Source organism: Parus major, chromosome Z (genome assembly GCF_001522545.3).
Source record: "Parus major isolate Abel chromosome Z, Parus_major1.1, whole genome shotgun sequence".
Lineage (NCBI taxonomy): Eukaryota > Metazoa > Chordata > Aves > Passeriformes > Paridae > Parus > Parus major.
In genome coordinates this window covers 51,880,428-51,984,586 of record NC_031799.1, presented here as the reverse complement: position 1 = coordinate 51,984,586, position 104,159 = coordinate 51,880,428, and the positions used below count along the sequence as shown (strand labels likewise).

Genomic DNA, 104,159 nt, shown 5'->3' with positions numbered 1-104,159 from the left:
GGCGGAAATAGGCAGGCATGCCTCACAGATTCCCCAGTTCCATAAAGGCAGGGAAAGAAACTGTAGGGTTTGGATAGGCAGTGGAGCCACACATTCAGGCATACACAGACTGCAAGGGCCTGCTAAGGAAAGCATTCCAACTGCAACTTCAAGAAAGGGAAAGAAAGCCCCAGTCCAAGAGGACTTCTTATTTCTTTCAGGACACCATTACTTTCCCACGTGACAAGCAGATGAACATAAATCAAGCCCGTTACAGTATATCAACTCTTCAGATATATTTACACTTGTAATTACTTTGGAGTCCAAGAGATCCATTGTACAGTCTACAGTGTATTTGTAGATTTGTGTGCTGAGAAATTAATTGAAAAATACAGCCCTTAGCATTTTTCAGACAGTTTCAGACATGTAAAATAGAAATTTGCCTCAGCTTTTAAAACCCCTCACAAGCTATCCATCATTCTACTCCTAGGGAATTTTTACTGCATTAGCTGGCTGTTCGGATGCTTTAAAAATTTAGGAATATTAGAGATCATGAGAAAAATTTCTTGCTATAGGTAAAAGCACTCAGTTTTAGTTCCGATTTACTTAAATGAGCATGATATAGGATAAAAAAAATCTGTTATCCTATAACGGGATAGTATAAATCAATGGCTATGCTTGTAGAATGAATCAGCATTAGTTAAGAGAACATAATTACATATATCACCCTGTCAGTTATCTTGTTTTCTTCATAATTTTTGCTCCAGTAAAAAAGTCCATAGCAGTATGACAATATTAGATCCTAAGAGAAAAGAAATATCTTGTATGACCTCTAGTGAAGCATCTTCTTTGGTAAGCTATTTATTGAGGTAAGTGGTAAAAACAGAATAATGAACATCTAAGGCTGTAGAACTTTGTATACTATGTAGTTCAGCCCGAGAAGATTCTGCCTCTGCTTAGATCTGGCCACAGTTCAGCCAGAACGAAACAAAGCCTCTGTCCAGGGGTGTTGTTATGGCATATTCAAAGGGAATTTTACCTTTGAATGCTCAAAAAATATCCTGACATGATGGAACTTACCTTCTCCTGCAGATTATTTTCCTAATTCTCGCCCCGGTGAGGTCCCCTTGTTATAGATACATTTTATGTTATTGGCTTTTCGCAAATATTAAGATGAATGTTATGTGTATAAGAATGAGAAATTTTATTGTATTAATATAGTTTTCTTTATTTCTGTTATTGATGAAATTTAGAAATAGTAGTATAATACATATATGTTAGGTTATGGCATAGTATTAAAATAAAAACTGTCTTTGTTTGTATAACCCAAAGACTGAGGAAAAAAAAAAAACCGAAAAACTCCTGCATTTGTAAACTATCTTATCCAGATGAAGACAGCAGTGACCAGAGCTCTGGGGGGGGAGGAATTTATTGCGTTCCTGGTATCAGGGAATGTAAATCTCAATGGCGCCAAGAAGATTGATCTATTGGGAAGGGGGCAAGAGAAAACTAAACAGAAGAACACTAAAGATCCTAAGAAGAATGTATGAATATGTATGAGAATTTATGGATATGTAGTAGAGTTCTGTTTTTAAGAGACAATCCTTTGTTAGTAAGGTGTGCTCTCTTAGCTGAATGCAGAGACACCCGGCCGTATCTGTATACTTTACTTTATTTTTCTCTCCTAATTGTTTTTTTATTAAACTTTTAAATTCTATAAAAATTATGTGAACCTCGTTTTTCACACCCTGTTTTATCCCGGTACTTTGCCACCCACCCTGTCCCTACGCTGCCACCTCCTCTGTCCCACCGATGTCCCCTGCTCTGTTCCCGACAGTGCACCGGTGTTGCCATTTGCCCTATCCGGCCGTGTCCCCTGCCTGCGACAGAGGTCTTCCCGTCCGATCTCTGAGGTGTCCCTGCACTATCCCCTTTCTTGTCCCAGCCGTGCTACCGACCTATCCCGGCGGGGCCCTCTCTCCTCTCCCGGCGGTGTTCCCCATCCTGTCCCGGGCTGTTTCGTTTCCTCTCCTGGCGCTGTTCCCTGCCTGTCCCGGCAATGCCCTGTAGCGGCCTTTCGCACCCGCTCCTCGCAGGGGCACAGCTCACTCTGCCGGCGCCCTCGGCCCTTTCTGACGCTGCGGCGGCGCCGCCCGCGGGGAGCGGGTCGTTACCGCCAGGGGGCTGCGGGCGCTGGGGCCAGCCGTGACGGACAGCTCAGATAGCCAATAGGAGACAGAGCAGCTGGAAGGGCGGGGCGGACGCAGAGCGGGCGCAGCCACCGCCCCCTCAGCGGGGGTCTGTGTCTTTGTGCGCGTCGCGTCGAATCGCGACGCGTCCCGCTGCTCTGGCTGCTGCCGTGGGTGCCCGGCCGCGCCGCTGGAGCAGGAGGAGGCGCGGGAAGCACCGAGGAGCAGGAGGAGGCGGAGGGGGAAGCACCGTGGAGAACGTCGCCCGCCCGCCCGCCCGCGCCGCCGCTGCCTGATGCCGCGGCGCCGTCCTGCCGCCGGCCCGGGGACTTGCATGGCCGGGCATGAGGAGCGCTGCGCCCTCCCGCGGCCCCAGGGCTGAGCCGCCTCTCGCCGCCTTCCGGCTGCTGCTGCTGCTGCTGCTAAGCGCAGGTACCGGGAGTGTGGGGCTGGAAGGGACGGGAGCGCAGCCGGGTGCCCAAAGACGCGAGGAGCTGGCGGGTCCTTTTCCTTCAGGGAGAGCCTTTCATGAGGAGAGACTCGTGAGCTGGGCCTGGTCCTAGAGGAGAAGGCTGATAAGGGATCTCGTTAATGTGTATAAATATCTCCATCCGAGAGGATGGTGCCAGACTCTTTCATTGGTGCACGGCGGCAGGAAGAGGAACGATGGCTTATAAACTGAAATACAGAAGGCTTCACCTCAGCATGAGGAAGAACTTCCATGTATTAAGGGTGACAGAGCACTGAAACAGGCTGCCAGGGAGGTCATGGAGTTTTTTTCTCTCGGGACATTCATACCCCACCTGGACACGTTCCTTTGTCACCTGCTCTAAGTGATCTTGCCTTGGCAGGAGGGTTCGACTAGGTGATCCCCATTCCAGCCCTGAAAAATCTGTGATTATGTGATTTATTCGATTGTTTGATAACTTGACAGACTTGCTCAGCTAGCCTGATTTTTTGAGATTAAAATAATATTACGAATACAGCTGAAGGGAAATAAAATTTTTGATGCTTTGAAAGTCTGGCTCTAAACTCGGGATTCCCTCCGTCATTTTGCTTGGCATGGGTCTTTTTTGTGTTTCTGAAAACACAGAAGTTGATTGCTGTTAGGGTTTTTTTTCTGTATTTTGCAGAGAATATGTATGGCTTGCACAAAGAAATTTTCATCTTGCTTACATGAATCATGGTCATGCTTGCTATAGGTGGAGAGTTCCTGATTCTACTTTGTATTGTCTTGGAATTTTGACAGATTTGTGTTAGCTATGCATCACTGGCAAAACGTATTACCCCTATAAATTCATGGTTTGGCCATTCAGAGTAAGTCACGTGAGCACTGACTCAGGAAGGTCAGCTAAGGGGCAGGCAAAGAAATTGCTGGTATCCTCTCGTTACTGGGTGCATTGCAGAAAACAACTATTTAAAAATGAAAAATGTTGTTATTGAGCCTGTTTTCCACTTCTCACAGCTCATGAATTTTGCACAGATATATTATGTTTTTCCTGTCTTTTTTCCCCAGCTCCCAGGTGTGTTATTGTAGGCATTTTTGTGGCATTCAAAACTCACTTTAGGATAGTGAAAAAATACAGATAAATGTTCCCACAGATGAATTTTAGTAGATAGTTTTGCAGGCTTGGACAGCTGTTTCATGAAGTTGTGCACATATTCTTTATGAAGGTCCATTTTCTCTTTGGATGGCAGCAAATGCAACCTGTCTTAGATTGTGGACTTCCTGGTTTTAACCTGTGTGAAAAGTGTGGCTCTGTTTCCTTTAGTGTGTCTTTTTAATTTAATTTTTGCTCCTGGTAAGGTCTTTGGTAAAAGTTACCTTCAGAAAGCCATTGTTAACTGCCGTGAGAATCTGGAAGAGTTTCAAATCATACTGTGAGAGACTGTGGAGGAGACAACTGTAAAAAACTCCAGTTTGCTTGCAAGGGTGTTAACTGTGCTTTTTTACTGAAACCAGGTCATGACTAGTTTGCTCATGTAAACGGAGCTGTGTAGCAGTTACATACATCTGATAAGTACTTCAGGCTTTTGTGGGGTCAGTGTTTCTCTCCCCTTTGTCTTATTGCTGAATTAGGCTTAATTTTTTCTAAAATGCAATGTTTCCCTGACAGGTGAGCACTTTCTTTCAAGTTTCTTTCAAGTTATTTTCTGCAGTACTTGTGGGAGTGGAAAGGGGTTGCCACCTAAGAGGTTTGCTTTTTTGTCTTTCTGCTGTCTATTTCATGCTTAGGTAACTGTCAGCTGCAGACATCTTGTGGAATCCAGAAGTGCACCACTGATTTTGTATCCTTCACTTCACATCTAAATGCAGCTCTTGAGGACTTTGATTTGGAGTTCTGCAAGGCCCTGCGGACATACTCTGTGTGTACCTATCGCAATTCCAAAGTATGCCGTGGAAATCTAGTCTACCATTCTGCAGTGCTTGGGATCAGTGATCTCATGACCCAGAGAAACTGTACCAAAGATGGACCCACATCCTCCACCAACCCTGAAATGACCCATGATCCTTGCAATTACAGTGGCCACACAGAAACAAGAGAACATCATGGGGGAGAGAAGACTCCTCCTCCTACTTATCTATTTTGTGGCTTGTTTGGGGATCCTCATCTGAGGACTTTTAAGGATCACTTCCAGACGTGCAAAGTGGAAGGCGCTTGGCCCCTCGTAGACAATAACTACTTATCAGTGCAAGTGACCAATGTGCCTGTGGTCGCAGGATCCAGTGCTACTGCTACAAGCAAGGTACAGATTTTTTTGTGCACTGTGCATTCATGGAGAAGTAAAAGGCCGAGTCAGTTAAGTAAGTTATTTAGCCCTTAACACTGAAGTGTAGAAACTTGAGAATTTTCTATGCAGTAGTATAAAAAAGTAAAACTCTTAGCATCTTCTTTAATGGGCATCAAACAAAACAGATTCTTTACTTTCCTCTGCTCCTGCTCATTACAAGAAAACCTGTGTGTTTCACCATACAAGCCTGTAAGGATACTGATGTAACACTTTGAAACAGTTTTTGATTATTGAACATCTGTGACTGCCTGTGCACTAGCTAGAAATTAAATCATACAATGCTCTGGTTGGAAGGAAACTGAAAGATGAAAAGAATGTATGTCTCTGCTTTTCATTAATTTTCTGAACTTCATAGCTATAACAGTAGGAAACAAATAATACTGGCACAAAAAACTAGTTACTAAAATACTGATGGGTCAGATCAGAAACAAGAGGACAAACTGCAGAGGACTGAGAGGGGGTAGCAAGCTAAATGCTTGTGAGAAGGAGTTAGTACCTTGGCTTTACTAAACAAGCAGTGGCCTTAAAATTGTGCCAAGAATATTAAATGCTTGTTGAGACAGGCATGGCTTAAGGTTGAACTCCTCTCAGATACTTGAGTATGGAGTAGGAATACATACACTAGTATTAGATGCTATTTCTTCAACTTAAGAAAAGTCCTAGTCTCTTCCTGCTGATTGCAGGTAGCAAGTATGTCCATCAATTACTTGAGCCTGTTTTTGAAGCTGATACTGCCACATACCTCTTGGAATGAAAGGGCTTTGTAAAAAATTGTGGTGGTGTAGCTCTTGTATTGTCAATCTATGTCAGGCTATATGTGCACAACTTCAAGACATTTACACCAAAGAATTTTCACTGTGTTGTTAAGCCTGGAAGTAGATATTTTAATTACTAGGAGTTGTCTATCACAATAGGGTAGAGCCTACACATCTTCTGTGGAATTGGCTGAATAGTAGTATTAATAGTAGGAAAATCAATTTTACTGTTAAGTTTGTGCTGGATTATGAAGTATTGACCAATGGCAGTGCTTGTATGAGTGAACAGACATTGGACTGAATCTCAGAATTACATTTTCTTAACTTGTTCCAGTTTCAAAAACAGTCTTCATTGTGAATGAGCTCTGAAGGTGTATACAGTAAGAGAATGACGCTAGTGTGAGTAAGCTTTGCAAAAGAGACTTATGTCCCCTACAGTCTCCTCCACTGGCTTTTTCTAAAGACTCCTTAAAAAGTGGAAGAAAAAGCTGCATTTCATAATCTGCAGTAAGCTTTTATCCTCAGTTTGGCTAAACTCTTACAGAATTTTCTTCATTTCCTTGTTCCTGATAGTGGTAGAGGAAAAAGTTAAGGCTCTTGTGTACGAATCATGTGGACAGCTAGGGCTGTAGTAGATAGGTGATCTTAAGTTTAGCCACATTCTGAAAATGACTGACTGTGGTAACACATTATGATAGTATATGTCCTTTCAAAGAGATAAGGAGAACACCAGTAGTAAGTGTATGTACATGCTGAAGGAAAGTATGGTTTTAAAAGCTGTGCCTTCTGCCTTTATTTATTCTGAAGAGGTTGGTTTGTTTTTTTTTTTCTTTGACTTGGGTAAAATGTTTTTTTCCTTCTCTTCTAGTAGTCCCTGTCATTGCCCAAGTACAGCTAAGTTTGCAGAAACAATTAAATAAAACAAAATCTATGGTTTACAATACTAGAAATATTTCTAATGTTGAAATATATTGTATCATATCTTATATGTTGTACAGTCCTTGAATTTTTTCTCTTTTTTTGGCACTTGTTGTAGGCAAGGAAGGTTGTTTGAATGTACAAGTGACTTATCTTCTAATTTTTAATATCTCTTATGCATGCTCTTGACTCTGTTATTTCTAGTACAAACAGGTTATTGTAAATGAAATAGAAAAGGCTTGTTAAGCTACACTGACACTGCAAATTTCATTCCTGTAACATTTTCCTCTGCAAGTATTCCACTTTGATTGTGGTTGACTGTCTGGTGCTGGATGTACTTAGCTGATTTTGGCCACAGGGCCAAAGCTGTAGCTTAAAGGACTTTAAAGAGCTACACTTCAGTGCCATTTATGTATATAGTGTAATCCCTAGCTGAGAGCATGCCAGTAGGTCTTCTACCTTCATCATGAAGAAAGTTTTCAGCAGTTCCTTTTTGTTAGTCTGGCTGTTTTTTCATTGCTTGTATTTGAAATAGATGTTTAATGGGAAATAAAAATAAAGATATATGCTGAATTTAAATTGTACAGAAGCCAAAGCAGAATCTAACCTAATTAGTCCTCTCTAAAGCAGGCCTAATGAAAGGAAGGACAATAAAAGTAGATTTAGTTTTTCCTGAATCATTTTTTGGGGAAGTGTTTTAAGAAACCATAGAAACAGAATGGTTAATCTTCAGCCCATTGTCCTTTTGAAAAGTGCAGACCATCACTTGCCCTTGTAGGGAGTTAGTACTTTTCACTTTTATCCTTAAGTAAATGTGATTTACTTGTGTTTTTATCCTGCTTTTCTGCTGTACCAGTCTTTGAGGGAGTTGGTAATGAAGGCAACCTTATGTGTGAAGTTTTCTTCTCTCTCAAAAACCTAACAGAGTATGGGAACCTCAGCAGTCTGAGGACTATCCAATAAGTTCATAAAGGACAGGAGAATGCCCGGAGAACACATCAAGTAGGAATGTGAGGAATAAGCACATGTTGTTTCTTCCCTACCCCTCACTGTGCATCTGGCATGAGAGTATGAGAAGCAGGAAAAATTTCTCTTTAATTCCTTAATTGGAAGAGCACATCTTGTGAGAGTTGTGTACTTAAAAGAATGCTCTGGAATTTGTTTGTAGGTGTTTTGCATATTTGTGTTACTCACAGTAACATCTTTTTTTCACCATGAGAAAAGCTATTTTACGTTCTGTGGTCTAGCTGAAACTTTGAAACTCCAGGTTTTTGAGCTTGCCTGATGTGCTTATTCCGCTCGGCATAGGATCCTAGGGCTTTTCAGATGGAAAAGGAAGATCATCAGCTAGTAACTGGGAAACTGAGTTTAGGCTCCGTTTTCTTTTTATTTCTGACAGACTTCTTGCATAGATTTTGAATAGGTCACTGGCATTATTTATGTTTGATTTCTGCAACTCTGGATAAAGAAAGAGCTTCCCTGTCTTGGAAGTGGTTTTGCAAATACCTGAGAATAAATATCTATTACAAGGAGCAGGTAGGAAGGATATTGTATAGTGCATTAAATAGAATGCTGGGGTTTTAAAATTTTATTTATTGTATGCTTTATTTGGAGGGGTATAAAGTCTTTATAGTCTTTTGCTGCTGTGACAGGTGTTCTGGATATCACTAGAGTATTTGTCCTTGAATAGCAAATGAGGCAGAGATGCTTGGGCTTGTCAATGGAAAGCTTTCCTTCTTGTTTGGAGGTGTCTTCTTGTTTGCATTAATTGGAAATGGAGGTTTTCCTTTCCAGGTTTCTTATAGTAGATAGCTTGAGGGTGAGAGAGTGAATGTAGGGGCACAGAGAAGGAGAAAAAACTACAGAGCTTTCTACTGTAAAGATTGATTGGGTATAAACCTTGCATCCTGGGAATTGGTGCTATCAGCAGGGTAAAGGAGTTTGGGGGATAAATATTCTTTTACTCAGAGTCAAAACACTTTAAATACCTCTATTGTAGTGTGATTTCAATTTTTGCAGGAAATCATTGCAGAATTAGCACAGTGCAATAGAAAAATAACTAAAAGGTAATTGGAAGATAAATGTTCCAAATGTTTTCAGTAGAAAGATGAGGTAACTTGTCACATATCATTATTATTTTCATCTTTTTGGACATTTTGCTTAAGGTAGAGATGAATTTGTCTTATTAAGCAGAAGTAGCTTTATACTACAGTTTTGTTTGAGGTTGCAATAGAATCATTTAGGTTGGAAAAGACCTTTAAGATCGAATCTAGTCGTAAACTGTCGATTCCACCACTAAATATGATCCATGAGTGTCTACATGCCTTTTTAACATTTTTGGGATGATGACTCAAGAGGCTGGCATGTGCTCCAGTGCTTGATGACTCTTTCAGTGAAGAAATTTTCTCTAATATTCAATCTAAATCTTCACAGTGCAGCTTAAGGCCATTTCTTCTCATCCTATCACTTGCTACTTGAGAGGAGAGACTGACTCCCACCTGTCTACAGCCTCCTTTCAGAGACTTAAGAAGAGCAGTGAGGTCTGCCTTGAGTTCCCTTCTCTCCAGGCTGAACACCCACAGCTCCATTAGCCTCTCTTGATCAGGCTTGTGCTTCAGATCCTTCCCAGCTCTGTTTCCTTCCTCTGGGCTTCCTCCAGCACCCCAATGTCTTTCTGTTTGTGAGAGGCCCAAAACTGAACACAGGATTAGAGATGTGACCTCAGCAGTGCTGAGTACAGGATACAGTCACTGCCCTGGTCCTGCTGCCCCCACTGTCTGACACAAGCCCCAGTGTCCATGTCTTCTTGGCTCCCTAGGTCCACTCTGGCTCATGTTCAGCTGGCTGAATAACCAGCATCCCCAGGTCCTTTTTCACTGGGCACTTTTTCACTCAGTCCTCCCCAAGCTTGGCGGTGTTACAATAATGGTTGAAGTTAATGATGTTAGAGGTCTTTTTCTACCCAAACCTAGAATTCAATGAAATGCGTAGTAAAATAACATGTAGTGATACCTTCATCATTCTAATTGCATTGTGATACTAGGGAAGACAATTACAAGAACTTAAGAGTTGAAAGTGATGTTTTTGTTTAAGGCACACAAGTCAGGCACCTTCTACAAATACATTAGGGTTTTCCCTAGAAATGACAGTATTATAGCTTCAGTAACACCATCTTTGAAAGGTTTTGCATGTGCAGTGGAATTTTAGGAAACTTTGTGAGCAGTATACTCATCAGTACTGGCGTCAGTAGGAATGGGAGGATAAAGTCCAAAGTGACATGTGCAAATTGTATGTGTGGGGTTTTTAGTAATCTTAGTATAGCTGATGTTTGTTTATTGTATCCTCAGATAAGTCTCTTGAAACCTATATTTTCATCTTTCAGGGTGCCTCACAGCAGAAGAGCTCTGCATGTGCCCAAAGAAAAAGGCTGATACACTGATAGTTCAAAAAATCTTTATGTGAAGATTTTGGCATTTGAGTTTTTCCATCCTAAATTTAGAAAGGGCAGTTAATCTCAGTCTGTTAGCAGTACTGCATAAGCAGCCTAGTGAAGGTGTTCTTGGGACTCAGAGTATGAAGAATACTGTAGGTAGATAAACATATATAACATGTGTTGAGTTTGTTAGAAATAACCATTTTCACTTTTTAATGTTCCCTGTCACACTGAGAATTTGAAGAGAGAAAGCTCTGCAATGAAATTTTCCTTCATCTCCCTTTGCAACAGGTTCTGGAGTATCTGTCAGTACCAGGGCATGATACTGAGATAGGACTGTGTGATAAGGCAAAGCCCTTGCAGCACTCTGGTTTTACTGATCTGGCCTATGGATTAGATGGATGTCACACAACAGACAACAGAATATTCAAAATCAGTGTCTTGAGCTGCAGTGTTTAAATACAAGTATGTCCTTGGAAAATCTTAATGGTCTGTGTTAATTCTCTGTTTGGAGTGTCCTTGCAACATACATGGAGGCCTTTATTCATCTAACAGTCTTTCAACTCTCATTCAGCATCCAGTGTTATTGCTAATCTTAAGTTAGGGTAAAGGCTTCTTGTTCTTTCTCTGTGTTCCGAAATTGTGTGCATTTCATTTTTGTAAATGAGGAAGTTCTGGAGAGAGCAGTTTGGTAGCTGCTTCCTGATAAATTTTGCTGGGTGTCTTGCTTAAATGTTTTACCAAGCAGCCATTTTGGTGTCTCATTAAAACAAGAGACTTCTTTTTGGTTCCAGGGTTGTTCAAGTGCTAAGGAGACTTAGAGCTTTAGTTCTGTAGGTGTGTAAATCATTGTTTACTCAAGAACAATGCAAATGTGCTCAAGGAAGTATCTATGCTTCTTTGTCTGAGCAGGCTGAGATAGAAGTCTGTCTCATCCAAACTGTGTTACACAAAATAAAAGGCCTTTTACTGTGCTGTGTTCTGGATTATATACAGAATTACTAATCGCTTGAGAGACCTCAAGTTTCTCTTCTGTACATTGCAGAGTTTACTTTAGTAATCACAAAGCTGTGGAGTGATCTTTACAGCAACCAGGGCACTTGAGCTTTTTCTGGATTTTGGGCATAAGCATTCCAGCTCAGCGCTGGTTCACGGACATCACTTTACCGAATTACTTGACTACAGGTGGTTTCAAGCTGTATAGCTGATACATCTCATGCTGTATAACTGATTAATCAAAGAAAAAACATTGAAAAATCAGCAATAGTGAGAGCATATGAAGTCAAAATGGTAAGTATTGTCTGTGTTGTGAGACAAACAGTGACAGAGTGTTGCGGCCAGCAACTTCAGGATCTTGTCCAGGGAAGCAGCAGGATTCTGGGGACCAGCATCAAACACCGAGACGGGCCCCCGTTCATGAAACCATTTATTCAGCATGGGAACAAAGTCAGGTCCAGAACAGAGAGCCCCCGACAGAGGCACAGCAGGGGTTTTTGAGGGACAGAACTCTTTGAGGGTCCCCACCTTTGAGGGTGGAGTTTAGGGCCAGGAACCATTAGAAACACAGCAAGGGAGAACCCCCCAGGGACTGAAACCCAATCAGAGCACCTGGGCCGCCCTTCACAAGGGGTTTGGGGTGGGACAATGTAACTCTTTGTCTCCCCTGAGGCCGCTGCCACAGAACAGAGCATCAGCCATCTGGGATGAACCAAGTATTGAAAATAAATGTAATATTGTTTAGGGTATGTCTGCATACTCCGAAGAAGAAATTGTTGCAGTGGGAGGAGAAAGGTGGGAAGACTCATGCCTGATACAAGTGGTATAGAGAAGTGAGGCTAATGAGGACAGAGGTTTAATTTAAACTGTTTGTAACTGCCTCCTGATTTAACCTCTCACTCTTACTTTAAAACAGGCAGAAATAAAAGTTGTTGTGCGGAAGTGTGATGGTTAACTTAAACTAAAATCTGAGGTTGCTGATTTTATGCCTAACGTTGGTTTAAAAATCTCTTCTGATATGTTTTGAAGTAATCTGAGTGTCTTAAGAGACTACTTAAATCATAGACTGTAGCTAATTTGATATAATCAATCAATGATGAAAATAATTATTAAAATATCTATTCTTGTTGCAGAATGTCTTTTGACCTTTTCAAGAAGTCATTCTCCTCTAGTCACTCTTCTTCTAAAGGAAGTAGCATATCTGTTTGTAATATTTAGATGTGAATTCTCATTCTGATTTTTGTTTTAGGAAAAGCTGCTAGACATTCCAAACTTGGTCTGCCTTACAACCTTAGTTATTCACTTCAAGTAAGACTGGAGGACCAGGTTTTTTGTTTTGTTGTCACTTACTCCAATAAGTAGAAAGGTTTAAAAGACTAGTTCTAATTTAAAAAAAAATATTAATTGCTTTATGCTAATGATTTTGATGTTGAAAGTCACTCATTGTTCAAAGGCACATCTTTGGGTATCTTTCAGTCTTGCCTTATTTCTTTGTGCGCACATTCCTAGTACCATGAACTTGAAGTGTCAAATCTCCCAATTCCTAGGACTAATGTATCCAGGATCCCTATGCTGTTACTTGCCTAGTTGTTGTTCTTGGTCCTGATTATGTCTTCCACTGATTTTGCATGGTCTCATTCTGGTTTTTCGTTACCAGCATTGTAGGAATTACTCTGTCCTTAGGCTTCTATGTCATTGCAGGATGAATGCCAAAGGGTTAAGAAGCTGTCAGGCAGGAGGTAGTTGTGATGCCTAATAAAATAAAAAGTGTTTTCCTTTCCTGACCTCAAGGCTGTTGCCACATGCTAATAGTCTTGCTTCCATACCAACATGAGAAAAAATTTAACGTTTGCTGTCCAGTAAAATACTGCTTTAAACGTGTGTACAGTCTGTTTTCCATAGGCATGAGTTATGGACAGCTATCAGGTTTTAAGGTAGTTCCAGATGTATTCAGTTACAAAATGGAAAAGGGCTTGAGGTGATAATTTCTTTCCACTAACTTTGCTGCCTTTCCTCTCCCCCACAGATAACTATTATCTTCAAATCATACCAAGACTGTACAGACCAGAAAGTATATCAAGCAATGACTGATGACTTGCCTGCAGCTTTTGTTGATGGTACAACAAGTGGAGGAGATGGGAACACCAGGAGCTTGCACATTGTGGAGAAAGTTAGTGGCAAATATATTGAGATTCATGCTAGGTACATCGGGACCACGGTGTATATCCGCCAGCTTGGGCACTACCTGACCCTGGCCATTCGCATGCCCCAGGAGCTGGTCATGGCCTACGAGGAGAGCCAGGATCTGCAGCTGTGTGTGAATGGCTGCCCTTCCAGTGAGCTTATTGATCAGAGTGGCCACCTGCCATTGCCTGTGATGGGAAAGCTGCTTCCTTGGGGTGCTGCAGCTCATCCCCGGTCAGGGTACACACTGGAAGCAGCCACCACAAAATGCCATGAGAAGATGCTTGTGAAGGACATCTATTTTTACTCGTGTATATTTGATTTACTCACCACTGGTGATGCCAACTTCACAACTGCTGCTCACAGTGCCTTGCAGGATGTGGAGGCACTGCACCCCAGCAAAGAGCACTGGCACATCTTTCCCAGGAGTGGAAGTGGTAGTGTGGGCAGGGATAGCAAATTCTTCGTCAGTCTTGGACTTCTGTGCTTGATTGTTGTTGTGTGTTTGTAGGATTTTTGTTTAGACTGTAACAAAATTTTGAAATATATATTGTCATAATATATTAAGTAAAGATGAATATGTATGTGTATACCATGTATATGAAGGGATGTTTTATCTTGGGGCATACTCCAGATTGGATGTTAATTGTTTTCATGTATATTTGATTCAGTATTCTCCGTATCTATTTGTTTTACAGTTGTTGAAAAGTTTTATAATGTCCCTGCACTGGGACCTGATAAAAAGCACTTTATTTTTTACATACTAAATATCTAAGTGTGTATATGAGTAACTATGTATTATACATTAAATACTCAGTGCTCTCTCTTCTCTAAGTACTACTTGATTTAACACATTTTTTTTAACTGAATTAGCTTGTGGGTTTTCCCAAGAGACCTTCAGTTAATGTCAAACGTATATATTTTGAAGCTAGTGAATGGTCTCTGAAGAGACTGGAGAGAACTTAAACTTAGAGGGAACACCTTTTTTTTATTATTTTTGGAGGGGTTTTTGGTTTTTTTTTTGTTTGTTTGTTTTCTTTTTTTTCTTTTTTTTTTCTCTCTCTTCACACGCCCTCCAGTTGTCTGTTAAAGAAGGCTACAGATTTATATTTTTTTCATGCTTGGAAACCCCACAATGCATCATTCTTTGCAAAATGTTTTAGATATGGTTCATCAGTATACCAGTAAGTATTTGTGTGTATGTAAAAGAGTGGATGTGCAGTGTGTAAATATTTTAAATTATTATAATAGAAGAATAGTTGCCACCCCCTGCCAAGGAATGTCAGTAAGATGGTATAAGTGACCCCTGGTGGGGTGCACAGAAATTGGGGATGTAGACCACGTACTGGGCAGGTACTCTATAAATAAATTCTCAGTTTGTCTCCTAGCCAAATAGGATGGATAGGATATTGGATAGGAATATGCTGAATACAGTTGTTACACTTCTTGAAGATGCTAGTTTCCTTCTGCTAAATAAGACATGTAAATTTATGACCAGCAGCTGCAAACCAGGCCAGTTTGTTGAAAAGACTGTGTGGGGGAAACGAAGAGGAGGAATCACTCAGGATCCCAGTTGTGCAGTTCCTTTGTAGTGTTTGCAGAGATACTTTTAAGAACTTCAACACATGGGTTTGTGTTCCTGCTGCATCCCTCTTGAGAGGCATTCTAAAAATCTTCTTTTCATGTTATTGGAGAACTCTCAAACCAGAAGAACCCGGAACAGAAATTTTTTTTCTGTAAAACTAAAGAAGAGGTGGTGAAATTGGAATATGATACAGAAGAGTCCACAAGATTACAGAACTCAGTGTAACAAGATGATCTGCTAAGTACATATGGAGTATTTCAGCTGCAAGGTTAATCACACAGTGTGAAGGTCAATTGAAAGTGCCAAAACTTAAAAGAAGTTATGTCAGATACATACAAAGAAATTCAGACCTAATAAACCTAATCACAACTGTGAATGTTGCTTTGCTTGTTGAAGTGTGTGAGAAATAATCTTACCTGGAAGATGTATCAGTGAAGTAAGTTGTGGAAATTGCTGTAGAAAGCAAAAGGAGTTTTAAATGTTTGTGTTTACTGTGCACAGAAGGCAGCTGTCATACCTGTGGGAGCTTACTCAAAAGTGTCATTCTCACACTACAAGATCTGCAGAAGGCTCTGTAATGTATTCACAGCCATTACTCACGCTGTCTGTTTGCTGGCCTTTGTCTTAAGCTGCCCTTGGATATTAGTGGCTTACATAAAAGGGTTTTTTAAGTATCTGCTAGAGCACTCCTAACCATATGGTAACAGCTTCTAACAGATGATGATAGTTCTCTGTGGTTGTGGAGTCTGACAACTTCCTTATTAAGTATGTTGCAGGGCTGGCAAAGACTGCCTAATCTTTTATTTTGTGTTTACAGAAAGCTCCTAAATAAGGATATTATAAAAAGAAATAGTAGGCTCAATTGCCTGTCAAACCAAAAATTGCTTTTTTCTTCCTGGAAAACCTATCTGGAATAAAAACCTGCATAGAGCATCTGTTAAGTGGAACATAACCAGAGAGTACACCTTTTGTTCTTATGGTCAAGCTGCAGACCATCATTGCATTTCCTTTCAGATTGCTGCTATACTACCAGAAAATAGAAAATTATTATTACTACCATGCATTTGTTTTATGAGTTTTGAGGCTGTGCAAGTGTCTGTTTACTTATATATGCTCCGAAGTGAAGCAAGCAATTCTGCAAGCTTTGTGTGGCCTAATGAGAGTTTCATTAGTGGACATGTTTTGAAAAAATGCCCAGGAGTCTCATGGCTTTCTTCTCTTCTGAAAAGAGACACACAGTGCAGTTTAAAGTCTTGCATTCATTTTCTTCATGTAAGTTCAGCTGTGGTCTTCTACACTGAAGTTTCATGCTTTGGTTATTTAATGCCCATGTATGTCTTGACTGATATAAATTCTTTTCTGTCTTGCCCTGCCAGCTGTTGAAAACTGCCATCTATACAATGTTCGAACACGACTAATAATGATTCTGTTTTTTTAAGCAGGTATTCCGTGTTTTTTACAAGATAAGCATTCTCTGTATTGTGCTGCTACTTCACTGTATTCAAAACAGGGATTGTGGGGATCGGTGTTGTCCATTAGGTTTTATAGTCCATATTATGGAGAGCAACACAGCCACAGATCAAGTACAAGTATACAGGTAAATTTGTGATGCTGATGTTAAGCAATTGCATCTGATCTGATTCAGAATTCTTTTTGTTTGTAACTAAACTTTGTTGTAATTAAAAGCTGCTGTTAGTAAATTAACTGTGAACAAACAGTAAGATTGATTATAGTCCTTGTGCAGGGGTATATATCAGAACTCATTAACTATATATAAAAAAGTATGTCATATGGAGTGTGTCAATTATTTATAGGAATTATTTTACACTTGTTTTAAAGCTTAATTTCCACTTCTTTCTACACTGTAACAATAAGAAGAGTACTCCTTTATATACACAAAATATGTACATGTCATTGATTTAGCATGTGCTGAAGGCTGGATCCACAAAAGTTCTGTATGCCTAGTTTGTGTGTGAGGTATCCAAATCCAAAACTGAGACACACAGTAAAGCCTTTTCAGCTTGAGCCCAGATGTTTCTCCAGGATCTCTAATTCTCTTCTTAGTCCAGTAAGCCCACTTAAAGAATTTTACTACTGAGCAGAGAAAATGAAAGCAGATCTGAGGTTTGTACCCTTACCCCAGCCAGTCATATGTTGGTCATCTGCCTGGTTTACTTGCCGGGCTTTTTGGACAGGTTCTTGACTTACTCATGTTTGGCAGGTGATGGTGGAGTTGTTTCAAGTATAGTGGTGTAAGCATTCTGGAGTTTGTGAGAGGCAAGTTGAAATTCCTCTTTCTGCCTTGGTCTTTCACATCTTGTGAGAGTAACAGCTGGGAGCTGTTATCGAATAAACACCATTGAGTGGCGATACAGGGGGATAGCTTTATCCAGACTTAGGTCCATATGGTCTTAGGCGCCTCAAAAGAGGCTGGAGGCATACTTCAATGCTTGAGAGATATTTCACCTAAATTCAGCAAACTAAGCCTGCAATCTGCCTCTGCAGTTGTTGGAGTGAATGGCAACATTTTAGATTGGATTATCTTCTGGAAATGCTTATTGCTGTTGTCCATGAAAGGAGGAAACAGCTATTTTAACAGCTGAAGTTGGGTGAAACTGGTCCAGCCCTGATGGGTACACTTTAAATTCCAGCCTAGGTTCATACCCAGGGGCAGCATATATTCACTAGAGACAAGCTGCCTGATCTAGCACTTCCTGTACAGCTCCATGTCTCCCAGACCTGGCTGATGGGATCACCTCGGGCTGGGAAAGTCTCACACCAAAACTAGGTCTTGCCACTAGTCTGAAACCTACGATGTTTGATTTCTCTTGCAAGTAGGACTGAAGAAGGCAATGACACCACCCCATCCTTGCTGTATTGGCCCCTTCTCCCAAAGCACTCCATGTGGGTTAGGTGAAGGGTGGAAAAGAGAAATGAAGAAGCTGAAGTCAGAGGGTGAAGAGGAGACCACGTGGGTAATGTCTTCGTGGTAATGCTTCTAATTGTAATTTTGGTCTTTAAATCCCAGACTGTTACCACTGAAGATGAATAGATCACGCAGACACAGGTCGAGGTGTGGTGAAAGAAAGAGCAGAGTTTATTTTTCCTCCCAGGATTTATAGGTTTCTGACCACAGCCAGGGATTGGATGGTCAGGATAACACTTTCCCACTGCACTGGCCATGAGAGATGTCCATCACAAGACGCGTAACAGAAGGAATGTACACATATCTAGTTTACAGTTACTGCCCTGGGAAAGTCCTTAGAAAACTATGTTAGCAAACTCAAAAGCTGAGTTTTCAGGGCAACATCTCACCCTTTTTGGTTTAACAAAAAGAAAAGAAGAAAAATTAACAAAGAAACTAGCAACATTATAAACAATCAAAAGGATAAATAATAGGAAAAATACAATACTCCATACAATCAGAAGGCTGTAATTTCAGGGTGATATCTCACCCTTTCGTTATTACAAAAAAACCCAAAAAACAAAAAAAACCCAGAAAAACAACAAAACTCAAAAATACATGAAACAGTTGTCCAACATCAACACCTGCTTGTGGATGGCTCTCAATTTGGTCACGGAGACAGAATCCATGGCCAAAATGAAAGGTGCCTGGGAAAACTTATGAGATGCTATGACAGCAGCCTGTAATTCTATCAATTGGGCTGATCCAGCCTCATGACTCTCTAAGAAAAAAAAACCAAAACAAAACAGTGACATCAATGGAAAGATTAATGTAATAGACTTGAAGAACAGAAACTGCTCACAGAACCTCCTCCAGCATCTACTGTGCCAGTGGGTCAGTGTCAGAGGTGACTTTAAAATCAGAGTCCCCCTTTAACAGACCAAACAAGGGAGACTGTTCTGTCTTGGTCAGTCCCATATAGGGACACAACCACGTGAAAGTCTGTTCATATCTGGACACCGTTCATGCAGTATCTGCACTGAATGCAGAAAAAATAATTGCACCTCCCAATGTGGGACTGTTTGTCCCAAAATTATTTTGACCCTCATAATTTCAAGGAGGTTGTTTCTGGAGTCACTAGCAGCTCCATATTATCGGCAAATGCCAGCAAATTTTCACAAGCCTTATGGCAAAATCTCCATTGATATCTCTGTGTGGGCTCAGCATTAATGATAGCTGGCACCAGAAAGGCAAATATTGGTCTGTCATCGGGATGCAAAGGAGTTGTAAAAAACAATCCTTCAGATCCACAATGAGGACTAGCCAATCAGCAGGAAGCATGGCAGGTGAAGGCATGCTAGCTTGCAACATCCCCATGCTTTCCATCATAACAGTAACTTTCTGGAGGTCTTGCAATAACCTCCATTTCCCAGACTTCTTCTTGATACAGAAAACAGGAATGTCCCAGGGATTGGTCGAAGCTCCAGATCACCGTGATCTAACTGTTCTTGCATCAAGTTCACAGAGGGTGTCTAGTCTACCATGAGAGAAGACAACAAAAAAAGCTGAACAAAGAGTCAGTCTCAAGTTCTTCTTTGTGTTGAATGTGTCAGCATTGGGTCCAAGGGTCACTCCGGGGCCTGTCAGCAAACCTGACAATAGTGATGTCCACGCCAGTGTCAAAAACCCACGGAAGCTAATCTCTGACAGCATCTCACCAAGGACAGGGTGCAGACCCATTCAGAATGATCCCTGGCTGTCAGAACAGCAGTCCTGTGACCCTGGGAGGTCCAGGGAACCCAAAGCCACCATCTCCCCGCAGCTGGTTCTCAGCTCTGCAAACATAAAACTCAAAAGGCCCAAGGTGAGCAAATCCAGGTCCTGTAGGGATACAGGAGGCAGGAGTATGGAACCCATGGCAGAAATGCACCCCAGGAAATCCGAATCAACGTCCCCTAGGTGAACAATGGTGCCTTGAGCAGTGATATTCAACCACGCCACAAGAGGTTGCCCTCTTGCCTTCACCCACCGGACCAAAGCATTTGGAAGCACATGGAATGCCTGGTACTCTCAGCTGCACAGTCATTTTACAGGAGGACAAAGTCCACAGGCCAGCCAAAGAAGCTCCAGCAGCCTGGGACCCTTGGCCTGTCAAGGCCACCGGCTTAATCATTAAATTGTGCCTTGCACAGTAGTGTTTGGGATTCTTTGGAATGCTACCATTTCAGAATGATTTTTTTTTTAATGTGCATGTAAAAAAGTCTCACCTTCTTGCAAATGAGATGAACTATTTGTGTATTAAAGAGATCAATAAATAGTCCCATTGGGAAAGCACAAACACCTATTCCTTTATAATAAGAATAATTGGTAAAAAATCAGATGTGCCTGTGTCTATGGAAATTACAATCTTCTGCCCTTTCTCAGCAATTAGTCAAGGCTTCTTGGCCAAAAAATACAAAATCCTTTAAAGAATGACCCTCTGTGTTTGAGTCTTTGAGAGCTTTCCACAAGCAGGCTTCTCTTCATTGACAGAAGTTCTGGACCATCAGCTAACTCTTTTTAAAACAATGGATGACTTTCTGACTTTCTCTGGATGCATTGTTTTCTGGTTTACTCTGATCATAAAATCTTACAGTCCTGATGTTGCTGATTCGTGGACAGAAAGAGAAGACCCCTGAAAGTGGAAACACTTTCTACTTCAGGGTTTAGACTCAGATAAAAATCCAAATTTCATAATTATTAAAACAAAGCCAAATAGAGCTCTTTCCAAAAATGTGCTGCTTCTACATTGTCTGCTGAGAGCAGAGTGTGTAGGGAAATCTAGTTGTGCACATATGAGAGGATTTTGCTCTGTTTTCTCTAGCTCAGAGCAAACAGCTGTCAGCAGCTGGAGTGCATTACATGATCTTCTGAATATTTCTTCCCATTTAGTTCTACCAGGAAGGATTCATTTCCTCCAGTGAGAGATGTGAACCAAAAGGTGGGTTAGAGGGAGAATGAAGTAAGGAGGTTCACTCCAAAAGTGAAAATCTTACCAGCTCTTTCAGTATTTAGAAAAGATCAATTGTCTGGTAATTGTAATGCAAACCTTTAAAATCAATATTCTATGTACTATCCCTGTCGGTAAAAAATAACCACCAGAACCCTGCAATCTAAAAGCAGTTCATTAGTCAAATGACAAAAAATCCCTCAGCTTCAACTTTGCTTAGAAGATATTTTTACTGGCTAGTCAAAGTGCCAGTAGTTACATGGCAATTGGTTTAAGGCTTCTGGTGGAGGCTAATTGCAGTGTAATTGTGGGCAATAGGATTATGTTACGTGTTATGTTACCTTGACAGTAATTCGTGAAGCTTCCCGAGGTAACAATTTAAGCAGGGTTTTTTACCACTAATTTCCTGTCAGTGGGATTCTTTATTACATAATGTATATGGACCACTCTGTACATATAGAGTCTCCTTGATTTTTAGTTTGTGGATACAATTTTCTTCTGTGCCAGAGTGTTCAGTGGTTTAGAGACTAAGAAAATTAGGAATTTCTCCATCTCGCCTTTTCACCTCTGGTGCTTATGCATAGAGTCAGCCTTCAGTATTCCACTCCTAAATGGGGAATACAGTTCTTCCATTCTTCATTTATTTGACCCTTACACATAACTTTGAATATGGGATTATTGTGTATCACCTTTGAAGCACTGCATGCATGAATCTCAGACAAGCTCTTTCCCCTGCATGTGACTTCCAAAGCTTTTTTTCAAACTCACAGCACTCACTGTTAGCTGCATTTGTCTACAAAGGGACACAGCAATGCTTGTCACTTCATTACACTAATTGTCTTATGCTACCAAGGGGCAGCTGAGTTGAAGTTGCCATTTCCTTTCTAGGTATCCAGCAGTGGGCTTCCCACTCTGCACCCACAAATGTAATTTTAGCAAGCAAATAAGCATCCTACAAGAGAAATTTCATGTGTGAAGTCAACACAGCCTTGTGTTCTCACTTTTCTTATATTGATTTTTTTCCTAGACAGAAAAAATCCACAACATAACCTTCTACACATGGATAAACCCATTTCTGGGATTATGTCAAGAATAACATTACAAAAGGCTATTATCCCTGCAAATTAACAAACTCCAGTTTTTGCAGATGCGCTTTAATTTTGAATATCCACAAATCTTGGGACCTAGTGAGTTGCATCTCAAGATCCTCATCTTTTGTATTTGAAAAGCCATGGCTGTCAGGTGAAGTCTGTAGCGACTGCATGCTCCATGCATGTAGAGTGACACCCAGTTATGATGATTTTGTGTTAAGGTGTGATAACCTTCACCATAATGCACAAAGTCCTCTTTGCACATCCTTGTTTGTGTGGGCTGGGCTCCCTTCTGCCCTGTTTTGCTGGCACGAGATTTCTCCTGTCCATGTCAGCCTGAGCCCTTCACACGTCAGTCCAGGTCACAGCTTCCTCTCTTGATGCTTGTGAGAAGCACTCTCCTGCTGATAAAGTTGAAAGAGGACAAAGCCAGCAAAGAAACATTTATTGATGCAAACAAGTCACCTGAGTCAGATGCATCTCACTGAGGAAGGACACCTCTCTCTAAAATGCACAAAGGTCTGTACCCTTCCTCAACCACTGGTGTCCCTATCCCTTTTTCCTGTCAGGGAAATTGCTGATTTAATTTCTGACTACCCACAGTGCTCAAACTTATACCTCCCTTCCCCTCCCCTTTCTGTCCCTCTAAGTAACAAGCACTGATTAACTCCCCTTTTCCTTGCCTCTCACCCCACTCAAGCGGCCTAGGCTCCTGCTAGCTACATCTTTGTCTAAATGATATAGGTATATATTCTTATGGCTGAATCAAAACATTATTTTTTCTCTCACATGGTGGATCATCATCTCCCCACTTGCTGCTTCTAGTTCAAAACTCTTCTTACCAGTTTGTGCAGACCTGACAGACATGAGAAGCTGTTTTGGCATACTCAGTCACATTGTACCAACTACCCAACTTGATGTTCAAAATGGGCCTGTGCTCAAAAAAGCTGAAGCTATAATCAAGACCAGCTGCAACAGTTGGTTGTTGACAGATCAACAGATCAGGTTGTTGACCTGTACCATCTATCTGTTCCTCCTCAATCTCCTCCTTTCACTGGCAAGTGGCACCTCTGGGCCCTGGCATCCCTGGTCCTCACTTCCAGAGCTACACACTCATTCTTGCTCTGTTTCAGGTCTCCCCTGGTATAGGGAAGGAGTAAAAAATAAGGAATGTTTCTTATGTTTTGCCTCTTAGAAAATTAAGGTTTGAAAGTTGAAGTGTTGAACTGCCTCTAACAAAAACTTTAGAAACTGCTTTATTTTAGAAAACTAGGCATTCTGTTTCAAGTCATTCAAAGAACTTGTAGTTGATACATCAGCAGAGCAGACCAATGCAGCCACCTTCAAGGGAGCAAATAAAGTCATGATGGATGTGATCAACTTGCCTCCTTGTCTAAATTCTCGACAAAGTGCCGTAGTCTTTGCTGTCCTTCACTGTCCTGGCTACTCCTACAAAGCTGTTCATCCCTCCCCCTCCCCACCCCTGCTGGTCTGGCTGCCTGGCTCAGCTCTCCTGCTGGATTGCTGGCCAGTTCTTGGAGGAACTCCACCAGGGAAAGACCTATCATGCCTGATAAAGATCTTCCCCATGCACTCTGCAAGCCATGCTGGACGCCTGGTACCACTTTCCTGTGGTTTTCATAATTATTCTTGGACATTTCCTATTTTTCTATCTCCTTTCTCTTTCCAAACATCCAACCTCATTTGTGTTTTAATCTTGCTTTCAGATATGTCTAGAACCTCATTCCTTTGCTCAGTTGTGGATCAAAGCAAAACTCACCTCCCCTCATCTTAAGGAACTGGAACATCTGGCTGTATGGTTCTCGAACTGGCCAAGAAGTAGAGAAGCCTTACCAGCCTCCCCACAGTAGTGCTGTGAAGGATAAAGGAAATGTTTCCTTTATCCTGACCCAGGCCAGGTGAAGTGACAGGAAGGGACCTCTGCCGCCGTCTGTCATATTAATAACTTCTTTGCAAGCAGTATGAAAAAGAGATGGAACAGTAAGTTCCAGACAAAAAGACTAAAGAGAAAAGAGAATTTAGGACTGAGGATCTATAACAGCTTTGTTATGGAGAGTCGGTGCCATAGTAGTTTTATGTGTTGCTCAGTCTTTTACTACATTTCACAGTTCCAAGACTGGAAAAGGATGATGATTTAGTATGCTTATACAAATCAGAGCTTTCAAGTTTTCTGCGCTTCTTAGTGATTAAAAGAATGTCTAAGTGTCATTTGGTTTATACAATATAGGTAGCCACTTATTTGTGCTAGAATTAGGGAAACCCAAATCCAATAGCTAATTTTAAGTGATGAGTGAGATTACCTTCCAAATGCTTCAATTACTTCAGTAAATACTAGCTCTGTTGCAAATAAAACACAGTGGAAGCCTAAGAGTACTGCAGAAATAAAAGCTGATTATTTTCTCTCATGTGATTAATGTCACATGATTTTCTGCTGTGACTTCTGGGTGTTTTTTTTTCAGAGAAGAGACTGGCCTGCTGAAAAACCTGTGTCAAGTAAATAATATGTAATGTCCAAGTGTGTTATTCAGGCTTCAGCCTTAATGCTTGAATTCAATATAGATCTAAAGTTTATATATTGAAATGTCTTGCAGTAGCAATTTCCAAAGTCTTCAAGAAACACTGAGGGTGAAGTTGTGGGGTGGGAATTTGGGGGCTGCACTCAGTACCAGGCTGGGCTATTCTGGTTTGAATAGCAGGGATCAGAGGGACTTTCAGCACCCTGGGGCACCATTTCCTTCACAGTCACCAATCTGGCATCCAATAAATACTTAAATGACTCCCTTCACAGGCACCCTACACAGCTGAGGCTGCAGCCTTCCAGCAACGCCCTTCTTTTTGCTAGTGCAAACACGGGCTTAACTGTGGTAATGCCTCAATCTCAAGAGGAGTTTTTGAATAGGTTTATGAATATGCTACAAATCATTTACAAAGCAGAATTATTTTGTTATGCAAGGTTCAGAAATAGTTATTTTCTTTTCAACAGGACAACAGCAATTCTTATGTCTTTATGCAAATTAATAATCACCACTAAATTTTATTTTTTATCCCAAAGCAATTTTTCACTTGCTAAAAGCTTAAAAAATATAAAAATTATAAAAAATAAAATAATTACTAATAAATTGGAAGGGCTATGGGCCTGGAAAATACATGCTAGAAATACTGGTTTTGTGTTGGCCATATCCAGATACACCATGGGAGTTTAAGGGAAAGGTGGAACAAAAGGTACTTACCATTACTCTGGTGTTCTCAACTTATATCTTAAGATACGTAATTGGAATGGAGGAAAATAGAAAGTTTAAGAAACAAACAATTCCATGAACCTTATCTTCATTCTGCTCCCAGTGTCCCACACAATTATATTCATTAGCTACTACTTCTGGACTGTTTCAGAAATAAAAGATTCAGCATAAAATTTTAAGAACTGAAATTTAAGGTGTGGGCACACTATAGTGTTGGAAGAATGAAAACAGTGACATACCTGTCCCAACACTAAAAGACACCTTGTTTGCTACAAATGGATAACTCATACCAGGTATTACTGGTTTTAATATTATATACTACTCTCTAACAGAAACAAGGAATTGTTTATTTACATTGATTTCTGTGTAATTCCTGAGTAACGGTGATGTAAATTCCTACAAAAAAAGAGCTATTGCCACTGACCACAACACTAGGCATGACACTGGAGATGGAAACAGCTCTTTAAAACTGCTTATACCAGAGTACCTCCCTGGGATTTTATATTTTAAGTGGAGCCCTGCAGCTCCCCTACACAATTAGGGCTGTGAAACTGACAAGATGTGTTTCTGGATGAGGAGCTATCACACAGGGACAAAACAAACCAATCAAGCTTCAGAAGAACAAAGATACTTATTCTAGTGAGTCAATGTCTCAAAGAGAGGCCAGGGTACACTCCTTTCATAGGAGTGTCATGTTACCACTGCAGGAACTGCCATCCTTGGTGCCCTAGTCTTTTGCAAGTCCTGCTGTTTATAGTGAAAGACTCTCAGAAACCAGAACTGTCTGAATGCTGCTCAGACACTACCACATCTGCACAGAGGATCAAAAATGGGGGAAAACACAGAGCAACCACAAAAAAGTAAATGATTAACACATCACCCTCCACAACTAACAGCAACCAGAATATGCATTTCTCTGTCCTTAAAACTTTAAGAGCAGTAATATGGTTTATAAACTGCTTTTGCATACTTAACAACAGTCTAGTGTTTTTGGGTAGGACCAGAATGGTACACTAGAAATATGTAACAGGATTAAGATGGAAGCCTTAGACTCCCATGCACGGTAGATGGAAATGCCTAAGCCTTTATCAATAGCCATAGGAGGACTTCTCCTGCAGTCTTCAGAATTACTTCCAAAAATCTTTGCTAGACAGACAGTGATAGTATCTGATGGATGCTTTAGAACTGGACACACTCCCTGAAGACTTTTTATTACAAATGAGCCAAGGAAGGCTCAAATCTCCATTTTGAATGAATGACATTTGCAGAGGGTATGGGATTGAAAAGTAAGATACACCGTAACAGGTGTTACCAGTTGATGAAGGTACTTTCCATCATCAAACTTGAAATACTTACAACATAATGGAAACCAGAGGGGAAAAAATTGAACTACTGCAAATGTGATTTGTGTATCTGTCAATGATTGAATAGAAGTTACAGTTACAAAGCGTAAGTAGACAAATGTCCAAAGATCCACATCATGAAAGCCATCGTCTATTTCAGAGACCTGAGGTACCTCAGACCAGCCATGTCATATGAGGCCAGTACTGTATCACAGCCACACTGATGGAGAACCAGGCTCCGTGGGAACGCCCTGTCTATGCTCTAGGGTGCATCTGTGTGCTTCCCAGCCAGGAAGAATTGTGTCCGTGGCCGGAGACACTCCAACTTCTGTTTCCACCTTTGGAAGTGGAATGTGCATGGTAATAACCACAAATAACCTTATCTCCTACCTAAACACTGTTCAACAATCAAGCTTGAAAGCAGAATCACTCAAACCCCTCAGGATCCTGTCAAGGTGAAAAGTTACAAAATGAAGCAGCATTAATTAACCAAGTCCCAGCCTACACTAAATGAGCTTAATACTTAATATGCAGCAACTCTGCCTATAGTAAGATCCTGAGGGATACTCTGTGGACAGATCATGGCTCTATGGTAATGCTTTCATATAAAACTGCTTAATTAGAAAAAATACTCCACATTGCAGGAGCAGAGAAAAACTGGAGCAGCAGATGCAGTTCCTGCCACATGATGCCAGACTAGGTACCTCCTCTAGTTATCACCAGGATTAAAATTCAGTACTTTTAATGTTTTTATGGTAAACCTGGGGGAAAATAACACTGTATAGAAAAACACAGCAGAAAACTACAAGACCCGCGTATCCTTTTAGTTTAAATTTAATTTGTCAGATAGAAGTTATTTATGTACAATCAGTGTGCATTGTAACAATTCTGTCAATAAAGTCATAATTCAAATCTTCTAAAATATTAACTACCTGCATAGCACATTTGACATTATTGCCCATGTTGTAGAGGGAACATACGAATTTACAATTAATTTTGATTGATTTGGATACTGAAGTGTTCAGGAATTTGACACACCTCCTTTAAAACCAATGCACCTGAAAAGCTTTCCAGAGCACAGTTTAGCTAGATATTTCTTACCATTTCATTACAAACAATCACAACACCAACAGTTTAATATGGAAAAAAGGCCCCCTCCAAAAAAAACAAAAACAAAAGAAACAAACAAACAAACCCCCAAACAAATAAAAACCCGAAAAAACAAAAATAAACCCCCCCCACAAACCCCACCACCACCAACAAAAAACAAAACTACAAACCAAAACATGTATCTAAAGTATACAAAAAAGGGAGTACTAAATGGAATAAAGTTCCCTTTCCCCATTTTTACATTCTGAGCAGTGAGTCCATCCAAATCTTTTATTGAAACATATAAGTACACTGATTTTGTTTCATAATTGTGACAGGAAGTCCTGAGTTGGTGGGGAAAGGAACATTAAAAAAAAAGCCTGTGGGGGGGGGGGGGGAAGCTCATTTAATAAATTTACAACAATTTACAGCCATTGTTTGTGTTTTGCTTTTTTTTATTATTATTTGTTTGTTTTGTAAAAAGGCATTGTAACTGATCACAAACAGGAGAAATCCTGACTATTTTACAGTTATAGGTACAGAATTTAAATATTCAAGCTTGTGATGAAAAGCGGCAAGGTGGTCGCAGTGTACAATGTAAACAAGTAGCTTTGGAAAGTGAACAAAGTCCTTGAGAGTTCTTTACTAAGAAAAAAAAAAATTCTCCCCATTCCCTCCTGAAATACGAGCACAGGTCAGTGTTTAAAAGTTCGTTTACAAACATAACTTAAAACATTATCATCCTCAAACCACTCTGACATGAAGTTTTATAGTAAGATCCAGTCTGAAATGGGCAGTGTTGAGGTCCCTGTAAAAGTAAACATCTTCCATTTCTTAAAAAAAAGTGCCACAGCATTTGCAGCACAGTGCAGCATAAACTTTAAATACAAAAATATTTTTCTTCTGTTGGGATAATAGACCTTGCATCCTGGAAAGAAGTAACAATACTGCTACTGATAGAATATCCCGTCTGTATCTTTCAAGTCATGTAAGGCAATTACTGTGTTAATTTACTGTATATGGCTAAAAGAAGGTCCAGAAAATATCAGTCTTTGTTATGTTTTCCGGCTACTCCATGTATGTTCAGGTGTACTTTTGTAATCTGATGAATGTTCAAATGGAGATCTGTGACCTAGGGGAGATCTTGAACCGTAAGGAGACCTCTGATCCAGTGGTGACCTTGGGCCACTACCTGAAGCTCTGTGGTCCATTTGCCAGTCTGAGTGGTATCTATAATCTCTGGGAGATTTATGATGGCTGTACTCAGAAGAGGAACGGTGATCTGAATGTATCCTGTGGTCTGAGTGGGAACGGTGATCTGAATGAACCCAGCTGTCTTTTAGACTCCCTTCCAGGCTTGACCTGTGGTCTCTGCTCCTGTAGTCGTCCAATTTCCTATGTTTACTCTCACTGTAGTATCTATAAAATAAGAACTTATTTGTATTAGAGTTACTAGTAACACATCAAGAGCCACAATTATGTTAACTTGTCAGATCTGTATTAGAGAAAGCTCACTTGTTGCAATTCTGTGTCACTCAGAAAATATTATTTGGTGCTTCCTACAAGCATAACTACAAAAACACAAAGGGAATTCTGACCAAATTTCAAAATTCCTCAAGAAACTCACCTGCTCTCTTGTTTGTAATGATCCCAGTCTCTGTGATCTTTTCCATTGCTGAAGGCTGAATAGGGCCTTTTCCTGGAGTCACTTTTCTTGTAAGCATCTCCCTGATGCCTGTCCTTATGGTGATCGTGGTATTGTGACGAATGTCTATCAGAGGAGTAGCTGTCCCTGCTACTGTCATCATGGTTTGTATTCTCCTTCAGTCTTTCCACATCTGTTTAATAAAGCAGAGGTTAAAAGGAAGCATCATAACATTTTTACTTCACCTAACTCAAACACAACTTCTACCTGTCAGCTGTAAACCAGTGTTTAAAAGAAACAAGATCTAAATAGCTGAAAATCAAATGCAGTAATGCCAGTGAACAGAAGAAAACCTCAGAATTAAGAGGAAAGCAAGCTAGAACGTAGATGCATAGGACTTGGAAACTGAACTTCTCAACCTGTCCATCCAGTCTATGAAGCTAAGTGTCCAAATGAGCAGGGAGTAGAGGGTTCTTTGAATAGAGCAGTTTTAGACAGAATGGCAGCAACTGCCTCTCTAAGAAGGGATGGACTTAGTACCAGTAACAGTTCTAAAGATACACCTTGTTAGCAAAAGAATTGCAGTGGTGCTCCTAAATACCATGATTGCTGATTTTAAGTCCATGACAATCAGTAACACAAGATGAAAAAAAATCACTACATTCAAAAAGGCAGGTGTGGGAACATGTTAGGAAAAAAATCAGTGCTATTGTCAACATTAAAAGACAGTCCCTGTAACCAGTAACAGACTGTGACTAACTAGTAAAGTGCTTTCTTACACCACAGTAATACTACAACAGCTATGAATAGTCATGGAATTTCCAAGAAGTTTACAGGTTTTAAGTAGAGCTCTTGCCCTCTCCAAAATTTAACACAAAAATTGTTTCTTTATTTTTTTTAAAGGACACTCAACCTGGTAAGTACCAGCTTCACTCTGCTGGATTTCACCAGCAAATTAGTGAAGCTTTTTAAATTACCCTATCTCTGTGGTGATAGTGTGGTGATTAGCAGTGTGGACAACAGACCCAGGAGACACATGAACTGAAATAAACATGAATACTTAAGGTATTTAACACAAGAATATACCTGGAAATTTCTTACCTGGATTTCTAATTACATGTGTATTCACATTGCTGCTAATATTCTGATCGTTGTGTTGCTAAAAAAGACAAATACATTGGTAAATGTACTTACTGGTAAATCCCAAAGTTCATTTGAATACACTGGAAGAATACTCTAACATATACTGCAAACACAAATACTACTTGAAGTGTATTTCCATGTTCTTTATAGTCCTCTAAATCTAATAAAAGTTATAATAATTAAAATATATATTTGTGTATTTTGGAAGGATGTGAAAATATTACCTGAGACTCTTGACGTTTTTTGATTGCATGTTTATATAGTTTGTGCAGCTTTCTGGCATCAAATTCTGTAAACTTAGAGACAAAAATCCACAAATTTCTGAAGAAGAAGAAAAGAGAAGCTGTAATTCTTCTTTAAATTTCTTCACATCAGAGTGTGAAGTGCATAGTCAGTAGTACTAATAAGAACTTTTATTTATTAAAATTTTTGTTAAAAACATAGCTATCAGTTTATATATATTGTAAAAACACTGTTTGTTATAATTATTATAAAAATTTGCTTGAATTCTGAGTATTTGCCAGTCTGTAAATAAAAAAATTAAGTACATAAAGGAAGTAAAAATTCTTTCAATTCTTACAGCATGAGACACTTGACCAACAAAACTCATTATATTAAACCAACAGCAAGAGAAATTTTCCACAGACTTTGAAAATCTGATCAAAGCTTTTGAAACCAAGTAAGAACTGTGGAAGAGAATGGAAGTCATAGGGAAATAAATCTACGCCTAATCTGGAAGAACAAAGTCTTTTGCTGTCAAGATGCCAAAATTCTGAGGAAAATTCTTCCTTCCATGATCACAGGTGAAGTTTTTTTAACAGATACTGATTTTTTTATTTTTTATTTTTGTGCAAATTAAAGGTGGAATGCTTAAAAGAGCCTACAGAGTAACAGTGCTCAAAAATACTTGAAATGTGGAGGCTCAGGAAGCAACAGTATGCTTCTTCACTGTGGTTATTTAAACATGGTAATTTCTGTCCAGAAGTTTGCACGAGTAGGCAACCAGTCAATGGTGTGTCTAATGAAACCATTTTAACTTAATATAAACTACATTACTTCTTATCAAATATAGCTGAAAATTTATTTATCTATACATAATACCACAGCATTATTATACTAACAGCTCTATTACAAGTTTCTGCTTAAAATAGTAAAATATTTGCCAAAATATTGTAAATATCATGGACCTTGTTTTTGTATCTCAGATCACTTTATCTTCAAGTAAAGGAAGTAAAATCAGCAGAAGCATATTACACTAACAGAATTCTTCAAGAAATGCAGCACTTAAGAATTTGATACATGTAATCACAGGATGTACCCTCAAGCATAAAGACATTAGGTGAACATTCTGACAAAAGTCAAATTGCTTTAAGAACTTATTAATGAAATACAAGATTAGTGTATTCTTTTTGGTTCATTTTATAGTGCCACCTGCTATATTCCCTCACTTTTAAAGTCCATATGAGTACATTATGATAAATACATTTATCAAGTCATGGTTAACACATAATATGTCATTTAATTTTAAAGTACATTTAAAAAAACAAAGAATTCTGCAACCTGGAATCATACATGCAACACAATTTTAGAACTGTGTATTTTCAACACCTTTTTTATTAAAAAACAGAAATGACCTGAAGGTGATAAATCAGATCTTTAAAGGTAAGAATGGTTTTAACTAAGAACAGTGATAGTGACAAGTCCCCATCACTTGCTGTCAGTGTTAAGCAGAGAGATGTCTCCACCCTCTGGACAAAATGCAGCACACTTTGCATCAATGCTTAAAGTCAACCCATTACAGGTCAGAACAACATCTATTAACAGACTCCTATTTAAAACATTGGAAAGATACAAGAAAGAGAGAACAATAAAGAGGAGAAATAACTAAAACCTATTCTTCTCAATGAAACCAATTGTCGATTTATCTTTCCCAAGTAAAACAAGAAAATAACTTACTTTCTCCATTGTTTAATTTGTTCAGGATTTGTGTACTCCTTTAGACATTCAGTAATATGATCCCCAATTTTAATAAGACACTGTCTAGTATGTTCCAGCTGTTCTCTTTCAGAAAGGCCCTTCTCTGGTCGATCCAGCTGTTTCAATGCTGCCTTAACAGGTCTCATTCTTTCTTTGCACTGTAAAATGGAAAAAAATCAATGCATCCATTCAAAAGAAAAAAAAAATTATTCTAAAGCATGATCCAGCTTTTACTGTGATACATAATCACAGGTGAAGACAATATTGTTAGAAGTCAAATGAAATACAGGACTTCCTCAGAGGTCTTAAAAACGTTATGTTTTCTTTGGAAGATTTTCAATCCAATTGGAAAGTCACTTCTCTATGAAAGAATTAGACTGTATAAAATGCATGTATCAAGGTGCTAATGTGTGTATCTCAAACACTAGCAGCCGAATAGATGTGAGACCACTGCTGTGGGCTTATATGGCAGGTCAGGGACTGACATGCTGATTTTCATTCCAAGTGTGTAATTTATTAATTAAAAAGCTTTGTAAGCTTTTGCAGACCCTCTCACTTTTATTGTTCCTTTATCTCACAAGTATCCAAGAATCTAGGGTGATGTTTTTCCCTTAAGGGTGGAACACCACACTAGAATTAGAGAAAGCACTGATTTAATATATTTCTGAGGAATTTCTGAGGAAACAGACTTCCTACTACTTATTTTACAATTAAAACTTTGAGCACAATCACGTAGGATAAGACTTATACAAACTTAATGTCAAAATTAAATGTGAGAGTATTCAGTACATTTCAATCAAATACTTTCCGCAACCACTACACTTGGCATTCAACAAAGGATCAAAATTGCTTCTCTGAGCATTTTTTAAACCTCACTCCTATGCAGATATTAGCAGAAGTTATGTAACTAGAAGTAAGCTGGTTTGAGTATAGCACCATAAAGGTTGGAAACTATCTCCAAGGATCATTAGACCCAGCCTTTGACTGAACACCACCACTTCCATTAAACTATTTCAACTCCCACATCCAGTTGTTCTTTTGAACACTTCCAGGCATAGTGACTATCTCCTCCCAAAGATAGGCTGTTCTCTGCTTAGTCATTTTTTCACTGAAGAAATCTTTCATTACATTCAACATAAGCCTCCCCAGAAACAACCTGGGGTTGTTTCTCCTTGTCCTGTCACTGGTTCCCTGGCAAAGACTTGACCCCAATTTGGCTAGAACCTCTGATCAGGCAGCTGGTAGAGAGAGAAGTCTTCCCTGATCCTCCTTTGGGCTCAAAAACCCCAGCTCCCTCAGCCACTCCTCCTAAGACCTGTGCTCCAGACCCTTCCCCAGCTCCATTCCCTTCTCTGGACTCGCTCCAGCACCAGAATGTCCTTTTTGAACTGAGCGGCCCAAAACTGAACACAGCACTTGAGATGTGGCCACAGGGAATCCCTACGCTAGCCATAGATAAAGGTTGTGCAATCTTGAATTTTTGTATTTTGAATCCAATGTTTTAATAATAAATCCAGTTGGCATGGTTTAAATTGCAGACACTTGCTTAGTCATACATACACATCCAATAGCATGGTAAGCATGACACACATACCCTCCTTGTCATCAAGGGCACAATCAGTTATGCCTGAACAATATTTCCATTTGAATGTGCAGTTAAGTATGCTTAATTAGACTGCACCTGACCATGGCATAATGATAAACACAAATCACCTCCTTCCTCCATTCCTCCCTGCTACACACTACCAAACCTAGAAAAAACAAATACCTGGAATAGAATGAAATGGAATATCACTATTAAAAGGTAAACATCTAAGGTCAACTCAGAAAAACTGGGGAAGCTGTCCCACTGCCATCTCACGCGACAAAGCAATTAAGCATCCAGTTTAAATATTGTACTCTCCACAGATTTAAAAGCTCCTTTTAAAGGACAGCTTATAGAGTGCAATTCTTAAATAAAGAAGTGATCAGCAACATGTAATTGCACATGGAAATCAAATGATTTTCTGTCATTGGCCACACAGACAAATCCACTTGCATCACTCAAGGTTGATGCTGCAAATCACATGTAAGTTACTTGGACTGTTTAGAATAAACCCATGGACAGTACTGCCATACTCATGAGAATTCTACTGTGTTGTCACAGCCAGCACCCACAACAGACCAGACATACCTGGCTGAAAAAAACACAGCTGTTGAAACCTGTTGAACCTGAAGCTGGTCCAAGTAACTCACTGATACTTTTCCACAGGCCTCAGCCAACATATAAAACTTCATATAAATTGTGCATGTGCATTTTTTTTCTCAAATATTAGTTCTATTCTTGTAAGTAGTAGTGATTAAACAGAATTCTTCTGGTATCAGAGACATTACCTCAGCAAGATATTTCTAAGTGCTTTAGCATTGTTTTTTCCAGTGTTTACCAACTAAAGCCTGCAACACTTCAGAAAGGATGTGCTGAAACCTAGTTTTTCTTGCTGTCTTTCAAAGAAGAAAAGCATATATCATATGGTGAAGCCAAAGACTCCATCAATTCCAATTACGTTTATTCACATTTTCTCTTTAAGAAGCAGGATATACAAGTGATTCTTGAGGATAAATCTTTAGAGCTCATATTCTCAACCTACTAATCCTACAAACTACTGGATAAGTTTTTATATTATCCTGCATAAACACAGCAGAAAAACAAAAAACTGCTAGAACAGAGTCAAAAATTACTTTAGTATGCTGTCAATAACATTCATTGATCCAAGACTCAGCAAAAGATCATCTGTGTTACTGTGCCAAGTAACAGTATCAAGAATATCAGCAATTGTCCTAATTCAGACTATTAAGTATACACACTAATTTATCAAAAGGGGACTTACCACACTAAAAGTTTTCTGATCTAGTTCTTCAGATTCTTCTAATATAGGAACTGGTTCACTAGATGCAGTAATATGAACTGGAGTATCCAGCAATGGTATTTTTTTAGTTTTTTCCTTATTTTCTGATTTGATTTCATTTATCTAAGAACAAGATACAAAAATATTTAAGTACATTTTATTTTGGCCCTGCAATTACAACATATGATAATCCCCATAACTACTTCATTCTCTTCAATATGTAAGAATAAAATCTATGCTGACATTCAGTGACAGTATATTTTACTTCCTCTGTGAAATGGAAAAGGAAAATAAGAATGTTTTGCATACATCAGTGTAATTAAGAGATACATCACTGAAGGTGTAATTAAGAGATACATCACTGAAGATGTACTTCCCCGTTTCAAATGCCTGTCCTTGTAGTTTCAGGTAGTAAAAATAAAGCTTCAAATGATATAAAAGACTTTTTAATTAAATGACATCTGATTCGATCTAAAACACTTTTTCATCTCAAAATCATTCACAGAACCTGCTGGCCTTCTCTAGCACTATATAAGATAAGTAAACCTAGTTACCTTCTCTTCCTTTACTTCTTTTTCTTTCTGTGTGGATTCTTTTACTTTGTTTTCTCTCTTTTCTTTAATATCCTTTTCTTTCAATTCTTTCTTATCCTCTTTTTCTTTTTTCTCCCTTTTCAAATCCCTCTTATTTTCCTTTTCCTTTGTCTCTCTTTTTTCTTCAGCTTCCTTCTTTATACCAGTATCTGGCTCAGGCTTTTCTTCATTTTCTTTTTCTGCTTTAAATTTTTTATGCAGATGTTTCACTGAAACAATCTCATCCTGCAATACGCAAGCATATATGTCACATCAAACTGAGTTCCTATCTATACAAGTTTCACAGCTATCAGATTAGAACACTTTTTATCTGTGCACTTTTTTATTTCTGGATGTAGATTTATCAAATTGCCTCTCAAACAGAACTGAATGAAGTTGGTAAAGAAATATGAGAGCTACGCACTCACTTTCTTGATGTGACAAAGCAAGTACCGATTTGGCAGAGGCAGCAGTTATGAGAAATTGACCATTTAACTTAGAATAGTTTGAATTTGATTCCTTTAAAGGCTGTTAGACTGAAGATCTGAAATCTAAAAGGAATACTGTCTTGCAAAACTGACCTGATTGGTCAGAACAGACAATATAAGTAATGGGAGATGTTAGAAGTCCTCTGATCTAATTAGCTTCATCCCAATCCCATACTAAACACTCACAGGAGAAGGTAACAGAATCCCAACTCTGTCTTTTCCAGAACTGTTCATTCTACTAGGTTTTAAAAAAATATTTATTTACAGACGCTCTGTTAGGTGCCCATTTAACTGTTTGGAGGTGAAAATAGTATTACTCACTGTCCTTTAAAAATATTCACTGTGAAGGTCTCAGATGGAAACTAATACCCTTTCAGACACAGAAAAATACTATAAATAAAGCATTATTATAACATAGGTGGAAGAATCATTATCATGTTTGAATTTATTTGAACATACCAGAAAGTCACGTACAGAAACTGCTTATCTGTTGCATAAAAACAGATGAAAGACTGTCTGGTACTTGAACTGAACAAGTTGCATAAAAGAGGTGTAAAGTTATCAGTCCAACCAGGGTTGTGTTTTAGTATTTAGGTATCATAGAAACTTTCTATCAAAAATCCAATTATTTAAAAACTTTGCTAATAATTCTAGCACTAAAATAGCTAAGTTCTAAATACTGAACACAGTATGGAATCTAAGTAGCTAAAGCCAGTTGTTTAGGAAGGTTGTAGTACACAGTCCAGTTTTCAGAAATTGTTATTCATTGTCCGAAAGTACTGAAGTGATGAGCACCTGCTGTTAAAAGAGAGGACAGCATCCTAGGCAGTTTCCCAAAACACAGTTAAACTGTCAATAAGCTGTTGGCAGTGTCTTCTCTTTTGAGTGGAGATGAATATTAACATTCATTTTTAACGTAGTCTGAATTAATTTGCTCAGATTTAGGGTTCAGTTGTCCCCGTTAATTTACTGGGAACTGTGGCAACATTTACAGGTCTTAGTCTTACATTCTAGGCAAATTATTGTAGCTATAAACACAAGACAATCTACACTGAATTTTTTTTTTTATTATTGGCTTCACATTTTATTCTTCATAGTACAATTTAAATACATACACTGAAAGGGTGTATGTACTACTATGTATGTGCTACTATTATTTTTTCATAGATTTATCACGGGTTTTCTAATGCTGATTTTTAACTATGTATTTCTTTAAGTATTTTTCCTTTAGAACAAGCTGTCAATTACAATGGCTTGTGTTTGCTTTAAACCAAGTAGAGAGTATTTCATTGATATATATATAGAACTGCAGTGACTTATTTCAACTGCTTTCAAATTAGCTGTGACATGATCCTAAACTTCATCCAGATTTTTATGTCTAGTGATTTTGCTATGTGATACATGACAAAAATAAAAAGACACAACTAAAGCATAATACTAAGATTAATAATAAAAGTTAAGTAAAAAAAAAAAAAAAAGTGAAGTAAAAAAACCCAGCAAGGTTAAATAGTCTTTCTGAAAAATGAAAGCACAAGCTTTCATATGCAAACCTTGAAATGTAATTTTTTATGCTGCTCATTCTAATTGAGCTTTTTCTTAGCCTCAATAAAAAACCCTTTACCTTAAGAATCATTATCAGTATTTGTAACAAATGAGCAAAACCCAGTAGTTTTACAACTGTGATTTGCAGTTCAAGTAAATACAGTGCCAATGACCTCAAAGACTGTTGAAACTGAGCAGTATCATTGTCGTAGTATCATTAGTAATTAGACATTTTTGTAACCATTTCGAAAACTCATAATTCCCAATTTACTAATTTATCATTAAATTGAAATAGATACAGTCTTCCATGTGCCTGTACTGATGCAACATCAACCGTAACGGCCACAGGAAAAGCACAACATTGAAGTGTTTTAATTTTATTAAGCTGAGCAGAAGATAAAATACAAATTGAGACTAACAGGAAGAACTGAATAGACATTTTTATTGCGTGTAAGATACTCACCTTGTTATTCTCATCATCATCTTCATCGGATTTTTCTGATGGTTGGGGTGAAGAATCACTTTTTATTTCTTCTTTTAATTTTGCAGCCTTTAGCACCTTATTCTTCTTAGTTCTTGTTTTCCGCCTCTTTGAATTGCCCTTAATGCAAATTGATCTCTTTAATCATGTCAACTGACAAGCATCTTTCCACTGTATTTACAAAGTAAGATTTGGTTTTACATCAAAGAGAGAGTCCCTTTTATTTTATTTATTGCCACTAATGACCACCACTTTACTCAGGATCGGAGACAGAGCTTAGAGCAACAGTAGAAAATACACACAAATAGTAAGAGAATAGTACAACATGAAACTTGCAATGAATATCCAGAATTCGTCTTATGTACTACCATCAGCAGTAGAGTAATACTACACAAATAAAAAGTGCAGAACTAAAAAATGAAAAGGATCAGGTAACACATCCATAACGATATTGTTTTACCTTAGTAATGAATGCCACATTTTACTTACTGCTCCAGCAAGCCTTTGTGCTTCCTTCCTTGCAAGGTCTTTATTCAGTAATTTAATGAGGTAGTCTGCACGGGTCTGTAACTGCTTTGCCTGGGGTTTCTTATCTGGATCATCAGGCAAAATCTGAGGAGAAAATGGTAGCATCACAGTTTTGAGTATAGATTATCAACTTTTAGAAGTTAGCCTGGAGCACACAGAACAGAAAAAGCTGTGTGAAAGAACATGGTAAACAATCCACTCCTAGTATGATACCTAGTAAATATGTCAGAATGTTTGAAGCAAAGGAAAATTTCTTAAAAGTTTTCATTTCTCTCCAATGAAACCAATGCAAGCAACCAATGCAGAGCCTTAGAAATTGCCTGTGAATTTAAAACCAACTCAAGAAACCAGCCTCAGATTTCTGTCTCCACCCTGACATTTCATCTAAGAAAATCCAGGCACCTGTACCTGGATTTTACCAGGCACCTGTACCTGTATCCAGCCAGTCAGTCACATAACTCCTGGCTCTGACTTATTCATTTTCTAAATGCAGCAGCCAAGAATATAAACATGTGGTTTCAAAAGCCAGACAAAATAATGAAAGGCAGGAGTAGGCATCATTTTTATAAAAATTTGGACACAAACCTAGCGCCTCAAATCCCAAAGCTATAGGTTGTTGGCACTGTCACAAAGTTTACTTCACGTCATACTTCTCAGTATTTGCTGCTGCTATTGCTAAGAAGCTACTGCACTAATTCTAGTACAGCCACTCTCAATGTTGGGAGTGGAAGACAGCTTCAGCTGAAGAATATGTCGATTAAGTGGGGACGGAGAAAATATATTAAATCTCTAGAAAAACTTCCCTTCTCAAAAGATCGAGACTTAACAGAATTGGAACATCTGAAATAAAGGAAAGGACTGAAAAAAAAAAATCAAATGACACACGGCCAACCATGTGAGAATATGGAAACACAACAAGTGATTGCAAGAATGCATGCTTCAAGACCCCAAAATGTAGTAATATACCACGAGAAGAATATGAAGCATGTATGAAGTACAACTGATGTATAACATTTCTGCAATTTCATTTATCATAAATTAAGCTCTTTTAGTAATGCTAATTAGCGGCATAAATACCTAAGCAAATTGTCCTTGATAAACTATTGTAGATGACATACCTTCTGTGTCAAACTGAGATCAGGATCCATTTTTATCATTTCCCAGCTGCCATAACCATATTCATAGATGCCTATTAACAAATTGGAATCATCTTCCTTACCCCAATCTATATCAAAATGGGCAGCCTTAGTGTGGCATGGGATGACATATCTAGAAGAAATATATTAGAAAGACAAATAAATGATTTTTGCATCTGAAACTTTACAGTAGAGGGGGAGGGAACATACTAAAAGTAATGTAACTAGATTTATTTGCTCTGCTAAGATGCTGGTATATTTAAGAAATTATTCCAAATATTTATCATAAAATTTTCTTAGTATTTCTATAAAAAGTTACTGAAATTAGCACTGGAATGTGTTTTAAAGCTGATACAAGACTAAAATATGAAGAACAGATATCTGTCTGTAGCCATGAGCTGTGTAACAGAATGGGCTAGCCTCAAATAAAAGCAAAAATCACCATCCAAATGTTCTAAGTGGATAGTTTAGGAACTGCAATACACAAGGTGGCAAGTTTAGAGGGTAGGAACAACTACTGCTACACTTTGATACCCCTCTCAAGCAGAGATGACACATTCAGCTCTGCAGCAAGCCTCAGTCTTAGTCCTAATTATTGGTAGTAACTGAACACAATTAATATTGAATACAATCAACAAGTTAAAGCTGTCACTGACTTCTGTAACAGCCTTAACTTCTGGCAAATGAAAAAAAACCTAAGTACAGCTGTGAAGCAGGTTACCACTGCCAGCTCTTAAAGGGGCTAGAGGGATAATGCTTTATTTTAATACAGTGTTTGAGTTATAATAGCTAGTAAGACTTGAACAGTTTTCTGCATTACTGCTCCTTAAAAAATATAAAAAAACAGTACCTTTTTCTTTCTTCTGGATCTGAAGGAATGGATTTGTGCAATGGTGCCAATTCTTCCTCATGAGAGATGACTAACTTTGCATTTACTTGCACTCCTGAGATTCGGAATGTTGGGCCTTTAACCTTCCCAAGTCTCCCTCCTTAAAATAAATGACAAAGGTATTAAAATATTTACCTTTCCAAGTAACATCAGAAAAATTTAAAGAAAACAATTATATCACATCACCTTTTCTTGACCAAATGCTTGAATTAAATGCTTCAGAACTAGAAAGCCCCTACATAACAGGAGTACTTCTGAATTTAACAGCAAATAAAAAACCTACTGCACTTTTCAGTGGCAAGTCATACAGAAAGAGGAAAAAACCATCTTACTATAACCCTGTTTTTTTTAAATCATCCACTACACACCCCAATGTTTTTGTTCATATTTCCCAACAAATCTGTTTTCTGTTATGATCAGAGTGCAAAACTAATTCATTCTTCTTGACATTTTCCACTGTTCCCTCAAGCCCCCTGAATACTGTACCTGCTCGCTCTTGTCCAGATGAATTATCCTTTAAGGCTTTAATGCATCCATTATGTACAAGCTCCCCCAAACGTCTGAGATCTGTCTCTGATTTATCAACTAGCTCAGCATCTCTAGCTACAGCATCTAACCTGTAATAAAAAATATACTAATTTTTTGAAACTCTGAAAATTTGGCAGTTGTGAATGACTCCTTCAGACTTCAAAACTAAAGCAATGATCACATAATTTATCAGTCACCAGGATTTCTAGTTGGTGTAAAATTTTGATCCAAGAGAAAAAGCCCCAAATGATTTAGGTATGAGGACAATAAAACAATAATTGTAAAGAACCCTAGCCTACTGTTACATTATTGCACATTTCTTAAGAAAAGAAAAGAAACCATTAAATCATACATACATATATATGTATCATATGATCATATGCACTACAAGTATTTCTAAGGATTAGTATTTTTAAGGATGGGAAGTTTTTCTTAAAATAGGACTAATGAAAGAAGCTTAAAAATGACAGTTGACAATACGTAAAATGCAAAATTAACTTTGACAGTCAGAGTGGATAAACTGATAGGCTTTCAACAGGCTTATCAAACATGACAAGTGAATGATTATTACCAATGAAGATTAAACAAGTCAGCAGATAAATATGAAGGAATCATCCCTCCAAATGGCAAGGTCTGTTAAGTGGCTGTCTGAACACACACCATACATGAAAAATGGAAGATACTACACTAAAGTCACACTATATTCAAGATGATGTACCTCCCCTACTGCCTAAAGTTTCATGGTACATTCTGATTTTTGTAAAAAGGAGATTCCAAGTTGCCACACAAATAATAATCAAACAAATTTACCTCTCAAGAGGGCCACCAAATTTCTTGTAACTCTTGATAAACCTAGTAACAGAAAATAATTTTGCCATTTAAATATATCCTTAACAAACAGCATTTGTTTAAAAGTTGTATTGATACAACTGTTAATCTTAGTATAATGCTATGCGGACAATGGGAATAAAAAATGTAGAGAGAGCAGATTAGCTTCATATATTCAGATAACTCAAAATAATTTTATGGGTTTAAGAAGTGATAAAAATAAAACAATAAAGATACAATTTACTTCAGAAATTACTTTATTAATTTCACAAGACTGAGAACTCCACAGCTGTATGTACCTAGAAATGAAAACTGAATGTGGATTTACAGTAAATTAAGATTTCAGACATTATGTTATGTGTAGTTATACAGTTATTAATAAGAGCAATCTCCAACAGGCAATTGGAAGATTTTGGAAAATGACATGAAAGATACTTTCTATTGAAATATCTAAGCAATGGAAAGAAACTATAGATACTTGGAGGAGAAAGGAAATTAAATAAAGTAAAAATAAATAAATAAAAAGAAGAAAGAAAACTTCCTAATCAATGAAATTACTTGTGCAAGCACAAGAACAGCCTTGAAAAAAGTATCCATCTGCCTTGCTGTTGGATGAGATAGAAAGCCAAATAGGATCTTTGAAGTTATTCCTCAAGAAAAATACTCTGAAACTTTACAGCATTTTAGAGAAACATGCATACTTAAATTTTTGAACTAGCATTTTACAGCCCAAAAACGTTAACCAAAATAATTCCTCCTTCTTCTACCAAAACAATACTTCAGCAAATAATTAACATACACAGAAGGGACTAAGGATAGCACAAGCTTCAAATGGGATTTTTAATTTTCTCAGTTTCAAAAAAGCAGGATCTAAAAATTCAATTATAGTGCCAAGAAGTTTGAGAACTGCCAATCAAATTATTTCATTTGTCATGAAATAGATGTAACATATTCTTTCAGCACCACAGGTTTTAGATAAATTGATGGAAATCAGATTATTCTGCTTGTCTCTTTGTAAAATCACTGTCAGTAATCATCCAGTGAAATGACTCTGTTCAAAGAGTGTAGGAACTAAAAAATTTAAAACTAATCATAAATATTTTTCAAACCTAATTTTATACCTCATTAAAATGGATTCAAATTCTTGATATAAATTCTTGCTTGTTCACTATGTCAGCACCACAAGGTAAAAACATTAAATTCCTAGAATAAAAATATTTCAAGCAACTTCAGGCAAAATAGATTACCAGCTGTACTTTTGAGACAAATAAAAACATTATTAATAAAAATAATTGCAATTTCTTGCCCCTTTAAATATGCATGTCCTCTCATATCTTACCGCCTGATCTCTGCATCACTAAATCCTTTAATATTTTCTCGAGGAATAGTTCGTGGTCTTCCACGTTTTTTTGGCCTTTTTCTTTCTGAGATGGAGTCACTATCAGATCCAGAGTATCTTCTACTCCTACTCCGCCTCCCTTCGCTGCCATTGAAGCTAATCTGGAATTCCAGAGCAAACAAGCTATGTAAGTAACAAATATAATCAAGTTTTACCCGCTCTGCCAAAAAAATGCATTCAGAAAATGAAAAAAAAAAAACCCAAACCCCAAAAGCAACAGAGTCAGTAAGAAACAAGACACCTGTTTTGCACAGTTTCTCATCCTTGGAAGCATATATATTTCTTCAAGTTCTTTTTGTCTTTCCTCCTCTTCTATTCTTCGCCTCTGGACCTCTGGAATGATTTCTTCCCAATTTCTTGAATTTCTTTCTGGTTCCAATTCAATATCATCTTCATCCATATTGGAGAAGTTGGCCACCTTGTACATCAAAATGTAAATACTTTCATCAAGTCAATACTTTAACAATTCGAAAAAGACTTATAGACTTAACTACTACTTTAGGAAAACAAAGTTACAGACGCCATATTTTATGCATTTATACATCTAATATTCACATATTTTACCTATTTATATATATGCTATTCTTTCATATATATAAAATTTATAAATACAGAATGTTTCATGAAACAGTCTGTAATGAAAGTACTTTTATTCATTTAGGAAAGACAGACTCCTTTCAGCATGGGATATGATGAGATATAAGGAAAATCACGCCCCTCACCTGTATGATTGTTGTTTAACTTCCTTTAAAATAGGGTTAACAACATCTAAATCCCTGATTTAATGTGAAACTATAATAACATAAAACTAACCAAACAGTAATACCATGCAGATATCAAAATATGTTGTGAATGAGTGATTAGCAGGAGAGCTATTTAATAATCTCCTGAACTAAACAAATATATCATGCTCTGCATTTTTTTTTCCCACACATAATATGTTTAACTGATAAGATTTAAAAATACTTAGCATTCCAAGTTTACTTTGGGGCTATAAGCAACTTGGAGAAATTATCAGCTAAGAATCACAAAGAATATATCGCATTTAATGACACTACAGCTGCTTAATAACAAAGGCAGTAAATAAAACACAAAATTAAAATTCTAATAATTTACACATTTATAAAAACATCTCATTTCATTATCAAAATACATAATGTATTTTTAATTGTTTATATTGATGGTAAGGTACCACGTATAAGCAAAAAAACTAGGAAGTGATACAGAGCTGACTGAAGTACCTATTTATGAAGAATGAAGAGATAGCTACATAGAAGATAAATATTTCTGTTTAAAAAGGAAGTATAATTATGGCAGGAAGGAGGGAGCAGACCCATACCTTGAACTGCGAAAGCAACTCATCTCCTACAGTTAATGGACCTGGCTCATTTTCCCGAGTTTCAGCCCTCTTCAATATTTCATCTATATCCATTTCCTAAGGATAAAAAAAAGGAAGTTTCTCTTTACAATTAAATAATTCATACATATTTTCACCTGTTTTATCTTCCTAGTCCAGAAGTGCTACTTACTTGAGGCTCCTGTTCTTCTCCTTCAGGTTCTTTAAAAAGCTCCTCAGCACCAAACTTCAAAATTGCTGACAACTCCTCCTTATTAAAAGGTGTTGAGCTGAAATAAATGATGTTTCAGGAAACACATTTTAACTTAATAACTTGGAAAAGTTCTTTATAATCATGGGTCAATTAAGTTTTGTTTTTACTGTTAAACTCTTAATATATTTGAGATACGTATTTAATATGCAAATAAAAATCTACAAAGACTCTGCATCTTGTGTTTTGCCTTTCATTTACAAGTGAAATATTCTTAAGTGTAAGTTGGTATAAAAACAAACACAAGGTACCTTGAAGGAGTAGAGCCGGTATGCAAGACAGTTTTCCCTGTAGTGTCCATTCTCTGAATTACTAAATGATCTAACACCATCTTTTTCTTGGCTCGTTCAAGAATATCTTCTTCTACCGATCCTTTTGTGACAAGTCGATAAATATTAACCTATGTGTATTTGAAAAGAAAAAATTTTAAAAGTAGCAATCTCAGTCTTCATTATATAACTTCTGATTTTTTTCATGGGCTTTGAATATGAAATACTGCTTCAATCACATTACCACAGGCTTTAGAGAAACGTTTTTCTTTATAAACTTCAGTTATGAAACTTCTTGGCACAAGTGTTGCCAGAGGCATTGTCATACTTCTAACTATTACTGTATCTCTTCTGTAGGAAGGAAATCCTGCTGAGAACTAGAACATTTAAACACCTGCAATGTGCCTGATGTTATTGTATAGAATGACATTATACCAATGAATGAAAGACAGACAAGTCCACAACTCTTCTCCCACTCTCACTCAAATATCACAGCTGCCATATTTTTTCTTCCTATATGGAGACTTAGGAAAAAATAAATGAGCATTACTAACATTTCTGAACATACGCAGAAAGTATTGTTATTCTCATAAATACATGAGGACTGAATGGTGCTGACAGAGAGTAGACATCTGATGTATAGAACTGTCCTTCAGGTCTGAAGCTTAAACTGAGTGTGTTTACCTGTTTCTTCTGTCCAATTCTATGTGCTCTAGCCTGTGCTTGCAGATCGTTCTGTGGATTCCAGTCAGAATCAAATATAACCACAGTATCAGCAGATGCCAGGTTGATACCTAATCCTCCAGCTCTCGTAGACAGTAAAAAGCAGAAGTCCTGAAATCATAAAGCAGGAAATAGTTTTATATACAATACTTGTAATATTCCTAAAGGAACCAATATACTTTATGGAGTTTGTGGTGCAGACTACAAAATCATGTGTTACTAAATCCTTAACTGCTCTATGCTTAAAGCCTCTTTAAATATAAAGCAAACACAGACTACCAATTTCTTTCATAAAGTTTCTGACTTCTCAACACTTTAAAGGAAGCAGTATGCTAGATGAGGATCACTAAGCAAGACATCCCAACAAAACCAGACTGGCCAAAAACTATCAAATCTTACTGTCAAAGCCTTTAATGTAACAAAAACTGTCTCTCACCCTCCCTGCCCCAAGACCTGGAAGACTAAACACTCATGTCAGAGCAGGGAAAGCACTTGAGTCTACACCTAATTGATTAAAAGACAGATGCAAAAACCTTCTGCCAAGTTCAATGCTGTTCAGCATATTCATAAGCAATATGAAAATGGGTAAGCAGCAAGGAGAAAAAACCCTGTAGGCAATATAAAATTTTTGACTCAGTCTTTCATAACTAGGAAAGACTGTAGAAGGATATTGAGATATGCAAGAAACCAATGTATGAAATCCAAGCTAAAGTAAAGCAAACAAACCAAATTTTCAGTACAGTTACAGGAAACAGCATGCATTACAATAAGGAAACAGCGCTGAGAATTGTGTTAAAGACTTCCAGGTAGCCCTTAGCTCAGTAAAACAAAAACTCTACAAAATCCCCTCAAAATATTATGAAATTTTAGGAAATAGAAAACTCTGAGCATTCTTGTTCTTGCTGTACAAATGCAGAGCTTGCCTCAATTTTAGAAATGCATGGTTTAAATTCCTCTTCATCTCAAAAAATGTACAGTGTAACTGCTAAGATATCAGAAAATGTCAACAATGGCTATGAAAGAAATTTGAAAGAGAGTCAGCTTTTGTATTTAACATGGAGTTCAGTCCTTCTCCCTCCACAAAGCAGAAACAAGCTCAGCAGCAACTAACAAATGCTATCCTCAAATACCAATTAAACCAAACAAACTAAACCTCAAAATCAATGACCAACCAACCTCCCGTCCCCCAAATCTGAGAATGTAGGACAAAAGATTTAAACTGATCCAAAGATATGGAATGATTTGCATAATAGAAGTGCTAAATAAGGTACAAATATTCCAGTTCGGAATCTAAAGAAATGCAACAGATGCCTACATACTCACAGGTTGCTTACAAAGAATTGCTAGGAATCAGTACTTTACTATTTTTTCCATGGCATGTAACAGGTGGCAACAAATGAAGACAAAAGGTATTGTATTTGAAACAAATAAAATATGATTGTTCATGCAAGGATATATGAAGTTAGTTCCACCCACTGCCAATGGATTTTTGGATGCTAACTGCTTAAGTTCAGCACTCCAGTAAACATTATTAAATTCTATAGAGGAAAAAAACTGGGGTTAAAATTCTGCAGCATTTACAGAGAAATCAGCTACCATTTTCCTAATTTACGTGTTTTCTACTTAACCTCTTCTTAAAAAAAAGACTATATAAACCTTATATGCTAGACTGCAACAATGAATTTCCAACCTTATTGATACATTCCTCAGTTATTTCAGTCATCCTTTTTTGTGCAATGTCTTTTTGTACTTCTTGGGAAGAAATAAAACAGATTCCACAGGACAAAAAAATTACCATACCTCTGATCCTTCTGCATTAAAATGATCCAGTGCTTGTTTCCTCAATTCCCCTTTTATCGATCCATCAAGTCTCTAAAGAGATTGAGAACTACACTTAAAAAGTATTTTTTATACTATATTCAATAGCAGAGCAACTTCAATTGTCAGCTGCCAAAACTGTTGTGTGAAGGAAAAAAAAAACCAGCTCACATAATTTTTAATTCATCTGTTTAACTTCAAAATAACATTAATCACAGAGCCACTCCCTTTCTAGAAAAAGAAGACATTTTCTTCCACGTTTTTTTAATCAAAGGGATAAAAGTCACATAATCACAAACAAAACTGAAAGGGACTTCCGAGGGTCATCTTGTCTAAAGCCCCTACTCCGCCAGGGACAGCTAAAGCATGCTGCCCAAGGTCATCTCCAAGTAGCTTTTGGACCTCAACAAGAGACAGAAATTTCAGAACCTCTGGACAGCCTGTTCCATCCAGTGTTTTCATATCCTCACAGTAAAGAAAAAAAAAAAGATTAATATTCAAGATCAAAGCTTCTTAGCTGCTATTACCAAGTTTTATTAGCAAGTTTTTTACCTGAAATGGGAATTGACGATATTTCAGATATTCTGCCAGGATGTCCAGCATCCTTACCATCTGTGAGAAAATCAGGACTCTGTTGCCACGTTCTCGCAGACGAATCAGTAGCTTGTCAAGAAGGATTAGTTTCCCGCTGCTACGTATTAAATGCTACAAAATCCAAGAAACATACGTTGCAAAATAAATTAATCTCAACACTAATGCACCCTGGGATACGTTGGACATTAATCTGAGGTTTCCTTTTCTTTCTATTACTGTGGGCAGAAAAATAAAATGCAAATTCTAACATTCCTGAAGAATTTTACAGTTTAAAGCGTCCATACAATATGTAATTAAAACTGGGCATATTTATTTAGTCAATTCTCTGTCAATTATTCAGTTCCAATTAAGAATCAGAAAATACTTCACTATAAAACCCCAGTATGTACATTATGAAAACCTGTTTTTCCTTAATACACTTCAATAAGAACTAATGAACTGCCAAGGCACTATAAAATCCTGTGGAAACTTTTTTCTTTTTTTTATTAAAAAGTGGCATTACCTGTAAGGCCTCCTGTTTATTGTAGAATTCATTATCATCTGGTGGTTTAATGAGGTAGCAATGGTTGCAACACTTCTTGAGTTCCATCATGATGTTCAAAAAGCCTGAGGTACTGCCTTTTGAACCTTTGCTAAGGGCTTTGTAATTCCTGGTTAAAATCCACCTGTGAAATAAGATGTACAATATTAGTAACTTTTAACCACACGTGTAAGGCAGATGTAAGCTGTCAAAACAGGAACAAGCTAAAGAAAAAAAGCATTTCCCACAAGAGAATCTCAACACATCAAACAAAACAAACTACACAGACATTACACCAATGTAATTCCTGAGCCCTTGCTTCACAAAATTTTATTGCTGTGAAACCCTGTAGAAGCCTCAACTTACATACAGTATACAAACCACTGTAATTCAGTGAATTGTACATAGACACATCACTGAAACAGCAGAATACACAAAGAGTTGGTACATACTTGTAGTATTGCTTCTGCAACGCGCTCATTTCCATCCTCAGAATTTGCTCAACTTTAGCAGGTAGAGACTTTTCTACATCTTTTTTAACTCTTCTCAGCAGAAATGGTTCAAGTTCTTTGTGAAGACTTGCATAACCATACTCTCTCCCTTTGCCATGCTCCTCTTCAAAATCTTCCCATGAGGAAAACCTTCAACATAATGAAGTATAAGCACAAAATAGTGACATGCTATGAATGACCTGATGAAGCAAAACTCAGGAAGAACAGTAACACAGATACAGAACAAGTATACAAAGACCACAGAAATACATATACGTTTAGATTTCTTCCCCACCTCCCTTCTCTTTTATCAAATTTCTGAATTTTCATCTCCCAAGAAATCCCAGATATTGTGCCTGTAAACAGAGGAATGGAGTTTTCTAAAAATGTCTACAGAACGAAAACTTCTGATTCCACAAAGGAAATGCAATGTTTTTCTTTTTCTGCAAGACACTTGTCCAGATGGTTGCAGAAATTGCAGAAAATTCTGTTACTGTATTTTAACAAGACAGCATAAAAAGCCATCTCCATGTTTAGAGGGTGTGCAGGAGAATAAAAATATACTGCAAATGTGTCTTGCAGCTTGTATGGTCTAGCTGATGTGTAGCTATTGTCTTCACAGACTTGGATAATGGAGTTCATGATCAAACAAATGAATAATGGCTACCCAGCCTCAGTGGCTTTGCTGGCAATGTTCTGAGGAAATCAGTATAATCCATAGCTCAAACTAAATAGAGCTATGGTGTTCGGCATTTACAAGATGTCTGAGACGAACATGTGCTCTAGTTTATCTTAGGTTTAAACAAGTCAGTACAAAATCAGGTCAATGCAGTAAGCTTACCGTATGCAAAACATACAGGAAAACCAGCTATCTGATGGAATTACAGAATATTTCTCATCTTAACACAAATTTGTTTTTATTAATAGTACTAACACAAGAAAGATTCCATTCTTCCTCCCCCAGAGCACATCTATATGGTTTTTCTCTCAGGCTAAGGACAAAATCTTTTTTCCAGGTTCTGACCCATACATCAATCCATTACTTTCGAGCACTGCTAAAATGGGAAAAGATGACATCTGCTACCAGCATTACTTACCTAAAGCAGCATGAAAAGAGATATACATTTACTTTATATAGTATATTTAAGCTATCTTTCAGTACAATTCCCTACATCTACTGATTCTCACATCACTACTCTACTTTGCTGTAACAAACTTAACAAAAAACTCATTCTTACTTTTCTGGCATGATGAAGTGCAGTAAAGACCAAAGCTCTTTGAGAGAGTTTTGCAGAGGGGTTCCAGTAATAAGAAGACGATGGTTAGACTTAAAGTCAATTAAAGTTTTGTACAGAAGAGAGTCGTCATTTTTTAAACGATGAGCTTCATCAACTCCTATGAATGCCCAATTCAGACCACCAAGGAATGACTTGGAAAAGAAATGGAGAAGGTGTGAAACATGATTCAAATTATCACATTCAATGACTTCCCACATTATATAATCAAGCTATAAACCCAATCACTGCTTGGTTTATTGTAATAAAATAATAGCTATATGTTTTAGGGCTAATTATGGCTTTTACATTTGCCAGGTTCAATGAAATGCCATGTAGTCATCCTAACAAAGCATAAATTAAATTTATTATTTAAAAAAAATACACAGAAGTCTGAACCACATTTTTTTCCATGGCAGAGGGAAAAAAAATCATTATTGACTTCTTCCCATACAAACAAATGAAGTAAACAAAGTCAAGTAAAGTGTTTCTTCAATTTCCACATACTCTTAGAAGGATCAACCGTAACTCTGTGTGCTATCACTACAAAGACAGTATTAATACATGTACACATATTCTGTATGTAGAGTTTCACAGAAAAACTATATGGGACTTCCTAGTTGTGTATCATATTTGGGACTAAGGATTGGGTTCTGTTTCAGTTCCTTGATAGTGGTCTGCAAAGATGTAGGGCATGAAGTTGGGAGGAGATCATTACATAATGAAACTCTCAAGCGAAGTGCAGAAAATTAAGTGTTACCCACCTCACAAAATGGGAAAAGGCTGAAAAGCCTCACCACACATATGTAAAAACCAAAAGTGCTTAAAATAAAAAAAGCCACCCCCCCCCCAAACCCCATGGTAATGCCTTTTTCTTTTTCTCCCTAGCTCCTTGCTGTCACCCCATCTACCACGAAAAAAACCAAAATCCCAAACTCCATACTGCTGCACTTCTGAAAATAAAAACTATCAGGCTCTCCATAAATTTAATGGACCATTAATTAAACACACGCAAGTCTAACAAGAATTCTATACTGGGGAAATTATTTTTGTCTCCCAACAGAAGGGCAATTACCTTATCCTTTAGCAAAATTTCGTATGTTGTTAAGAGTATGTTAAATTTCAATCGTTTGGTCTGTGGATGCATCCATTCATGAGTTCTTATCTACAAAAAGAAACAAGTAAACCATAAGCTGCAGAAAAAATCTCATGCTGACTGGAATAAATTTAAATACTGCAATAATGCAGATATTTAATGGCACAAAACAATGATAATGAAATAGAAGGACAACACACACATATGTAACATTTATATATATCAATAGATATATACATATTAAAATATACACATTTAATACATAAATATATATACATATATATATATACTATATATATATACACACATATATAACATAGAAGCATATTTTTACTTTAATGGATAAGACTACTAACATTAACAAATCAACAACTTCTCAAGAAATAAAATAAGATGATGACTAGGTTTCTTACATATTTATTTTCACTATATCCATGTAAATAATGACATGGCAGAAGATAGCTGGTTTTCAAATGCAAGACAAAATTTTTAATGCTGTTCACTATTAAGCAGAAAGGAAATTTCTCACACACATTTACATGAGATAAAAATCCAAGCTTTCAATTCACATTTTGAAGACATAGGGCTTCAGCAAATATTTGCTCAGTCCCAATCAAAATATTTGAGACATGCAGATGATAAGAACACAAAGTATGTCTTGTTTACGTTATGTACAATATGTACAAGCCTTTCCAAAGACAAGGAGAAATACTCACCATATTTCTACTAGTTATGTCTCCTAAGTAAACTACAGCATTCATCTGAGGAGCCCAGGTTTGAATCTCTCTTTGCCATGATGTCAAGGTAGAAAGTGGTACAACCAACAAGAAAGGCCCATACAATTGATGCTCGTGAAACAGATAGTTCAGAAAAGAAATTGTTTGTATTGTTTTACCCAGACCCATTTCATCTGCAAGAATACAGCTATTCCCTCTAAAACAAGAGACAAAAAAAAAAAAAAAGCAAGCTATTTAGGGGAGGTGTGGATATGGGGAAGGTTTGGATAAAAAGAAATTATCATCTTTTGAGTACAAAACCTACTCATTAAAGTTTTCAAGATTTTGCTACTATATATTTTGATGAAACTCATATACATTGTTTTTCCATAAGAAGATTTCCAATTCCTCCTACCCATTTAATTAACAAAAAGGTTGTAAGTAGTCTCCTCCATAGTCTAATTTAAAAAGTTTAATGTTGACATTCCAGAAATGTTTGTTTGTGTTTTCCCATTTTACTGTTTTGGGTTTGTTGGCTGTTTTAAAACTGTGACTTACTCCATTGAAACTAAAAGCAAAGTAATGACACAGCTTAGCTGGTTTTTATTGAGAACAGCCACAAAATAGTAATTTTTGGTACTACTTAGATCAAAACCAGTTCCTAAAGACCTTTACTTTGAGCTTACTGTATGAAAATCTCCAACTTAAAAAAAAAAAATAATAAAAAACACCCAGAAGAAAAAAAACCCCACATTTTAATACTTTACAAATGCTTGAAATTTGAGACTACTTACTTGCACCATGAGTGAGCAAGCCAATTCAACCCATTTAACTGATAATCTCTTAACTCTAAATTTTCAGGTCCTCCAATGTAAGACGGTTGCTTTTTCAGTGCAACAAACCGTGGCCTTTGCTTTAGAACCTGAGAAAAGCAAATTGATCATCAGTCAATCATTGAACTGTACCTGATTGAAACTGCCAAAAGATCTTCCCATAGAAAAAGTAATAGGTGGCATTTACTAGGCCATTAACGCTAATTTTTATCCATCAATGCAAGCAAGGCCATAGAAAATCACCAAAGTTATTTGCAATTTGAAACTAGTTTGATTGCTGATCTAAATGACACATCATGAGTGACATTAACTCATTCAAAGTCTTCTTTACCTACAACACTAAACAAACACATTTCTGAATGGTAGTAAAAATTCAGGGGACTGGCATCTTCAAAACCTCACAGCAGTGGTATTGTCTGTACATCCCACTATACATCATTATTGATATTCTAAAAAGACTTCCAAAAAAAGGGCATAATATGTATTTGATATGTGTATTAATAAATAAATAAATAAATAAATATCACATTTTTACTATTGCAACTGATGTGGTAGCTTGAACTTGGCCAAGAGCCAAGCTGCCACCCAACTGCTTACTCACTTCCCACCCTAGAGGGACAAGAGAGAAATGAAAAGGCAAAAGTAAGAAAAAAATTTTGAGTCAAAATAAGGAGTGTACTAGGTGAAGGAAAAACACCTACCCAATCAAAACAAAAAAGCACATAGAAAAAAAACCCAAATGTGACAGAATGTGAGTCACACATCAATTCACCAGCAGACTGATGACCAGCAAATCTCCAGGCAACAGGCAGCCCCTGCTCAGCCCACCCGATTTATTGTTCAGTAAGACACTAAATGGCACCAAGTACCTCTCTGGTCAGCTGGGATTCAGCTGTTACTGGTGTGTTCCCTCCCAGCGTACTCGCAGTGGGGATAACACAACAGGACACAGAGAAAGCACTGTGCAAGTGCTGTTCAGCAACAACCAATATGTGTTACCAAAACCATTTAGGTCACAAACCTGAACCACAGACTGTAGAGGCTGCTATGAAGAAAATGAATCCTACCCCAGTCAGACCCGGTACAACTGATTATAAATCCATTGCAAATTACCTACTCACCTTGCAATCTTTAAAGGGAGTGGTCTTGGATTGATTTCTGCTGAAGTACTCGTCAATGCGTGCCTGAAACTTTTTGGCAATGAGAGCTCCATCTTCCCAGCTGCATTCAGAGTAAGGCAGACCCTGCCACTTACAATAGTAGTCTGGATAACCAGCAGCTGATTTCTGATTTGAATGAGCTGTAAAAATGCACCAGATATCTGATCAGCATTTAACTTCTACAGTGTAGGAAAACATTCATTTTAGGTAATAATATAAGATAAGCTAGACACCCTAGCTAGACAGCTAGATCCATAAAGACAGCCTGACAGCTCTTCTCTTTACCTCAAGTTTTGTTCCAGATTTAAAAGTTTGCGGTATCAATATTTTACATTTCTTAACTACAAATATAAGAGCACTAAGAACATTCAGAATTCCTGACATTGATTTCTGTCCACAAGTTTGTAACATACCAATTATTCTTTCCACTATCTGGTATTGTTTATGTAGATCATCTGTAAGCTCCTGCTGGCAGTTGTAATATTCCACATCTTCTGGAGAAGCGTTTTTCAGCCTGGAGTGGGAATTAAAATTTACAACACTTACTACACCATATACTTCTAAAACTAAGAAAATTCAGCAGCTCTATAGCTCTGAATGTAATCATGCCATGAATCTTGCCTGGAAAACTTTTTTTAAAGGAGCAGCTTAAAAATCCCTACTGCAAAATGGCTGTGTCTGGCTTAAGTGCCTCACCATTAATGACTGAAAATACTTATTGCTGAAATTAAGTAGCTTACATTAGTTGCTTGACTATAACTGGTAGCTGTAGTAGGTGTGTCTCTGGATAAGCAGTACACTTTACAGATATTTTCATGGAATAGCAGTCAGGGTGGCTCACTCTGTAAGAATCCATCTAATGATTAGTTGCTAAAAATCCCACCAGTATTCATTGATTACGTTAAACATACTAATAAAACTGGACACCAAAGACATGACTTTAAAAAGTGTGTATTTCTTCATCTTTTTGTTCTCAAGCTTCAACCTCAGGTTTCAGCAAAGAAAGCTGAATTTTTCAAAGTAATGTGAAATGGCTAATGCACCAATAAAACATTGATCCTTGCAGCAATTCCTGAAGAATTCCAATCAAAGTATAATGGAAAAATTACTAAAAGCTAAAATTTATTACTCATTTTTCAACACTACCCATCTTGTTAAAACTCCATTTATACCACACAGACACATACACACACACTCACCCCCCAAAAAACAGATTCAGAGGATTATGTTACTGGAACATGTTAAATGTCCCACTGCACAGACACTTGAAGTTATGTTCCTAAAACAGGTAACAGGTCTCAGAAACACAACAGAATACCTATAGTGTTTTGAAATAATTATCCTAAAAATAAAAAGATTCACCATCGTTTTGTTTCCTGATCCTTTTTCTTGTAATTGTCAAGCTTCTTCATTCCTTTAACATTTTGTTGCTTCAGCGTTTCCTCCGTTTCCCAAGTGTTATGGATGTGTGACCAACCTTTCCATTTAATAAGATACTGTACTTCTGCCGGCTCCTTTGATTTTTCAAACCCGGCATTTGGGTCACCATCTGCTTCAACTGCATATATTGTGGTTGCAGCACCTGTGGCTGAGAAAGAAACGACATCATACCCCTTGAGTAAGTGTGCATTATCGTAAGTTAACCAGCTAGAAATGTAGTAAATGGTGGTAATTTGATGAGCATATACTTGGCTAGTGTCTACTGCACTCATGTCATTACTATTATTTGAAAGATTATGATGTATCAACACATACACAAGTAGACAAACAATAGAATCAAAAAAGCAACCAAAACTTCTACACCTAACCTGCAATATCCTATCTTTTCTCATGAGATTTTTTATTTGTTTTCCTGGTTTTAAAAGCAGTCACTAGGGAATGCTTCACACTAACGTGGCTTGTCATCTTCTGTTTGTTTGTTGTCCTGCCTCTGTTATCTTACAAGGTAAAAATTATAAAGTGCAGATTAAGTACACACTTTATTGTAACTGCAGCACACTAGCAGCAGCAAATGGGCTTATTTTGGTGAGGACAGGTTACAGAATCACAGAATATTCTGAGCTGGGAGGGACTCACAAGCATCATGGAGTCCAACACTTAAGCCTGTATGGAGATCAAACCCATTACCCTGGTGTTATTAGCACCCAGCTCTAACCAAGTGAGCTAATCTCAATGGTGTTGATACGGAAATGAGACCAGCAAGCTGCTGGAACAGATAAAGTCACAGAAAGGCAATGCCAAAAAGCAGCAACATCATCTGGGCAGGAAGAACGAAAGAAGATTAGCTCCTAAGACTTTGACCACAGCAGTAACACCATACACTGGAGCAGGATATGGGATACCACGGGAGAGGGAATGTGAAAGAAAGAATAGTACAAATTCTGAGAGAGGTCAGTAACTTTAGACACTAGGTATAATTAATGGAGAAAGGTAGCCCTGAAGCACAAGGGGCACAGCATTTGGGGGACGGGGGGGGCTTTACGTGTTTTTTTTTATTACTAGTAGTTCTTATAACAAGTATGGAAAAACTGGGTACTTGGGACAAGGAGCAGGCTTCACCAGCAAGTGACTCAGCCACACCAGAGAAAGCAAAGGCAGGGAGGGAATGGGAGAACAAAGAATCATCCACTCCAGGAAAAGATCAGATTTGAGACCAGTTAAGGAAACTGAAAGTGCACAAGTCAATGGAACCTAACCAGATACATCTACTGGTCCTGAGGGAACTGGTGGAGGAAATAGCTAAGCCACTACTGTAATTTTTGACGCCATGGTGGTCCAGGGAAGTTCATACTAACTGGAAAGGAGAAATATAAGCCTCATTTTTGAAAAAGGGAAAAAAAGAAGACCCCAGGCTCTGGGGCCCCCACCATAAGAAGCATATGGACATGCTGGAGTACATCCAGAGGAGGCCACCAAGAGGATTGGAACACTTATGGTACAAAAACAGGCTAAGAGTTGGGGCTGTTATGCCAGGAGAAGAGAAGCCTCTGGAGAGACCTTACAGCACCTTCTAGTACCTAAAGGAGGCTATTAGAAGGCTGGAGAAGGAGTTTAGTCAAGGGCATGTAGTAGTAGGACAAGGGGTAATGACCTTAAACTGAAGGAGAGTAGGTTTAGATTAGGTATTAGCAAGAATTTTTCCTAGGAGGGGGGTGAGACACCATAACCGGTTGCCCAGTTACACCCAGAAAAAGCTGTTGATTCGCCACGCCTGGAACTTAAGTGCTCAAGGCCAGTTTGGATGGGTCTTTGACCAAAGTGGTGTAGTGGAATGTGTACCTGCCAATGGCAGAGGAGTTGGAATTAGTTAATCTTTAAGGTCCTTTCCACAACCATTCCATGAGTCTATTATTTTTACTTGCAGACTCAAATGCAAAGCAGAATTCTAGATATTCTAGAATATCTAGACACAATTTTAGATGCATTTTTGTAGCCATTCCACACATGGTTCTTTATTTGTACTGCAGTAACTGAAATCACAATTTCAGTGGCGCACCTTTGCCAACACTGTCTTTCAATGCTCAGACAACTAGTCAGCTCTCCAATCTAGCCTATTTTCTCCACTGCATTGTACATAATTTGTACTGACCAAGTACCACTGAAGTGTATGAACAGTATCATAACAATATGGTATGCATTTATGCAATACAGAGCTATCTCCACCTGACTTTTATTTTCTACTTAGGTATGCAATTTTTCTGTATTTTATTCTGCTATACTTGGAAAGGAATAGGAGCATTCTTATGAATATAAAAGCTGAAACAGCATAACTTCTTCATAACCTTGAAACTATTGCTCCTTAACCTATAGCTGAGAATATGCATTATTGAAGCTGCACCATGAGCTTAACAAGGATCTTCAAAACACTTTAAAAAATACCTCCTTTACGGCCAATTCGACTATCCATAAATTTCTCTATAGTTTCAAATTCATCTTCTTCGGGTTGTGGAACATCTTCTCCACAAACTTCTAGCAAATCATCAGAATCTGTCTTGGTTTCTTCAGCTTCTTTGTAACTAATGTTGACTGTTGCCTGGCGACGAGATCCCCTCTTATCATAATCATCATCATCATCATCCTCCTCCTCATCATCATCCTCTGATGAATCAAGTTGCCTCTTTTTTGGTCCGGCACTCTTTTTCCCACTTTTTGGCTTAATTCTTGAAGACAATAATGTATGACACAACAATGATGTATCAAAAGGGACAATAATAAATCAACTGCATTGTTTTCTGAATACATGTATTTAATGAATGTTCAATAACTCTGCTTTCATTTAAAGCAGACAGGAAAAGGTATTCACTAGAAAGCATGCTATTCATTTATTTATTTGTTTATTTAACATTATCATGTTATTTTAAAAAAATTACTTTTTTTTCTCAGTATTACTATTTTCAGCCACATGTGTACAAGTAGTAAATACTCAACTGCTTTTTAGAAATTGTATCAGAGCACTCAAATGCCTAACTTCTTACCTGGTTGGAGGTTTCCGGCTTCTGACCTTGTTTTTTGGCTCATAGTCAGATTCACTTTCTTCACAGCTGCTTTTCTCCCTGTCTTCCTCCGATTCAGAATCTGAACCAGTTCCCGATACTGACCCTGATCCTGACATTTGCCAGTCTTCACTATACACGATGAAAGACAAAACAGTAATTTCATGTTGTTGCATTTTTTTAGAACAGTTACTCATCCATGACGGATCTGCTGTAATTTCAAGACTCTCCACAGAAATAAAAATCTTGTTACAGGTATTTCAGTTGATGAGACAGAAAATTATCCTTGGTGAACACCAGATAAGTAAAAAAATGCCTAATGGAATCAGAGGGATTTGGACTAAGTTTTTTTGCTCTCAAGATGTAGATTTAAAATCTAAAATAACAACAAAAATCTGGATTTCTATATATAAATTTCAGCATGAAGAAATGAGATAACCTGACATTAAGAAATCAAAGCACTTAACAAGTCTACTTGGACAGATACATATTCATCAGAAGTTGGACATGTTCCAATCGAAGTCTTATCACACTGTATTCTGTTGAGTCCCATACTGTCTAATGCCTACTATGAGTCACAGTGAGTATGGGTCACTGTGGCCCATGTGAAGAATCAGCAACTAGACACAAGAATCGAAAAATAACAGCGGCAGATTTGAGAAATCTGCAGAAAAACATGAACTGCAGCAACTGGTGAGTGGCACTGGCTCCCAAAAGCTCCCACTCAACTCTCACATCAGTGCTTCATAGCCAGGCAAGGTACTGCAAGTAAGACAATTATGACTGAGTAGCAGGATTCCCTAGTTTCTGCTTAACTGAGATTTTTTACTTTGTGACAGGAAAGATGATGCACAGTATCTTGATCCTAACTTTGACTTTCTATAGGAAAATTCAATCTTAATAGATTAATTAACAATTTAATAAAGCTTTTAATATCAAAACTATAGTAACTTTTAAGCATGTCCAAGGAAAGGAAAAAAGGAAACAAAAGCATCCCCACGAAAATAGAAGAGAGACGCTTCAAGTGGCTTCAACTAAGGGATTCTAACTTGAATTTGCTTTGAGAGTAGTTTCCCAACTCCACAGGAATTTTTATGGAGGGCCTCCAATTCAAAAGTGAACTGCAGTAAAGTATTTTAGAAATAAAAGCACTGATGAATTTTCAAACAATATTACAGACTCTTTTGCTGAGAAACTAGTGTAACAGAGTTGTTAATTTGAGCATTTGTTTAAAAATTACTAAACTGGAAATGAAAGATAAATACAAATGTAAAAGAGAATTTAAGCATTTCAGGAGTGAGGAAATCAAGCCTATGTTACAAGCATCTGTCTCCATGATAAAAAATGTGTGCTGTTACTTAGAAAAATATCTTACTCTTTATGTTTTTTCTTCTTGATTTCACTGGATGAGTCATCTGCTGAATCTTCACTACTTGAGGAGTCCTGCAGGGGAAGGAAATAAACCAAAGCAAATTCGTTATTACAAAAAGAATTAAGTACTTCTAACTAGTAAAATACATCCATTTCTACTTTCAAACTGGGGGCATATTATTTGTATTTTACCATCTTCATGCCTTGCAGTTTAGCTGTTAGAATACTGCTATAGTTTTTGTATTTATCCATCTATGAGTACACTGTGCCAATACCACTCTGGAGAACACGACATAAAATCACCAACTTAAAAAATTAACGTTGTACCTATATGAAAACACTCATGGTGTAAGCTGCTCCACATTAATCAAGATGATGTGTCTGTAAAAATCTTAATGAGATCTCCTACCCTCAAGAGCTTTTTCACCTTCCATATTTTTTCACATTAAAACACCACTGTAAAAAATTTTGAGAAGAGCATGTCCCTTCTCTCTGCACAACAGAAGAAAAAGCAAGAACACTCTTAAAGTTAGATTTTCTTAATGCCAATCTCATTATCTTAAACTTAGTTTAGAATAACTTTTATCCTGAGAAGTATCTTTCTGGAAGAGAGTACTTAACAGCTGTAAATTAATGTTTTAATGACATGTGATTAAGTCTTCTGTTCAAATGATTCAAGAGAGTCTTCTGTTAAATCAGACGAAAATAGGAATCCAACCAAATGAGTGTCACTACATGGCAAAGTCTTTGTCATACAGGACAAAAAGACTGCTTTACAAATAAATGGTATTTCATAGTTCCAATCAGTGTTCTTGAAAGATGTTCCTACTGCAAAGAGTCAGCATTTCTTTAGCCTATTATTTAGGTTTTGAAGTACCTGGAACACAGGCCTCATTCTTAAAATATAAGAATTCTTTTGTAGTAACTATTACAAGACTTGTAAAAACTTCTACTTCGTATGGAATTTCTGAAAACTACAGCAGACATCTTTTACAATAACATACTGGAAAAAAAGTTTAGTATTTTTGTTTGTCTATTCAAAACTCAAAAAGCCAGTAGTACAATGTAAGTCAGTACTGTGTGGTTTGAAAATTTTGTCCAGACAACACAGAATAGCTACATAAAACTACCACAGAAGACTGTTACAATTTTGGGACAACTCACTTGAAAACAAGTAACCAGAGACACCTTTACTTTTCTGTATAAAAATGTCAGTTATTTGAACGCTAATTTTATAGACTCATCCCAGGCTTCTACGTACACTCAGAGAATGTAAGTTTGATCTATGTAATTTTATTGCAATGTGTGAGACAATGAGACAGGCATGTGTACATTTTAAAAATTACATTAATCACCTCTTCTGAAACACTGTCTGATGAGGCTGCCTTTTGTTGTTGCTGCTTCTTGAGCACTGCTGATCTTTGCACAGCAAGTATACTTGGACTAGACTTCCAAAACTAAACAGGAATAGAGATGCAAGAGTCAGTTAAACATACTGAAAGTCTCCAGTTTACTACTTTCCTAAGCATCTTATCAATTAAAAAAATTCGCTACAGAACACTGCATAAACTAACAATATCAAACAGCTTTTTAAAGTTGTAAGATTTCTACAAAAAAAGAATGTTATATGTTAATCACCAGGATAATTACTGCAACATGTTTAACATAGTTGTGTAGGTAATTGTTAAAGCAAAACTTTATAAAGTATACATTTTTAAATCCACACAGATAAATTCTTGCAGATTGCTTAACTGCTATGATTTTGTTTCATACATTAATACTTAAGTACATGGGAAAAGAAATTTAACAGAGAATCCTAAACAGTCTTCAGTTCTTGGTGTAACTGATCTATAACATTCTTCATAAATATGGTATACCAGTCCATAAACATGGGAGAGTGTAGGCAATTCTGGCCCACTGGATTGAAGAGATTATTCTACACCACTTTTTCCTGGATTTAGCTGATTTATTGACAAAGAAAGCTAACTATTTGTAAACTTGAAATTTTTATAAACTCTTTATTGATACAATGAAACTAAGCATTAGAGAAACAATGTAAAAACCGAATTCAGAAATAACATGTGTATTTTTCTCTTCCATAAATTTCAGTAAATTAGTGCATGCTTCTGGTATGATGAAATTTAGGCAGGCTTTTAACTCAAAGTACTTACAAATGTGAGAATTTTAAAAGCACAAATTTAATTACATGAGAAACTTCCCCAATGTTTAAGACAGCAAAGTACATGCTTTCACTAACCTGTTCAAGTAAAAATCTAATTAAGAACACTTCATTACCTAATTTTATTTTTAAAATGAACATTGCTCTTTAAAATAATTTCAAAATATTTTTCTAGTATTTCCTTGCAACCCCTCATCAAAGGATTAATTTATCTGCTTACCTCAGATCCATCAACTTTTGGTGGTTTAGACTGAATTTGTTTTTTCTCTCTAGATGTGTCAGACTCTGATTCTGATTGAGTGACTGACTCTGAACCAGAGTCAGAGTCACTGCTTCCTGACTGGCTGCTGCTTCCGTCACTACTACTTCCAGAGCTTGAACCAGATCCAGAAGCTGATGCTGACCCAGAATCATCATCTGATCGGCTGCAATGACAAGTTAGGAGGATATTACCCAGCTGCCAAAGTAACAGGATTAAAAGGAAAAAAAAAAAAAAGAAAAGTCACCTTAGCTTCTCCTATAACTCAACTGTTAAGTTAGACCAAACAAGTGGGTAGCACACAAATGGAGCCAGTCGACTAAAAAAGTTGAGTTGAATAAAGCTAAAAATAAACACAGAATAAGAACTCAAAGTGTAATTAGATACTCTATGTGAAGCCAAAATAAAGATAAAGCAAAACCATTCAAATTGATACGGCAGTGTCACACACAGGAATTAAAAGTGGTAGAAATGCTTTGTAGCCACACAAACTGTAGAGTTTCACTCCCTTCAAAATACCTGCTTACTGCTCAAATGCCGTATTAGCTAGCAGTTTAGTCTATCTCAAAAAGGCCTATCCAATATTGTTTTCAATCTTCATAAATCAGTGGTAGTCCTTAAAACAAAACAAAAAGCTACACAGACTGTGCTCTTCTGTTGAAAGAGCAGCACAAAATTTTACCTCACAGACAACTCTGAACTTGTCAGAGGTGGTATGACTTGTGCCAAAGCACTTTCCCTGGCATGCTCTTGACCTGTCTAAATTATGGCATCTGTATATTCATTTTATACCAGATTTAACTTAGTTAGAACACACAGTAATTAAATATAGTTATTTTATGCCCATTCAAAAACTTCACAGCATTATTTTTTTCTAGAACAACTTCACAGAGTAGATGAGTTTGAAACTTTAGTAAAATTCCTCACTAGATTAATACGGCATTTCAAAGATATCTTGAGAAAGAGACACCACAGAGCAAAATAATTTTGAATTATGTATACACTGACACAAATGCTTAAAAATCAGAGCAAACATGAAGCCTGAACTGAAAATATTAAACCCAAAACTTTATCAAAGCCTAGCTGATCTCTGCCAGCACAATTAATCTGGCTGACAGTCAGCTGGAGGTGAAGTGAGGGAGAGGGGAGACTGATCATCTGCCCCAGAACATACTTAACTATTTCAAAACTGCAAAACAAAGCAAAATGACTCCTCTGCTTTTGCTGCCACCAACAAAACTGTGCCAACAAATAAATTAAGCTATTCATTAACAGACCCCTGCAGAGTGCACCTCTATCAGCCAACTGCAACCAGCAACCATGAAATAAAGAGGGGCAAAGTGAACACTGTGAAGCTTCCTGGCTCTGCAGGAAAAGATGTGGAGAAACATGTTGCTACTGGGTTCCTTGCACTTGCTGAGAGGAAAGCTCGGAAACAACAAGGCTGCTCTGAAATTTCAAACTTCTTTCATCAAAGTCTTACTTCAGGCATGGTGCTGTAACACTAACCTCACTTGCCAAAAAAGCAGGTTACAGAATATGACACTACAATATATGACCGGAGGTTAAATCACACCAGAAATTAATGGCACACAGTTAATGATTGGCCTCGTAAGAGATTTTCATTGTAATAGAGTTTTTGCACACAAATATTACCTTACTCTAAATACTGGGTGAATCACACCTTTATAAAACAACCATATTTCTCAACAAAGCAAAATGCCTTAAGTAACTGTCAGGGGGACTACAGAAGGCAGCACTAACTGTAAATGAAGATATATAGAGGAAAACTCAGCATGGAGAGACACAAGTAAATACCAGTTGAAGTTCCATTCATAAAAAGTTACCAAAAATATGTAAATGCTACAGAACCTTGAAGGAGGGTAAAGGAATCAAGTACTTTCATGCAGGACAAGGCTTGCTCAAAGAGGACAGTAATAATGTGGATTACCAAATCAAAAATTTATGCAAAACACTAAGCCATATGGATGGTAATTAAGTTAGCTTTCCATACAGCAGTGAAATAGTTCACACATACTAACCAGCACTGACTTCACAGTGCTAACCATAGGTTCAATTGCACACAGAGACAGAAGCAACCAAAACAAAGTGCCTGTTTTCTAAGGTAGCATGGGGAAACCAATACTGGAATAAGACATCTTGGCCAACTTCCTAACATTATAAGCAACGTCTAAACCAGATACAGAAGAGAATGGTGGAGAGTTAAGAGAAAAGATGAAAAAAAAATAGCTTACTTAGATAAGTAAGCAAGAATTACACTGATTAGATAGAATTACAAAATCATCAAGATTGGAAGAGACTGTCAAGATCATCCAGCGTACTCAGCACTATCACTGTAACTCCTAAACCACATTACCCTAGCACCAGACTAAATGCCTTTTGGACACTGTCATGGAGTTACTTTACCTTTAAGAAAGTTAAAGTTGCTGGGAACTGCCTGGAGTCTTTTCTCCTGACCAGTTATCAGTCATTGCTGAGAACTGACAGCAGTTTAGGCCATTGAAAAGTGGGATCAACTTGTGAACCCTACCTTAAAGTGTAAAACCAGAGCTTTCCTGGTTCTCTTTGTTTCCTGGCTGTGAAGGGTGGCGGAGCTCCAGGCCTCCCGTTCCCAGCCCAGGCCATGTGGTCGGGCGGGGACAGGGCTGGGCCTGCCGCGTCTCCCGGCTGGGAGATGAGGGCCCTGCGGAAGGTTTTCCCTGGGCTCGGGCAGGGCCGGGCCGAGCCGATCTCTGGCTCGGCTGCAGGGTTTTTGCTGTAACTAAATTCACTAGAAACTGCTGAGTGAAGAAGGAGAGAGACTCTGGACCTGCAGCGGGCTGGGGCGGTGACTACACTCTCCAGAGCAGCCATGAGGAACTCTCCATCACAGACGGCTCCAGTTCCTGCATCGGCCGAGGCCACAGAACTACCTACAACAGCCTGGGCAAGATTTTAACTCTTTCACTACCCAGATGAGGCTTGTGGATTAATCTTTTATCCAGAGAGGAAAAAAAAAAGAAAGTGATCAACATGAAAAGAGACTTCATAAACTACCAGTGACAGGAAAGAAAAGAAGCTTCAGAAAAGGTAGAGAATTAAGAAGATGCTTTAATTGAGCTGAAATATCTTTCTGTTAAAACTATGGAGATGGACAATGAAGTCCTGAAAAGAACTCCTTTAATTCATGATAAAGTATGTAGGGAGGAATAAAGTGTTCAAAGTGTAAATTTGAGTAATTATGGTATAGTGAAATGCTGGGAGATTTGAAGCCTTGAGAGGCAATGAGAAAACTGTTGTCTAGTGAAGCTCACAGAAACAGATGAAGAAGACTTTTTGCCTTTGAATAACTCATCCTTAAAAAATGCTTTCCCTTGACTCATGGCCCATAATATACACCTCAGGGTGATGTGAAAATGGGAGGGGTGGGCTCTGATAACAGCAGCTCTGGGCAGATGACATCAGGGCAATGGAAAACTATAACACAAATAGTTTTCTTGTGAGAAACTCCATAAATTAACAGGAAAAAACTTCTGTTTCTCTACAAAGACTGGTGAAAAGACTGTAGCAAGAATTGGGACTGTTTTAACCACCAAAGTTCCAAAGTTTTTGTCTCCATTGTCATGTGAACAAGGGAATAGTGGGTAGATAGGGGATGAAAAGGTTTTTCTGAAAGTTTATTCTGGTGTTCTTATTATTGTAGTTTGTCAATAAACTTTTTTTATTCCTTTTAAGTTTTATGCCTGTTTTGCTCTTGTTCTAATCCATATCTCACAGCAAGAAATAAGTAATTTTCTTAGTTATTGGTTTTAAACCACGACAGACATCTCCAGGGATAAACAATTGATGGGATGTTTTAAGTTGTTTGATGTTTTTCACAGGAATCGAGTGTAATTTCAAAACCAAGAGACTGAAATAGGGAAAATAAAACTCTAGTGGATAACACTATTTGCTGTAGAGTTGGATGCAAAAAAACACCTAATGCCACATCTTATTATTTACTAAGAGATCAGCTAGTTATCATCTAAGGTCTCTGTTAAACAATACCAACATGTCAATATGTGGATATTGATGCACATCATACAGTATTCAAAGAAAAAACACAGGTACCTTATATCTTGCCAGCTAGCTCTCATCAAAGCTCTGAGTCTGGTAATGAATTCCCATGAGAAGGACCAGCAAAGTAAGTGCTATTCCTTAATCCCTGCTTCTCAAAATAAATTGGCCTGATTTGGAGAAGAGCAGCCTAATACAACTAAATCACAACTCAAAGTAACACCTGACAAAGTAAAAATCTCAATTCAACCACATTACTGATAAATGCAAGACTACAAAACAAACTTGCACTCAGGAGTTAAAGGAATGGGGAGAGAAATTAGTGCAATTACAAGAGGGAAAAACAAATAATAAAGTTCACCACAACTGATTTAGAGTTGCCCTAATGATATTATGCATGAAGAATAACATAGGGTCCCTACCAGGGATTAACGTATGGTACACAGAACAGGAAAAAACTGTCATATGAAATTCAAAGACTACAGCATCAATAATATTTACTAAGCTTTCTTATCCCACAGTGTTGAATCAGAACAAGGCGAAAAGACAAACTGAACAGCCTGAAGTCATTTTACAACTAAGGTAACGACAACGACTTGCTGAAACACTTATCGATGTTTAATAAGCTATATCAATTTACATAAATGCATAAAATGTTTGAAATTAGCTTACAAAAAGCTCTACAGGAGTTCAAACACACAAGGCTATTGTGATGAGCTTACTTCAACTATAATCATCCAAATTAATTCAGTTGTGTGAAACTTGTGTGAACTCCAAGTTCTGCCTCTGCACCACATGCTCCCAGATATCTTCATGGAACTACAGTGCATATTAAAAAAATAAGGTAAGAATAAAAAATAAGTCTTCATTTCTACTAAATAGCAAAAATCTTCACTGTTGACTTTCCACGGGACAAGTAACTAACAGGCTCTGAGGGCTATCAAAGCAATGTTCCTTTTATCACGTACTTTCATACACTGCTTCAACCTGAAACTTGGAGGCACAAAGACAGCACTGTAAGTCAGAAACCCAAAGCTCTTGTTTGCAAAGGAGATGGAAAGTGGAATAACAAATAAGCTCTGCATAAAGACAAATTGCAGATATTTAAGACAGTATAGAGAAGCAATGTCTACATGAGATATAACACCTACAAATCCCTAATAGCTGCAACAGTCCATACATCAAAGGACTTTCTTTCCTCCGCAGCAATATGAAGAATTTGAACCAACAGCAACAGTGATGGGGCACATAAGGCAAAAACCACACCTATAGTAAGAACTACAGGCTTAGGGCTCAGTTTGCAGTGTGTAAAGTATTTTCAGTGTTAGAGAGAATTAATATTTTTCTTTCTATCTTACAAGTCAAAGACCCAAAAGAACAAGTTTATGCAAAGATAAAAATATTATACACTCCCAGATGCATAGTGTCCCTTTGCTCTTCCAGTACTTAAAAAAAATATCTAGCACTTCCAATGATAATATTTTGTATAACATAGCAGTTTAAAGAGAACATTTTTGTATCAACTAAAAAAATACCACCCCTCTATTGTCTAGCAGGACTAGATATCTATTCAAACAGAAATTGAATAGAATTTTTTAGCCTAAGGATTAGTCCTTAATTAGTTCTAAAGCTTTGTATTTACAAGGCAGACAGAAAGAATAGTTTATTATCAAGTTTTTTTTTTTGTTTCTTGACATATCTCACCAGAGCAGTTTTAGACCAATATCACACTCAGCTAATGATCTACTTCCAATGTAAACTAGTTTTCTACAAAATACCTGCAAGAAAGCAGCAGCAGGTAAGTAAAAACAAAAACCTATGTAACTTTTTCTAAAACTGAAGAGATCCGCCAAAATATGCACAGATTTACTTGGGACAAAGGGAGAAAAGTTACATAAAGAGGAGAATAAAGAACTAGGTTTTCCCTGCACCACAACAAATGGAAAAGTGAAATCTATCTGAGGCGTTTTCTAGCCATGTCTCTTAAGCAGTGTCCATAATGGAAAAACGGGGCAGTGAAAATGAAGTCTTACTGAAAACCCAATGTAGCAGCAGTTTTCCATTTCAACTTCTACTCAGATAGATATTAGCAGTTTACTATATTGTCTCAATTTAACACACAGAGACCAACGGTTTCTAGCACTTTGCCTCTGAAGATGTAACATCACTGGGGCACTATCTGTACTTTTATTTTTGTTTCACATGTAGTGCTGACCTAAACAAAACTTAACTATGAGTCATTCCTTCACAGTACCCCACAAGCCAGAGTGACCCTGCTTTGGTACTTAACAGAGAAACTATCTCTTAAATGCAGCCTTCCTAGTGATAAAGACACTCCATACTTCAAACTCTTGGGAAGAATACCATTAGTTACCTAAGGGCTTTATCATGTGCTAAGCAGCCAGCCTTTTAGCTGCAGTATTTGCTGTAAGATGTTCTTTGAAAGAGAAACAGCTTCCCCCTCTCCCAGCCTCACCACAGCCTGAGGAGACAACAGTGGCTCATGAAGATGATGGTTTTTAAAGAGGAGCGCACAGAAGGTGTGCAAGACAACTCGTGGGGGTATGTAAAGAATATATTGAAACTGGTATTTAACTTATTTTTTTCTAAGACAAACAAAAAAAAACCAAAACAGAGTAACCCATAAAATAAAAAAAAAAGAAAAAAAGAAAACCCCATACCGCAAATTCAACTCTACAAACATTCAAATATTTCATATGTGAATTTGACAAACCTTCATATGTGAAGGTTTGACACTTGTAAGCTCACTCAGCCCATATGTCTGATGGGCCAGTGTCACATAAGGCAGTTGAGGGCCCAGGGGGGAAGTATGTGCTCCACAACCCAGATGGGTGTGAGTGCTGTGATCAATCCATTCCTTCTGTGTGCAGTGAGACAGACTGCACCTGGTCTCTGCCTGATAAGGTGGATTAATGGATAGTATTACTTAGTTTTAACTTAACTGACGCTTACAGAATGGAGAAGTATTTTAAAGAGTCCTGTAAGGGAACAATGGACTGAAGGTACTGCAAGTGCATGTGAAAAGAAAATGACAACGCTGACACTTCTACTGCAGTACAAGCTCTTCATAGGCTATATTCCAAGGTAACAACGACAATTTAGTGACATCTGACAAGAAGCTGGATTAAAGAAAATTTCAATTATCAAGACTATTCAAAATATTACTTACCAAAGTTAACAATTACTCTTACCCTATCTTGAGATATTAGCCAATGGTACCACAAAACCATGAAAATTAGCAAGACATCCAAAAACTAAAAACTAACCATCCAGAACACAAAGATAAACCTTCATTTTTTCCAGCAATGTTTAAAAAAATGCAATAGTCAATCCTGTACTTTAAAAAATGTCCCTTAATTTAATGATAAATGTTTAGCAGCCTGCACTAAGGCTATCCTACTTAAGATCAAGGGGGAAAAAACTACATGCCATAAGAGAATTGAGTTTTTGTTGCTTAAAAATAGCTAAAATGATGCATGGAAAACTACAGCGACAAACTGATGCACATTTTTTTGTCAGCAAACAGTGTTGAAAGAAAACAGAAAACATTCCTGAAGATTTGAAGAAACAAATTAGTATTAGAACAAATCATCCGTTTCAGGAAGTTTGCTTTATAGTTGGATCAAAGCACAGATGCTCCTAACATGTCCCAAGTTCGGGACTTTCAATAGCAAGGTACACAAAAAATTACTTTTCCTAAATCACTAAAGCAAAAGCATTAGAGAAATAATTTTATCAATAGTAAACTACTTCTTTAATTAAAAAAGGAAAAGGAAAAAAAAAGGTTTAATGAAAAAAACTCTGTAAATGCAACTAGCAAAGTGTAACAAAATGAATTCATCCACTCCACCAACAATAGGCAAGCTATTGCAGCAAGGAATCTGGAGCCAGAAGAATGCAAGAAGCCACTGATGTTCCCAATTTTATGAAAACAAGTCCACTAAATAGTAAAATATTTACAATACTTTGTAACAAGATAGTAAATGAACATAAAAAATATTTATACCATAAGAGATTGAACTGCTAAGAAGCGTTGTTGACCAGGAATATTAGTTTTGGGTGAGTTCTGAGGGTGTTGTTTGTTTTAAGAAGAAAAGTGTTTTGAATATACTACCATTTCTGTGGAAACAATTTGTTACCAGTAGTATGCTGTGGAGCAGATATTTTTGAAAAAATAAACAGACTTTATGTAACCCTTCCAAATGAAGGTGGCATTCTAACAGTGGAAAAGCAGCTGTTTTTCAAAAGAAACTCATGCCATAGAGATAGGATTTTGAAAACAGATGTTTGGAAAGGTTTCCATCACTATGTGATCCTATTACTAAAACCAACGCACATCACCTAAAAAAAGCTATTGTATCAATACACATTAAAAGGTGGGAGATAAAAATTTCCAGCCTTTTAAAAAATCTTTCAAGACATTTCAATGGGTTTTGAACCCATTTGTTAAACACATGAAAACTGCAATCCCTTCACATTAATATGACGAAATGAGTGACAGGGTAGTTTGAAATTTACTAAACAAAATTTAAGAAAAACCTTTGCATAATTAGCTGATGGGTTTGAAAAAAGTAGTACTATGACTCAGTAAGTGCAGTAAACAATGCACTTCTTCCCTCTGAAGCCATGTATCTTTTCTAAGTATCTTCTTCAGATGTGCTAGTCAGTAAAATAAACTTAATGAAGAACCATACCTTCAAACCACTGTGTCACAAAATGTTAAACCAAGATATTACTAAACAAGAATATTCTTAGTATTTTTTTAGTAAGTGCTACAAGGGTTCTTTTACCAATAAAAACCTAATATTTCCAGATATTAAATCCTTATCTCATACTTTTAAATTTTTTTGTGCAGGTTTTATAAGGCAGATTCTAGTACAAGTATTACTACATGTATATACTTCATGAAAGAACTATATATACATTGAAAAGCATGCTGAAATATTGACAGGAGTGTGCAACCAACAATTTTGGAGACCACTACACTAAGGGATAAAAAAAAAGGTAAAGGAGAGATGTCCTCCTATCTCCTTAACCCAGATATATTAAGCAAGCCTTGATTATTAAAAATGAACATCAATCTGTAATCCCTTTTGCAGAGTTAACTATGACCCTCTTCCACATGAGAAGTAATTCAGATTAAATCCTAGTATGCCAGATGCTAAACTTAAGAATAAAAATGGAATTACTTAAGAAAAGCATATACATTTACACACAAGCACTCAAGGAGAGCATTTACATCTGTCATGTCCTCATAGTAAAAGGGGAACACAGAAACAAGAAACACAGAGCTGTAAAATTTCTCTTTAACTTCTCCTGCCTTTGCTCTGAGTTACAGAAATTATTTACACTATTCATCCTGGTAACAGTATGCACTGCCACACTCTGAAAACACATTCAGTCCTCACCAATGGTGAGGGTATATAAAAAAAACTTTTTCTGACATTGATATTGCTGCCCTATCCAATGTCCCCTATGGTGTCAGTACCATCCACAGAGAGAATGGACAGAGCTCTTCTAAACAGCCTCTGCCATCATAATCACTCTTAAGCATCTATGAAGACATGGAAAGAAACAAACAGGAATGATCAGGCGGTATCTCTTGAGACAGCTGTTCTTTAACTGAAGCATAAACCAGTGGAAATCAACATAGAATCTTGGAAAAAACCCTAAACCAATTTCAAACGAAAAAGGTGTCTTTTGTATTATTCAATTTTAGCACATTTACTACATACCATCTCTCTCCTTTTCTATGTCACATGGCAGGGATGTGACTAATAAAATGGCAACAACATAGAGAACTTGTAGCACCAACACCACTGCAAATTTACAGCCTGTTTATCAATTTTTTAAATGGAATTGTTTAAGTTTTTGAAGATCATAGGAAAATACATACAGAATTTTCAGACAGATTTTTAGTAGCTCAGCTGACATTTTCTTCATCTGAAATGGGGCACTCCAACATCCAGCTATAACAAGTCAAAAATAATTATCAGCTGGAGAGAGGGGTCTAAAAGCTTTTCAGAGCATGAAGACAAGGTATCTCGTATTTTAACAAGTAATCGCTGATTTAAACAACTTGTATCAGCAGAATTCCAGAAATTTTTAATCTTCCTTGAAGTGTAAAAGGAAAGGATATGTGAAATAAGAAGAAAATACGTATTTTCTGAAAATACTCAATGGAAGCTACCACTGCAAACCAAATGGTAAGTTAGACTATTTCATACTGTGCTAAAATTTGACTTTTAAAATCATTGCTGCAATAAGGACCAAAATCTTTCTGACAGAAAGGCACTTTACTTGTTTAAAGAAATAATGCAATAAAGTTCTGCAAAAAAGGTACCAAAGTAGACATAATACCTGGTTGCTTTCTTTTTCATGTTTGCCTGTGGGATTCTTTAACTTTGAATCTTCAAAGGTACAGTCTACAAGCAATTTATTTTCTAGCCAAAGAACTTTAAGTGTCAGTTGACGTAGTTTAAATAGGGTCCGTAATTTGACCAACTTTCCTTGCAACAAGCAATGCCCATTAGGGCAAAATAATACCACTGACTTTCTCAAAATTCATCACCTGAACTGACATTAATAATTACTGAGATTCTGGCGTCATATCTCTAGGGGGAGGATGCAAGGAACATTGAGTATTTCCTCAAACACTGATTGGAATACTGTCATAATTAGCTGTCTGTTGCTTTATCATGCTACAAAAATACTGTCTCAGGAACAGTGCTTCTGGTTCCCTCTCTTAAGAGTTCCTTTAACAGAAAAAGGGATGCCAAGTGTTATTTCTTGACAATTCTTTCAATACAAGCCAGGGTCTTTGCTTAAGTTGCTCTGCTGGAAACAGTTCAGCAAAGCACAAAAGTGGATACCTTACCCATGCTCCTAAAGTGGAATAGGACAGATGGCCTAGATACAACTTAAGCAGCCTTTTCCTTTGCCAGTGCATTTGTATCTACTTTTTCTTTCTTCCTGATTAAAGCCTGATTAAAAGTGATAACTAAAAGAAAACTCCACTATTTTTAGGGCAGCACAAATTAGGATCTACCTCTCTTCCTCAGCCTTTCCAAACTTATTCAAGACTGTCTCTCTGCAGGACAGTAAAAAGTTGGAACTCATTTTTTTCACTCAAGTCTCCTGGCAGAACAGTCACTTCACCTAACATAATCAGAGAAACTATTAGCATTACAGACTTCGTTCTCAGTTAACTGAGAATGTTTGTCATGAATCAAATTCATCCTACTTTACCATGCCACATTATCTCTACCCCTTCCTTGCTCTGGTCTCATACTGTTGACCTCCTCTAACCAATTTTACCTTATTGTCCAACTTGACTTTTTTTCTTGCCCTCTTCCCAGATGACTGGGATTCCAAGGAGCCAAATGGCTACAGAAATTCTAAACACTATCAAGACCAGAACAGGAAGTGCAGATGCAAACAGGGAAAAACAAGGTACGCTACATAAAAGAGGTGTTAATATAAAATAAACAGTAATAGAATATTTACTAAGATTAACCACTAAAGTCCATTTATGCTTTTAGGAACTTAACTCCATTAATCAAAACAAAATTTAAGCCTGTCTTCTGTATCATATAAGCCTTCATCCCTCCTCCACCTCCAAGCAAATTGCATGTATTACTTATTTTTTTAAAAGGTAATATGAAAATGTCATTATGTGTTTAAAGGTGCTCCTGAATAAAATACCTTACATTGCATTCACTTTGCTGAACTGAAATAGAAAAAACAAACACTCAAAAACTGAACCTCCCCTCTTCAAACTAAACAAAGACAGTAATATAAAAGACTGCCTAACAGTGGACCCTCATAAGGATACGGAAAATAGAAACAAACATGATGGATAAAGCCCTAATGATGATCTCCTTAGTACTGCTGAAGTTAGACTGTTTATTCACTGTGCAAACAAACCCCAGTAACAATGAAAAATTCAGCAGTCAGCAGTAACTTTCAGTAGCAGGACACCAGCATACTCTGAAAATGAACAGCAAGTCTCAGGATGGAAGTTCTACAGAAAAAATTAGTTTCATGTATGTTGACAAACTGAGGTGTAAAGTCTAGAAAAAGCAATTTCCAGGATATGCCCCTAAGAAACCTTTTACCTCTAGCTCTTAATAGTTCCATCTGTACAGCAGCATGTCAAATCTGATTTGGTATGGAATTTACACACACTGAAGGAATTTGTCAGTGTTTTTTTTTTAATGAACGCTGTCTCTGGGTTCTCCCTACAAGTTCACAATTCAATGCCTGAACGCACTATTTATTTGCAAATTCTTTGAAATAAAAGCAACATAGGTTAAAGAAGATACCAAAGAAGGTAACAGGTTAAAATAAATGTAGTATTTTTTTCCAGCTCCCCCAAATAAATACCTATGCAATGAGACCAGGGAATGCTTTAGGGAAATGATGGGCTTAAAACAAGTATCCTGCCACAGAGCCATGCTTAGCTGCTTTAAAACCAGGTGCCCTGGAGAGGATCATAAAATGAGAAACTGGGCACTAGGAATACAAATCCTAAAATGGAAAGCTAAACAAGTCACATTGCAAAAGAGCTGACAGAAAATTTAAGAATCTTGTCTAGGATAATAACTGATCCAAGAACAGCTAATTTAATATCACTGATTTCAAGTACATTCACTAGACAATGTGACCTGACTGATCTTCTGTTTCAAGGCTAGCAAGACAGAGAGTACAACTTAAGCAAACCGAAGTTCAACACACTAAAAAAGAAAGAGATTACTATCTGCAGAGTCTTTGAAACATATCTGAGATGACAATGGACTGTGTCCTTTGCTCCTTGGTTGTTGGGGTTTTTTTAAACAAGATGAAGGAAGAAAAGCAGTGGAATATGAAGAGGCGATTCAAAATGCACAGAAGTAACAGATACTAAATGCCAAACTCGTAAAATAGCAAGTAAGTTTCTACAGGCAAATGCTTTGTAAATAGTACACTTTTCTAGTTTTATTTCTTTAAGAAATCTTAACTATAAAACTTAATTATAGTGCATAAGGTAGATTTATCTTATTCGTCATTGCCAGTAAAGAATAGAGGGCACAAAGAATATAATGTTCAATCTGCCAATTGTTATTTCCTGTCCTCAGCTACTAAAGAGTATGAACTCAACTGAGTTTTCTTGGTATGGGCTAACACATTGCATTTCCTGTCCTGCAGACTGATTATCTGCTGCTACTGCTGTAAACAAAGCAATGTTACCAAAATTAAACTGATTACCTACCAGCTTTCATGACCCTACGAGCTACGCTGCAAGTCTTTATTTGAAAAATGCAAGTCACACTTCTTAGGAGCAGAAGGAAGTCCCAGGAACCCTTCACAGGCAGGAGGTATCAATGATTATGCAGGTGTCTACTACTTTGTTGTGTAATGTGACCAGCCTTTAACACACAGCTGGATCCAGCAGCAACATGGAGATGTCTTTACCAGAAGCTCCTTAGAGACCAGCAGCAAAAAAGTATTAAATGGAATTAAAAAAAAAATAAAAAAATAAAGCCAGTTGAAGCCAGCTGAGGGGCCTCATCTGGACAGGCCTAATGCATACACTGCTGGTATTACAAAACTTCAATTTGTCTTGAGGAACACGAAAAGCTTGCATCAGCTAAAATCTTGAGACTCTCAGAATAGATGAATTCAATTTAAAATATGTGGCACAGGTATGTGGTATCAGTTGGGTTAGACAAAAACCACGGATAAACTTCAGCAGAAGTTCAAAATCAAACTTAAGATCACATGCAGATCAAGAGCCAGACCATGAATTTATATTATTTTTCTTTTAGTTGGAAAGCTTTCTAGGGAAAAAAACACTTGGGTCTGGATACATGCACTATCTGAATTCTTCCAAAAAGAATTGAAAAGATGCTTTTAACTTGGATTTGGACACCTTACCATGCTTTCATATGCTTAATTCTGTAAGAGATTATTCCTGATAAAAATAGTAATTTGTTAATTAAAGAGATTTATTTCTATTAATTTGTTAATTAAAGAGAAAATACTGCAAAGAGCTTGCTTTATACACTATAAAGTACATATACATATATGTATGTGTGTCTATACATAAATATGTATGTATAGATATATATATACTATATGCTACCAACAGTTTTCTTTACCATTCAGGTACTTTTGTTGATCTGAGAATTCCTGTGCATTAAGTATGTATCTAAATATATATTATTTTATATATGCTCCCTCTTACTGTATACACATATTTTTACTAATATTATCTATTAAACTCCTACTAAAAAGTAGTAATGCATGCGAGTAATTCTGCAAATATGCTTGGTCAATTTATACTACGTTCTACGAGAACGTAAAGTCGAAGCTTTCAACAAATCTTTTTTTACTTTCTATGGAAAGTATGCATTTATATAGTAAAATGAAGCCTGTTGACTAAGTCCTTACTCTTTACTTAATTATGTGATCCACAAACCACACAATCCACAAAACTAATTAAACACACTGAAATTACTATCTTCTCTTAAAATTAATTTTCAAGTGTATAATGACTTGTAGAAGTCTTTGGTATTAAGCAGCTGCTTCCTGCTTACTGCAAAAATGGCCAGTTACCTTCCACTCAAGCTACAGTGAGAATATGCCTTTTTACCGAGGAAAGGAAGGTATGCCCAGGTCCTTTATACCTTGTTCTGCAGAAACATATAAGAGCAAATATATGGGAAATCAGATTGTTATTCAAATAGTGCCAGCATTTCATTGCTGCAGTCCCTGTTCTACCTGGCACTTGTCTTGCAGTTCAGGTACAACTGCCCTTCCTTGCTGATTAAGCTTTCTTATTACTATGTAACTCAAATGTGTACATTCATATTGAAGTTTGTACCCTGAATTGTTCTGAATGCTAACAAGAATGCTATACAAACATGCTCCTCTTGAGTAAGCTTCTTAGCGTACTGCCAGTAAGTAGGCTAAGAAGCGTACTTTGTGTCTTTGTGTCTACACTCACTTGCTATCCAGATGAACAGTAACTGTGATATTTTAGCTTGAGCTACTCAAAAACATTACAGAATACTTATTTCAAGTAAAAAAGAAGCTGGAAAGTAGACTCCACTGTGATTACTAGACAGACATTGGAACACCAAGCAACAAGACTAGTTAACAATGTTTACAGTAATTTCCAACAGGCTCAGTTCTAGTACTGATTTAGAGCTTCAAAGGTTGCTGGAATAGGAAAGGAAAGTCCAAATGGTGTGGCTGTGCACTTCTCCACCTGCAGCAAAACAATGTCAGGACCAACACATGCAACCACAGGAAGTTTTCTAGTGATCTAGCAGACAGATTAATAGATGCAACTCTGGAAAGGTATGAAGCAGTGTGGCGAAAGCTAAGAAGCAGTATGGAAAACTGTTCACTCTTCTCACTTCAGAAAAAAAAAAAAAATCACCTTCACAGCTAGACACAGTGAATAAAGGACAACTACAATCCCTTACAACAGTGCATCAAGTCAAAGATCTATATGATCAATCTCTTCTCCAGCCCTCCTACTGCTAAGAATACCACAAGCTTTCCACAATTTTTTCAAGTCATGGTGTTTCCATAACACACCATGTGTGTTTTTAAATGCAGCCATGATCCACTGCTTAACTTTCTGAAGTAATGATGGTGACTCCCCTACATCCCATTGTTATTATCACTCCAGAATGACAGCAATTGAAGTTGACACCATACACCAAAAGAAATGGCTTTACTGCACTTGCAAAGTATCAAATTTGCAAACTGACACAAATTTTCAAAGACTTCTCCTAGTTAACACCAATGCTCCTGGTAGATTATCACTATTCACTTCTTTTTTCCAACTAATTCTTGAATTTGATCTTCTATGCAATTTATTCTCCAGCAGCAATTCTCAATTGCTTTCTTCACTAATTTCACTTCCACCCTTAGCATTCTGAACAGAATGGATTCACTATGAGATTAGTAAACATATTCTGTTGCCAATTTCTACTCCACTCTCTGAAATTCACATTTCCAGATCTAAAGGATAATTACAGCAACACTTCCCAAGTTACAGTTAACTATCTGTCCATAACTGCAGCTTGCTAAGGCACCTCACCTCACAGTGAAAATCATCTAGAGTACTGGAAAACTACCAATTAAAGTAAAAAAAACAAGTCAGCTATAACCCAAGAGTAAGTAATATAAAAATATACTGTATTATTTTAATAATGGAACTAGGTTAGACAGAGGAGGGTTCCACGATTTAAAATAGCAAGTTTTCTCGCTTCACTTACATGAACAACTTTCTGATAATGAACATGAAAACAAATTTTCCAAGGCCTGCCTGTGAATTAGACTACGGGGTTATCAAGTGATACAAGCCTAGGAAAAACAGCTGTTGCAATTTTAAATTTTTTTTAAGTTTTAAGATGAGCTCAGCAGGACACTTAAGATGAAGCATAAAGTCTCGCTTCCCAGGCAAATATGAAGTTTTGAGTACTGTGCATCCTCCTGATATTTATTTTTCATTAAATTTATGTGAGCTTTATGACATTGAATTGTTTTAGGCTTATGAACTGCTACAGCTTTTGAATAACTTTGATATACAGATATTTATGGGCAATCATAATTCAATAAAAACAGTTTCTCCACAGACCTTTAGCAAGGTGGTTTCTTTCAAGTAGTAAGGAAATTCACACACTACCTTGTCCCAGGTAGGTTCATGTTTGTTGGAAGGTTTTGCTTTGTCTTTTTTTTTTTAAATAACAAACAATATTTTGCCCCAGAAGAGAATCCAAATTTGATTGTTAACTGTAACAGTATCAACTTTATAGGAAGCAGAAAACTTCAAAAATTACTGTATGTTAGAGCTTATGAATTATTTGCAAAATCGAAAATCTACTGTCTTTCCATGTTTAACTACTGTTTCCATGTATAACAAGAAGATTGACATAAATATACACAAGAATTTTAAAAGTCTCTTTCGTTTCACTGTTTATAAATTTCTTTGTGATTTGCACCCAGGGTCACCTAAAACAATTCTCTCTTCCCTGCCTTTCCAGTCCATCATACACTGCACAATTTTGATGGCCACCACATGCTGGCTGATTAGCTGGCAGGTATATGCTCTTCATGTCTTCTCTTGAGGCAATCATTCAGATCTCGTTCTACCCAACTAGAAGTTTCATAGTCTGCAAAATGCAGTCTTTGTTATGGCCCTCTCACTGACAGAATTAACTAACCAGTTCAACAGGCTGTAATCTGACAGGAAGAGGGGCAGAAAAACAGCATAGTCACAAACCACCTCTTGCAGGAGAAGTCTAAGACTCACCTTTTATTGCCAAGTTGATTATTAAATGTCAACGTTCATCATATTTCCAGTTTTAGAAATCTAAACTTTGTAGTGCAGGAGGGGCTTTTTGAACTTGGAAATGTTCTAGTAAGTGAACTTTATTCCACCCCTACAAACAGGCTGTCACTCTGCAGGGACGCAAGGACATTCTAATCAGGTTCTTCCTTGATGGAAGGAAGACTTGATGTAAGACTATAATTTGACATTAGAGGACTGATTTTAGGTTTCTTTTTAAGTTAAGAACACGGCTGGAAAACAGTCCTTTCACTTCCAAAAACAAAGTTAACACTTTCAGCTATACTAGTCTGACAGTTCTGAAGAACAACACATTCATAAAGTATTTAATTTCAAAAACCAGAGCAAACCACTGCCCCTTTAAAGACACCCTAATTAGGTTTTTATACAACACCTATTACGCATGTGTGCCTTGCACTTTACAGAGGATAGCTTTAACCTTTTAATTCAATGTTTTTGATACTTCAGGAACTTTTTTCCTCAAGAGAGATACTATTCTGCTGGATGCTGACATGGCTTTAATACTACTTCAGCTTTATTATGTAAGACATATACATGATCACTCCCATTCTTAGCTGAAATGATGTGAAAGTAACAAGCAGATTAAGCACCTGTGAGAAAGCAAAGCCAGTCTTCCTAACTATGATCTGCCTGTTAAACACCACATATAAGCATTCAAATATAAATTAGTTTTAGTAAACAAAATATAAGAAAATACATAGCCAAGAATAACTGAAATAATCAAGTGCTTACCTTGACTCTCCACTACTGTTTCTTACACTTTCTTCATCACTGTGCCCATTCATTGTAAATATTAAAGTTTAAAAAAATAAATAAAAGTCCACTCAAGTTACAAGGTGGATATCACGAATCCACTTCTTGCTACTCTGTATGTTTTCCAGATGCTGTACGTGTTTGCTTTAGTGTTCTCAGTGGGTACTCAAGATTTCTCCCAAAATACCTAAAATCGGAAAAGAAAACATTAACACAATTCTAAAGCATGTGTGCAATTAAAGACATACCAAAAATAAACTGGGTTTTTTTATCACTAACACTGAAAGGGGGCATGTTTGACATCATGTCTGTAACTCAAAAATAGCATTTTTGTGTGTGTTACCTGTTCATGGCTGATCATTTTATCACCATTCCCTTTTCTGAGAAAAAAAAAATTCCTGCTCTCTGTGAAAACAACAAAAAATAATGTCCAGAGAACAACAGGTTCATATTAGTTATTTTTAAAAAACTGGAAGATCTAAATAAAATACATGAAATGCAGGGAAAATGTCTTGCATTTTGTCTGCAGTGGGGCTCTAGCATACATTTTTTTTGCCATCATACTTCTTTATGCAACTTTTCATGGATGGTGCTATAAAGATGGCAATTTCTGCTGAACTACTAGCTGCAGAATAGGAAAAATTACAGAAATTACATTTTCTTTAGTATTGCAGGGTGAGAACAGTTTACTGGCTATTGGCACTGTATGCCATGTCTTAACTTTGGGCATACTATTGAATTTAGGACAAAACAGATCTAAATATTAAAGAAAAAACGCCTACTTGAAGATATAGGTAATACTAATGTTCTGCTAAGATCTGCTCAGCAGATCTTAGAGAAATGTATTCCATGCACAAAACATAGTGGAACATACACAAAACATTTCCAGGAACACACGTGATGCTACCCACTTGCAGTTGTGGGAAGGAGCAGGAAGATAAAAAACACGAGCTCCCATTAAATCTAACCAGCAAGATCCCTAAGATGGAATGATCATTATTCCACATCAGTCTCCTACTCCAGATCACTGCACAATCAGTATTCGATTCAGCCAGAGAAAGTTTAGGCGCACGGTAAAGGGGCCGCAAGTGTAACCTCAGTAATAATCAGATCAACTTGCGCCCTCACAGACTTAGCGGAGCGAAGGCGATTAGGGTCTTGTCTGCCCCGGGGTGCTACCCAGGAACAAGCCACAGCCCAACCCCGAGCCCATCGAGGCGGTGTTGAAGGAAGTCTCGCTCTGGGGCGGGCACTGCCCTGTGCTCACACGGCCGGGCCGCTCCGGGACGCAAACAATGGCGATGACGGACGGGATCGCGATCGGAAGGAGCCCCGCATGCACAGCGGGGCCGCAATGCGTGACCGGGGACACAGAGGGAGAGCAGGGGGCGCGCCGAGCGATCCCGCGCCGGCACGAACGGCCGCGCCTTGGGCACCCGGTAAACACCGCGGGCGGCGGCAAAACTTTCTCCACGCCGCCCGTTCTCTGCTCCAGGCCGACCCGATCCTGACTCTCATCCTCTGATGCCCGCGCCGCACTCTCGCTGCCGCCCACAGGGAGCGCGGGCAGGGCCGCCCTCCCGCTCCCCTATCGGCGCGGCCTGCACGGGCGCCGCTCGCTGGCAGCGCTTCCAAGGCCGCCGCCGCCCTCCACGATCGCTTCCCCCGGCGCCCCCCACGGCCCGGAGCGGAGCCGCGGCCGCTCTCGGGCTGCCCGGGCGGCTCCGCACTGGCTCCCCCCACAGGAACGCGCGGGAGCAGCTAGACCGCACTGCCCACCTCGGCCCCGGAGAATCCCTCCCTCTCTCGGCGGCGAACAGGGAGCGGGCCCGAGGAGCCAGCCCGGCGCCGGGCATCCACCCCCTCGCGACCGGCAGCGGGGCCGCATTTCCTCCGCACCGCCCACCCCCCTTCTGGCTTCCGTCTCCGGCAGCTGCACGGCTCCCGGCCGGCGAAGGGAGCCATGGCGGCCTCTGCCTACCTGCAGTGCGTGGGGCCCGGCCGGCCAGCCCTCCCCGGGCCCCCCCACGGGCCGAGGCCTCGCTGCGCCCCGCGGGGCGTACTGCCGTTCGTACTGCAGCCCCGGGTCGCGGGCGGCTCCCGCGGCTGCGGCGGGCCTGGACGGCCGCCGCTGCTCTTGCCGGCTCCGCGCTGCCCGCGCCGCGGGCTCGGTCGCTCCGCCACTCGAACAATGGGGTCCGGACCACGCTGGGAGGGGCGCAGGGAAAACAGAGTTAGCGCCGCGCCGCTCCGCCGCCGACTCCTAAGTCCTGCCGACCGCCGCCATCACGCCGCCGCTCCGCTCCGCCTCCCCCTCCCGCGGTCGGATGGAAACCCCGGGCGTGATGTCAGCCCTGCGCCCTGGGACCGACCGGCAGCGGGAGGAGGAGCCTGGGGCGGGGGCGACGAGCAGCGGCAGCGCCGCCGCTGGGCCTCGCTCTGCGCGGCGGAAGCGGTGCGGTCGCGCTGGGAGCCGGCGGGTTCGGCCAAAGCTCCCGCCCGCCATCCGCCCTTACCTTTCTTCTGCCTAGCCCTGGGAAGGCTCCCATCCCGGCCTGCGGGCGCAGGGCGCTGCCCGAGGGGCGCCATGAGCTGAGCGCCGCGGTCGTAGCCCGGAGCGGGCCGCCTGGCACTTCGCTGCGCGGCGCAGGGGTTTTGTTGGCGGTTTTCGGTGTAAAATCACGGCCCGACGACAAACGCGACGGCGTTTCTCACTTTACGCGGTCACAAGCGGCCCTGGGGCGTACTTAGGGAGGTTTGGACTATCCCCTGGCAGGGAGCTGGCCTTCCTCCTTGGATGCAAACATCTACGCAGCGTTTTACGCCCGCTCCTAGCCTTTGATCGGCGTGGTTTTAACGAGATGCGCGGTAGTTAACTGAAAAAAGAACAACCCAACCCCGAAAAAAACCCAAAACAATAAGCAAAAAAGTCATTTGCGTGTCCAAATGTTGCCAGAGTGGTAAAGGAAAGTAGCAGCTGAGTGAGAGTGTGCTGTAAGCAACACAGCACGGCGCTGGAAAGTGGAAGCAGCTTACCTGCCTTCTTCCCCGGGAAAGCATACCTGTGCTGTAGGGCTCTGTTACTCTGCTAGAGGATTGTGGGGACATTACTGACTGACATCTGGCACCGGACCTTTTGACACCCTGCAAGGATGAAAGAGGTCAGATCAGCAGAAAAACAGTTTCCTCATCAATGAGGGAGATGCTGAAGTAAGCTACTCACCGTGTGAGTATACGGGAGGAAGATGGTCACAGGAGTTGTTAAATTAATTCAGGCATGAAGAGTTGTGTTGGCCAGGACCCAGATGTAAGCCACAGTCAGTCAGCTGGAGACCTCTTGGTGCCATTATCTTAACTCATGGTTGCTCTTCCAGGGTGAGCAATGCTGGCTGCCTTTGTGCTCAGTGATGTGTGGACAGCTGATGTACACACTACCCTGCAGCTGAGTTGGTTAGGTTTCCTGGAGCCTACTAAGGAGCCTTCAGTGCACCAAGCATGATGGCATTGGCATCGTTGGCTGTCACACTCAACAATTTCCTGTCTGACGAGCTGCAGAGGCCAGATGAAACATACAGACTGGCTCAGTTCTTAAGCATTGTATAGGAAATTACCACAAAATCTCAGTGATGGATGACAAAGAAAAAAATATTTCCCTCTAGAGTTAAGAAAAATGCATCTAGGAATTGCTTGGACAAGAAAACAGTTTGAAAGGTTACAAGGGTATAAATTATGCTGGTCCTTACTGAAGCACTGGAGTTTGCCCAAGCCATCTTAAAGGAGAATATTTTATGATAGGTAGGAGTGCTGCAAAGAGCAATGGACTGAAGTTTAAATTGAAGCATGTCAAAATGAATATAAATTTTAAATTAAAAATAAATACCTGAGTCCTTCCCACAGGTAGGTGGTTGCTCAGCCATCCCTAGGGGAACAGTGCCCTATCACATATCCCACCATCCTTCCTTTCCCCTCAGTATATACTGAGCATGACGCCATATGGTCTGAAATATCCCTATGGTCATTTGGGCTAAACTGTCCCGGCTGTGTTCCCTTTCACCTCCTTATGCACCTCCAGCTTCCTCACTGGTGGGGTGGGATGAGGATCAGGAAAAGCATTGACTCTGTGTAAGCCCTGATCAGCAGTAATTAAAACATACTTGTTTTATCAACACTATTTCCAGCACAAATGCAAAACATGGCCCCATTCCAGCTACTGTGAAGAAAACAAATTTTATCCCAGCCAAAACTAGCACATCTCCTTCACCACACTTAGTACTTCGATGTCTCTTTATGGACTTTTGATTTGGGTTCTTTTTCCTTTGAACTGAAGATTGATGAGATGGGAGGCGAGTATTTTCTCTCGTTCGTTCTCAGTTGTTTATTTTTTCTTATCAGCATTACAAGGTACAAGGAGCTATGTGCACTATGATAGTAAAGGGGTAAAATGGCTAACAAAGATCTTCTTCAAGGTCTTTTATGTGTCCATTTACCCAATTAACAGGTGCCAACTAAGTTATTTTTATTAGTGACCCAATGACCCAACACCTTTGTGCTGCACTGCGGCATTTTCTACCCAATCACCTACTACTACCCAAAAACCCCTAGGAAAGAACATGAAGAAGAAAGAAGAAGGACAAGAGACAACACCCTAAATCCTCCATCTTGTCCCCTGCTCTCTAAACTACCTTAAACTCTAAACCTCAACCCATTCACCCAGTGATTCAAGAAACTTTCTAATCTACACATTTACACTTTTCTTATTTAACTTTAGCATTTGTTCTCATGTATCACCATGAAAACATGCCCATGAATTTCATATTATATGAAATTCAGTGTTTCTTTGAATTCTAAAACTAAGTATTAAAACCAAGGGCACACAATCTGTATCTCAGACTCCAACACTTTGATTTTTCTGCTTCTACCCTTCAGGTAAGTCTAAAACATGTCCTGAAGAACTCAAAGATCACAACTTGAGGTATAAATAGCAAAGATTTTCTTTCCCTTGAGTAGCTGTTAAATGCTGCAGATATGGTATAGTTTGCTTCTTTTTATTCATTTTGTATCCCTACTGTTATTCCATTTAATTTTACATTCTCTCTTTTACTAAGAAGCCATCAGTAGTAATTTATGTGAGTTAACACGTATCTTCTTGACTTCTTTGCTTCTCACACCCCTTTTATTTTTACCACACCCAGAATCCTGTCCTCATTTGGGCCTAACCAACCAGCCAGCTGCACAGGGCTAAAGATTAGAGAGATAAGATTTATAGGAAAACAACAGTGTCAAAAAACCCCCAAAACAATTATTTTATAGAATTAGTTAGAATTAATTAGAATTAAATCAATTGATTCATGCATTCAGGACTAGGAGGAAAAAACTAGTCTGAATTTTTCACCAGTTTAGTCTGTGGGCCACTTTCAGAACACTCTTGTTAGAAATCAGTTTAATTTAGATCTGTGACTTGTTTGTTTTCACAAACAGTTGATCAGAAATGATTATTTCCAAACTATTTTGTATAAGATGCAATCTTATTGGTCTTGTTAGATTTAAACGTCAGTTATCTGCCAATACTTAAAGTACAGGTAGATTTGTCAGCTGCAGTGCACAGAAACTGGAATTACGGAAGAGAAAACAAATAGTGAATAGTTTAGATACATTGGTTAAAGCTTGACCAACTAAACATAGGGCTTTTTTTTCATTATTTAATTATAAATTTCTTATATTACATATGCAATTCCTTAAAAAAATATGTGAGTACATAATTTAAATTATTTTCAAGTTAAAAATAACACCTTTGGCTGGTAAAAATGTATGCATAAAATTTTGTAACTGTATGAATTTAATTAAATTGAACAACAAACTTGTTGCTGGACAAGCATGACTAAGGCTTCAGTTAAAACTACACATTACAATCAACTAATATTTCAATAGATTACTACTGAGTCTGAACAGAGTACCTGTACACAAGTGGACCTCTACAGAAATATTGTATCTCTGATTTGGCTGAATATCTTGCTGAAAAGCTCAAAGAAGTACTATAAACAGGGGCATTTATGTAGCCTTTAAAGTTAATATGCATCAGGACAACTGAGAAAAGTTCACACTTTTCTTTAAAGTACTATTTTCTTTGGTCTAAGTTACCACAGATTTGTTGGAAGCATTAATTCTCTCCCAAAGAAGCTGCAAGCCTTAGGTGCCAAGTGAGTGTTATGTCTATTAGTGTTTTCTTCTCAATGTTTAGCTAACAAAAGTGCAAATTGAGTGCAAAGTATACTTTTTTCCCTTCTTAGATACTAACCTGAACAATCAAAATATATCAGGTTCTACATGTAGGTTTAATATGCTATAACTCTTCTTTAGAGAGCTCTTATCCCATTTTTTGGGCAGAGTGCCTTTTTTCAGGGTTTGCAACAGTTATATCATCCTGCACTTTCCTTGCTTTCATTGTTTGCTTGGTGGTGTATCATAAACTTCTAGAGGTCTCATTCAGGATCAGTCTTCCCAAATCCAGGTGTCTGGCCAGCTGGCCTGGTTTGTTGAGCATTGGCCAGGTACACTTGGCAGGTGTTACAGCAAAAGGCATTATATTGGGAAAATCTGATGGAATATGCGCCCTTGCTTAATGAACTCCTACCATAAGGCACTTCTTGTGCTGCAAGACCTCTGTGACCATGTGTTAGTAGGAACCTGCTTTTCATTTGATAAGCATTGTTATGTAGCCTTATGTATAAAATACCAGTTCTTTATAACGTGTCACTGTAGCCTTAGTTTTTCTAATTTACTGGAAGTTAAGAAGCATAAAATGACATACTATATGCTGCTTAGATTTACACCTGGAAATTTTATTTGCACACCTATTTCAGTCACAAGCTTACCCTGCTCGTATTCCAATCTGACACAGCTTACACTACAAGTGTTTACAAATGCAGATGTTTGGAGCTTTCTCTCTGCTACAGGAAGGCCTCTCTTAGGCATCAGTTCTAGCAAAACCAAACACGTTATGCTAGTATATTGGTTACAATTGGCCAAAACCTTGGAAACTATGCCCTGGATACTGGAGTGATGCAATTGCCTTACCTGACCAACTGAAATCATGCATTACATTAGATGTGGTGCAAGTTGTATAAGATTGTTTTTTTCCCTCTGAGTTGTGGCAGTATAATTGGTAGGTCATGCTAGAAATTGTGCTAATGAGTAGTCTTTTGGTACTTCTGTACTTCTAGGTATAAATAAGTTTATAAGGAGTAACAGTCTTTGGTGTCTGAATCTCTCTCTGAGAAGAGCTATAAGAGTCTGCAGAATTCAGCTGTAAGCTAAAATTGGTTACTTAATCCTACTGCTGTTAGGAAAAATAGACTAATTTGAAGGAATTATAGGTGAACTGTTTATTCCAGTTACTAAATGAAGGATAATCAGGTCTAAAAGAGGATCACTGTCTAAAAAGAGGCACTCTCTAAAAAATAGCCAAAATGCATGCTTTTGTATTTAACCATATAACATACAAAACATGAAGGGGTGTTTGGAAAAGACCTACACTGTATTGCTGTGTACAACAAAACAAATTGATTCTTGGATGTAGAGAGTGATGGAAAGCAGTGATTTTGAAGGTGAGAAGAGTCACAAAAATGCAGAATATATTAATTCCTTCAAAGTGTTTGCACTGTCATTCAGAATTTAATCCTCAAAATTTTCCTGCGAGACACAGTAAATAAGAATTAAAAGGATACAATAGCGGCAGAAGAAAAAAGACTACAAAGTGTTAACTGCATGTACTTTACAGCAAGATACTAAAGACATAACAATGTCTCTGTATCTATTTTCTCAGGGTTAATTTTTAAACTAATTGCATAATTCATTTACTGCTAATGTAAATAAAAGAAGGACAATGGTACCTCAGATTTTTGAGGTCTTATCTGAGACAGTTCATTAATGTATTAAAATATAGATATCTGTCTCCAGGTCTTACCAACAAGATGAAATAAAAGTTCTTTCTGAAATTATTCATACCAAGTTATAATTCTTCCAAAAGATTATAAAAGTTAATAATTCCCCTTAGAACTAGAGCTGAGAACTCACGTTAGTAGGAAGAAACACCTTAAGAGACAGGGATTTATTACTTGAGGCAGAAGAGAGCTTAGCCAACCCTAAAACTTTAAGAAATGTAAGAGAAATACCTTTGCTGTCAGGCTTCCATTTGAGACTCCGTTGTACAATCACATGAGGCAAGGAAATATAAGAGAGGGTTTACATCGTGTGCTAGATAATACGAAGGTGTATGTGAGGGCAGGAGCAAAAAAGATAAAGTTCTGTGAGTTCCTGGCAATTATGAACTGTAAAGTCAGAAAGTATCATAGACTTTCTTAGAAGGTGTCATGACTAACAAGAAATTCTAATGTGGGTTTTAACGTTTTCTTTTTTGATTCTGTTACAGTGTGTAATTTTTAGTGGGGAAATTATTTTTGTCCTTACAGCTTGTCTGTAAATGAAACGGAATCCTTTTATCTGACTTTGCTGTTTTTTTCTTCATGACAAATTGCACTACACATGGTGAGTTGACCTTGTCTGCCTGCTAGACACCCATAGAGCTGCTTTCTCATTCCTCGACATCAGCAGAATAGGGAAAAATTTAGATTAAATTAATGGGTCAAGATAGAGAGAAAACCTACTAAGTAACATCACAGGGGAAACAGACTTGACATGGGGGAAAATTATTTCATTTATTGCCAATTAAAATAGAGCTGGATGGTGAGAAATAAAGGCAAAATGTCTATACTGCCTTCCCTTCATCCTCCTTCCTAGGCTCAACTTCAGTCCTTCAATCCTGACTCCTCTCCCCGAGTGGTGCCAGGATACAGGAAATGGCTGCTAGGATCAACTCGTTACAGCTTCTCTCTGCCACTTTTTCCTTATCACACTCTTGGTACTCCTGGGTGGGTCCTTTCCATGGGATACAGTCCTTCACAAACTGCTTCAACATGGGTTGTATGTGGCCACAGTTCCACCAAGATAAATCTGCTCCAGCATGGGCTGTAGGGGAATCACTTGTCCAGTGCCTGGAGCACCTTGTGACCTCATTCTCTGGTCTTGGTTTCACATGTTTCTCACTCCTCTCTCCCAACTGTTGTGCAGCATTTTTAAATAAACTTTCCGAGATGTGCCACCACTTTGGCTGCAGGGTTCAGCTGTGGTCTCTGTGTATTGAATCTGGCTGGAACTACATGGGGTAGGCACATGGCTGCTCCTTGTTGTCCTTTGAGGTTGTCCTTGTAGTCCACCACAAAGATCATAATGTCGCCTTGTAAACCCAATGCAATAAGATACCAAGTCACTTTCATCATAACCAGATCTCCAGAATTTCCAAATGATTTCATGTTTTACCTCCACTTGAGCTGCTGAGTTTCCTTGAGAACTGGTACTCCATAATTCTGAGAGAAAAGAGTTTTTCCTGGTGGCTGACATTAGCTGGGTATGCATCCTGGCATTCCTGAGCCTCATAGGAAGTGTACAGTATTTACATTATGCTGGAACTGGATAGTCCTTCCAAGCACAGGTTGGAAGACAGAACTTAGGACTTGTCTTTGTCCCATGGAGGGCCATGAATTATAGTTTCACAAAGACATAAGTTGTGTAGAAGAGATTTAGCAATTTTCTCTTCCTTTTGATCACTCTGACAAAGTAATTTGCTGAGATGCTTCTCTGTTTCCTGAGGAAGTCCTTGCAGATTGCTATCTTCATGGCAAGATTGAGAGATACGATGACTGGAAGTGAGAACACTGAATTGCTTTGCAGGAAGTTGTGTTCTTACATTCTTGCATTTATATGTGTAAAATGCAAAATGTCAATTATGGAGCTGACTGTGAATATAAGCTGTGCCTCTCCAACTGTTCCATCGCAGGCAACTGGGAACAATTGGCCCCTCCATAGAAAATAGAATTTCCTATCCTTCTGAGGAACATACAAGATCTGAAGGGAACTGGCAAAAGTGTTCAACCTGTTTAAAAACTGGGAAACATTCAGTGTTTGAAATTTTAATCAGTCTCCCTAACACAATGGAAGTAAGGAGCTGGGAACCAGGTTTTGCTTTATATTGTATATGTATACCTCTTTACACATACATGTAAGGCTGGACATATGCTTGCTTTTAACATGATATTCAAGATAACAATGTAAGGAAACTTATGCTTTGGGACACTGGCATATTAGATCCTGGGCTTTTCAAATTAGGCACGTGGAATAACAGGGCCTCATGTTGAACTTTCAATGGTATGGCCCTTTAGGTGGAGATTGGAAGTAAATGCACTGCTGTAACTCAGAGAGATTTCATTGACTTAGTAAATTATTATGAAACAGGAAGATGCAATAATATTTTTTGTTAAAGAAAAGCATCACAGGAAATTAATTTTTAGGTGGACTTTATTGGGCCATTCTGTGTGTCTAAACTGAGAACATTCAGTGATGTGGATACCAAACATTCCTCTGCACACTGGATAAAGCAGCAGTATTATATAATTTCAATGTGGGACTGTCTTTAAGAGCTCTTAGTCATTTAGAGAAACCAACAACTTAAAATTCAGAAAATGTCCAATCGCGTGTATCTAGAGAGTCTTAATCTAATCTTTTAGTTTGAAATACATCTACAGATACATAAATTATAAATCCTACTGAAAAATACATCTCTGTTTTTTGGAATATCCACTTGAAGAAGCTATCAACCCCCAAAATGTTACTACTGATGTAACTGTTTTTGTTTTTTTTACTGAAGTCATGGGGAATACAATATGACCAAATTAATGAACCATAACAGGTGTCTTCCTTTCAAATAAATCTCTAGTGGTCAGTTAGTTAGTTCTCCTGATCAGTCCATGGAATCATGATGATTCTGACTATTATTGCAAATGTAATAAAAGTGTTCACATTTAATGACCCACCTCAGTTTAGTTGTTTACACAAAATGCTGCTTTAATTTTTTGTTATTGTTAATTCAAGATACTTTCATATGCCAGAACTGCTACCACATCTTCCTATAAACAAAAACTTAAAATACAGAGACTCTGCTCTCCCCTCCCTCCTTCTTTTCAATGTCAAAACTTAAAGAAAAGCTAAATTCAGCTACTGAATATGGAATAGACAAAATTCTGAGTTTTAATTGAAGAAAGATGTAGTCCTGGATCAGGATAAGATGTTAAGATGATAAGATGATAAGGACTGTTTTAAAAGTCCTGGAAATCAAATAGTGCTTTTAACTTTGCTAAGAATACCAGACAGGACAATATTTTCACAACTTTAAATATGATGGGAGGGTAAAATGGGATGAGGGCTATCTTTAGTTTATTTTTATTTCATATTGTTTACCAAACAGTTTGATAAACCATTTAAAATCTACACTAACATTAAGGAAGTACATAGTCAAAGGGAGAAAGTTACTTACCTAGGCTGTATATTACTAAATTTTATTCCTGAACTCCAAAAATAAGAGACATGTAAAGACTAGTGAGAAAGAGTGCTCCAAGATACAGAATGTATTCATATCCTTTTGGTGCAAAGTGCTCCGGTACATGCTATTTCTATGGAAAAATTCCACAGCTGCATTTATGAAAGTGGGAAGACAAATAGTGGTTGTGAATTGCTTGAGCTCACACACTGTGAGACAGATCTGGCAATTAAGCAAAATTTTCCTAGATATGGGAATGCATTATGCTTGATAAGTGGACAATAGAGATATACCTTCCAAATCACGTGATTGAGGATTTCTCATACTGATTTTTAAAATAATGTCTATTTTAAAACTTTTTCTTTACTGTCACAATCATGAGGAAAGTCAAACCTGATAGAAGTTTCTTACAATACACAATTCCAAAATCTGATTTCTCCTGTTGGAAAACTAAGATACAGTTTTGTAACAAGCAAACCAAAGAATTGAATCAGTTCCTAACTGAATTGTTCCTAAATAACTATGTCTTAAAGTCTTTCTTCTACCAGCTAAGAAATATTTGCTGTTGCAGTACTTTGTTTTGGGGGTTTTATTTGTTTGTTTGTTTGTATTTTAAATAGTTTTGAAAATCAGCCCTTCGAAAACAACCTTAGAGGCCCACGTACAGCTTGTAAATGAGAGTGACAGTATATATGTCTCTAGCTTTTTTAACCTCATCACAGTCTACACTTCCTTGTGAGGTGAAGAGGAGGGGCAGGCACTGATCTCTCTCTGTGGTGCCCAGTGATAGGACTCGAATAAATGGCCCGAAGTTGGGTCAGGGGAGGTTTTGGTTGGATATCAGGATAAAGTTTTTGACCCACAGGGTGGTTTGGCACTGGAACAAATTCTCCAGAGAAGTGGTCACAGAACCAAGCCTGAAAGAGTTCAAGAAGTGTTTGGACAATGCTCTCAGATCCATGGTGTGACCCTTGGGGTGTCCTGTGCAAGCCCAGGAGCTGGACTCAATGATCATGATGTGTCCTTTCCAAATCAGCGTATTTTGTGATTCTATGATTCTTTCCCTAAAGTCTCTAAAATTAAGAGTCAAAACTTCAACTCAAAAATCTTGACATTCTTATACTGAAGAATAAAGGTCCACAAAACTGCTGCTGGGCTTATTGAAACTGAATTTGTTAGTCAACAACTTTATTTTCTTTTTAATAGAATAAAAGATGGGAAAAATTATTTTCTATATAATTAATTTATTCCTTCCAAGAAAATATGAAGAGCTACATACTGATTTGACCTAAACAGTAAATGCATTTTCTACATCAACCCACACATTCCTCTTCCCTTTGTATGGAAATTCTGCAGGATGATCCATGGACTGACTAGCCATGCTGATTAAAGAGATACTTGTTTTTTGTACTAAGAAAAAGTTGTAGGTTGAGATAAGAATGGTTAAGTAATGAGCAAGAGAGGGGAAAAAAGAGCAAGTATTGTCATGGTAGTGACTTGTCATTTCCAAATAGCACATCAGTGCCCAGCTTGTGTCTGAGGATTGGCTTTTACTGGAAAGACTACACTCCCAGTTCTGACTGCTGAGCGTGTCATTCTATGTCATATGGAGATTGCATTTGTTCAGCTGGGCTCAGCTGTCGTGGCTGCTTCTCCTCCCAGGCTCCTGCTCACCCCTGGCCTCCCTGCTGTAATGATAGAGTGACAAACAGAGGGCCTGGACTGTGCAAGCCAGTTCAATAACCAAAACATTGGTGTGTTATCACACAGTGTGTTTTGGTCACAGATGCAGAGTGCAGCACCATACAGGCTGCTATGAGAAAACATAATGCTATCCCAGCCAGGCACAGTGAAAGTACACAGACACTAATGCGTAACTATATTACTGTGCTGCAAATTACTATTAGGCAATCTTTATTTCCTTAGCTGCTACTTCCTCTTTCTGTGCTTAGAGAGCTTTATTAGATCTCTAATGGGCTTTCAAGCACAATTCTGTAATGCAAAGTAAGTTCCTTTAAAGTTCATTGAGAGAGCTTCCTTAAAAAGTATCCCCAGGTGCATTGTGTTTGCAGCAAGACCTGGACAGTGCAAAAGTGGATGGTGAAGTGAGGCTTTCATTTTGGATTCCAGCAGTGAAGGAGGCAAGGCTCTTGTGCTTTGGAGAGATATGGACAAGGAAATTGTGTCATCAACAGGGACAGCTGTAAGCATTCTGACACTATTCAGATCTGAAAATTGAATGGATTTTAGATTCTGAATTTGGTTTTGTTCAATTTGTTTTTTGATTAGACCTGGATGATGTTTTAAAATAAACAAATGTTACTTCCCCTTAATTCCTATCATGTGTAGGAATTTCTACTTTTATGTCAAAATTATTTATATAATTTCTTGAAACAAGACTAAAATCTTATTAAATATATGCTTGCAAGTATATGGCTGTAAGTTCAAAGCACAAATGCAGTGCAATAAAGGTATCAAAATATGAGTTTGCAGTCCTTCTGCTACATTCACAAATCCTTGAGAGTTACTTTTCCCTGGTAAAGAGTAATTACTTTCCCCACTCTCTTGCATGTTTTCCCCCTCCAGAACAATGAGATCGGGAAATAGTAAAGTTTGTTTAGGTAAAAAAAAAATTAAATTTACTGGGATAAAAAAAAGGGAACTCTCTATTAAGGATCCTCTAAAAGATATTTTGATGTAGGCAATTAAAATTTCTCTGAAAACGTGCACAATAATTTCCTTCTCTATTAGAAACTAAGAAAGACATGTTGCTTTCAAGATTAACCATTGATCAAATGCTACCTTATTTATTTATTTTTCTAATGTCATAGATTCAGAGAATGTTTTGGGTTGGCAGGAACCTTAATGGTCACCTTTTTCCAACAGCACCAGCATTTTGTCCCTTATATCCCTTTCATACAGTAAATAATCTAACGAAACAGCAATGTGCGATGGTGTATACAATAGGGTTGATGTGAGCTGTTGTTAGTTCTAAACATATTTTTGTAAACAAAATATAAACCAAAATAAAATAGTAATCTAGATAACAAATGGAAACTAAACTGTCTGGTATATTTTATTTTTTTTGGAGGGATAAAGAGGATTTATAACTAAGAAACTGTAAATTTGATTTTCAGTAACTTAAGGCCTTAGAAATTCAGAAATTATTAAAGAAAGGGGGAAAAGGAAAGAGGAAAAAAAAAAGAAACGTGAAAGAAAATGACAAATTCTTAAGTCCCCAAATACAATTATTTAATTCTTTCTATGAAGCTTTTTGCCAAATAGAAATCCAGTATTGCAACATCAGTAGAATCATCAAAGGTACACATGAAAAAATTACCTTTCTCACATTATCAAAATGATGGAGAAGATCAGTTTTTCAGCCTAAAACCCATTTGAGCATTCTCCTTGTTGCACACCAGCTGTGATCTTATGAGCATGGTTAAGCCACGTTCGGTTGTGTAGTTCCCCCAAGTGCTTGCTTGGTGAATGCTGCCTTTGAGTTAATGCAAAACATGCATGTCCTGAAGCCAAGTTGCGATAATGTTGCTGATCCTGTTCTACAGCTCCTCTCAGCTCTGAGGTCCCGTACAAAATCTTCCTGTTATAAGGACTGCCAAAGCTGAGTGAGGAAAGGCTTGCTCTAGCTCTTTGTTGTACTGTCCCTCATACTTCTTGTTCTTCCATATAATCAGTAACCCCTGCTTTGTCTTGGCAAAGCTGAGCCTCAGATATGGCTGTCCCATAACAAGTATTAGCAATGCACTCTGAAGTTAGCATATCTTCTGGAGTATCCTCTGTCAGTGAAAACAGACACTGAGACAGCCCTGTTCTGAGCATGAATTAGTGTGAGATGATTAGATGTAAAGTAGCTTCCTTAATAGTATTAGGATGCAAAGTCAAAACTTGTTTCTATATCCAAAATTTTTAAGTTCAGCTGCCAAAATTCTGTAAACTTGTACAAGCAGGGTCAAGCCAGTATCTTTTGAATTTTCTCCCTTTTCTGCTATTATTGAATAATAAAAGTAATATTCCAGGAGTCGCACATTTATCTTTTCTGCTAACACAGGTCTGGATTGAAAACTTCGAAATGTGATCGTTACAACTGCATTCTGAGGGATTTTGGCTCCCTCTAGTGAAAAAATGCATCAACATTACAGTGGTAGATTGGCTCAGCCGTTCAGATTTGGACTAGAAAATCATTCCAGGATGTTTGTCTAATGCATTGCAGCACCTCAATCTGCCACACAAGACAATCAGTGCGGGACAGAACTGGATGATTGTTGTTAAGCTAAAAGATGTCTCATTCTGCAACTTCATTAGGAGGTTTTTTATTTATTGTTGTACAAATATGTAGAAGGAAAAGCTGCTGTAAGATTGACAGCTTTTGGTGTGGGGGTTTGGTTTTTTGTTTGTGTCTATTTTGGTTTTTTAAATTTTTAATAGGTATTCCCTTTGCATTAAAGTATTTGTGAATACTCAAATTAATAATAAGAATCAAAAGAGAAGGACGGTTAAGTGGAGTGTGAAAAAGAAGGCAGAATTAAAAAAAAAAAAAAATCTTCTTCTGCAGAGAAGTGGACTCTGAGTACCCCTATTCTGTTTCTAGGTGCCTTAGACCAACTTTATTTTTCTTTTCTTCTTCCTTTTTTTTTTAAGAGAAGAATAGAAAAGCCAGGTGACAGTTTATGAAGGGATATAGCAAAAGAACATGTTTAAAAGAGAAGAATAACATTGTCAAAGGAGCAAAATAATGACTGTTGTTCCCAGTGTTCAGCTGAAGAATCACTCAGATCTATCTCAAGCTTTGTTGGTGTGGCTTAAACTATTTATGACACAGCCCTGCTTAAAGCAATTATAACAAATGGTAGAAGCACAAGAAGGTACCATTAATGCTGTTTGAGCAGAAGTCTATCCTTTTTCAAAATCTGTCAAGATCTAAAAAAATATTTCTGTTTTCCTTTATTTTCTTTTTTTCCAAGGCAAGACATGAAAAGCAAAACTTCACTTTCAGTTTTCTGCAAAGTTCAAGAAAAAACAAGCTGTTGGGTTTTCTGTTCTTTTTCATCCAACCTATTCAGAATTTAATAAATGGAAACTTTAAGCAAGCTTCATTTTTCACAAGAAGGCATTATTTTCAAACACCACAATTAGCCATCTCTATTATATTTTCTGTTGTATTATTCATTAACACAGAGTTTAAATTAAACAGAAGGAAGGAGAGTGAGAAGAAGGACATAAATTATAGCTGGTCTGAATGTTCTTTTTAATTTCCTTCAGATGCATGTCAAATAAATCCAGTTCCTTAATGTACTGTTAATTGTCCCAAAGGCATATATCAATTCCAACAGATAAGTATTTGAATGGTAGGAAGAGCATGGTCATTTTCTTGGTAGGTGCTCAGTTTTTTCTTTAATGGTTGAGGTTATGGGAACTTATATATATTATCCAGGTAAATTGCTGTTTAATTTGGACTCCTTTGTAGTATACATATATTCGAGTGTAATAAACTACCTTGAATTCAAACAGATAAACGTTTAGAGAAGGGGGAAAGGAGGAGGAAATGTTGACATGAAAGTCCACAAAAACATAGCAAGGAGAAAAACTCAGATCTTCCTAATGTACCTTACCTACAGGCCTTTGCAGAACATGTGGAACTGCTTCCAGGAAAGGTTTTGGTATTTTTTTTTTTTTCACTTGCACCAAACAAGAGTAAGAGTGCATAAATAGATATGTCTAGGCAAGAATTTTCTTTGGGTGAGAGAAAAAAGTTTAAGCCTGGGTTTATCAGAGAACTGGTTACCTTGTCTTGGGAAACTGCCTGTCCACAAGAGAAGGTGTCAATAAGGAAGAGTCCATGCTGCTGTTTAACTGTGAATTTTTAATTTTTTTTTTTTTTTTAAAGGAGAAAATTTTTTCTTCTACTAGGTACTTGAGAAGGGCTTATAAGAATGTTGCAGCATGTGGTAAAGTCTCAGATGACGAACTATTCCCAACAAGCTGGCCCATTTAAAGCTGTGAAAGCAGATTTGGGAAGTTGACCATGTTTTCTTCAGGGACAGAATGAAAGTCTAGGTTTTCCTGCTATTTGTCTAGAAGAGTTCAATAAAAGTAAATTAATTTAATAGGAATTAAAATGGAAAACTTTGCCTGAGAAGATTATTAATTTACACTTGCTGCTTAACAGTGTGCAAAAGTTGTTGATTGTAGTATACAAAAGAAGAAAACTAAAATCAAGTTGGAGTTTGATTTCATTATAGACAGTACTCATAAACTTGTAACAAATAAATCCTTTACTGACAGGAGAGATTTCCACAATAAATAGTAACCAGGGAAGATGATGGAATCATTATGTAGCATATTGAAGCTAGGTTGTAAATCATCCAGTAAAAACTAGAGTCAATTTTAAAACTACTTAAGCCTGATGTGGTGTTGTAATAATTTGTAATGATTTTTAAATTTTTAATAAAACCATTTGCTCAGAATGCCTAATTGTCTCCTAAATGTTACAGAAAAGACAAGTATTTTTTCTCTTTTGTTTCTTAGCTTTAGTGATGCAATTACATCACTCTTTGTCCATAACTAAGGGACTAAAACCTTATGGAAGCTAAAAGTAGAATTTGTAAGACAAAAAACAAAGGCAGTATAGCTCAAAATAACAAAAAGGACCAATGTCAATGCAGAGTAACAAAACATACAGTATTTGTTCACAGTGTAAAAATTCCAGATTTCTCTGAAATATTGTTAGTCACTGACCATATATATTTATTCTCCATTCATTCAGAAACTGAGATGTAGATTCCACTAACATCTGCTGCTTAAGAAATGGGGAATAACATTACAAATATTATTGATGTATATAATGGCCAAGTAATTAACTGGGTGAAGATAACTCTCAATAGCTGTTGACCTCAGACGTATAGATAATACCTTCCCTGTAACTCAGGACAGTAAAAGAAAATACAAGGACTCCAATTATAAATTTAAATCAACTAGGTTTTCTGAAATAATCTCTTCTACCTATCCTAAACAGAAATTTCTCTTCTTGAGAAATAGGAAACCATGAATTTTTAAAATTGTGAAATGTTTTTACCTGATTTCTGTCTTTCTTTATAGTGAATGATGCTATTGTCCTATCAGTTAGAGAGTGGAGCAATTGCCCTGAAAGGTAAGATTGAAAGAGCTGGTGGAGTAGCTATTGGAGAAGAGAGATGAGAGGCAATGTGATCAAGTCTTGCAAAGTCATGAAAATGGCAGGTGATACTATTTTTGGCAAGTCCTAAAATCAGAGGCACTCCTTAAACTAGTAAGGAGTATATATGTATATATTGTATATATGTATATGTATATATGTGTGTATATGTGTGTATATATGTATATAATGTATATACATTATATATAATATACCATACATATTGTACAAATTGTATATATGTATATGTATATATATATATATATGTATATAATGTGTATAACAAAGAGACTGTTTTGTTTTAAGCCACACAAATAGCACTTGCCAAGAAAATGGCAGCAAGTCCATGGTTATTAGTTACAACATAGATGAAATTTTGCAAAGATGAATTTTGAATTGAACCCCTTTAGCTCATGAAACCATATCAAGTTCCAGATCTCCTGCACAGAAGAAGAAATCTTCTCTGATTCTCTGACTCACTGCTGGGTAAACTATGTAAATATGTAAACTAGTAAAATATCTAGTAAGAAGAGCACTTAAAAACAAAGCCCCTCCCCCTTTTTTTTCCTACAAAACTGTCCGTGAACATTTGCTTCAGTAGACTACAGAGATGCACAGCATCAAGAGGTTCAGAAGGGATTTTTTAAAAAATCACAGACTTTTAAAAATCTGATAATCTGTAAATGGGGATATACCCTAAATAATATCTGTTTTCTAGTGCTGGCAGTGAGAGCTTCCAGTGATGCAGATGCTGGTGAGCTTTGTGTAAGTTGTTGATTGGCTAAGAAATTTGTAAAAGACATTGTAACTAGAATTAAGACATCTTCTTATGAGATGGTAATGTAATGCCTTAAATGTCTCACCCTTCCATAAGCCTGATTATGCAATAAAACACCTTTTATAATATCTCTCAGTCATTTGAGGTATCCCAATACCTCAAATCCAAATAGGTATAGGCAGAGACCAGGAAACATGTCACCCTTTTTGATTTAAACAAAAAGAAAAGAAAAAAGAAAAATGAACAAAGAAACTAGCAACATTATAAACAATCAAAAGGATAAATAATAGGAAAATACAGTACTCCATACAATCAGAAGGCTGTAATTTCAGGGTGATATCTCACCCTTTCATTATTACAGAAAAAACCCAAAAAAACCCCAGAAAAACAACAAAACTCAAAAAAAAAACGAAACAATTGTCCAACATCAACACCTCCTTGTGGATGGCTCTCAATTTGGTCACGGAGGCAGAATTCATGGCCAAATTGAAAGGTGCCTGGGAAAACTTCTGAAATGCTATGACAGCAGTCTGTAATTCTATCAATTGGGCTGATCCAGCCTCATGACTCTCTAAAACCAGCCACTCAGATCCATCCTTCCAGGTAGCAATGACATTTCCAGTGTTTTCAGTGGCCAATGATACCTGTGGAATGTAAATCTGGAGTGGTAATGAAAAAAAAAAACAAACAGCGACATCAATGGAAAGATAAATGTAATAAACTTGATGAGCAGAAATTGCTCGCAGAACCTCCTCCAGCATCTACTGTGCCTGTGGGGTCAGTGTCAGAGGTGACTTTAAATCAGAGTCCCCTTTTAACAAACCCAACAAGGGAGACAGTTGTGTCGTGGTCAGTCCCATATAAGGACACAACCATGTAAAAGTCCATTAATATCTGGACATCATTCATGCAGTGTCTGCGCCGAATGCAAAAAAATAATTGCACCTCCAGATGCGGGACTGTTCGTCCCAAAAATTATTTTGACCCTCAAATAATTTAAGGGAGGTTGTAGAGACAAGCAGCAGGAAACTGCCTGTAAACTCCAGAGAGGGCTAGAGCCCCATATCATAGGCAAATGTTGGCAAATTTTCACAAGCCTTATGGCAAAATCTCCATTGATATCTCTGTGTGGGCTCAGCATTAATGATAGCTGGCACCAGAAAGGCAGATTTTGGTCTGCCATTGGGATGCAAAGGACTTGCAAAAAACAATCCTTCAGATCCACAATGAGGACTAGCCAATCAGCAGGAAGCATGGCAGGTGAAGGCATGCTAGCTTGCAACATCCCCATGCTTTCCATCATAGCAGTAACTTTCTGGAGGTATTGTAGTAACCTCCATTTCCCAGACTTCTTCTTGATACAGAAAACAGGAATGTCCCAGGGATTGGTCGAAGCTCCAGATCACCGTGATCCAACTGTTCCTGCAGCAAGTCATGGAGGGTGACTAGTCTATCATGAGAGAGGACAACAGAATCTGCTGAACAAAGAGTCAGTCTCAAGTTCTTCTTTGTGTTGAATGTGTCAGCATCGGGTCCAAGGGTCACTCCGGGGCCTGTCAGCAAACCTGACAATAGTGATGTCCACGCCAGTGTCAAAAACCCACGGAAGCTAATCTCTGACAGCATCTCACCAAGGACAGGGTGCAGACCCATTCAGGATGATCCCTGGCTGTCAGAACAGCAGTCCTGTGACCCTGGGAGGTCCAGGGAACCCGAAGCCACCATCTCTCCACAGCTGGTTCTCAGCTCTGCAAACATAAAACTCAAAAGGCACAAGGTGAGCAAATCCAGGTCCTGCAGGGATAGGAACAGGAGGGATGAGTGTGAAACCCATGGCAGAAATGCACCCCAGGAAATCCGAATCAACGTCCCCCTAGGTGAATAATGGTGCCTTGAGCAGTGATATTCAACCACGCCACAAGAGGTTGCCCTCTTGCCCTCACCCACCGGACCAAAGCATTTGGAAGCACATGGAATGCCTGATACGCTCAGCTGCACAGTCATTTGACAAGAGGTCAAGGTCCACAGGCCAGCCAAAGAGGCTCCAGCAGCCTAGGACCACTGGCCCGTCAAGGCCACCGGCTTCTGTCCGCCGCAGCACCACCGGAGCCAATGGTAAACAGCTCAGGACCTTGGTCTGCCACAGCCGCAGGAGACAGGGAGGGCCGCCTCCAGCCGCAGGCTCCGGCGATGCCTGGGAACCCGAGGCGGGGAGGGTTGGAGCCAGCTCTGCACGGCCTGCCTCCAGCACCAGTAGAGGCACAGCCCGCAAAGCCGCGGCATTGTCCTGCTCCGCTGCCAGGGGACAACCTGGGCTCGCAGGACGGGAAAACCGCAGCATGGGGCCGGCAGCACCCGTCCCCATGCCCCACGAACCCGGCCCAGGGGAGGCAGCGCTTGGAACCGCCCCTAACAGTGTTTCTTCAGGGGCAAGAGGTCCAAGAAGCAGCACCGGCCGCTCCTCCACTGGAACACCGTGCTCGGCCGCCAGTGCGGGGCCCAAGCCTGTCCCATCCCCCACCGCGGGGTACAGCACAGCACGGCCCAGCCGCAGCAGGGACCGACCCTGAGGAATCCCCCAGAGGCGGCACCACCCCCCGTTCAAGCACCCCCGCATCGGTCTGCGCCGGGAGGGCACATGAAGGAGGCGACCCTGCCCCGGGCTTACAACGCTGGGGCGCCGGCCAAGGCGGCGTTACGTCCCCCCGTTCCATGACGTCCCCGACAGCCTGTTGGCAAGGATCCAACCCCGCCTCAGGCTTCCACTGCCGGGGCACTGGCCGAGGCAGGGTCAAACCCACCAGTCCTGCGGCGCCCTCGTTCAACCTGCTGGCGGCCCCAGCAATGCCGGGAGACCTGACCTCGGGACCCGACCTCAGAACACTGCCGCACCTTTGCCAGATCCCGAGCAGCCGGACCAGCTGGGTCTCATAAGCGACCAGCAGAGCCTCGAGCAGGGAATTACCTAAAGCGTCCCATGCCGACTGCAAAAAAATTGCTTCAACCACAGGGAAAAACCCCTCAATTCTCCCGTACTCACACAATCGCTGAAAGTCAGCATATGAAACATCAATCCCTCTCTGATCAAACATCGCACGCCATAGTTCCATAACCATGTCCTCTGTAGGAGAGAGCCCAAAAATATCCATAGCCACAGGCTAGACAGTACCCTGTAACCGTCATGTGCAAGACACGTCCAGGTCACCAGATGTTGCCGCTGAAGATGAATAGATCACATGGACACAGGTCAAGGTGTGGTGAAAAGAAGAGAGAGTTTATTTTTCCTCCCAGCATTTATAGGTTTCTGACCACGGCCAGGGATTGGATGGTCCGGATAACACTTTCTCACTGCACTGGCCATGAGAGATTCCCATCACAAGATGTGTATCAGAAAGAATGTACACATATCTATGTTTAAAGTTACTGTCCTGGGAAAGTCTTTAGAAAACCATGTTAGCAATTTCAAAAGCTGAGTTTTCAGGGTGACAGGGTTTGGCTGTCAAATCTCAGGAAAGATGTGATAATTTTCTAGGGACTGAGAGGAATGACGGGTTTGTCTTTACAAACAAGCTGTGGGTCAGTTGATAAGATGTAGCTATCAGTGAGAGACGA

At 38.2% G+C, this 104,159-nt stretch overlaps 2 protein-coding genes across 4 annotated transcripts; one reads left to right on the top strand and one right to left on the bottom strand.

The window, feature by feature from the left end:
* Positions 1 to 2,247: 2,247 nt before the first annotated feature.
* RGMB (repulsive guidance molecule BMP co-receptor b) lies at positions 2,248 to 16,857 on the top strand. The gene is made up of 3 exons (XM_015652413.2): positions 2,248 to 2,600; positions 4,405 to 4,916; positions 13,090 to 16,857. Exons 1-3 carry the CDS (start codon positions 2,513 to 2,515, stop codon positions 13,756 to 13,758), a joined length of 1,269 nt encoding a protein of 422 aa, XP_015507899.1. The 5' UTR covers positions 2,248 to 2,512; the 3' UTR covers positions 13,759 to 16,857.
* A 10,381-nt stretch (positions 16,858 to 27,238) lies between these two features.
* CHD1 (chromodomain helicase DNA binding protein 1) lies at positions 27,239 to 83,452 on the bottom strand. Of its 3 annotated transcripts, none has more exons than XM_015652409.3 (37): positions 83,131 to 83,452; positions 81,129 to 81,336; positions 62,915 to 63,119; positions 61,871 to 61,972; positions 60,520 to 60,587; positions 59,127 to 59,276; positions 58,531 to 58,811; positions 56,014 to 56,239; positions 55,065 to 55,165; positions 54,613 to 54,791; positions 53,453 to 53,580; positions 52,659 to 52,875; positions 51,922 to 52,011; positions 50,811 to 51,001; positions 49,534 to 49,722; positions 49,064 to 49,226; positions 48,520 to 48,672; positions 47,950 to 48,021; positions 46,111 to 46,260; positions 45,409 to 45,557; positions 45,080 to 45,176; positions 44,890 to 44,985; positions 43,792 to 43,968; positions 43,491 to 43,651; positions 42,134 to 42,175; positions 41,282 to 41,412; positions 40,757 to 40,895; positions 39,889 to 40,039; positions 38,732 to 38,854; positions 38,225 to 38,362; positions 35,714 to 35,977; positions 35,142 to 35,282; positions 32,254 to 32,432; positions 30,522 to 30,618; positions 30,256 to 30,313; positions 29,137 to 29,347; positions 27,239 to 28,928 (listed from the first exon to the last, which is right to left on the bottom strand). In XM_015652409.3, exons 2-37 carry the CDS (start codon positions 81,179 to 81,181, stop codon positions 28,565 to 28,567), a joined length of 5,436 nt encoding a protein of 1,811 aa, XP_015507895.1. In that variant the 5' UTR covers positions 81,182 to 81,336; positions 83,131 to 83,452; the 3' UTR covers positions 27,239 to 28,564. The 3 variants fall into 3 exon arrangements, with proteins under 3 accessions (XP_015507895.1, XP_015507896.1, XP_015507897.1); XM_015652410.3 differs by lacking the exon at positions 83,131 to 83,452 and adding an exon at positions 82,929 to 83,002; XM_015652411.3 differs by lacking the exon at positions 35,714 to 35,977 and having other exon boundaries at positions 83,131 to 83,451.
* Positions 83,453 to 104,159: the final 20,707 nt, after the last annotated feature.

Bases quoted from the DNA above. Each gene is read 5' to 3' on its own strand.
- RGMB (XM_015652413.2), top strand. From the start codon at position 2,513: ATGAGGAGCGCTGCGCCCTCCCGCGGCCCCAGGGCTGAGCCGCCTCTC. The intron at 2,601-4,404 runs GTACCGGGAGTG...TTTCATGCTTAG, and splicing joins GCTGCTGCTGCTAAGCGCAG to GTAACTGTCAGCTGCAGACA. The intron at 4,917-13,089 runs GTACAGATTTTT...TCTCCCCCACAG, and splicing joins GTGCTACTGCTACAAGCAAG to ATAACTATTATCTTCAAATC.
- CHD1 (XM_015652409.3), bottom strand. From the start codon at position 81,181: ATGAATGGGCACAGTGATGAAGAAAGTGTAAGAAACAGTAGTGGAGAG. The intron at 32,433-35,141 runs GTAAGTCCCCTT...TCCATTTTACAG, and splicing joins ATCAGAAAACTTTTAGTGTG to TGCAAAGAAAGAATGAGACC. The intron at 30,619-32,253 runs GTAAGTTATTTT...CTTCTTCTTCAG, and splicing joins CAAATTAAACAATGGAGAAA to AAATTTGTGGATTTTTGTCT.